Below are 144,179 nucleotides of genomic sequence, written 5' to 3'. Positions count from 1 at the left end.
TTTTTGGAGCTTCCCAGACCTGTCTGTTTAGATTGTTCAATACTGTTTTGAACAAACTGATTTTGAAATAACTGATTAGCTCCATGATTTCTTCTGGGATACGGTTGGTTGGGTGGAAGACAGTGGATTGTCTGACTGATTCTATTGCTTTCTGAATTTGTATGGTTAAGTTATTTATTGCTGTGTCAATCTCTTCCTTTTTGCTGATATTGGACACCGGATCAATATGATCGGGAAGAACCTTGGCTAACCTATCCCACGGTATGAATGTGTGTGATCAATTAGATAGTCCTTATAAGGACTGTCTTAAATGGGCGAAGCAAGAATGCTTTTCATCTTTCCCGTTATCTGTACAGGACAGTGTAGGGACAAGGTGTTATTCAGCTATTAAAGCGCTGATCATGGCAGGAGGGTAGCAGCAATAGCCGAGCCTCAGTTAGAGGCTCGGCTATTGGCTACATTGGCTGCAGCATTGCCATTCATTACCATCCCAAGGTTTAGTCCTTCTCCAGTTCAACTTCCTCAATTAGATAGTCCTTATAAGGACTGGCTTAAAGGGGCGAAGCAAGAATGCTTTTTCATCTTCTCCGTTATCTGTAGAGGGTAGTGTAGGGATAAGGTGTTATTGAGCTATTAAAGCTTTGATCATGGCAGGAGGGTAACAGCAATAGCCAAGCCTCAGTTAAAACTTCATTGGCTACAGCATTGCCATTCATTACCATCCCGGAGTTTCATACTTCTCCAGTTCTACTTCCTAAATTAGATAGTCCTTATAAGGACTTAAAAGGGGCGTAGCAAGAATGTTTTCATATTCCCCGTTGTCTGAAGAGGACAGTGAAGGAAAGGGGTTATTGAGCTATAAAGCTCTGATCTTTTCATGATCAGAGCTTTAATAACAGCAATAGCCGAGCCTCAGTTAGAACTTCATTGGCTACAGCATTACCATCCATTACCTTCCCTGGGTACCAATTTTAGTCGCCTCGTATGACAAGCATTAGCTACATTGGTGCTTTTTTTTCTTAAGTAAAGCAAACTCTAAAAATTAGGACGATCCCTAGACCACTCCATAGTGGCCGAAAGACCGTCCAACTCAGCGTTGGCTCCACTCGGTGATGAGGCTCTCCCCACCACCGAGCAGAATCGCTCATATTCCGGGGAAAAGTATCCACCGACAAGGCTCCTCTCGAGCCACGCCGGAGAACACCCTCCCCAGAGACTCAGAATGCTTTCTCAGGGCAAATCCCCCGAAATCAGCTCCCTCACCGGGAACTGAATTCCGGAAGAAACCTGAGAGAGCGAAATCTCGAAACTCAGCGTCCATTTAGTCGCCTCTTACGACATGCCTGGATTTGCATTGGTGATACTTAAGTAAAGCCAATCTCTAAAAATTAAGACGATCCCTAGACCACTCAATAGTGGCCGAGAGACCGTCCATCTCAGCGTTGGCTCCATTCAGTGATGGCCTTCCACCCACCACTGAGCAGAACCGCTCAAATTCCGAAGAAAAGCATTCACTGACAAAGCCCCTCACCGGGCCGTGCCGGAAAACACCTTCCCCGGAGACTCAAATTGCTCCCTTAAGAGAGCGAACTCAAACGAATCTCAGCGTCCAATTAGTCGCCTCTTACGACATGCTTGGATTTGCATTGGTGCTTTTTTTAAGTAAAGCCGACTCTAAAATTTTATTAGGACGATCTCATCTCTAGACCACTCCATAGTGACCGAATACCGTCCAACTCGGTGATGGCGAACCCCCCGCCACCGAGCAGAACCGCTCATATTCCAGGGAAAAGCATCTGCCGACAGAGCCTCTCAGCGGGCCGTGCCGGAGGACACCTTCCCCAGAGACTCAAAATATGTATGCACTCCTGGGCAAAACCTAAGCCCCCCCCCCCCCTCACCGGGAGCGAAATTCCGGAAGAAACCTGAGAGAGCAAAGCTCTTCATCCATTTAGTCGCCTCTTACGACACGCATGGATTTACGTCGGAGCTATTCTTATCCCGGCAACCACACGGGGCTCCCTTAATTAAATTCTTAAGTTCTTAAAAGAACTGGTCGATGGACTGAGTCCTTGACTCTTTATCTATCCCATCATCTGAATGAAGAAAATCTGTGTGGAAGGAGTGTTATCGGGGTAAAAGCTCCAGTCATGGCTGGGTAACGGGCAATAGCCGAACCTCAGTTAAAACTTCATTGGCTACAGCATTGTCATTCGTTACCGTAGAAGTCCTAAAAAGGACTTTTTTTCTCACTACGCCACCCCTTAATTAGATATTAATTATTTATCAATATATTATAATAAAAAAGGTGTATCAAGAAAATATTAAAATTTGAATTAAATTTTTAATTTAATTAATTAGATTTAAACATACTGTGAAAATAATATAGTTACATTTAGATTATTTTTGAATTATAAAAATATTAAAATAATACATACAACTGCACAAGCCAATAACAATGAAAACAAATTTTGATTATCACGTATCGTAATTATTCATTTAATATTTATTGTAAATTAGCATTGTTTCATTAAATAGAAGAGAGTCAAAATAGCTGCTTACTTGCTAATTGATTAAGGATGTAGCCGTTTTTCTTTCTTTTTTTTTCTGCGAAGAATTTCATTTATTTTATCAATATTCAAAAAAAAGTTTCAATAAACTTTAAATATGACATCCAATAATTCTACATTAAGTTATTTTCAAAACGACAATCGATTTCTCTCTGTAGTGAAATTAATTTGATCGACTTTCGATACCAAAGTTGGTTTCATAAAATATCTAAAGACTTTTTTTATATGTTCTTTTATACCTGATTTCTTTTAATTGCTTAATTTAAATGATTAATTATATTTATTACTGAAGACTAAAAATTTAAGATTTTTTTATACACCTTTTTTCTTATATTATACTTATAATTAATAAAATGAAAGAGAGAAAGCCGATTGGTAGCGGGATAGAGAGAATCGACCGTGAGATGCGGTAGTTAATACCCTTGGAGGGTAATGGATGGCAATGCTCTAGCCAATGAAGTTCTAACTGAGGCTCGGCTATTGCTGTTACCCTCCTGCCATGATCAGAGCTTTAATAGCTCAATAACACCTTATCCCTACACTGTCCTGTACAGATAACGGGGAAGATGAAAAGCATTCTTGCTTCGCCCCTTTAAGCCAGTCCTTATAAGGACTGATTGGTAGCATCGTGTTTGTATGTTTTTTCAAGTTTATTTGGTTAAAACGAATGATTATGAAAAAAAAAAAAAAAAGACAAGATGAATCAGTGACTTATGAATTATTGTCTTTATCTTTATAAGGCCTTCATTTCTATTGTATTTTCTCTTAGTGACATAAAATATCTGTCTTCTTTGTGCAGAAACGTATTGCACATTTTGTTTTTGTCGATGTTGAAGGTTGAATCGTGCACCTTTCTTGCCATCAACTTCATTTATCTTTTGATTAGATCAGCATGCAGCTAGGGAAATAATTTCACATAAGACGTAAGCGAAGTGAACTCAAACTTAAAGGTTTAACTTTCTACATCAGGTGACAAGATACTCGAGAGTTTTAATTTCAAAGATGAAGTTATAGTTTCAAAATAAATAGTAATTGTTTAATTGAATTTGTTACGTTGATAATGTTCCCCGGAATTTTCCTAGTGAGGCAGTGAATGATGTATCTTCCAAATATGACTAAATCAAGGCCTTAAGCAGATGATAGATTCACCCCAACCTTCTTAAGTACGGAATCATACTTAAAAAAGTTGGGGTGAATCATACATACCCGCACTGCGCGCAGATATTCCCAGAAAACAAAGAGAGAGAAAAAAAGGATACCCATAGAGGTAAAGATCCGTGAGGTACTATGAGAGAATTCTCAAGAAAACGCTCCTTCCTGCATCTCTAAAGTATTATTCGGAAGCAAACACTTCTTCATAAAGAGAAAGAAGAAAAGTTCGGCTCCCAGAATCATCTGCTTGTTCTTTAGACAGAATTGGTTGGCCGAGTGGATATTGTACCTACATGATGCTTATGAACAGCTTTAAGTGGTAGGTGAATTTTATTGTGCGGTGTGAAGCTACAACACTGCTGGTTTGAAAAAAAGTTCCATGTTTGGTTGCCAGAACAGAATTTTCGGATTACCTAATAGTCTAAGGTCCTAAAAGTGACGTACTACATGATGACAGCCTTTCATGAGTAAATTAAAAAAAAAAAAAAAAAAGTTACAAGTTAGAAAGTTGGCAACGAGAGCCAGCCAAAAAAGGTATCAAAAAACAAGACATTTTCTTAGCCAAATGTTAAGGCATTTTAATCATTCTGAAAGATATTTTCTTCGGAATCATTAGCCTCTTGTAAATAGTTTTAAATTTATAAAGCTTTGTATTATCTCTATTTTATTGCTATAAGAACGACAATAGGCCTAACATTCAATTTCCATTACTTTAACAGGTTTAAGATCTCCGATTACCGTTGATGGGGGTTGTCATTATAGGAACTCCGGGTAGCACACGAGGGTCACAAACTAAATTTCGGGAATAGACACACCAGAGTAAGGCAACTATATTCTCCTAATTAATAACAGAAGTTTATTGGGGGTGTGGCAAGGGATAGAAATGCTCTAGGCTGTTTTGAACCTTCAACTCAATCAGGGCATGTTTTTTTTGGGGGGAGGGAGATTGTTTTAATCCTCTAGTAATTGTATCTACAATTTTTGTTCTGCCAAGAAGGAAAATATTTAAATTTAAATATCCTTAATTTTAAGTGGCATATTTATTTTTCAAAATAGAAAAAAAAAGAGAGAGATAAACTTAGCATTTAAGAAGGTTGATATACCTAAATATCTTTTTGTTATTAAATAAAAATAAATTTGGAATGAATAATGGTTATAATTAATATTTTATCTATCTAAACTTTTTATTGTTATTTTTAAATCGCCAAATAACAGAGTAAAATTAATTATATACAAAGAAAAAAATACAGCACTTTTCATTATCTGGTAATATTAGCATGGGTGAGTAGAGGCTCTTCCCCCCCCCCCCCTTCTTTTAGAAAGTGCCAACAGCACATTTGGCAGTTAAATAACATATTAGTTTGTTGATGTATTAATGGAGAAAAAATCATATTATATCAAAATTCAATACTAGAAGAAGATAATCACGTCGGTTTTGAAGATTTACATAAACTTAAATAAAATATTAAGTATTTATTTTAGAATTTTCCATATATCCGGAAAAAAAGCACCTGTTCTATCTTTTTCGTTTAAATGCTAAGTGGAGTCTGTTATAGTGAACCCTTGGGAGTCTATCAACCTATTAATAGAGCAACTATTACTATACCGTACCTTAATCAAACCTAATACTTACCACCATCTTATCAGCTACAAGAAGTGATGACCTTGAATACATTCATAAGGAGACTGCTTTTCCAATACGAAGCGTTGAGTGTCATCCTTTATCGAACACAATTCTGCCTAACTGGACAATCGTGTTTCTTCCATCAATGTAAGGCGACGCGAACGCAACAACAGCGTCTCAGCCTTGAGAGGTTCTTTAGATCGACCGACTGGCACCTTAGCGGCTATGCACTACTTTATACTCGAAGCTTACTACCGGGAGGGAAAAATAACTCGAGTACTGTGTCCGCAGGAAGCTGAAAGAGAAAACCAGCTTAACAAGACCTCGCTCATTTCCCCCTCTTCCCTTCCCCCTGTCATCCCCTTCTCCTACTCTTCCAGTCATCTCTAAACGGGACATCTCTATGACGTCACCACACTACTACTTTCATACACACTGACAACTTCTTATCACTCAAACGATACACAGCTGGAAACTCTCGTCCAGACGAGAGACCGCGCGCGCGCGCGCTCCAAACAAAAGAAAACGACACCATTGAAGTGAGTTGTGCACGTGGTAAAAGACCGTTCCATAAAGGATGTTGCCTAAGTCCATACACACATACAGGAAGCAGCAGGGTGGGGTAACTTAATAACGGCTACACAACCGTGACCACATAAAATACTTTCTCAGAATAAATATAATTTCGATCATTGGATGTGACGTTGTCTGGGAAACGGTATTAGTTGAGTGAATAGCAGTTATCAACAAACACTTCAACCAGAACAGCCCACAATGATTTTTCCAAGAATGAAGGGTGTCGTGATGTAAGAGAGAACATCACAATGGTTCCACTCTATTAATTTTTCTTAGGTGGACGACTATAATCAATGGCAACACTCGATGTCACCAACTATCGGTCCTCGTTTAAAGTTTATATGTTTACTAACTTAATAATACAGTTTAAGGTTTCCTCAATAGCATTTTTAGTTGTTATATTGTTAATAGTTGAATGGTTTGTGAAACTATATCCAGCTATTAATCAATATGTCACGCGAATTTCTATGGCTTTAAATTCAGAAGAATGGCTGTAGTTATAAATTTTGATGAAATACAGGTTGGAACATGAAGACAGAAGCGTTAACAATGTTAAATGGCTGAAGAAATTATAACAGTAAAAGTTAGAAACAAGTGGAAGAGGAGAAAATCACTTGATGAAAACAAACAGAGGATTAGTTTAACAAACTTGACATAAGAGAGAAGCATAATTTCAACAACATCCCTAATATTTCTTGTCTCTCCATCAAGGTACTAAAATACCAATTGGTGAAATACATATGAATTCAATATTAGTTTTGCACTTTGTGCGAGTTATTGAGAAAATTATTGCAGGGTGGAGAACTATCTTATCCAGAAGTTACGCAAACCTCGAAGAAGTAAGTTTCTGGGATTTTTTTTTTTTTTTATTCTTCTCTATGTTTCAGACGGAAATATCTCCATATTCGACAAGGAACTTCGTGCTGGTTTTTGTAACTTTAATCGTTTGAAGACACTCAGTTACTTGGTCTTGGGCGGTGGATATAAGGACTTGAAGCTCTAATTATTTAACAAGTAGAACACCAAAATAGCATAAAATTTTTCTGAAATAATAATTGGGTGATTTATTTTTTAGGGTCTAAGACGTTAAAGTAATCGTCTGTTGCAATTAACCATAAAGAACATCTTTAATTAAATTTTCCTATTTACATTATCCCAAATTCACAAATCCTTATAGTCCTTATAAGGACTGGCTTAAAGGGGCGAAGCAAGAATGCTTTTCATCTTCCCCGTTATCTGTAGAGGACAGTGTATGGATAAGGTGTTATTGAGCTATTAAAGCTCTGATCATGGCAGGAGGATAACAGCAGTAGCCGAGCCTCAGTTAGAACTTCATTGGCTACAGCATTGCCATCCATTACCCTCCACGGATATTGGATTGAATGAAACAATCACCGCATCTCACGGTCGATTGATCCCACTTCCAGCCAAATTCACAAATAGAATAAAATGCAAATTCACAAATAGAATAAAATGCAAAATTTATGTTCTAATATTTTTTTCAGTAATTGGTGTGAGAATTGATTTTATCATAACTTTTTTAATAATTAATTAAATTAAATTTAAATAAAATATACCATCAGAAACTTTTAATTTCACATTTGTTTTATTAGATTTTTATTTTTTTAATAATTTATATTTTGATTCAGCGCGCGCGCAATACAGCTGTTGGAAGATTGTTGTTCTGACGAAGAAGATGCGCGCTGCTTCTTAATCAAACAATCCAGCCATTTGCTAAACCATTTCGTATGATATTCTGCATGTGTAGTAACAAAGTTTTCCGTTTTAATTGCTCTGTCGGGACTCGATTACCCATTAGTTATTCTATCCGTCGTCTCCACTGGCTGTGCATTACGTTACTCTTCACCACAATTTCGAAATTTAATTTAATCCCTATTCTACAATTCACATATTATTCGAGTGTCATTTGAAACGGGGTATTGAAATTCAAATAATTAACTTTAGCAATGACTTTCAATCATTTTAAGTAAATCCTGTCTCATATTAGGCTGTTCTAATCGCCATGGAGATCTACCTAGGTTAGAATATTTAAACTGAAATTTTATTCGTTAGATAGACTGGTCGCGCCATCTACTTGTAGATAAGTGAACTATTAGGCCATCTATGATCTGAAATTGTATACGCTTATAGCATAATTATGTACTTTGCAACATTTATTTATTGACAATAGATAAGTCGTCTGTATTATACAACGTGTTAACCTTACAGAAATTGTATCTGTAGGTAAACACGCCTTACAGTATTCGTTAACAAACGTGGAGATACTAATCCATCCACACCCACCCATCCACCTACACAAGAGTTCAAGGACTTGAATGAAATACTTCTCTTATAGTAAGTATTCATCATCGTAACCAGTAGATTATGTGAAAATTGAAAAGACTAAAACAACAATAAAGAAACTAAATTAACAACGAAGAGTCTAAATCAACAACAGATTAATAATAATGCAAATGAAATCTAAATTAATAATGAATAAAAATAGAAAATCATTAGTAACAAAAGATATTGTTAGGGCGTTGTCATAGCAACTTGTTGCTATAGCAAAACGCACATTGTTGGGAACACGCTAATCCCAAGATGAGCATTCTATGTAAATATCATGATATTAACATCGGTTTTTAGAATAAAAGTACCTCATACAAATCCTGATTTATGTCATTTACTAACGGGTCTGTAAACTCTGCGTGTACTGCACATTATCAGAATGTTTTGCCGACACTTTCTTGAAAGTCACATCTGCCAAACAAAAATTCGATAACAAAGAAAGACAAAATCGAGTTATTTCCTTCATTAATATCGCACCCCAACATCTCATTGACATTTACGAGTCTGTAATTGGTCTTTGTGATTCGCTGTTTGGGAATAAAATAAGATTATTTCTCGCTATGTGGAAACTGGATATTATTTAGATGGCCTACAATGACCTAAGGGACAATATATTACCAAAGGGACCGCACACGTGCCCATGCCATTGGCAATCAACCGTGATACGACACAGACAAACGAAGCCAGCCATAATTATCACTGACTGTCGACCTATAATAAGATGGGGCTGTTTGTCATCGAGTTTCTCTATCTCCACCAATTGACGCACTGCAGGGGGGGGGGGAGAGAAGGAAATAGATCGCAAATTAAGAACAAACAACTTTAATAAGATCGTAAAGGTCAGTGGTCGAAAGAAGTAATTTTTTTTTCTTTGTCTTTCGCTTTCGCAACGGTGATCCTTGAAGCTTCCAAGACATCTTTTGTGCGCAAAGACTTGATGGATCCCCCCCATCTTCCCTCCACACTTGAATTATTCAAAGGGAAATGGAAACTACTGACAGCACGCATTCTTTTCTATGTTTCTGTGCTGCATACAGACCATCCCATCTCTGTGTGTTCTATCTGTATGATAATTTTGCTTGTCTCAGTCCCCTATATAAACATTTTGCTAGCGAGAGAGAGATTTGGAAAGAGAGAGAGAGAGACAAAAGGAATTTTGTCCCTGTAGGTCGATATGGTAAACACTATGAAAGCTTATGATAGATTAACATTCCACTTCAATTCTTTGTATAATTGCTTCGGAGCTAGCCGGCTGACTGAAATTTTCATTTAATTTTCTCATCGATATTATAAATATTATCTACAAACGTCATCAGTGAAATTAAAAGTAAATGCTAATTAAAATTATCCACACTGTGAAGGATCGGAACAATAGCGTTCTTCCCTTACGGGTTTGGGGATTTCTGAAACGCCCTCAGTTACGACAGAGGATGCTGTTCAAGAGCTCTTTATCTTACCCGAAGATCAAAGATCTTCCGGTTGTGTTTGAATAAGACCATAGGCTCAAATATCACAGCTTTTTTTTTTTAATTTTTATATAGAAGTGTCAAAGGATGAGTCATTTATTACTCCTTTCAATATCTAAAGAAAACATATAAGTGAAAAAAAAAATTTAATTATGATTAAAGAATTTTTTTTCATATGCCCAAAATGTTATTTTCTTGTTTTAATAATAAATAATAGTTTTAATAAAAATAATAATTATTAACAGTTAAATAAATAAAAAAGTTTTTAGGAATGTTCATTCCAGGCTATAAATGTGACTGCATTGAATTATAAGTTATAATTTTTATATAATATATATTTTTTATAATATATTATAATATATATTTTACTTGCTATATTTTTACTTGCTCTGGAAATCCTACTCAAAACAGAATAAACATGGTGCTTTATTAAGACAATTCAGAACTCCAATGAGCGGCGTGGTTGTCTCACACATGAAAATAAAATCACAAATGAAAATCATCTGCCACTTAACGACAGTCACAAACATCCATACCCACTGCAGGTTTTTTTCGAATTCTCAGCCTATTGAGTGGAGAGGGGATACGCTAACCACTCGGCCAATAAGGTCATCCTTGTTTGTTTCATTGGCCATCAGACACAAATCAATTCGAATATGAGTTCGAATTTTCAAGGATGAGAGGAACTTTTCTCGTTCTCTACTTTCTCAACTTCGGTTGCTGTAGATAATCTCATATTGACAAATGGGATTATTATATGGCAATCACATTTTTTCCTTTTCTAAAGAGACTCAACCATCACGGGAATGCCTAAATTTAATAGGCATCATAGAAGGAAGGCATCGCAGAGATGCCTTCCTTCACGGACTTAGTTGCCTGTGTGTTAACTTTAAACAACTGGATTCACTTTAGGGATTTTTTTTTAAAAAAAAATTGTTTTCAAAATAAAGCAGAAATTATGCAAAAAACTTACGTTAATTGCTTTTTTTAGTGTTTTCCATTGATTTTTTTTATATATATTTCAGAACACTACAATGAAGAAAACCAATTTAGTATATTACAGTTTCATTATGTCTTATTTGTCTATAACACTGTTTCTCAAAGTGTGGTACGCGTACCCCCGGGGTACATGGTAATTTTCGGCTATGCATCATTAACTCATGAATCATTATTAAGAACAAAAAAAAAAGAATTATTTTAAACGTATATATTTCTCAATCAATTGTATATTACGTATGAATTCTCCTACTCAAATTGTGATAACTGCTTTGTTTGAATAGTTTGCAATTTCGCGGGAGATCACTCGTGAATCTTCGTTCAGCTTCGTATATGAACGTACATTGCGAGCCTGCAACAACGCGAAAAGCGTACGATAGCAACTGATAAAAAAAAAGAAGTAATTATATGAATCATGAAAGCAAACCAATAAATCAGTGATAGACAGAATAAAGCCAGATTGCTCCCTCGAAGCTGTGATCATCAAGTAAAACTTGTCATACTTCGGACATATTATGCGAACAAACAACAGTCTAGAGAAGATGATGATGCTTCCTAGAGCTGATGGAAGGCAGGAGAGGAGGAAGACCAAGAATTAGATTGGTGGATGGAGATAAAGAAGCAGCTGGAATGCGCCTAGAAATTCTGAAAGATATGGCCAGGGACAGATCTGAATGGAGAGAGAGCGTATGTTCATAGAATCACCAGGAGTCGAACACGACTCGATGGAAAATAGTAACCATCACAACAATATGAATCATTAGTAGATGCAATTAAGACAGCCGAGCAGATAATAATCAATGTGCTTCATTATTTGATCCTATTAAAAATTTGTTGTTAGTTAAAATAACAATTAATAAGTTTGTATTACTTTTACAGTGATATAATGGCTTTAATAATGTACGGAAGTTATAATACCTATAATAAATATTATATTGTAATTTTTTTATTTAAATTAAGGGGATATTAAATCCCACATTGTTTTAAAACCGAATAAGAAACTCAAAGATTGGAATCAGAGAGTTTAATGCCGAATATAGCAAACTATAAAAGTATCGGCGATTACTAGATTTAATATCTAGTAATCGTCGGGATTTAATATCCCCTTAATTTAAATAATGTTTATATGGCCGAAATGAAGCCGATTAGCTCTTTATATTTAAATAATTTTTTTTAGTTTTCAAATTCTTAAGTATGGATCATTGGTTAAAGACTGGATTTATAAAACGCACGAAAGAGAGCAATATAGAAGATACAAGTAGCTGTAAGCAACAAGAAAACGTTGATTAGTATCTGGATCAAATGAAATTGATAAGGGTGTGTCGTCTGACATTTCTAAAGAACCAACTAGGAAGAAGATGAAAATACTTCTAAGTACGATATGAATTACTTGAAATGTAGATTTTCATGGACGGGAAATGAAGAGGAACCTATTCCATTATGTGTCATTTGTGGTGAAACTTTAAAAAATGAAAGCATGAAATCATCTAATTTAAATCGCTATTTTCAATCGAAACATAATGAATACAAGGACAAACCTGTAGAATTTTTTTCAAAATAAATTTAGAACAATTTAGAACTAGCTTCTGATGGTGTCCTAAAAATAAATACAACGAGAATACGTTGCCATCATTTTGGCTACAAATACAGAATCAATTTCTCGAATTAACAGATAAAGCTCTAAGATTCATTTTTCTATTTCCAAGTTCAAATCTGTGCGAAGTTGGATTTTCGGCCCTTGTAGATCTATAATGCGATTCCTCTTCTTCGTCTTAATATCTACAAGGGCCGAAAATCCAACTTCGCACAGATTTGAACTTGGAAATAGAAAAATGAACCGCATCTGAGATTGAAATTAACAACTATAGAGTCAAATTTTGCTGAAATTTTATCTCACCATAAGCAATTTCACTCGTCTAGAGGATAGTTCATGATGATTTATCATCAACTATCCTCTAGTTGATGATAAATTATTTAAATTAAGTAAAAATTTATAGTATCTTTATAAATTTTGTTCTATTAAAAATAAATCATTTTTTTTTGTTTACATGTACATCTAAATTCAAATAAAATAAACATTTACAATGAAATATACTTTTTTTATTATTATTTATTATTATTATTATTTTGATAAGGGGATACTTGGTAATAATGAAAATTTAAGAACGGGTACACGGATATCTGAAGATTGAGAAACACTGCTCTATAATAACAATGATGAAGGCCAACTGCTAGAGTCAAGAACTGGAATATCAGTGCCATCTATAGATATGACAGTGAACTACAATATATATTTTCTACTCTTATAAGTGTGGGGGGTGGGATTATTAAAATACAGATTATTTTTACTGGCATAGGAATGTTGCGTCGGAGGTCAAGTGCAACCTTTAGTTGCGTGTGTGTTTTGAATGTTGGATTCATTTTGTCTGTCGATACGTTAGCAAGCTATGCCTTAACTTGGCTGGAAAGACTTTATTCAGATCTTGTATTTTTGCCTGACAGCCTGTTATATATTGAAGTCGGACTCAAAATTCTGTGCACTGCATAAATATTCTGAATTCTTCACTGACTTTTTAACTTCGAGTTTTTTTTTTTAAGGGAAGAGGGAATTTTGAGGAGTGGGAGATATCAGTTTTTTTGTGATAATCATATTTTATTTTTATATTTCAAACAAACTTGATCAAATGCATTATTACTTTAACAACGTGCTATTATTATTTGAGCTCTTTTATCATCTCCGAGATGTTGTTCTTCTAAAATTCGAGTTAATGTATATGGTACTAGTGTAGCGTAGTCAAATACACACTGACTTTAAAACAATATTTTTATTGATTGCTAAAATATTTACACATACAATAAACATCTTGTGTGACATTGCACCTTATAATTTTACTGCGTTCAGCACTAAGTGCTGCATTTTCTACATTGGATTTCAATTAAAATTTTTAATAATACTTTTTTTGCCTTTATATTATGTATTTACAGCACATGTTCTTCTAATATTAACAATGAAGATTATACAGAATTATTTGTATAATAATAATAATACTTTTTTTTAAAACTGTAATAACATTTTATTTATCATCATACAGAGTATTTACTTATATACAATAAAGTAAACTATTACATTTTCTGTTCAGTACAAATGCAGAATACACTGATTTTTTTAAATATAAATGCACGTAATTTTTTTAATATCAATATCATAGCTTATTATTATACAGCCTATTTACATATACACATTTTTTTAAATTTTAATATCAGTATCTTCATTGCTGTTATACACTTTACTGACTGTTTTGTTACATAATCTGCATTCTTTGATTATAAAAATTACGTGTAGATGAGTAAGGCAATTTTTAATCCCACTTACTTCGAAGCTTGGGTTAGCTTTTATGATGAGAGTGGGATTTAGCCTTCACTATTTGTATTGTTGCTACTGTTTATCTATGGGATGTAGGCATTGGATGCTAGTGATTTGTGATGTTTATATTAGTGTTAATGGTTTCTTAACTTTGTTGGCATATTTTCCAGAGTTCGTTTTTTAATGTTCTGTAGTTATCTACGTGTTTTAACTTTCTTGGTAGGTTGTTGAGTTGCGTGGGTATCTGATGTGATCTCACAAAAGTACCATATGAGTTATAATAAATTTAGTTTAATCCTTTATCCAAGTGTAAGTAAACAAAGTTTGCGCCTGAAAATATCTTCAGGACAGAGGTAAGGTGGTACATCCTATGTCAAGTCGCAGCAAAGGTGGACCAAGCTCTCATCACTCCTTATCTCACTATATCCCATAATTTAAAGCACATCTCCTTGCGGACATGTATACTGCTATGCATTAAGGGAAGGGCCACTACCCAGACTGGTTTCGAGCTTTGCATAGGTGAAGCGGGCTCTAAAAATAAGACGATCCCGAAAGATCGCCCAACTCAGCGTTGTTCCACTCAGTGACAGGCTCACCCCCATCACCGAGAAGAACTTTTCAGCATTGGCTCTATCCAGTGGCAGGCCTACCCCCACCACCAAGCAGAGCCATAATCTCTACGGTGGCCCAACTCAGAGACAGGCAAAAACCTACCCCCAAGCAGAGCCTCTCAAATTATCAGAGCCGCACCAGTTTCGACCTTTTTGAGGTCTCGTTAGCGGGAGCCAGACCCAGAGATGGTGACACTAAGGCAGAAGCAATGAAGAGGTCATATTTACCTATATGAGTTGCCAACCGGTGTGCCACCTTATTATTAAATTACTCTGGATTTAGAGAAAGATGTTGGAAGTTTATTTTGCACTTGGTTAGACTATAATAAATTTAGTTTAATCCTTTATCCAAGTGTAAGTAAACAAAGTTTGCGCCTGAAATATCTCCAGGACTGAGGTAAGGTGGTACATCCGCAAGGAGACGTGCTTTGCTTTATGGGAGATACTGATACAAAGAGTGATGAGAGCTTGGTCCACCTTTGCTGCGAGTTGCCAAGAGATGTACCATTTTACCGCAGTCCTGATATATTTTCAGGCGCAAACTTTGTTTGCTTACACTTGGATAAAGGATTAAATTAAATTTATTATAGTCTAACCAACTGCAAAATACACTTCCAAGAACCATATGAGTTGTTGAAGGGTGTGGGGATGTAGAGAGTTGTGTAGGTTGTGTTATACAATATGTGTCTCTGTTGTTTCGATAGGTGATGTTGAAGTAATTCCTTATTAATGTTATGTAGTGTTTCAAGTTTTTAATGCTCAGGATTCTGTGTGTCACCATATGCTGGTCGGATGTTGGTTTTGTTAGGTGGCTGTTTGATGTGTTTGCGTTGACTGTTATTCCGTATCTGAGTAGGGATTCGCAGATACCGTGAAATAGGAGTTTTTTTTATGTTGGATGGAATTATGTCTTTAACTTGGAAGAGTTTTGCTGCGATGATCAATAATAATAATAATAATAATAATAATAATAATAATAATAATAATGCCACTCATGAACAGAGCAGTACTATTGTTATTACTGTATATTTGTATACCTATTGAATACAAACGTGAACAAGAAAAGAAAATATTTTCGAAAACGTCAAAGATTGACATCTTGAGATGTGGCAGATTCTTAGAAGCGACCACGTGCTAATACTACAACATTTCCAGCTACAATGTCATGAGACAGTTCCGTTATATCCGGAATTTGTATAAACGTCAAAGATTGACATCTCAAGATGTCAATCTTTGACGTTTTCGAAAATATTTTCTTTTCTTGTTCACGTTTGTATTCAATAGGTTAATAGGAAAATTATCAACTTGAAGTCACTTAATTTTAGTTTAATTTTTGAAATAATAATTAAATAATAATATTAGAAAGCTCTTGAAAATTATACTTTTACTCTACTTTAATATTCTTAAAAATATAGTATATTTCCAATTTTAAATACTTTCTTTATACACCTTAAAATTTTAATTTTATATTAATACTTTAATTACAGGAGTAAAAATTTATTTGTTGAAAGAGTGGGTTAATTCAATGGAAACTATACTATGCAACCAAAGTGAGTGAATGTTTCTTATAATAAGTAATACCTCGCGATAAATAATGTAATACAAGATGCACTCATGAGCCAACAACATGTTTCCGAGCAAGAAGACTGGTCGGAAACCGCCGCTAGTAGCGCTATTCTGGTATACAGACTGTTCTCATAGACAACACCGGGTCTTCTGATCTCATTGAATACACCTTGACCGCCACTTCTCACCAGGAAAGTATTTCGGACAAGGTATGGCCCTCTATGATGACAAGGTGGCCTGATGGATCTGGACCATTCCCGAAAGACGATGATTTCTCTCTCACAAGGCTCACTTGCAAGAATATGACACAGACTATGTGTTTTAGGTAGAACCTCCGTAGCTCAGTCGGTATAGACGAAACCCTTTGGTTGGAAAGAACTGGGTTCGATTTCCGTCAGTGACGTGAGGAACCTTTATCTGGTCTCTTTCGATTAAAGGTGAGTTAGTCAGTCTCATACTTTTTTTTTAACCCGGAAACTCCAGTTTTTCGTCCCCTAGAACAGGCAAACTAGCCCTGTGAACATACGCATCTACAGACATAGAACACACTGGGAGGCGCAGGGCTAACCACTCTTGACTGCTAATTGCAGAGAAAGTATTTCGGACAAAGTGTTGCTCTTCTTAGTGGCAATGTGGCCAGATGGATCTTGACCACGTGATTCAGAGTTGCGGTTGCGAACTCCAAAAATAGTTGGAAGGTCGTGGGCGCTTAAGTGCTTGTAAGGACCACTGATGATGATGACGATGATGTATGTTTTAGGTTTAGTGGGACTTCCGATACCGTTGAATCCATGAATATTTAATATAATAATAATAATAATAAAATAAAAATAAAAATAAATAAATAAATAATAATAATAATAATAATAATAATAATAATAATAATAATAATAATTATTATTATTATTATTATTGAAATAAGAGAGCCAAAAGGCTTCACTTCGGCGATGCACAATTATTCAAATTAAGTGGATATAATCAAGTGAATAATTGTGCATCGCCGAAGTGAAGCCTTTTGGCTCTCTTATTTCAGTAATTCTTGGTGCCTTTTGCGATGTGACACCTCTTTTGGCAACTCGTATGGTAAAGTATGAATTCTGCATTGTTTCAACCTGAGTATTTACATCTGGGTCTGGCTCCCACTGACGAGACCTCAACAAAGGTCGAAACCGGTCTGGGTGGTGACCCCTCCCCCATAATGTATAACATCATACATGTCCGCTAGGAGATGTGTTTTACATTATGAGAAATACTAAGGACAGTGATCAGAGCTTACTCCACCTTCACTACGAGTTGTCCCTGTCATGAAAGGTTTGCTTATGCTTGGATCTGCAGAAACTTTTATATAGTTTCAATATTCAGCATGAAACTCTTGTAGTTTCTGTATTCGACTTTGAAATAACGTTCGATTCAATATCCACTTAATTTGAATAATAATAATAATTATTATTACTATAAAGGTGATTTATAGTCATATAAATGTATAGTTATCTGGTCATTTAAATAGAACGAAATAGGAAAAGTTAATTAGTCTTTTTCTCCCTTTTTTTTCTTTTTCTTTTTCACAATCGGTACTGGTGCTGTCTCACCGATTGTGCTCCAGACGTGCTCCTGAACTAACACTTTTTTCGTTATCATCTGTTTACTAAATTGTACTCAGCTGGCCATTTACAAACAGTCCCCCCCCACAAAAAAAGAAGATAAATATCTACCATCAAACTATCGACCTATTGCTCTTACATCAGTTTTGTCTAACGTAATCAAGAAGGTTATCAAGATTCAACTTCGAACCCCGGTGAACTGCCATCTAATTAGTGATCAAAAGCATGGCTTTCTCTAATATAGATCCGCAAGAAATCACCTAGTCTATATCACGGGCCTCTGAACTCATTCCATGGAAAGGTTTGGTGAAACCTGTGCCGTTGCTCTTGATAGAGTTTGGCATCGAGGACTTGTCAACAAGTTACCATCATTTGAACTACCTTCGTCCTTGTGTAAATGGATCGCCAGTTTTCTCTCTCAGATCGATCGTTACGTGTAATAAGGGATGTGCTCTCTCTCGAGACTTACCTGTTACTGAGGAATCTGTCATTTCACCCACCCCTCTTCCTAATTTATATAAACGACCTACTGTAATTCACTGCAAACCCTATTCATAGTTTTTCTGATGATATCACGCTCCACTCGTCCTACTCAATATCACAGGCATTGAAGAACTCAAACATCTCATGTTTCAAGGTCATCTGTAATAAGCTCCCTGAACACTGATCTCCACAGTATCCTTGATTGGGGTGAAAGCAAGCTAGTTAACTTCAGTGCTTCCAAAACGCAGTTTTGCTTGTTTTCTCGTAAAAAAAAAAAAAACTTAGACTTTCTGTACTTTCTTTGATAATGTCAACAGTCAAGACCAAGTCTCTCTTCTCAGATTGACTCTTACTCAACCATCCCTGGCACAGTCATATTATTTCGATAGTATCATCAGCTTCCAAAAAACTTAACATCGTTTTTCACTTAAGACGGTACTTTTCTTATTCTGTATAAATCCTAAATCCTGCTTTCCTTGGAATATTGATCTCATTTTTGGGGGTGGAGCATTTGAGATCTCCCTAACAATTCTGGATGCTGTTCAAAAAAGGGCATTTCGATTGATAAATGACACTTCTTTTACAGACTTTCTTCAGGAGCTTTTTCATAGAAGTCAGTGTATTTTCTCAGAGAATGTCTCATCTACAGATATTTCCACGGCCATTCTTCAGCAGAAGTAGCATCCATTATGTCCCCCATGTTTGTTAGAAGTACAGGAACTCCAGCAACAGCTGCTTAACATCCCATTGCAGCTGAACTACATACTCGCTGAACCTACTACTTTCAATCATCTTTCATTCCATCCACCTCAATTCTGTGGAACGGCCTCCTCCCTCCCGTGTGTATATATATATATATATATATATATATGGAAAAGTCTTTAAGTGATAGACGATTTCCGATTTTCTCACCGAGACCATTACCCACCTCAATACAGGATTGAAAAAAAAAAATCCAATGATTGGTCTCTAAGTAATAATCATTTTTTACATTTTCGTATTCTTTTTGGTACATATAAGACAGAAATCTAATCATGTATAATGTATTGAATTAAACTTATTTATAAATATATAAATAATAACTAAACTAAATGCAATTAAGAATTAAAAATATTTAGGAAGTATAATTATATTCTTTATTTTATAAAATAATTTAAGATATATTCAAAATTTTCTAAATTTAATGTATACCTTTTCGCACATCTTTTATTTTTAATCTTACTCTTAATACTTTAATTCGGTCATAAATTACGTTTGATTGTAGATGAGACTGAGTGGAAAAATGGCGGCTCGCGTGTTAGTGTTTTGTGTCGTGTGTTATTGATGGTGAATTGTGTATTTGACTGATAAGTTTTCAGAGATTTATGCTTATATTCATTAGTAATATCAGTTATTTGCTTGCCGCAATAAACAGGCATTTTACATTTTATTTCCCATACAAGGTAAGTCAACTGACTTCGCAAAGGCGATACGCTAGGCCTACTGCCATTAGTGTCGTTGTTGTATTTTAACATCTTGTTGCTAGTTGACGCGCCTATGCTTGATATTGCTGGTAGTCCTTTGCGGCTGCGGGATATTTTACAAAAACTTCTGCTGGCAGGTCTTTAGACCTGCGGGATATTTTATTAACGCACATACGCAACTAAATCGATATGAGCGTGCCTGACCTGGACGTATTTGCTGATCTGCTCGAAAGAGAGCCAGCTCTTGAACTCATTGATAAACTACAAAAGAAGTTCAAGTTGACATGGCCTACTAGCATGATTGACCCCGACACTATTATTGAGTCACTCGATAAAAAGCTAGCACTCAGTTTTATTAAAAAGCTCCTCAAAAAGTTTGAACGGGATTGGCCCGGCTACTTAAATTTGTATTCCTCACCTGAAGTTGAAGTTGAGGAAAATGAAGACTCCCCACAAGTGGAGGAAAAACTCAATCTAGTTGTCTCTACCTCTAATCCTTCTGATCAAGAAGAAACTCACGCACGTAAGAAGAGAAAAATTCTTGCTGCTGAATCAACAAATGTTGTTGGTATGGAAGAGGATGTTCCCATTTCAGATCCCTCTGTTTCCCACAATGAAAAGGTGCCACCGATTATCCTAAGGGAAAAGCAGAGATGGACAACACTCAGAACCATCATGGCAAATTCACAAATTCATTACACGTCTGCTAAAAATGCAGACGAGGGAATACGAATTCAGCCCACCACGGTGGCTGACTATAGAAACCTTACAAAGGAACTGGATACTAGAGGAACCCAATATCACACATTTTCACTTGCCTCTGAAAAAAATCTGAAAGTAGTCTTACGAGGAGTCTCTGAGGATATTGACACAGATGAAATAGTTACTGACCTTAACCTACAGGAACTACCCCCCATAAAGGTCACTAGAATGTTTAGATCAAATAAGACACCTATGCCTTTAGTCTTAGTAGAAATTCATAACATCTACAAAGACATTTATAATTTAAAATCAATCTGTGGACTCAAAATCACCACAGAACCATTGAGAAAGAAATCATCTTCTGGGCAGTGCCACCGGTGCCAAAAATTTGGCCATGCCCAGAAGCTATGCAAAGCTCAGTTCAGATGCGTAAAATGTGGCGAGAATCACCCCACAAACACCTGCGCCAAGCCAAAAACCACCCCGGCTAAGTGCGCTAATTGTGGGGGTCCCCACCCTGCTAATTATAGAGGGTGTATGCATCATCCCAAAAACAGATGGAATGATCCCAGTCATCAATCTACCTCGTCATCTAATGCGAGAGTTCCTGAAGCTCAGGCTACTCAGTTCTCCAAGAGTGAGAACATGACAACTGGTGCTCGCCCATCATTAACTGAGCCCCTTAAGAAAACGAATCTTCAACATCAAGTAAGAACATATGCTGATGTGGCCCGCTCCAAACAGATAGTACAAACCCAGAACCGGAATACTCCACACTCAAATCTATCAGCTGTTATCACCTCTTCTCTTGCAAACATGCTCCAGGATTTCAGCAACTCAAATCCATCCTTAAGTGTCACAAAAAGATTCCTACAGCAAACCCAATCCATATTATCTGCACTCTCTGATGCATAGGAAAAAAATCGTCCCAAACTCTCTTAGGATTATCGGTTGGAATGCCAACGGTATAAAAAACAAACTATTAGAAATCCAGGAATTTAATAATAGATACAACCCAGATATACTGCTAATTAATGAAACTCACCTGAGGCCTGCTGACACCCTGAAAATCAGAGGGTATCAGATTTACAGAAACGACAGGCTTGGGTATAGAGGTGGAGGTACAGCCACTCTTATCAAAAGCTATATCAATCATCACTCAATAACCAACCCTACTACCACCAACCTCGAAATCACAGGAATCAATGTTCTCACAAACTCAATTGGGAACCTCAAAATTTTTTCTGCTTACAACCCTCCATTAAAGACATTATTGACCTCAGATCTGGATGCCATCCTTGGAGTAAAAGGACCGATCATCATCGCTGGAGACCTCAATGCAAAGCATCCTGCTTGGAACAGTAAATCCACTAACAAAAATGGTCGTATCCTTTCTAGCTACACAGGATTAAACCATGCTGTTGTGGCTGGACCTACCGAACCAACTCATCTCAGTACATCTGGCACTGCTGACATCTTGGATATAGCCATCCTGCAAGACATTAAACTACAGTACAGCCTTACATCACTAAACGAGCTGTCGTCGGATCACAACCCAATTCTACTGCAATTGGGAGAACAAGAATGCCTGTCTCCTCCTCATTCAGGCATATCGTCGGAGAGATTGTCTAAAGCACTTCGGGATCAAATAGGACCCGTCCCACACATATGCACACCAGAAGATGTGGATTCTGCAGTGACTAGCCTCACCCAACAGATTAAGTCCGCTATAATGGTTGCAACCTTCCAGAAACCTGTTCCCAAGCCTGATCGTTTGCCTGAGGACATTATGGACCTGATCAGAGAGAAGAACAGAGCTAGGAAGAGATTTCGTAACACTCGCGCTCCTCAGGATAAGACAGTGCTTAATAGATTGAATGGAGCAGTAAGAGATGCACTTAAAACGCATAGAAACGAAGTTTGGGATAAAAAGTTAGCCTCTATCTCACCTATTGATCACTCTATCTGGGGCCTACTGAGAAACATCAAAAACAAAAACAGATCCCTCCCCCCTATAATCTCAAACCAGGGCCTAATCCACACAGATGCAGATAAGGCAGAAGCCATACTTAAAAATCTTGAGGATCAGTGCAAACCATCTTATAACAACATTGATTTCAATCATCTGTATAAAATCCACAGACAGGTTAGACATGCACTAAACCTCCCGGATACCAGTGCTGATCATATTGCACCCGCATCACCTGTTGAATTATATGATATTATTAAAAAACTTAAGAACAATAAAGCTCCTGGACCAGACAGCATCTCAAACAGGGTGATCAAGCTGCTGCCTCGAAAAGCTATAGTGCATCTGACCAGTATAATAAATGCAATCTTAAGACTTCACTATTTTCCTTCCACCTGGAAACTGGCTGATGTGATTCCTATACATAAGCCAGGCAAAGACCCACACTTACCGCAGAATTATCGTCCAATCAGTCTCATCTCCAACCTGGGTAAGATTGCAGAGAAGGTCATCCTCTCACGACTCCAAACCTCAATAAATGACCTAAACATCCTCCCTAAAGAACAGTTTGGTTTTCGGCAACACCATAGTACTACCCAGCAAATCCATAGAATTGTGGAATATATCATCACCAGCTACAACTGGCGCCAGTACACAGGAGCTGTTTTCCTAGACCTATCTAAAGCATTTGATAAAATCTGGCATTTTGGACTCCTGCACAAACTTATCTCAGCCGGCATCTCACTAAAAATGGTTCATCTAATCCGTTCATATCTTCAGAATAGAACAATGCAAGTTAAAATTAACGGTTCTATATCGTCCCAGCGCCATATCTTTGCTGGAGTGCCACAGGGATCTCTACTGGCTCCATTGCTGTTTTCTGTATACATGTCAGACATCCCTCACAATCCGATGACTTCCATTTTAGCGCTGTATGCGGACGATACGGCAATACTAACCAGATCCCTCAGACCCCACTTCGTTACTAGAAAGCTTCAAGAAAACATTCTAAAGCTGGAGGGTTGGTTCTCTAGGTGGAGATTGGAAGTCAACCCCCTGAAAAGCTCAGCGGTTCTTTTCTCAAAAAGGCCAATGTCTCCTGCAGGAGATGTGTTACTATTCAATACTAAAATTCCCTGGCAGACAGAAACAAATTACCTGGGTGTAATTCTCGACAAAAAGCTATCTTTCAACCAACATATCAAGTCTGCATGTGCAAAAGCATCTAAAGCCATAGCTCAGATTTACCCGCTAATTAATAGAAATAGCAAGCTCAGCAACAGAATCAAATTGCAACTTTACCAGATGACGATTCGTCCCATAATCACCTATGCCTCTCCAGCCTGGAGCCACACCTCTAACGCTAACATTATCAAGATTCAGCGTGTGCAGAACAAGTGCTTGAGAATGATTCTGAACGCCCCGTGGTATGTTAGAAACAGCCAGCTCCATAGAGACACAAATATTCCATATATTCTCTCTTATCTGCAATCCTTAGCTTCCAAGTTTTTTCTAAAGACGTCCACACACCCCAATGATTTGATTCAACAAGCTGCAGCATATGAGCCAACGGACATATTCAAATATAGAAGACCAAAAACTATATTAGCCTCCTATAACGATGCATAATCTCCATGCCCATTCAGGGCGAGCAAACTGCTCGTAAATTTTACCCTCACTGTAACCACGACAGATAGCGGGGAATATGAAAAGCATCTTGCTTCACCCTTAAAGACATAAATGTCAATTGTCAATTGTCAATACGTTTGATTGTAGTGATTAACTTAGAGACCAATCATTTTTTACATTCTAGTTTAAGGAAGTCAATGTGTTTTCTCATAGAATGTCTCTTCTACAGATAATTCCTCGGCCATTCTTCACAGAAGTAGCATCCATTATGTCTCCCATGTTTGTTAGAAGTACAGGAACTCCAGCAACAGCTGCTTAACATCCCATTGCAGCTGAACTGCGTGACCTAATTAAAGTATTAAGAGTAAGATTAAAAATAAAAGATGTGCGAAAAGGTATACATTAAATTTAAAAAATTTCGAGTATATCTTAAATTATTTTATAAAATAAAGAATATAATTATACTTCCTGACATCACTGTCCCTGCTTATTGGAAGCCAGAAGGGACTTGAAGAATTCGATATTTAGTCACCGAAGAGAGTTTACGGACTATAAGAATAAATAAAAAATATATATCCAATTAATAAAAAAATAGAAAACACAGTTATTACTTTTCCGCCCCTTATTAAATAATTAATAACTTATCGCATGTACGAATCTCTGTATTTGTCTTATGCAAATATCAAGATCGTTATATTTAAAAGCATGTTTGAGAGTATTTAAAAGATTGACTAAAACTCAACGTCTTCTTTGTTTTGTTTTGTGAAAAGAAGTTTAATTTTCTGTATAAAATTATATAGTATTTTAATTCATAAATAAAATAATAAATTTATTCATAAATTTATTTATGAATTTATTATAAATAAATTCATAAATAAATTCATAAATAAAATAATAAATTTAAAGTTTTGAAGACTAATAATAATAATAATAATAAATATAGCACAGACCAACATACTAAAATGCAAAAATGATTATAAGTTAGAGACCAATCATTGCATTTTTTTTTCCCCTTTTCAATCCTGTATTAAAGTGGGTAATGGTCTCGGTGAGAAATTCGGAAATCGTTTACCACTTAAAGATTTTTCTTATATGTATATACCGGGAGGGGGGGGGGGGCTGTTCCACAGAATTGAGGTGGATGGGATGAAAGATGATTGAAAGTAACACAATAATTCATTATAATTGAAAGGAATTTTGTGATTCAGATTATGATTTTTTTTAATACATATTAAATCATCATCATCATCATCATCATCATCATGCGCATCAAGGATTTAGGCCTAGCATGGCCTGTTCCTGCCTTGTTTTGGTAATCTTTCTGTTTTCATTCTTTGAACGTATTCCATCCATTCATGTTTATATATTTTTTTTATTAAATATACATATTAAATATAATTGTTTTTTATGTAACTCCCAGTAACGAAAGTTAGTAAATCGTCGTGCTTACTTTAATAACTGCGTTTTCTAATTTTTTTTTTTAATTATTAATTGTATATATATATTTTATTTATTCTTATAGTTCGTAAACCCACTTCGATGACTAAATATCGAATTCTTCAAGTCACTTCTGGCTTCCAATAAGCAGGGGCAGTGATGTCACACTAACAATTGTTTCATTCGCCATTCATGTTTATTGCATTTAATTTTAATAATTTAATTTAATCACTATTTATTTTAATTTAATTTATATTGTTTTAAATTAAATTAAATTAATTTAATTTAATTTAATTTATATGGCCAAACTGTAAACAGTTTGGCCCTAAGCCGATTGCGTCCAGAAGCAATTTCAATTCTTATAGGATTTTGCTAAGCAAAAGGCAAGAAAAATTTCTTTATAAAGATATTATTTATTTATTGTAAAAGTAAAATTCGTGAATATACTATTTAATATTGTTTAATAGCATATATTCCCATACCTATTTATCTTATGTTAGGGAAAACCACTAAAATTATATGCTTCTTGTATACTCAAGTATTTAAAAAAAAAAAAAAATTAAGAATACGTAACAAAAAATATTTTTTTTAAAAAAAAGATATATATTCTTTAAAATTAACTTGACTTTCTTTGAATTTTTAGTTTAAGCCATTTATATGGAATGCAACCATACTGTTGTATTCAAACACCTATCTAAGAAATGCATAATTAATTATGATAATTTTCTCTTATTTTCACAAGTTTGGCTTGATGGGGGAATCAATCGACCGTGAGATGCGGTGATTGATTTTATATGAGATGCCCATACATATAGGGTAACGAATGGCAATGCTGAACCAATGAAGTTTAACTGAGGTTCGGCTGTTGCTGTTATCCTGGGTAAATGAGTTCGCTCTCTTAGGTTTTGCCCTAAGGGAGCACTTTGAGTCTCCGGGGAAAGTGTTCTCCGGCACGGCCCGCTGAGGGGTACTTGCCGGTGAATTATTTTCCTCGGAATATGAGCGGTTCTGCTCAGTGGTCGGGGAGCCCGTCACTGAGTGGAACCAACGCTGAGATTAGGACGGTCTTTCGCCCACTATGGAGTGGCCTAGAGATCGTCCGTATTTTTGAGATTTCACCTTTACTTACATAGTCGATGATTGATTTTTTATGAGATGCCCATATATAGGGTAACGGATGGCAATGCTGAACCAATGAAGTTTAACTGAGGTTCGGCTGTTGCTGTTATCCTGGGTAAATGAGTTCGCTCTCTTAGGTTTTGCCCTAAGGGAGCACTTTGAGTCTCCGGGGAAAGTGTTCTCCGGCACGGCCCGCTGAGGGGTACTTGTCGGTGAATTATTTTCCTCGGAATATGAGCGGTTCTGCTCGGTACTCGAGTTTCACTGAGTAGAACCAACGCTGAGATTTGGACGGTCTTTCGCCCACGAATGAGTGGCCTAGAGATCGTCCGATATTTTTGAGATATCACCTTTACTTACACATACGATGATTGAATCATTCAATCCAATACCCTTGGAGGGTAATGGATGGCAATGCTGTAGCCAAAGAAGTTCTAACTGAGGCTCGGCTATTGCTGTTATCCTCCTGCCATGATCAGAGCTTTAATAGCTCAATAACACCTTATCCCTACACTGTCCTCTACAGATAACGGGGAAGATGAAAAGCATTCTTGCTTCGCCCATTTAAGCCAGTCCTTATAAGGACAAGTTTGGCTTGCCTTCTTCCTCACAAGAAGGAACAACCATGACCAAAACATATGCTGAGGCTGCAAGAACTAAGCCTCCTACATCTCTCGAGCTAGAAAGCTCCAACATAACATCCGTTTTAACAGCCTCACTTGCCACTATGCTGCAAGAATTCAGCAAGACATGCCCCTCAATATCTTCCAGAAAGAGATTCCTGCAAAGCACTCAAAACATTATAACAGCCATCTGTCATGAATAATAAATTCAAACCAAAAGCTCTTAAGATAATAGCATGGAATGCAAATGGATTGATGAACAAGATTTTGGAACTACAAGAACCTTCAACTCGTCTCAGTGCTGATATCATCTTGATTGGTGAAACACACCTAAGACCAGCTAATAACCCAAAAATCCGTGGATACGCTATGTACAGAAACGACAGAATTGGCATAAGAGGTGGAGGCACAGCCATATATATAAAGAGTTATTTGAATCATAACACAATAGACAAGCCCTAAACAGTAAACCTGGAGGTGACTGGTGTGGAGGTACATACCTTCAATGCTGGGAGTCTCAAGATCTATGCTGCATATAACCCTCCAAGCATTCCTCTGCTGACAACAGATCTAGACTCCGTACTTGGTCCAAATGACTCCATAATAATAGCAGGAGACTTCAACTCAAAACACACATCTTGGTACAGCTCATCTACTAACACCAAAGGCCACACACTTTTCAACTATGCAATGCTCAAATCTGTTGTAGTCGCCAGCCCTACTGAGCCCACCCATTTCAGCCCTTCGGGTGGCTCGGATGTGCTAGACATTGTCATTTTTAAAAATTTAAGATGCCAATTCAAATTGGAATCAGTCAACGAATTATCTTCTGACCACAGTCCCATAGTGCTCATTCTAGGTTCATCAGATCAATTCTCTCCTCTGCACACATTCATACCATGGGACAAGTTAGCCAAGGTTCTTCCCGATCATATTGGTCCAGTACCCAATATCAGTAAAAAGGAAGAGATTGACACAGCAATAAATAACTTAACCATACAAATTCAGAAAGCAATTGAATCAGTCAGACAATCAACTGTCTTCAACCCAACAAACCGTATCCCTGAAGAAATCATGGACCTAATCAGAGCAAAAAATAGAGCCAGGAAGAGATACCACAATACCAGAGCCCCACAAGATAAAAAAAAGTATTGAACAATCTAAACAGGCTGGTCCGAGAAGCTCTTCAAAAACACAGAAACCATCAATGGGAAACCAAATTGGCTAACATCAATACTGAAGATCATTCTGTATGGAAATTCTTAAGAGCAATCCGCACCAAAAAGCAACTCATACCCCTTATCCAAACCAAGAAAGGGACAGTTCACAAAGATGAAGAGAAAGCCGAAGCACTAGTAGATAACCTAGAATCTCAGTGCAACCCATCGTATACTAATTTAAATATCAACCTTATGTACAAGATTCATCGTCATGTTAGGTCAACCTTAAGACAGAACATTGTCAACTCAGAACATATCAATCCTACAAATCCAACAGAAATGATAAATATCATCTCCGATCTAAACAATAGAAAAGCTCCAGGACCGGATGGCATAACTAACAGAATAGTAAAACTACTTCCAAGAAAGGCCATAGTCCATCTCGTCAACATTACAAATGCTATCTTTAGATTCCAGCATTTCCCTTCTACATGGAAAACAGCCACAATCATATTGAAGAAGCCAGGAAAAAATGCTCACCTTCCTGAAAGCTACAGACCCATAAGCTTATTATCCAGCCTCGGAAAGGTAACAGAGAAAGTGATCCTCTCAAGATTCCAAGCAGAAACAGATAAGTTAGGAATTTTGCCTAACGAACAGTTCGGCTTCCGTAGGGCCCATAGTACAGCCCAACAAGTGCACCGGCTGGTAGAAATCATTACTAAAGGTTTCAACTGGAAACTCAATACAGCTGCCATCTTCATCGACGCAGAGAAGGCGTTTGATAAAGTATGGCATCAAGGTCTTCTCTACAAACTGATAAAATTAATTTCACAGTCAGACTAATAAAGGTAATACATTCTTATCTGAAAGACAGATACATGCAGGTCAGGGTAGGCGAAACGGTTTCGACAAGACGCAGGATCTCGGCAGGCGTACCTCAAGGATCTCTTCTGGCACCTCTACTGTTTTCAATCTATGTAGTAGACATCCCTCTGAACCCAAGAACAACATTCACTGCATTATATGCAGATGATACTGCACTGATGTCAAGTTCACTGAGCCCAAAACTGGCAACTAAAAGACTACAAAATAGCATACACACTTTAGAAAAGTGGATGGCAGACTGGAGGATGCAAGTTAACCCCCGAAAAGCTCAGCCATACTGTTTACTAGAAAGAAAATCCATACCATGGAGGATATTTATTTATTGGGAGTAAAGATTCCATGGCAGACTGAAGTTAAATATCTTGGAGTGATTCATGATAGTAAACTCCTATTCAGCAAACATATTAGTTACATTTCCTCAAAGACATCCAACGTCTTAGCACAGCTCTACCCTATGATCAACAGACAAAGTAAACTGGACATGCAAACAAAATTAACAATTTATAAGATGGTAATTAGACCGGTTATCACTTACGCATCCCCAGCTTGGAGCCACACCGCAAATTCTAACATTCTAAAACTTCAGAGATTACAGAATAAGTGCCTGAGGATGATTCTGGATGCCCCCTGGTTCATAAGAAACACCCAGATCCATAGAGAAGTTAATATCCCTTATATCTCTTCCTTTCTCATAAATCTAGCTGAGAAGCTCTTTACCAAGACAAGTAACCATCCAAACCCGTTAATCAAGGAAGCCTTGGAATATAATGAAGAAGAAATCTACAAATTTAAAAGACCAAAATCTATTTTAAGTTCAGCTGAACGCAACTAACTTCACTGCCCTCAATGGGCGAGCATATAGCTCACAAACACTCCATTCAAAGTTCTTCCATTACAAGACAAAGGGGAATATGAAAAGCAATTTTGCTTCACCCATCTAGCCAGAAATGTTAATGTTAATGTTAACAAGTTTGGTTTTCGACAACACCATAGTACTACTCGGCAAATCCTACATCACCACCAGCTACAACTGGCGCCAGTGCACAGGTGCTGTTTTCCTAGACCTATCCAAAGCATTTGACAAAATCTGGCATTTTGGACTCCTGCACAAACTTATCTCAGCTGGCCTCACTAAAAATAGTTCATCTAATCCATTCATATCTTCGGAATAGATCAATGCAAGTTACAATCAACGGTTCTACATCGTCCCAGCATCATATCTTTGCTGGAGTGCAGCAGGGATCTCTACTGGCTCCATTGCTGTTTTCTGTATACATGTCAGACATCCCACACCATCTGATGAATTCCATTTTGGCCCTGTATGCGGACGATACGGCAATACTAACCAGATCTCTCAGACCCCCACTTCGTTACCAGAAAGCTTCAAGAAAACATTCTAAAGCTGGAGGGTTGGTTCTCCAAGTGGAGATTGGAAGTCAACCCCCTGAAAAGCTCAGCAGTTCTTTTCTCAAAAAGGCCAATGTCTCCTGCAGAAGATGTATTACTATTCAATAATAAAATTCCCTGGCAGACAGAAACAAATTACCTGGGTGTGATTCTCGACAAAAAGCTATCTTTCAACCAACACATCAAGTCTGCGTGCGCAAAAGCATCTAAAGCCATAGCTCAGATCTATCCGCAAATTAATAGAAATAGCAAACTCAGCAACAGAATCAAATTGCAGCTATACCAGTTGACGATTCGTCACCTCTCCAGCCTGGAGCCACACCTCTAATACTAACATTATCAAAATACAGTGAGTGCGGAACAAGTGCTTGAGAGTGATTCTGAACACCCCGTGGTAAGTTAGAAATAACCAACTCCACAGAGACACAAATATTCCCTATATTTTCTCTTTCCTAGAATCCTTAACATCCAAGTTTTTCCTAAAGACGTCCACACATCCCAACGATTTCGTTCAACAAGCTGCAGCATACGAGCCAACGGACATATTCAAATATAGAAGACCAAAAGCTATATTAGCCTCCTATAACGATGCATAATCTCCATGCCTATTCAGGGCGAGCAAACTACTCGTAAATTTTACCCTCACTGTAACCGCAACAGATAGCGGGGAATATGAAAAGCATTTTGCTTCACCCTTAAAGACATAATTGTCAATTGTCACAATAGCTGATGGCAGGGAGGAGGTCGACCGTGAGATACGGTGATCAATACCTTTGGAGGGTAATGGATGGCAATGCTGTAGCCAATGAAGTTCTAACTGAGGCTCGGCTATTGCTGTTACCCTCCTGCCATGATCAGAACTTTAATAGCTCAATAACACCTTATCCCTACACTGTCCTCTACAGATAACGGGAAGATAAAAAGCATTCTCGCTTCGCCCCTTTAAGCCAGTCCTTATAAGGACAATAGCTGATGGTGATGGATATGAAAAAGTCTTTTTTAGGACTTCCAGGGTAACGAATGGCAATGCTGTAGCCAATGAAGTTTTAAATGATGCTCGGCTATTGCCGTTACCCAGCCCAGACTACGGCTTTTAGCTCAATAACACCTCATCCACACAGATTTTCTTCATTCACATGACGGGATAAAGAGTCAAGGACTCAGTTCTTTTAAGAACTTAAGAACAATAGCTGATGGGTTCTTCAAAACTGGATGAGATGCGGTGATTAATACCCTTGGAGGGTAATGGATGGCAATGCTGTAGCCAATGAAGTTCTAACTGAGGTTCGGCTATTGCTGTTACCCTCCTGCCATGATCAGAGCTTTAATAGCTCAATAACACCTTATTGCTACACTGTCCTCTACAGATAACGGGGAAGATGAAAAGCATTCTTGCTTCGACCCTTTAAGCAAGTCCTTAGAAGGATAACAATAACTGATTATACAAGATGTGTATATTCATAATGATTAAAAGTTATTTTCGACCAAATGAACTAGGAAAAAGATAGACTTCAATTGGATTTATATAGGTCAAATTTATTTCAAACTAAGTAAGAAATACCGATAAGTTTCGCCAACTTAGCTGTTTGGCTTCTTCAGGGTATAATATAATAGATACAGAACAACTTAAACACTAAAACTGTTCATGAAGGAAAGAACCGAATACAATTGCATTTATTACAAAAAAAAAAAAAAAAAACAGAACAACGCGTATACATCACACGCATGGAGCGTGTATGATGTCAACAGTTGTTATGTAGGAACGTTCTGTAAATTAGCAGCGAAATTTAACTCTGGCGTGCTTAATGATCTTATGAGGATCTTCCAAATATCAGGGAGAATTAATCCTTGGTTTCTATTTAGGTTGCGTTTAGAACGGATAACTGTTATGGCTTCTTTTATGATACGGGAGCGGAAATCTTCCTCTAAGTAGGGCATGGAGCTTTTGTCTCATTCTATGGTATGGTTTGTCCTGGAGAAACGAAGTGCTAACCCCGAATTGATTCCTCTGTTATTGTTTACGTCTCTTACGTGTTCTTTTTTTCTGATTTCCAAACTTCTAGAGGTCTGACCAATATAATTTAATCCGCACGAACAGGGGATGTTATAGACGCCGGCATATTGAAGAAAGCATGGCTGTCTTTCCGAGATCTTAAGAATTGGCGGATAGTCTTTAAAGGTTTAAAAGTCAGTCGTATTCCGTGTCGCTTGAGGAGTGTAGCAATCTTTTTTGGAAACTGTCCCAGTATAAGGAATTGCAATGGTGGAATTATAACGTATTTCTTCAGATTGTCGTTGCGGGGAGGGTCCTAGAAAAGTATCTTATGAATCAATTTTCTTGGGTAACCGTTGTCTATAAGGTTTTTTGATATCAGGGATAGTTCATCTGTAGTGATGCGAGAGGCCCTATTTTTTAGCATGTGTACGATGCTTAGTTTTTGGCAAATGTGGTGCGAAGATGTGAAGTGCGAGTATCGACCCGTGCTGGTTGGTTTGCGATAGACTGCAAGGCGGATGAGTCCATCCGTTTGTTTTTTTTCACTAAAGTGTCCAGGAATGGTAATTGATTGTCCTCCTCGAGTTCTAAGGTGAATTTTATTTTGTGACTTAAGGAGTCTTGATAAGAATAAAAATAGCATCCACATATCTCCACCACACTGTAGGTTTAGGGTCTAATTGAGCCAAAATTTCACTTTCAAGTTTCTCCATAAAGAGATCCATACAAGGGAGCAAAAGAGGGCGGCCCATTGCAAGACCTGTTCATTGTTGGTAAATCGTTTTATTCCATAGGAAGAAATTAGATTTTAAGCAATGATGGAAAAGAGAAGTAATGTCTTAGGGGAAGTGGTTTCTCAAAAAGCTGATTACTTCGTCTACAGGAACATTTGTAAATAATGATGTAAGTTCCAGGCTTGCAAGAATGTCTGTATTTGAGATCGAGATGTTCCTCAATTTTTCAACGAAATGTTGTGAATTTCTTATGTAGGAATCCGAATTACGGATGTGTGCCTTAAGGAGACCTGCGAGATGTTTCGATAATAAGTATGTGGGAGAATAAAATTCCATCTACTATAGGGCGCAGCGGTATCCCACTTTTATGAGTTTTGGGAGAGCCGTATAGTCTCGGCGTTGGTGGATGCAACGACTTTATTCTTCGTTTTAAGTCTGTTGGCCAACTGTCCATATTACGCAACAAGTTGTTTGAATTATTGTGAATTTTTCCTGTGGGGTCTGAATCTAAAACACAGTAGGTAGATGCGTCAGAGAGTAAGTCTGTGATCTTTTCCTTGTAATCTCTGGTGTTTAAGACAACTGTAGAGTTCCATTTATCTGCTTTTAAGATGATAATTTCTTTATTTTTCTTCAACCTAAACAGAGCTCTTTTTTCTAACGGTGTGAGATTGCTACACTCCTCAAGCGACACGGAATACGAGTGACTTTTAAACCTTTAAAGACTATCCGCCAATTCTTAAAATCTCCGAAAGACAGCCATGTTTTCTCAAATATGCCGGCGTCTATAACATCCCCTGTTCGTGCGGATTAAACTATATTGGTCAGACCTCTAGAAGTTTGGAAATCAGAAAAAAAGAACACGTAAGAGACGTGAACAATAACAGAGAAGACAATTCGGGTTTAGCACTTCGTTTCTCCAGGACAAATCATACCATTGAATGAGACAAAAGCTCCATGCCCTACTTAGAGGAAGATTTTCGCTCCCGTATCATAAAAGAAGCCACAAAAGTTATCCGTTCTAAACACAACCTAAATAGAAACCAAGGATTAATTCTGCCTGATATTTGGAAGATCCTCATAAGATCATTAAGCACCCCAGAGTTAAATTTCGCTGCTAATTACAGAACGTTCCTATATAACAACTGTTGACATCATACACGCTCCATGCGTGTAATGTACACGCGTTGTTCCGTTTTTTTTTTTTTTTTTGTAATAAATGCAATTGTATTCGTTTCTTTCCTTTATGAATAGTTTTAGCGTTTAAGTTGTTCTGTATCTATTATTTTTTACCCTGAAGAAGCCAAACAGCTAAGTTGGCGAAACTTGTCGGTATTTCTTACTTTAAACCCAATTGAAGTCTATCTTTTCCATATGATGTGTATATACATACACATCTTTCAAAATGCGCACTTCGACAAGCAGAAGCCAGTGACCAAATAGTTTGTACCAAAATCAGTTCAAACCGACTGAATTTATTTTCATTTACGCAATTATTAATGTCATTATCTTCTCATGAAGATAATAAGAATGCAGGGACTGTTTTATGCAACCAGAGTATTCTTTTTGATTATTCCTAAATAATAACGTGAAGAATGATGAAGATTATGTATTTCATTAAACGTGTAAATATTAAAATAAATGTATTTGGAGACATTTTTTTTTTTTTTTTTTTTTTTTTTTTTTGAAGGTCCGCGCGGTTAGCCTAGTGGCTATGCGCTTCGCAACCATATGCCTGGGGAAGGAGTGTCCTAGGTTCGATTCCCGTCGGTGACGTGAGGAGCTGAAGGATCTTCCTCAGCCATAGCCAAGTTAGCCCGTCTTGGGCGTGGACAGCAGGGTTTTTTCCCAAGTTTATTCTGGGGTTTTTCATCCCGCAAAGCAGGCAAACTGGCCTTGAGAACTCAACACTACAGGCCATAGGATACACCGGGGCATAAGGCTGACCACCTCATCCTGTAAACGGAGTGAGGTCCGATGATCAATGGACCCTCGACACGGCAAGGTAAAAGAGGGTATAAGGAAGATAAGAATAAGATAAGACATTTTTTAATAAAAAAAAATTAATGTAACTATAGTGTTCAAAAAACTTCCAGAGTTGAGTTTGTAGTAACAACGTTATTTAGTTAGGAAGGCCTAGGTTCGACTCCCGTTTAAATGAAAAATTACCACATTTAAAATAAATGAAAAAAAAAAATGTTAAAAATGTATACTTCTTTAAAAAGTACTTTGTTTCATCCTGAAGAAACGAAGAATATACTTCCATCGTACTAACATTATGCTGCTTGGGATAAATTTTTTATTATATATATTTTTATAAAGTACTTAAAGAATTAATACGAACTGCTAAATAGATTATAAATTTATATAATCTTTGATAATATAATAATTAATTTACCTCTAATGCACTTTCATCCATTAAGCGAGGTATCTCAAGCTGATCGAATCGTGACACTATTTTCCTCATCTTCTGCACATTTTACCCTTTTTTTCCTAAAAGAAAAAAAAAAAAGAAAAAAAGACGTCGCCAAAGCTTTGTTTGTTCACAAGCATAGATCCAATGTTCAATACATTGTTTTCTTTTGTACGAGAGTCACTAGAAGAAAAAAAAAAAAAAGAGCACGTATTTTCAGGTGTTAAACGAAACATTTATTTTCCAAAATACGGTTCTTCAGTGTAATCTCCATTCTATCCCTTTTTACTGCCTGTTATTTGCGTAAGTCTTATATTCTTATCAGCAAATCGTTTTTGTTGATGTGTCTGATAAGTAGGATCACTTTAGTAGAAACCCCATCAAATGGTAGCGAAGCATTTCCCACGGAAGGGTTCTTTCAACTTAGGAAACAGATCGAAATCTGAGCAGATCAAAGCATTACCGACTGGAGGAGTCAGGAAGCCCACTTGCCGCGCATAGTTTACCATAACTTCAGATACTTCGCGTGAGACGTAGCCCTCAATTGCCATAATGTACAGTGTCCAACCCGAGTCAAATTTTTCCTCTATTTCGAAGTCTTATTTCGTTTGAACGAAACACCAGAATCGGAATTTTTACTCAGAGTATCGCTGACATGGAGTTGAAAATTATTACATCGTCTCACTAATCACGCATGCGCATTGTATACAGAACTTTTGAAATGGACCTCACAGAAGTTTATTCTGAGAACTGAATTTATATCCTTTTTTTTTTAATGTATTTAGGAGAAGCGCCAGCACAAATTGCCCGACATGCTACTTTCGGCAAATGCTCATTAGAGTAATGTATCTCCGGTCTAGATCTCTAGCACAATACCGGATACGACACCAAACGGATGTGACATCACAAAAGAGGATGTCACGAATGGAAAAACTGTCTGCTCTGGAAGAAAACTTTTATTTATAGAGAGAAAGAAAGAGATGATCTACAGTCAAAAACACCAAAAATAGCGAGCATCTTGGAATTATCCCTCAGATATCTTTTTAAAAGATTTTTTTTTCGGAATGACTAAAGGTCTCACAAACACAAACAACTCGTCAGTTGGTGTTCTCCAAAATGTGAGCTGCAGTGGCGAATATATTGGAAATGCAGCTGCCATCGTGTTTGTTAATCAAAAATTATTCGCGATAATTTCATATATTTTTTTAATTCCATTTAAAGTTGTATACTTCCTTTATTTTAATATAAAATACATTTTTGAATTAAATTTCAATTAAAAAAAAAAGATTTCAGATATCGTTCGTTACCGAACAAAAATGCATAAATAAGGATAAAAATAAAATAAATATAAGAAATAAAATTTGCTTTGATAGTAAAGAGAAAGTAGTTCGGTTTTTATGCAAATGATTGGCCAAATGGTTCGCGTCTTCTCTCCAACCAACAATAACAATACCATTTCTATTATTATGTTAATTAATTGCATATATGAGGGTTTATGTATTTTGCTAATAAATAAAAATTATTTTTTTCTATTTTTATTATTAGAATAATAAAGAAAAAGAAAAGATAATAAAGAAAATTCAGATAAAATAAAATATTTTATTTTATTCGAAACATAATGTTTTATTCCATTTTTCGTTCTTTCTTATGTCCTTTCTTAAAAAACAACATTCACTAAAGAAAGAATTAATTTTTGAATGAAATGAGACGCGCATCTCACCTTAATTTTAGTTTTAATCCGACGTTTTACGTTCATGGATGATTCCAAATCTGGTTCGTTTGTGTTTAGCATATTATTAAGACAACAAATTAATCCGATCACGTGATCAGCTATAACTGCAGATAATACACAAAGAGAGACTCGTTCAACTTCTTTTTTTTTTTAAATTCTAACAGCTCTTCGTAACAGCTTTTCTCACTAGCAGTATTAACATAAACCCAGTGGCGTAGCTAGGGGGGGGGGAGGTCCTCTCCCGGGCGGCACTTTCCACGTGAGACACAATTTTATTATTATGTGACACCTCCAGGGAGTCCAAAGACTCATCGAGGGAAGGTACTACCTACTTTCCACTATTCAATTCACCAACTACAATTATCCCCATCATGTACACTAACGCCATCTACCGCCGACCACAACCACTAGTATTTTCACCATCACAAACATCCATGCTCACGGCGGGATTCGAACCCGCAGGAGAGCGGATACGCTAACCACTCGGCCAACCAGGCCGGTGACGGTCGTGGTTATTTTTCGACGATTCTTTTATTTATATTAGCTTAGTAATTTTTATTACTTAATTAATAATTAGTTTTTAACAACTATACTTGCAACTAAAATAAACATTAACACAGTGTTTCAATTTATTTCCCTGTACGTCGTTTTGACTTTTTTGTAGTAGTTTTGGTGTGTATTGAGAGGGGTGGCAAACTGAGAAACCGCCCCGGGTGACAAGAGCTGCGCCACTGCATAAAACTACAAGTCCGTAACTTATCATGAAATTTTAGATCATAATTGCTGAATATAACAGTGCGTTTGGTATGTTTTTCCAGTTGTCGATGTCTAGCTAAATAATGCAGCTTAATATAGGACAACATTTTCATTTTGTAAAACTGCCGCGAAAGTGCTTCTGAAAAAGTTTCACCCTCATTTATATTCATTCTTTCTAGAACGTGATGTGTTAACCAATCTCTGTCTACTTTTAAACGTCATCATCATCATCATGCGTATCAAGGATTTAGGCCTAGCATGGTCTGTTCCGGCCTTAGAAGTCACCGTTGACGTTTAAGGCACTTTACAATAGCATTTGCAGTGCTGCCATCTATTCGCTAAAACGAAAACGAAATTTTCACTTCCCATTCCGGTTAATTTTATTATTATTATTATATTATATTATTATAATTATTTGACACCTCCAGGGAGTCCAAAGTCTCGTCGAGGGAGAGTGTGCCAACAGCATCGAACGATTGGCCCCCTTCCAACTACTAACCGCGCTCAAACTTATTTTATGGACAGTATATTATTATATAAATTTATATATTATAGCAAAGGCAAGTCTTTACTTCAATATATAAGTAAACTATAAGGACGAAACAATTCGCCTATATTTTAAATTATATAAGGCATATTTCGATCCCAATATGTTTGTGTGTGTGTACTAAAAATACTTCGGAGTTAAAATTTTTCATAGAAGGTAAATTTAAGTTTAAAAAAAGGAAAATGGGCTTTGTTTTACTTGCCTCGCTCAAAAAATTCGGTGGATTTTTTTTTATAATATAATCAGAAATTTAGTATTTTTGATATATCCTAAAAACAATTTAGTTTTGACTAAATATAATATATAATATAATCAGAAATTTAGTATTTTTGATATATCCTAAAACAATTTAGTTTTGACTAAATTTAAGTCCTTATAAGGACTGGCTTAAAGGGGCGAAGCAAGAATGCTTTTCATCTTCCCCGTTATCTGTAGTGGACATTGTATTGTAGGGATAAGGTGCTATTGAGCTATGATCATGGCAGGAGGGTAACAGCAATAGCCGAGCCTCAGTTAAAACTTCATTGGCTAAAGCCTTCCATTACCCTCCCACTAAATTTAAGGTTATAATACGGACCATTATCAACTTTACCTATAGAAGTTGCAACAAGGTGTTTTTATTTTTAATAAAAATCTCTGGAGAAGATTTAGATATAATAAATAAATTATCTTGGAGATATTATATATTAGGATAACCAAGTTATTTTATAAACTTAGTTATTTTACCTCCTAATCCCAAGTATGCAAACAATTAAGTTAGCGCCTTTACAATGAGTTGCCCTGGTGTTGTACCATCTTTAGACTTGAACTTTGTTTCAGGCGCAAACTTAATTATTTGCATACTTGGGATTAGGAGTTAAAATAACCAAGTTTATAAAATAACTTGGTTATCCTAATATACAATATCCCCAAGTTAAAAAAAAAATTATTACATAATGTATATTATTTTCTATAATTCAATAATATAAAGTAATCAACAATTAACTTCCAACAGTTTAAATCTCAATCAATAATTTTATTTTCGTCAATGATATTGAATCAGACTTTTACACAAGTATAATGAAGTCAAAACTTTCTTTAATAATTAGCTTATTTAATAAATATCTTTAAGCCTAAAATAGGTGCAAAGTTATAGCCTTCGCGATATTGAAATTTTTCCCGTAAAGTCTCCACATCCGAACATAGATGGCGCCACTTCTCGATTATCACGATGACCTCAAACAAGGTAATAATGAAATCAATGCCTACAGCGTGTATGTACGTTTGTAATTCTTGGCGCACTTCTATTGATTGACGGACGCATGTCTGTCGCACGCTGCTTCGGACATTGGGAAAAATAGACGTGGAGCCGATGTCATATCCAGTTTGAATTCAGTGTTGGTTATCAGTTCGTCCATTTGCTGAAGATATGAGATGTGTGGTGGAAGTTTCCCTCTTAGTCCCTTCGAGTGATAGAATGAGACAGTGCTGTCTTCTGTCTATTGTCAGGTACGTACCGGTCAACGCTGTCATGTCTGACTGATAGCTCGGTGATATTAGAGTATATGAAAATGTAGAACATTCTAGATAATAATTGGTTATATTTTTGAAGAGCTTGGATTAGGGGGGGGGGGAATCTCCCTTTTTCTTACCCACTCATCCTTCCCTTCTTTATACACGTGCATGGCAATTTAAATTATTGATGGCTGTCGATAGTTTGACTCTAGCTGTCTTATTGTCATACTTCGTATTAAAGAGCAGTACATCTTTTATTTTTTAATTTTTTTTCGCAGTCCTAGATAGATCAAAGCACGCATTCCACCTCCTCCTCCCCCACGTACGCTCCCTTAACTCACGACATCAGTAAGCTAACAATTTTCCAACTGATTAATTTTCTAATATCATAAAAACGTCCAATATCCATATTAATGCCACCAAAAATATAGTAGTTTGGGAATTGCAAATAAGATTTTAATTACTCAAAGAATACTGCATCTAGAATCTATTTTGCTTTTAGTGAAAAATGGATGTTATTGTTATCATTATCTAATTAATTTAGAATAATTGTAGAACAATGTTTGTAAGTCATTTTTATTAAATTCGTATACTGTATTGTTTTATTATGATTCTGCTGTGGTTTTAACAAATAAACTTTATATCTCGTTTGTTTTCAACAGTTACTATAGTTCCAACAATTGAACTGAAATGTGTATTCCAATCATCGAAATGAACTAATTGTTCTCTTTAACAATTAAAAAAAATTAGCATTCTCTTTAACAATCCAATGCAAAGATATAAAGTCGAACAATTAAATGCAATCTACTCCTTTCAAAATGAAACGCCATCTATAGTTTTTTTTCAACAATAAAACCTGAAGTCAAGCTGAAAATACTGTAGACTAAAGCTAGAGTATTTTATTTTGTCATTAATATAAGTGCATTCAAAACGACTGTTAAAGATGGAGTGAAAAGATAAGATGTTTAATAATTAAAAAAAAAACACCGACACCCCATGAGAGGATTTTTTGATGATAATAATAATACTGAAATAACTTACTAAAAATGATAAAAACTGATATCAGTATTTATTTGGGTTTCTTATAATCGATCAGATGATATGAATTATGGACAACATTCATGTTGTTTATGTCTTCGTGAATCTGATAAGCAGGTGGATGCCCCATTCTAATACGACGATATATGTATATCACACGATAAACATAACAAATATAAACATTCTGTGAGGCTCTTTCATTATGAATCTGTCATCAATGCTTCATCTAGTTTGTTTTGTCCTAACGATAACTAGGTGACCCCACCAACAAGACGGGAGAGCCTACTTGATAGGCTGTAGGTCAGAGTTAACCAACCTTATCAAGTCTGGGTTAAAGTACTTGAAAGTACGCATTTGACGACGTTTCTCTAAATACCAACGTTTGTTTATAAGCAAATGCCAGCATTTTGCCAAACTTTGAGAAGTTTATGGAAACAAAATAAGAATAGTTTGCATGCTTAGGTCCAGAACACTTCCTGTTATTAATCTGACAACTGGTTTTTATAATTTTTATGCAACTAACATAATCTGTATTGTGATCACCATGCAGATTATAACCAAATATTGCATTGTATGAGTACATCCTAGATTTCTGTATAGTGAAATATACAGAAATTGGTGACATGCACAGAAGCCGATACGTGATGTGACAAGAAATGAACATAAAACACAAGTTAATATACATTGAGTCTGAGGATTATTCCAGTCGCAGTAGCAATATTATCCTATTATGGGAGAATAAGTTTGACCGAAGATGCTCCCAAGAGAACAGATTAATGAAGACAGGAATGAACGAATAACGAATAAGGACAATCTGGTTCCTTAAAGTCCAAACTGATTGGTGGTGAGTGGATAAAAACGTTCTTAGAACACTTCCAAGTTCTACAATTAAGAAAATAATTACAGAATAACCCAATACTATGTAGAGGAGCGTCTATAAAAATCACGTGTCCCGAATGGGACACGTGATTTTTTATAGATGGGGATTCTAATCTTCCTCAGATCTCTCTAACAGGATTCGAGTCAAACGAACTACAGCGTTATCTTCAAAAGATCGAGCAGATGACCTTCGATCATCAGGAGCCTGCTGGAGCATACGTTTTTATCCTTCATTGGACTGTCGCCATGGTAACGGCATTCTAGAAATGTATGCTTAGATGTAGTTCATTCTCTGGTTGTTTGATTGAATATCAAATGGGTATCCCTAACATTTTTTTTCCCCCGAAAGACTCTTAGTGACATCCGTGGATTGAGGAACGATACTTGCATGGATGTGGTTTTGAATTTCATCTAGTAAGCAAGAAACAGTTATAAGATTTTTTCAGAGAACAAGAAGAGTTAGATGGTCTCATATACGCTTTTTCTTTAGTAACCATAGACAAATGACTCAAAGTATTCCTATCTTACTAAATAATCTTACCGTTTCCATTCTTTCCACACCTAATTGGTATGCCGCACTTTTGTTTGCGGAATAAATAATTCGACCCCTTCTACAGGGTGTTCCAAAATTCACGCAAGAAGTAATTTTGATAAAAAACACAAGATTTTAATTAAAAGTGTAATTTCTTATTGATTCATAAAGTATACAGTATAGGGTTATGCATGGAATAGCATATCGGGTAAATGGCCTCCACGGCTTTACTAGCACTCTCTTTTGTAGAAATTTTCCATGACCGTTTTGCATAAATGTGGCTGAATTTCGTTGATACAGCGCTCAATTTCCTCCTTCAAGGCGTAGGTGGTCGTGGGCTTGTTGGCATAAAAGCTTAGACTTCAAAAAACCCCAAAGAAAAAAGTCCAACGCGTTAAGTCACATGATCTGGGCGGCCAATTCTGATCACCAAAACGGGAAATTACACGACCAGGAAATGACTCATGCAGTCATTGAATTGTTTCTCGGGCTGTATGGCATGTGGCACCGTCTTGTTGAAACCACATGTCGTCCACATCCATATCTTGCAATTTAGGCACAAAAAACTGGATTATCATGTCGCTATAGCGAGCACCATTAACTGTTATTGCCTTACCAGCCGCATTTTCGAAGAAGAATGGACCGATGATGCCTCCAGCCCAAAATGTGCACCAAACAGTGACACGTTGTGGATGCATTTGTTTCTCGACAATCACTCGTGAATTTTCTGAACCCCAAATGCGACAATTTTGTTGATTAACGAAGCCATCAAGATGAAAATGAGCCTCATCGCTGAAGATGATTTTGTTCGAAAAATAAGCATCCACTTGTTGTTGTTCCATAATCCATTCAACGAACTCTCTTCGTGTGTGGTCATTTTTAATAACCCTGAACTGTCAGCTGTCACGCTGTCTTTTTTTTTTTTCTCGTTGGCAACACTTTACCGCACAAATGGCGCTAAATTTAAATCTTGCGTGAATTTTGGGACACCCTGTATATACCTGTATATGGATTTATAAATTCATCAGAACAGTCACAAATACACCATTCATTAGCAAAGGTTTTGATCGTAGCAGTGCCCAGTTGGTTGCATTTTCATTATTTATATTATGAATTTCCAACTGTTCAAACTCTAAAACAATGGACTCCAAATGCTTATAGAGAATTGGGTTGGATGTTCAGATATTACAGAAAAGAAGTAACTAAAGCCATTATAATCGTTTTTGTTCATTGCATATGATTTGTCTGTTTGTGTGAGGGATACCAAACTCGAGTTTCCTAAAAGAAAACCTTTTCATTGTATATGGAATATCATCTTCGATATTCCCTCCCATCTCTGGAACTCCTCCGTAATACTTTTATGATTTTTTTTATTTGTCCCCTGAATGTCTTTGATCACCTAACTACGTTTTTAAACATTGCAAAGTTTAGTGGTGTAATCGTCAACATATTCGCATTTTCGGTTGGAATGGCAGCAATCCCGCATTTGATTTACGTTTACCATTGAGATAACTAAAGAAAATAAAGATTGAAAATTGTAAATATTCATTTGTTGTATACAAAAATTCAGTGCGGCAACACGCAATCACAATTATTACAAAGAAAAGAGTTTTCTTTGTGATAATTGAAAAGAAAAAAAAACAAAAAAACAAAGAAATTGTTGCTGGAATGTCGTATATCGACTATTTTGTTGTTGACAATAGGATTTACTTGCGTACTTAATTATTTACTCCTTTAAAAGTAAATGTTTAGCAATCACCGAATGCTAAAACATTCATTTCCAACCTTTGCTTAACAATCGTTTATACCCCTACTACACGGGATAAGGACTAATAGAGCAATAACCTCTCATCCGACTCTAAATAAATAAAATAAAGAATAGAATGACGTCAAAATCATATTATGCCTTTAATAACGTTAAATGTATATAATTTTAGTCAATTAAAAGTAAAAACAAACAAGCAAGCAATAATATGCATTCATTGTGTATTTTAAATTATTATTATATTTTTTTTTTACATGCGAACACTCTATGCGTGTTTATAACATTCCTTCTTCATCTGGAGAGTCCTGTATCCAGTATAAATTAGCAAATTTTCCATACTAATGAGCCCAAACAATAGCACCACCTACCTAGTAGAGTGTTGGGCTTCCCGTGCCTGAAAACAGTAACTTGCACTCTTCTTGGCATCGGCTTCACTAGACCACAAAAAGGTGTCCTGAGATATTTTGGCCCAAGTAGAAAGGATAACGTCCTGAAGATCAGCAGCCGAGCTAGGCACAAGCACTAACGCAAACCGGTGGATGCTTCGTTTCACATGATTCCATAAATGTTCGATGGGAATCCTTGTAACACCAGGCGTTGTCTTGTTGGAAGAGTCCAGGTCCATCTGGCCACCTTGTCATCACGAAGGGTCCGAAATACCTGGTCCTAAATAATGCCTAGGTAAGAACTAGAGGTCAAGGTATGCTCACTAGGGATGACACGACCCAGTAAGAACACTCTCCATACCAGGATGCCGGTACCACTGGCCTGTTAAATTAAACAAATGGTGTGACGTATTTATTTTATTTAATGAATGTGTCACAACATTTCGCTTGGTATAAATGCAAGAAATAATCAAAGAAGGTCACAAAAATGGCTTCTGTGTAACTTTCAGCTGATCTGTATTGCCGTGGAGGTGTGTCTGTCCAAGACGATCGATGAAGTTATTTCCCGTATACCAGAAACTCCAATATAGACCCACATCCGCCCCAGTATTATAGAGGTGCTCATATTTGACCGCTTATAAATTTGGCTTAATAATACCAGGTTTTGTCTCTGTAGAAGTTGTAGTGAGTTAAATTTCTTTAAGAAAAAACATTAAGATAAAATAGTTCGTTACTAACCCGCTTTATTTTTTAAATTTTTTTTTGGGGGGGGGGGGTACTTCATTCATAAATAGTCAGTATAAAAGAATAAATATTTCGCCATTCTTTTGTATTGAATGTATCTAAACACTTTGTTAATTGTAATTGAAAGAAATGATGAATTCATTCGGAAATAATGAAGCAATAGAATGTAAAAAGTTGAGCTATGATTGGTCGAATAACAGTCACAATCTGTTTCTTTAATATTCCCAGCTGTCTATCTGCAATTATAAAGTGCATTTCTGATTCAGAAGGCCATCAAGCCATCATCAATTGGTGTTAATGGGTCTGTTGGCATGGCTCCAAATTATTTAAAACGAATCTGTTTTCCATTTGCAGTGAGAACTTGAGTTATTTTAGGAGGAAATGCCTAGAAAAATAGGATATTTTGCAGATGATGGAATGGATATCCACAAGGATATCACGTGACGAAAAGTTAAATCAGTTTTTTTAGAAAATAATAAATAATACTTTTTCAAATTAAAAACACTATAATGTTCAATCTTTCTTTTATTTTAAAATCTAATATTACAGATACCATTTGTCATTATTGAACCACACCTAAAATAAAAATAATTCAATTTAAGTTAAATTAATTCAAAAAGCCATTTGTATCAAAGGGTTCTTTTTCATCTTTGTATATACAGCAATTAGTGGTGGAGAAATGGGAGAGTGAGGGAAAGTCCACAAAAACGAAAAAAGATTACCGGTAACACTATTTCATTCCATTCCACGATTAAATAATCATATTGAATTTACAGCTTGCTTATTAAATATAACTACTTGATACTAATCAATTGTAGCAATTTTTTGATCTTATATGTCTGTGTGTTTGAACATTCGTTTTAAACAATTTATTTATCACCTAGACCCGGATGTAGAGAACTGAAGTGTACTCAAATAAACGATTTACTGTACTCAAATAACAATATAATACAGTCAATGATAAACTACTAAAAAAAAGAGGAAAAATAAATAAAAAATTCCAATAATATTTAAATACATTTTTAACACGATTCATTAAAGGTTATATTATATTATATAAAATACAGTATCAGTCATATAAATAATAAATGTATATTGAGGAATATTCTCAAATTTACAATTATCAGTGTGTTAAATTTTAGAATGTCAATTTTTAGTCGACTTATTAATAATTGCAAAAAAATAATTTGTATCGTTAAATGTAACTTAGTATTCAATCTTACATGATGCGAAATTGTTTTCGAATTTTTTTTGGGGGGTGGGGGATCTCGATCTCTTTTCAGTTAGTAAAACGTAATCTTCTGTAGCACAGTCGGTACCTTTGATGCCTTCTAGGAGGAAAGACCTAGGTTGGAACCTCATCTAATTAAGGTAAGTTAATTAATTTCATATGGAGATGTTAAAATAAAATAGACAAACTAGCCAAAGGACGCACTCATTTATACACATAAAGAATATGAAGATTGGCTTAATTATATTATCGTTAACAAACATTAGGTGAATAAAAAGCCGAAGTAGTTGACTGTGATAGATCATTGGGCCTAATGCGTAGAAAAAAAGGCGCCCCTCCACATCACAGGGATTGTGTCTGCATGTTACATTTTTATAAAAAAAATAGTTTTTTTTTTTTTTTTTTTTTTGTAAATGGAAGAAATTTTCATTTTAAATTTTCCAGATAAATGTATGTCTCTTTTTGTAACTTCAATAATTACAGAGATAACGATAATAATAAAACGATAATATTAAATTAATAATACTGAATTGTCTCATGAGTTTGGAATGACAAGATAAACGTATAATTTAATTTATTAGTTATTCGATTTTTTAAATAAATTATAAAATACATCATTTTTATTTTTTAAATTAATCATATAGTTAAGTATTAAATTATATAATTTTAGGAATGCATTAAAAATGCTATTTTCAAAGTACACCATTTGTAAAAAATAAACATTTTAATATTTAATATGACCTCCAAAGTGTGCTTTGTTTTTAAATAAATTGTGTTTTACTTTTAAATTAAACTTATTTCTTCATCATGGCTCACTCACATTACAAAAACAACCGAATAAATAAATAAATACATGGAATGGACTATAAGTAAGGTGAATGCAATCAATATTAAAGTCAGTTTTCAGGGACGAATGAAAACTGGGTCATATCAATATGTATTGGAGGGTTTTTTATTTTTATTTTTCAACTTGTTGTGCTATTTATGTCCATCTAACGCTAGAAATGCATGTAATAAAGGCAGTTTAATGTTTCTAATAACTTGTTTCTAAAAACAGCAATCACAATTCCTATTATGTTGTTGTTTAGGACAACAAAATGATAAGCACGGCCTCTTCAGTACTCTCCCTCATGAGAAAAAAGTAGGTCAAAAACATTGAAAATATGTTAATCAAACCATTTAGCTGTGAAGATGAGATTATAAATATCGCACACACCGAGCCACAACAGCTGTTCAGTAGTATCTATCCTTTGCTAGAAGGAAGATATTTAGTGTATAAAGTTAGCATACGCTATATTTAGTGTATAAAGTGCATCTATCCATTCCTTGTTCGTTCTTTCTTCTTTCGCTGGTGCCTTCTGAAGTTGAATTGAGCGAAGCAATGCTAAGTACTGAACTTTTATTATTATTATTATTATTATTATTATTAGTAGTAGTAGTAGTAGTAGTAGTAGTAGTATTTTATATTCTGAAAAGGAACACGAAATCTGACCTCTGTAACCTATTCTTTAAGATCTCAGAATTACCACCTTAGTGATAATCTTAGTTCTTAATAGTAATGAGAATGACATTCACTGTTATTATTAATATTCCAAAGTATGGATTGATGGTGATAAAAATTATAATCATAGTGATGATATTTTAATAATAATGATGATGACCATCATTTTAATAATAATAATAGTTATAATTATAATTTTTTTAACATTTTATTATATCTCAGATAAGTACATACAATTTTTTTAAAATAATAATAAATAATAATAATAAAACATTAACTCCCCAACAAGAGAAGAAATGCTCAATAACTCCCTAACACAATCATGCATTGATCATATCAACATACGGGCTCCCATCCATACATATACATCATCAGTAATTAACGTAAAAATTGCCGATCACTACTTTGTTTCAACTTCGTTTTATTACGTTTCCTACCCCCCCCCCCCCTTCCCACCACCACCACAAAAGTCGACAAAACTCGATCATAATAAAGAGCATTGTCGATAACCAAGTAAAAAATACAGACTGGAATTCCCTACTTAAAATAAACGACCCTGTAACATTATACGAGAATTTTCAACTAAAGTTCACAGAAATATACAAAAAAGTAACAAAACCTACACAAACGAGACGACAAACAGACAACAATCTATGGATAAATGACGACATACTAAATACTATTACTGTAAAAGAAAATCTATGGAAAAAACTTAAAAAGTCATCCAGTAACACATATTTACAAACCTTATACAACAACACAAGAAATAAACTAACAACAAAAATTCCAAAAATTCATGGAATATAACGACAACATTAAGAAAACATGGGTTACACTCAACGAATTAGTAACCCGAAAAAAGAAAACTTCAGCACAAGATTTTATTGCAAAAAGCTTCGGTCAGGACACAAACCAAGAGGAACTAACAGACTAATTCAACCATGATTTCACAAACAACATCACACAACTAAAAAAAGACAAACTACCAACGATCAACAAAAAACTACCGACACAAAGTCAACAAAAAACGATGTATTTTCCGCCCATAACAAAACAGGAACTGAAAGAGGCTATCCTACAACTAAAACCAAAGACCACTCCAGGAATAGACAGAACAAGACTCACAGACCTTATAACACACTTTGAACAAATAAATCCAATACTTTTGAAACTCGTGAACATAATATTCGACACAGGCATTATTCCACAACAACTAAAAACTGCAGTAATTATGCCAATATACAAACACGGCAAAAGAACTACAGACCAATAGCTACACTACCAGTCATCTCAAAAATTCTACACAAAATAACACACACCAGACTACAGAACTATTTACAGAAGTACAACATAATCTCACAAAACCAATACGGGTTTCAGAAAACAAAAAGCACCATTACTTTATTAGAAGACATCGCCGACACAATAAACAAAGCTCTCGACAAAAACAAGTACTCCGCCCTTATACTGCTGGACCTAACCAAAGCATTTGACACGCTTGAAGACGACATACTACTCACCAAACTATACTCAATAGGTATAAGAGGAACACTGCATACATGGTTCAAGAACTACCTCTCAAACAGAACACAAGTAACCAAAATAGGTACATGTCACAGTCGTAGTATACAAGTAAAACACGGTGTACCTCAAGGTGCCATATTATCACCCACTCTATTCAACATATACATTAACGATGTTCATAACATATACGTAAGAAGTCAAATATTTCAGTACGCAGTTGACACTGCACTGCTAGCAATCCACACAGACATTAACACAGCTCTCTGCAAAACACAAGAAGACCTAAACGAAATCACAACATACTTCCACCAAAACGCAATAATAATCAACGGCACCAAAACACAGATGCTGATAATACACAACCCAAGAATCATACGCCCCGCATCATTACCTATACATTGTCACACATACCGCTGCATTAACAACAAAAATACCTGCCAATGTTCGGAAATCAAACCTGTAACACACGCAAAATACCTTGGTCTCTATATAGATTCCCACCTTAAATGGACAAAACATATAGATTACCTACACACCAAACTCCGGATCATCGCAGCACAACACTTTCAAGTTAAAGACATTATTCCACCCAACATAAAAAAAAAAAACTCCTATATCACGGTATCTGCGAATCCCTACTCAGATACGAAATAACAGTCTATGCAAATACATCAAACAGCCACCTAACAAAATTAGAAACATTACACAGGAAAATGGTGTCAACAGTCAACTAAATCCCACTCTCTTCATAAAAGCTAACCCAAGCTTCGAAGTAGGTGGGATTAACTTGTCTCACTCATCTAGAAGTAATCCTTATAAGCAAATGCAGAAATTTGTATGTATAATCACTCTTTCTCAAACTTAAAAAAAAAAAAATAAAATAAAATAAATAAAAAATTACACAAAAAATTCTGTATAGTCTTCATTGTTAATAGTAGAACATGCATTTTAAATACATAATATAAAGGCAAAAAAGTAGGATTAAAATTTTTAATTGAAATCCAATGTAGGAATTGCAACACTTAGAGCTGAACTCTGTAAAATTATAAGGTGCAATGTCACACAAGATGTTTACTGTATGTATAAATATTTTAGCAATCAATAACATATATATATATATATTTTTTTTTTATCAAAAAAAGGTAATATATAATAATAATGATAATAATAATAATAATAATAATATATATATATATATATATACTGTATATATATAATACATTACATGAATATAATTGTGCATAAGAGATACTTGCACGTACGTAATATTTTTAAATAATATTTATTATTATTATTATGATTTCTGAGATAAATTACAAACATTATATGAAGACAATTATGCATAACAAATACTTTCTCGTACTTAAAATTTTTTTTAAATAATAATAATAATAACAATAACTGTTTACAACATATATTATTATAATATTCATAATGATGATTATTACAGATGTTTCTTTGCAATTTTACACTCTATATATACAATATTAATGGATATAATCACTCTATATTGCATACTTTTGTTACAGTAATTACATACATTACTTACATTTGTTTACATATGATATTTACTTTACATACATTTGTTTTCATAATACATGCATTACGTACATTGGTTTTCATGTGATACGTACATTACATGCACTTGGTTACATATGATACATCTTGGATGAGAACTGATTTCTCTGCTTTCATCCTCGAAGCTTATATGTTAGCTTATCTGAGGATGACATATTTATTGTTTTTTTTTTGTTTTGCTTTGTTGGGAAGCTAAGAAAATCTATGATTGAGAAATTCGCGCGTACACACACACACACACACACACACACACACACACACACACACACACACACACACACACACACACACACACACACACACACACACACACACACACACACACACACACACACACACACACACACACACACACACACACACACACACACACACACACACACACACACACACACACACACACACACACACACACACACACACACACACACACACACACACACACACACACACACAATGACTTGGAATGTATTGATGCGTTGCTGAACTGGAAGCCTGAACGAATATATTGTGTTTCATTAAGTTTTCAGGCTATTGTAGTTTGTAAGGTTTCTGTATTCAAAAGGTAATTTGTTTATCATGTCTGGGATGTAGAAGTTTCGCGTGGCCTTTCCGTAGTGATTATTGTATTTATATATAATATAATTAGTAGTCTGAGGTCTTGTTATACGGTATATATTTCTGCCTGTCCTGTAGTTGGCATCGAAATAATGTTTTAGCGAGGCTGCATAGTGACATAAATGTTTTGCTGTCAGTATTTTGTGTAATAATAATAATTTTTATTTTATTTATTTTTTATTTTTTATTATATGATAATATTTTTATTGATCTGTTAAATATTTACACATACAATAAACACCTTGAGTGACATTGCAACTTATAATTTTACAGAATTCAGCACAAAGTGCTACATTTTCTGCATTGGATTTCAATTAAAATTTTTTAAAATACTTTTTTGCCTCTATATTATGTATTTACAACATATGTTCTTTTAATATTAACAATAAAGAGTATACAGAATTTTTGAATACAGAATATACATAATAATAATAATAACAATAATAATAATAATTTATTTATTTATTTATTTTATTTATTTATTTTTTATTTATTTTTATGTCAGATAAATTGCATATGAAATTGCATATAAAAATGCATATAAAAAATGCAATTTTTATGTCAGATAAATTGCATATGTCAGATATATATATATATATATATATAATGTATAATATAGTATTATATAATAATAATAATAATAATTGTGTATATATATATTTTTTTTTATTATTATTTCTGAGATAAATTACATACATTATATGAACACAATTATGCATAACAAATACTTTCTCGTACATAACGTTTTCTTAAATATTAATAATAACAATAACTGTTTACAACGTATATTATTATAATATTCATAATGATGATTATTACAGATGTTTTTTAATTATTAATTAACATTTTTTAACATTTTATTATTTTATTTTATTTATTTATTTATTTATTTTTATTTTTTTAAGTTTGAGAAAGAATGATTGTACATACAAATTTCTGCGTTTGCTTATAAGGATTACTTGTAGATGAGTGAGACAAGTTAATCCCACCTACTTCAAAGCTTGGGTTAGCTTTTATGAAGAGAGTGGGATTTAGCCTTCACTGTTTGTGTTGTTGCTACTGTTTATGTATGGGATGTAGGCATTGGATGCTAGTGATTTGTGATGTGTGTATTAGTGTTAATGGTTTCTTAACTTTGTTGGTATATTTTCCAGAGTTCGTTTTTTAATATTCTGTAGTTATCTACGTGTTTTAACTTTCTTGGTAGGTTGTTGAGTTGCATGGGTATCAGATGTGATCTCACAAAAGAACCGTATGAGTTGTTGAAGGGTGTGGGGATGTAAAGAGTTGTTGTAGGTCGTGTTATACGATATGTGTCTCTGTTGTTTCGATAGATGATGTTGAAGTAATTCCTTATTAATGTCATGTAGTGTTTCAGGTTTTTAATGCTCAGCATTCTGTGTATCGCCATGTGCTTGTCGGATATTGGTTGTTGCGTGTAAGGTGTCCAGATCACTGTTGACACGATTTTCCTGTGTAATGTTTCTAATTTTGTTAGGTGGCTGTTTGATGTATTTGTATAGACTGTTATTCCGTATCTGATTAGGGATTCGCAGATACCGTGATATAGGAGTTTTTTTTTATGTTGGGTGGAATAATGTCTTTAACTTGGAAGAGTTTTGCTGCGATGATCCGGAGTTTGGTGTGTAGGTATTCTATATGTTTTGTCCATTTAAGGTGGGAATCTATATAGAGACCGAGGTATTTTGCGTGTGTTACAGGTTTGATTTCGGAACATTGGCAGGTATTTTTGTTGTTAATGCAGCGGTATGTGTGACAATGTATTGATAGGGATGCGGAGCGTATGATTCTTAGGTTGTGTATTATCAGCATCTGTGTTTTGGTGCCGTTGATTATTATTGCGTTTTGGTGGAAGGATGATGTGATTTTGTTTAGGTCTTGTTGTGCTTTGCAGAGAACTGTGTTAATGTCTGTGTGGATTGCTAGCAGTGCAGTGTCAACTACGTATTGAAATATTTCACTTCTTATGGATATCTTATGAACATCGTTAATGTATATGTTGAATAGAATGGGTGATAATATGGCACCTTGAGGTACACCGTGTTTTACTTGTATACTACGACTGACATGTACCTATTTTGGTTACTTGTGTTCTGTTTGAGAGGTAGTTCTTGAACCATGTACGCAGTGTTCCTCTTATACCTTTTGAGTATAGTTTGGTGAGTAGTATGTCATGTTCAAGTGTGTCAAATGCTTTGGTTAGATCCAGCAGTATAAGGACGGCGTACTTGTTTTTGTCGAGAGCTTTGTTTATGGCGTGGGCGATGTCTTCTAATAAAGTAATGGTGCTTTTTGTTTTCTGAAAGCCGTATTGGTTTTGTGAGATGATGTTGTGCTTCTGTAGATAGTTCTGTAGTCTGGTGTGTGTTATTTTTTCTAGGATTTTTGAGATGACTGGAATTTTAGCTATTGGTCTGTAGTTCTAAGTATCGTTTCTTTGCCGTGTTTGTATATTGGCGTAATTACTGCAGTTTTTAGCTGTTGTGGAATAATGCCTGTGTCGAATATTATGTTCACGAGTTTCAAAAGTATTGGATTTATTTATTCAAAGGTGTTATAAGGTCTATGAGTCTTATTTTGTCTATTCTTGGAGTGGTCTTTGGTTTTTGTTTTAGGAATGCTTCTTTCAGTTCCTGTTTTGTTATGGGTGGAAAATATATCGTTTGTTGTTGACTTTGCGTTGGTAGTTTTTCGTTGATCGTTGGTAGTTTGTCTTTTTTGAGTTGTGTGATGTTGTTTGTGAAAGCATGGGTGAATGAGTCTGCTAGTTCCTCTTGGTTTGTGTCCTGACCGAAGCTTTTTGCAATAAAATCTTGTTCTGAAGTTTTCTTTTTTCGGGTTACTAATTCGTTGAGTGTAGTCCATGTTTTCTTGATGTTGTCGTTATATTTCATGAATTTTTGGAAGTAGTAGCGTCTTTTTGCCCTACGAATTTTTGTTGTTAGTTTATTTCTCGTGTTTTTGTATAAGGTTTGTAAATGTGGTTACTGGGTGACTTTTTAAGTTTTTTCCATAGATTTTCTTTTTCAGTAATAGTATTTAGTATGTCGTCATTTATCTATGGATTGTTGTCTATTTGTCGCCTCGTTTGTGTAGGTTTTGTTGCTTTTTTGTATATTTCTGTGAACTTTAGTTGAAAATTCTCGTATAATGTTACAGGGTCGTTTATTTTAAGTAGGGAATTCCAGTCTGTATTTTTTACTTGGTTATCGACAATGCTCTTTAGTATGATCGAGTTTTGTCGACTTTTGTGGTGGTGGTGGGAAGGGGGGGGTAGGAAACGTAATAAAACGAAGTTGAGACAAAGTAGTGATCGGCAATTTTTACGTTAATTACTGATGATGTATATGTATGGATGGGAGCCCGTATGTTGATATGATCAATGCATGATTGTGTTAGTGAATTATTGAGTATTTCTTCTCTTGTTGGGGAGTTAATGGTAGGGTTTATGTTGTACTGACTTAGTATATCAAGATATGTGTTAGTGGTTGAAGAAGCGTGGTCAAGAGTATTTATGTTAATGTCTCCTATTAGGATGAGCCTGTGTGTTGTACGCGGTTCGATGCCGCTTAGCCATGTTTTTAACTCGTGAAGAAGACTGAGTGGATTATTATCTGGGGGTCTGTATATTGTGTTTATTGAGTATTTGATATTATTGTGGCTATTTGTGAGTTCCAAAATTAGTGTTTCCGCATGTTCGAAGTGCGTTTGTTTTTCTGTTATATTGTATTTTTCTTTGATAAATGCCACAATACCACCTCCTCTTTTGTTTGGTCTGCATAAGTTGTAGGTTTGATAATTATTTATGTTGTATGCGTAAATTTCTGTGTCGTTTAACATGTTCATTGCCAATCGCGCGATGTGAGCGCTCACCAAACGGCCGATCACGCGTTATCGCGTGGACGTCGCTAACTAAATGAAAAAATAAAAAAAATTGGTCACCACACGAAATTCCAATTTTCAGCTTGGCAATGAACGATACGCGTGATGCGAGTTCTCACCAAACGGTCGGTCACGCCTTATCGCGTGGACGTCGCTACCTAAATAAAAAAATTAAAAAAATTTGGCTACCACACGAAATTCCAATTTTCAGCTTGGCAATGAAATTGTTAATGCAACTTCGGTCAGTATTAGCGCATCTATGTTTATCATGGTATAATTGAGTTGTGATATAATAATAATAATAATAATAATAATAATAATAATAATAATAATAATAATAATAATAATAATAATAATTGTTTACAACGTATAATATTATAATATTAACAATGATGATTATTACAGATTTTTTTTGCATTTTTACACTCTATATACAATAACAATAGATATACTCTCTCTATATAATAATTTTTAATAATAACAATTTTTTTCTATTATCATCATACAGATTATTTACATATGTACAATTAAGACATTACATTTTCAGCTCTGTACAATATTCTGTACGCAGTTTAAGTACGTTATTTTTTTAATATTTTTTTCTTTGAATATAAATACACATAATTTTTTTCATCACTATCATAAATTATTATTATACACCGTAGTGACATATACATTATAATAATTTGCATTCTATGATTATGAGGATTAGTTGAATGAGGCGGGCTAATCCCACCTAAGTCAAAGCTAGGGTTAGCTTTTATGAAGAGAGTGGAATTAGCCTTTACTATTTATGTTGTTTGGTACTGTTTATGGATGGAATGTAGGCGTTGGATGCTGGTGATTTGTGATGTGTATATAAGTGTTAATGCATTAACTGTGTTGGTATAGTTTCCAGAGTTCGTGTGTTAATGTTCCGTAGCTGTTTATGTGTTTTAAATTTCTTGGTAGGTTGTTGAGTAGCATGGGTATCAGATGTGATCTCATAAAAGAACCGCATGAGTTGTTGAAGATTCTAGGGATGCAAAGAGTTGTTGTTGTGGGTCGTGTTATGCGATATGTGTCTCTGTTGTTACGATAGGTGATGTTGAAGTAATTCCTTAGTAACATTATGTAATGTTTCAGAGTTTTAATGTTCAGGATTCTGTGTATCGCCATAAGCGGTTCAGATATTGGCTGTTGTGTATAAGATCTCCAAATCAGTAATGATAGTAATAATAATTTTTATTGTCAATTCCACCGATGAAAGGTTGTATACCCTATAAAACATTAATACCGTGGATAGGAGTGGATAATGCAAAAGAACTTTGCTCTGCAGAACCTTTTTTCAAGCCGCCTTAGGTTTTCCAATAAGCAGGGTCAGGGTCTAAAACCGAGCGATTAAATTCATCTACATCTAAACACATTCACAAACATTTTATTTGATGTTTATGAATGCCTTCAAGTCCCCATAGTGGAATTTTTCCCAATTCAAGATTATGTTATAGAAACATCCTAACAATTATTATTTGAGAACAACTATTTAGATTATAGCAAGTAGTTACTCAGTTCACAGCCCAAAAATAATGAAAGATCTTATCTAAATGTGCCCTCTCCACACTGAATTTGAGTTATTTCAGTTACTAAACCTTCGGGGAATTAAAGCTGCATAATTTTTAATTTTGACGAAGGCAAGTTATTTTGTCACTCTATCCTTTAGATAGATTTTTTTTTTTTTTTTAGATTTTTCCATAATTATACTGCAACATTTTAATTCGAGGATCAGTAGAATTTTCATAATTTCAAGGGTTTTTAACTTCATCATAGCTTATTTGCAAATTGTCCAATTTCTGTTGGTTTTTTAACTGATATTTTAATGCTAAAGGTGTGTACGTTTTGATTTCTTATTGGCATTTTTAGGTCTTTTTTTTTTCAAAGATAGCATTCGCCTACTTTAGATGTTCCGATTATCCCCCCCCCCCCCAGTTTGTATTATACCAAGCAGGCCATAACTTGAATCCACAAGTGTGAGCTTTTTATGTTTTATTGATACCTGTAGTGGAATATATATATGTCCAAATTACCTTGACACTGAAATCGTTCTTCTACGAAAAAAACTGCTTTAAAGTTTACAAAAAGAATTAAAAACGATTGAATTTGAATTTTCAAACGATATTATGAAGATGTATAAAAATTAAAGATTTTTTATGAGAAATTCTTTAGGCTATAAAAATACACCATTTCTATAATTTCATCCTTTTCACTTATCTATTTGAGAATTGAAAAAGATCTATATCTATACTTTTACTATAGAGTGACTTCCCTGTGTGATACTTTTTTGTCGTATTTCTGAGCAACTAAAGCATGTGGCTTAATAAAATTTTGAAAAACAAATTTGTATAAAAATTTAAATAAGATTTTTTTTAAAAAATGCACACCTTGAACATTAAAAGTTTATTAAAAAAATCAGAAATTGAATAATTTGTAAATAAACTGCGATTATTTTTAAAACTCTCCGACATTGTAAAGATTCTGCGGATCTGACAAATAAAATCGGACACCATAATTAACAGGATGCCAGGAAAAATATAAAAAAAATCATATTTTCTTCCATCCGAAGGTTAGAATAACCAAATTCAAAAATGATTCAACGTCAGTTTAATTTTTAATCTGATGACTTCACATGGAATGATTTATCTATGGAAAAATCCAATACAGGTAATAAAGTCAGCGCTACGTAGCTAAACAACTTTGGTATATTCAAGTTCATTGCGAATTGTAGAATTTAGAACATCATAAAATCAACAGGATGTTTTCATCCTTAGCGCCAGTCCTAAATAATCGCATTTCTCATTCATCTCGAATGTATTATTTTGCCAATTGCCAAACCTTTTTTTAGACTTTTAGTAAATAAAATAACCATTACGAGAATCTTATTTTTAAATGATATTTTTTTAATTCTGTAATATCGACTTTCGAACCGTACACGATCACTAAAAAAAATACTGCCGGTTGCATCTGCTCGTGCAATAGACCAATCCTACATCAAGAGTACACACGATTATGTTACAACAATAACATTAGTATGCTACTTACGACTATTTTCGACAATTCCCATCTTCTAGCACTTCTCTCAGAGTTCATCATAAGTTTATATATTTCTTTGAACGTTTTTTTTTGAAGAGTTGGCCATTAATCTTTTATCTATTCTGTTCATTAGTTTTTCTTAATTTTACAGAATATTTCTTCCATAGTATCACATGATTTCTCATCATGTTATTATCAATAGGCCACGGCGCATGCGTTTCTCATTTGCGTCATCTAAGATAAAAAAAAAAAGAAGACAATATTTGCGATCAATGTCTGGCGTTTATATTTCATTTATTGAACTGCCAAAGAGAACGAATCCGTCGAAGGCAAACGCTTCAATCATTTACATGATAAAAACAGACAGTGAATGCAGTTAAATGAACAAAGTAAGTATTAAATGAAAGGAATAATTTAAGAAACAGAAGAATAAATTATATTTTATTATGAGAAAATACTATTCTACATATCGAGGAGGAAAACGTAAAGATATATTAGTTTTTACGTCACATTATTGAAAAAAAAAATGTTTTGTACGATTCCTACTCCCTATACTTCTTGCAACGCAGTGTATTTCTGAACTTAAGGAGCCATGTCGATACTCAAACACAGTAGACAAATCTAAGGGCCATATGGGATGTTGATCTCCCAACGTACCATGTGAATGGAAGAATATGACACAAATGGCCTATCAAGATAACCCTAAAGACAGCTTTACGTCTATCATGTTGTTCGGCAAAATTGTATATACTTTATAATCCTTATTCCACTAGACATTATATATATATATAAAGTTGATTTTCTTGTTTGAATTTTTATTTATTTATCTTTTTTCTACACAGGTCCGCTTGATGGGCGCAAAATGGGAATTGGATCCAGTGTCACTCAAGACGCACCTACTCCAGATATTCCTAATTCCGAGGACATCGATAAAGGAAAGAAGAAGAAATCGCTATTTAGGAGAGTGGATAATGCACCAGTGGAGAAGAAGTCACCACACAACTCCCCCATAGAAAGAGAAAGAAATAGCAGCCATCAAAATGTTCAAGATAGTTTGGACTCTCAAATCGAGGAAATCGTCGAAAACACCAAAGACGTTCCAAAATTGCAACCATTGTCCTCTAAAGGAAATTTCAAGGTGCCATCGAAAGAGGTTAAAGACATGGATCAGTTGCTTTTTCTCGAAGATTTGGACTACGATGAAGTGAACAATCTGAATGCAAAGAAGTCCAGGTTAGAAGTTACGCCTCCAGTGTTCAATAAACCGAAAATAATCGAGCCGATACCTCAGACTGTAAAAAATGGCTTACATAATATGGAGGAAGAAGAAGAAAATGTAAGTTGCTATGAAATGATTTGCGGCGTTTATAGGTTAGGATACTCCCGTTTGGATGACGCTAATTTATGAAAGTTAACCTAATTTTCATTGTTAGTATTTGCATAAGCACCTTTCTGATTTATGTGATTCCTGCCTATGAAGGGTTGTAAATCGATAGCACATTAGTACCGTGAGTGAGCTAAGGGATTGGTATTACTTTTTATTTATTTTTACATAACATTGCTCTAGACCAGATATTAAACATTTTCAAACTCCAGGCCTCCAATAAGCAGGGAGATGGTCACACATTCAAATTTATCTCCCATCTAACAAACATGTATGCTGGTGGCAGGATTTGAATCCGCATCAGTGAGCGAATACGCTAACCAGTGGGTCAACCAAGCCAGTTTTATGCATTCATCAAGTTCGAACTAAATAGATTTTACTGAAACTGCATTTTTAGGATATTTAATAAAATTTGTCAAATTATTTTAATTTTTAGTGAAATAATTTGAATTTTTTTCAAATTATAAATTTTTTTTTTCAAATTAGGTCACTAAAAATAATGACCAAACAAAAACAAAATTGTTAATAAATCAACTCAGCACTACAAAAGTCTAAAACCCCGTTTTAAGTGTACTTTGTGAAGTGAATAACGTCACGATAATGGAATACAATACTGTTGCAAAATTCGCCTAGTTTAGGATTGTCTCTGGTCACTTCCATACTTGTTTAACCCTTTTTTTAAAACATGTTTTTAAGATTTGTAAAATATAAGCATGATGTCCAAAAATTAAAAAGTTTCTAAGAAAACGCTTCGATTTTGTGATCTCATACCACACAAGACACTTCCTCGTTATCGAAGAATGTCACACTTTCCTGATCCCCCATTTCCTTGGGTGTGTGGGAGCCCACTCTTAAGAAAAAGACGGACTTCCTAGACCCAATCGAGACAAATGTATGTTCATATCCACCGGTTAACTCAGCTTCGGTTGACGAAGCTCATAGCATGCTCTTAGTATCTTTGACAGGATTCCAACTGTGTTCTTTCCAACTAAAGAGGGCGTATTTCTTTCTAGAGTGCATGGAAGCGACATCTTCCCTAGAACATAACTGTTAGAAGTAACATAAGACATCTCATGGCCATAATTCTTTCCACTATTGAAGCCCATCCATCCAGTCGTGTAATGTATGCTATCATTGAAGCAAAACGTTTGCCATTCAGCTTACAAAGCATCTTTGGCAGATGACCAGTTTATCAAAGCAGAGATTTTTAAAAAGCTTTCACTGTAAAAAACGAAAAGAAACCTTCGATTAGATTAGCATTCGCCAAATTGAATATAGAGCGGCAATCTGTCTGCTACGACGCACGCAGAATGGTTTCAAGGTCACACACATTCGATGACACGTGACCAATGATTTATATATCTCTTGCGGAACGCTGTGTACCACGCGACACCGCTCACAATCGGTCATTTGTACAGAAAGGGGGGGGGGAGGTGTTCTGATCGTTGTGCGTCATCATCCATGGTTACATATTTGCACCTGTACAACCATCAGATTTGTTTCGAAGGAGTTATCATCACTACGCTGCTAATGCCTAAAAACATGCATCTTACTTCCCCTTTAAATTCACAACGGTTTTTGATGGTATCCTCCTAACTTTGGTTGTTACAACAACGTGTTTCGTAATGGCAAGTTATGCAAGCTTTGTATTATTGACATCTCTATCGCTGTACATTAAGTCAGATCTTTGAAACCTCAGAAGATTTTAGCATAATGGACAATTTGTCTGTCACTGGTAGAGCAAACGTTGTCTGCACACACACACACACACACACACATACACACACGAGAGAGGAGTGATGACGTCATTAAACAGTAAATGCGAAATGACCTAAGATGGAACTGCTTTTCTCTGTTGATCGGTATTAGAAGTTATTTCGAAAGAAGTCAAGAAAGGAGAAAGAGAAGAATGAAGAAATGAATGCAAAGAAATGTTTTACTTCCATTTTATCCTACTGGTATGGAAAGAGAGAAAAGGAAATTAATGAAACATGTTTGGTGCAAAGGTCATACTGCGCCACCATAATGGCCCAGTATGACCTTTGAGGTCATATTGCGCGATGAGGTGGTTTCAGCAGCAGACAAAGTAGAGAAAGGTGTACAGATCATCAAACATGAGAGAGAGAGAGAGAGAGAGAGAGAGAGAGAGTAAATTGTCGGGAACAATAAACATAACACATCAGAGGAGAGCGCCGACATGAAAGGAAAATAGATTGAAAAGAGCTTATCTCCATCTTCCTTTCTTTGATGCTCAAGAAAGAGATAGATAAACACATTAAAATCATTAAAGATCATTAAAATCATTTATCGCATCAACTCATTGTCTATTGCATTCATCAGAAGCATTTTATGAGCGGGGCATCCACTTGAGCCAGACGCCGTCAACAAGACATGATTAATATTCATGTCACTGATCAATTTGCGCATGGGTGTGTTTAACAAATGGATCAGGAACGCAACCTTCATCGCAAGCGGAGCGTTCTTTCATTAGCGTTTTCAGCCACCTGTGTGAGGAAGGTGGGGAAGGGAGGGGAAGAATACGATGCCGCCCAAGCCAGCCGAGTTCATGATTAACGTACTTAGACGGCACTTGAGTTTTAGGATTCAGGCGCTGTTGGTGAACAACAAAAATAGTTAATTGCAGTCTTTTTCGGCTAATTGTCCTCATTTCGCAGGAAGGAGATGCGTTTTGCATATTTCTTTATATTATACGATGATAAATATTGACTTGAGAGACTGCACTTGTGAAACATGATTCTTCCGACCATTTTGAAGTGTTGATATTTATTAAACGATTTTAGTGTGGCATGCAACCATTTATTTCAATAATTTTTCGTTTTTTTTTTATAGCATTTATTTCCCACGTTACAACATAGTACTGTACTCATATGGCAAGTTGTTAAATTGTCTTAAGGATCGCTTCATTCATCTGTATATTCGTGGCTATCCTCAGTTATGAAAAACAAATGAAATCCTTTCATTAAAAGCGTTAAATTGATTTACATTCTTTTAGAATAACAGTTTTCATCGAAAATAATGTTCTGTTTCTTTAGGCTTCATTTAATTGTTAAAAATGATAAATAAACTGAGGTTGGTTGGGGATAAACTGAGTCATGCACGTAACATGGCCTTTTTAAATTTACATTTTTAAAAATAATATAAACATAAATGGATAGAACACGTTCAAAGAATAAAAATAGAAAGATTACCAAAACAAGCCTTAAAGTACAAGTCACTAGGAAAAAGAAAACCAGGACGTCTTCTTAAACGATTCAGCGATGACTTCTATGGCCGGAACAGGCCACACCAGGCCTAAATCCTTGATATGTATGATGATGATGATGATGAAAAATAAAAATTAACATTTTTAGTAGATTGTTAATCGGCAATCATGTTTATTATAAGTACCATCGATAGAAAAGCCTGTGTAGCTCAGTGGATGTGGCGTTTGCACACCACAGCGCTTGACCGCACAAAGGAAGACTTCTTGGTTTAGTCGGCGATTAGAAGAAATTTTTGTAAGCCTTTTTTTGACCGGTTCCCGAGTTAGTCGATCTTTGGCACGGGCAAGCGGGTTTTTTCTTCCGGAAACTCGGGTTCTTCGTCCCGTAAACTCAAGAAAATCGACCGTAGAACCCACATTATTTCAGATATTAAATACGAGTGTTAGGGACCACGAGATGGCGGCACTTGTTGAGGTCTCTTTTCACTGCGTGCCGCTTAATTAGTGATAGCCTTGAGCCAGCTATCTCTGATTAGCTACCAGTGAAGATTAAACTGCCTACTCACTCTCCAAAAGTTAGATAAGGTTAAAACGGCCTCGCCTACTCCCTATACCGGAATAAAAAGGCGTTAGCTGATTTTGACTTATTTATTTTTTTTATCATCCATAGATGCGTTGGATTCACTGGTTAAAGGTTTATAGGTAATTTTGACTCCACTCCATCGGTTAGCCAAGTGGTTAGAGACCCCACTCTCCAACAGACAGGCTGTCGCTTCGAATCCCGCCATGGGTATGGATGGTTGAGATTGTGTTTAAGTAGAAGATAATTTCATCGTCTGGTGTGACACTCCAGCCTCGCTTATTGAAAGCCTGAAATGGCTTATAACGTTCTATGTTTACAGATATATAAATTTATAAAAAATATTTAAAAAATCCTTAACACGCCCATGGTACCAAATGTGGTACAGAATTGCAAATAAACTTTCGTGAGTGGGAACAACATAAAAAATAAAAGATTAATGCACCCAGTTCCCTCTGCTACATTCCCTAACGGTAACTGCATTCACCAAATTGGCTTGTCGGAGTAAAAAACCCTTCCATCTTCACATGAGACCAGCTAACTTACCATCTGAAGTACTATTACTTATACAGTTTAAACTGGGTTTCTTTGCCTTTTTTTTATTTAAGTGCCCTTGTAATTGTTCCGCAAATTTCCTGAAGTTTTTTTTTTTTTCTATCTACATCTTTGTCATTTAGATAAGTTATCATGCTACCTAAATAATTAAATTATTGTATTATTTTATCTCCTCTGACTATTTTTGATCAAATATGATCGTTGACTTTTAAACGCCAAAGATGATTTTAGAAATTTAGATATTGTACTGCTCGCTTACAATATTCAATTTACAAATATGTTAATTTTATTCTAAATATTTTATATATTTTTAATAATTTATAAAAGATGGTAATTTTTTTTATAAATTATTAAAAATCCTTCCAATAAACAAGGGGGGGGGGATGGCGGTCTCATACCATGCAAAGAGAATATCGGACACGAATATTTAAAACTATTCGTGTCCGATAGCAGTCGAAGCCACAGTCTGTTAATTGAAGAGCGAGTAGGCTATCTATTCGGTTAATAATTTTACTTTCCATCGTACTCCTCGATATTTAGGACTGTTTTTACTGTGTTCTAGGTCTGGTTTGACTGTATTCACAGGATGAGAAATAGGAGTTTCTGAAAGGAAGAACCATGCTGCCTTGGGATGAGACTGGTGTCCGCGCGGTTAGCCCAGTGGCTGTGCGCTTCGCAGCCATATGCCTGGAGAAGGAGTGTCCCAGGTTCGATTCCCGTCGCCGACGTGAGGAGCTAAAGAATCTGCTATAGCCAAGGTAGCCGGTCTTGGGCGTGGACAGCAGGGTTTTTTCCCCAGTTTATCTGGGGTTTTTCATCCCGCAAGCAGGCAAACCGGCCTCGTGAACACACATGGATTACAGTCAGAAATACTTAAGACAATCCCTCCAGCCATAGCTCTGAATTATCAGCTATGCCGGTCCGGAGTCCGGATAAAAATAGATGGGGATTGAGGTGGTGCCGTACCTCCCCGTAAAAGGGGCTCACGGCCGTTGAACCACAATACGAAATAAATGAATGAATGAGACTGTTTCCGACTTTCATTTGAAAAATTAATTATTATTATTATTATTGTTATAACTTTGTTCACATAATCGAAACTGGCAAAATAATAGATATTATTCACAACAATTCGATTGGCTAAACAGTTCAGATTTTACCCGATAATTTGAAAATCGTATCGACTGTTCCAGATAATACATTTTTTTTTTCTCATATCACGTGCATTTAAGTCGTCGATGCTTAATTCTTGTAAATAGTTTCATTTGAATTACATTAAGAGTGCATCAATCATAATCGGGATGGCGTTGATCTATTTAAATCACAAAGAACTTATTTCTATTGCCAGATCTCGATATTTAGTGATTTTTTCCCAGTTTTTTTTTTTTTTTGTTGCGAATATTGTTATTGGGTACTACGATGCCAATAATCCAAACTTGTCCATCTTCATTAATTGTGATGTCAGGTCTATTGTGTTCCAAATGCCGATCAGTTTGTATTCTAAAGTCCCAGAGAATTTTTGCTGTTTCGTTTTCCAGTACTGTCTCTATTTTATGCTGCCACCAGTTATCAGAAGTAGGAAAGCCGTATTTTTTGCATACAAGCCAATGAACTATTTTGGCCACTTGATCATGACGGTATTTATAGTCAGTTTGGGCAATTTTGTTGCAATCACTAATTCGATGTTCTACAGTTCCATCTTTATGACTACATAATTCTGTGCTTACTCTTGTTGCTAAGATTCTCATGTTTGGCTTTTATTGCATTAGTTTGTAACACTTGAGCTGATACAATAAAACCTCACTTTCTTTCTTAATGTATACATATTATAGTCATTACTACGTCTTGATCTTGTAATTTTTTTTTCCTTAGCATGTTACAGAAATTGGCCACGCAAGGGTTTATTTTTCCAGCTCACAAATCGTTTTTATTTTCTGTTTCTCTTATAATTGAATTTATTGATTTATTTATATTTTATTTTAAAAGACTCTCTTGTGAAACATCTTGGAGGATTTGCTCAGTGCTGTTTTCGATGTATTTTTTTTTAAAACCAAGACCTTCTTCCTCAACAGTTTGCATCACTTGCAGCAGACCCCACTCACCTATTCCTGTTGTTCCCGTAGGTCAACTTCGCTTCGTGGGTGTAACGCATATTAGTTAATTTTGAACTTTGTGGTCCAGGCCTTCTTTTGTACAATCTGCTATATCAGAGCAAGATTTATTGTGTTCAATTCATTAAGTTTTGTTCTCAGCTTCTCTTCAGCTACTATTTGTTTAAATCTTGATTGGAAAATTTAAGGTATTCATAGCATTAATTTGTTGAAATTGCTATTATATATTTCCTCTGGCCAAAACAGAAATTATTATAATATAATATATTCTATATATATTATTCATACGAAAAATTGTAAACTCCGTATCTCAGTCAGTATAGACGAAACCCTTTGGTCGGAAAGACCTCGGTTCGATTCCCATCAGTGACGTGAGGAACCTTTATCTGGTCTCTTTCGACTAAACGTGAGTTAGCAAGTTTCATACGGAGATAAGGGTTTTTTCGTTCCCCAGAACAGGCAAATCGGTCCCGTGAACACACACACACACACACACGCACGGATTACAGTCATGAATACTTAAGACCCAGTCATAGGTCTCATTCGTCAGCTATGCCGGTCCAGAGCTCTGATAAAATTAGGGGGGAATGAGATGGTGCCGTACTTCTCCGTAAAAGGGGCCTCACGGCCGTTGTATCATCATACGAATAAATAAATAATAAGAGTAATTATCATAAACTCAGCAGTGTAGGAAGCTACTCACACTTCGATTCCTGCAACCCCTACATAGTTAAAAATAAAATCAGTAGAATTCTCTCAATTTATAAATGCATATAAATATATAACACCCCACAAAGATTTAAACCAGAAAATTATCCATCTAAGCATTTCTTTCTACATGTCATTTGTTTTTACGGACATTGTCGATGTCTTGATTGGAGACAATCAATACATTTCGTTTGCAATGTTGTTTACCACTTCTTTTATCAACCAAACTGCAATGCCAGCTATGTTGGCTTTACAATTAGATCACTTCATCCCGCTTGTATGAGCATTATCGTGATTGTCTTATACCCGATTTCTTCCAAAAGAAAACCAAAAAACCAACCAACCAAAAATGCTTCAACCATAGAAATAGCAGCACATGCAATCGAATACAATCATATTCCAAAAATAGAAAAAGGAACCATTCGCTTCCTAAAGAAATGTACCTCATCAGTCGCAATTGAATAGATTTTTACTCTGAAGGCATTTTTAGTTCTAGATATTTCGACTTTTAATTTTTACAAGTGTTATAGTGTATTCATATCACATAATTCATTATAGAATTTATTCTTTGTTTACGTTCCATCTTTTAATAAATATCCTATAATTTTTACGCTTCAGATTCTTTTATTTATACCCCAGATTAAAAATTCTTATCATTCAAATTGATTTCCATCTCCGCTAACACTTTTTCCTAAAGAGATTATACGAGGCTCTTTAGTCCTAACTTTTTGAAGACTGTTAAGCAGCCAATCCTTAGCCATCATTGATAATCCGTCCAAGGCTATCAGTGATTTTCATTACTATCCGGGAAGAGGAGTATGTCAGACAACTGCTGCCATCTAGTGGTTACTAAGTCTAATACTTATTACTATCTGAAATAGCTTGAGGTCTATTCTACATATATTATATATATTTATTATCCATGACTACTAATAGCTTATCACATCACTGAACTTTGCAAAACTATTTGTCTTGTAATCTCAATAAAATTCTGTCTTAATTTATAACTGTGGTTTTAATTCTAAATTGTCAATATTCGCATTGCAAATAGTATGCAGTGATAAATGCGAAGCGTTACATCCAGTGCCAATCGTTTAGACATCCTGAAAACTCACAACAGTTGTATGATGCGGGAAAAAAAATCCGTTACAATGAAAACGAATTATAAGCGAGGACGAAAAATCGAACATTATCTCCTAATGTGAATTTGTCCTTCAAAGTGGAGAACTTTTTGTTACTTGTTCTTTCTTTCATATGAATAATAAATGAATAATTAAGGTCACTATGGTTTGGGTCATTCTGTGCATTGTTGCGTCACAGTTTTCTTTGCTGTTATTGTTAACGCTTTGAATATTGCATTCATCAGCCTACCAATCCATAATGTAAATTAGCCGGAAGCACAAGATCACAACATTTATAGAACTTATACATAGGCATTTCTCTCCATCGTGTAAAAGAGGCAACAGGCCAAAATAACACATGCAAAGATAAAACATAATACACTAACAACAACAATGACCTTAATTGCTTTGTAATTGGTTGTAATTCAAACGAATCTTATTCCATTTATAGCTGCTACTATTACATGTTGGACTGGGTTGTTTAGAATTGGCTTCAATGAGACATTGAAGCCAATCGTGTATTATGTTTGTTAATTATGTATGTGATATGGCCAGTTTGCGTGTTTTGCCGGATAAAAAGCTGCTTCCATAAGAGGCCAACTAACTTAAATAACTCAATATTCTGCGTATATAATTTCTCTTCCTGGTGGATTTCCTGTGTCACTTTCCTATTGAATGGGAAAGCAATTGAGTCGTTGCTACTTTCTTGATTGTTCTGAAAATGATCTCGGAGCTGTGGTGATGAAAACAATTGGCAAAGATCCCTTTTTTATGTAACTAGTCTTGAATATTTTAGTTTACTGTTCATTTGATTGCATCTATATGTGTTTCACTTGTCTTCCATTAAGATTTTCCTGGTTCCTTTGTCCTCATCGTTGATCACAATTTCAGCTCTGATCTATTCATTTTGAATCTTTGATGATCTACTCAAGAGTTTCACTTACTAAGTTTAAGATCTTATTTCCTAGATCGTCTATATTCTCTATGGGTAGGGAGTTTCTATTTACCTCTGTCTCAATCTTGAATGATTCTCTTATTAACTCCGTTTTTAGTTATACAGGTCAAATTTTTAACAACTGATTTCATTAGTGACTTTTGGGAAATTTTATTTTTATTTTTCAGAGATTGATTCGTGACCTGCATCAAGATATAGACTTCTGAGAGGTTTTTTTTACGTTGTTTATTGATATTTTTCATCGCATTCTTTCCAGAAACTAGTCAGCGGAGTTTTCATCGTCCTGAAGTATTTATATTGTGGACAATACTACCCTCTCCCCCTTTTTTTATCTTCTTTTCTTTCTCTGATGAAGAACATTATCATCACGTCTCTCAACAGCATACGGAAATTCTTCCTATGAGTGGAATCTATTGTACTGTACTTTGTAAAAGTCTTCAATTCCTTTTAAATCGTGATTATAGCTAAAACCGGAGCTTCTGTATAATTCTGTACTCATATTTGACGTCAATCCGATTGAAATCCTTGGATGATCTTGTTTAGTACCGATTATTCTATCTATCAGCCATCCCTTTATATGCAAAACAATCCCTTTTCTGAAGATATCATAGATACCAGGGTATATTTTCGAAATACTTACGAAGTCCCATTTCTGTGTATTTTGAGTAAAACTTCCGTAAATTTCTTCCCGTTTCAAATTTTCTCTTTGAGTATAGAAAACTTTTCAGCAATTTGTAAAGCGATCTAATATTAACAGAACATATTTAATTCATTACGGTGCTTGCAATGTGAATTTGGATCTGTAGGCTTTTCTGGGTGCAGTAACATAAACCATTTGTTGTCTCCGGATTGATTTGAAGTTCCATTACTTATTCACTATTCCTATTATATAGATTAACCATTTAAATTCCTAGTGTGGTCTACCGTAGTTCGTGCTTCTTATTTATTGTATACTTCATTATTCGTCGTATAGATCGTTGATATATACAGGGTGGTTCAAAATTCCACGTAGAAACTTTGAGGGGAGGTAGAGAACATCAGAATCAACCATATTCACATGGGAAAGTATGACAGGAAACGCCACCCGAAAATGATAGGTGGCGCTGTTCGCCAGCGCTCCAGTTAAGCAATTGGAGCTTCCTCATTCAAGTTTTGGACGTACGAAGAACATGCGTCGTTTTACGAACGCTGAGATGACAGACATGCACCTCGTTTACCATATTATGTATCCAACTACTATTGAACTGTTCAGTTACGCCTAATAAAGGTTTTTCCACTACTTACTGCCTTGTGTTATTTCTGTATCTTTGTGTCCCTGATAGTACCTTCCGGTGGCGTTCCGGTCATGCTTTCCTATGTGAATATGGTTGATTTTGATCAACCATATTCACAAAGTTTGTACGTGGAATTTTGAACCACCCTGTATTTTGTTGCTCCCATTATACAAGTTTTTATTTATTTATATATTTATTTATTTATTACTTATGCGTCATAGAGTTCATTGCTCGTAAAGCCATGCCATTTTTATTCTTCTTTTTCAGCATACAGCCCCTTCATTGTACGTTTTTAGTTAATTATATTTTAGGAGTTTGCTCCGAAATTTTTATTGTTCTCATTTGCTGTCTTCCTCCCCACAATGTTTGTTTCTTCCCTTGGTATTTAAATCTTGTGAAAAATGCCCTACCTCTGTATGAGAGACCAGATAAAGGTTCCTCACATCTTGGACGGGAATCGAACCCAGGTCTTTCCGACCAAAGGGGCTTGGTCTATATCGACTGAGCTACAGAGGCCTTACACATTAATATAATCACTCCCCTCAAACTCGTTAATTAATTTTCGAAGACAGAAGTCTTTATGTAAACATTACTTACTAATGATTATTTGAAAAAAAAAAAAGTCACGCATTTTATTTAGTTCACAATTCGTGTGTTATTTATAGCCTTTTTTATCGTTTGCGAAGAGTAGAGCACGAGCAGGTATTATTAGTAGCAATATATCGAGTGTGATGGAGTGAACTGGAAGCGAAATGTGTTTGTTATTACTGTGATCAATTCAAAGTTATTCAAATGCTAAAGAAGTGCCGGTTACACCAAAACACGAAGTATTGATCACAGACTTCAACAGGTGCGGCACAGACGACGACGGGAGCTTCTATCTCTCCAGGCATATCACATAGTGTACGTCTACATAACCTACAACATCTCTGCCAAGAACACGCACATACGTGTTTTCGGCCGTGAAGAATATTTCAATAAGCAATCTCTGCGTGTTTGAGTTACAAGTAGTAATAATTTAACTGAAACTCGTAAATTTATCAAGCGCTATGGTTAACGATTCGTCTAGTGGACGATGCTAATGCAACAACCGCATACCAATTCAGCTTCCAAAAAGGTAAACTATGCTTTTAAAGATTCATCTCTGTAATCACATAGTAATCTTTAAAAGTCTCTGTAAAAGTCTTAAATATAAGTAGTCTGTTTAAGATACTTGCTCTCGCCACCATTACTATAGTTTCAGAAACACCAACTAAGAAACGGTCCAAATAAAACAATGATACCATATCATACATCGTTGAAGATTGAATTCTACGCAAGAAGCAAGACGTTTCTGACTATAAGGGTGAAGCAAAATGCCTTTATAATCCCTGCTATCTGATAAGATTGCTGTGTAGGGAAAAGTTTATGAGCTAAGTGCTCTGCCTGAGTGGGTGCGATTTAAAGATCTTCATTTGGAAGTAGGATGGCCTTGGGTCTCCTATATTTGGAGAAGTCTGTTTCATCATAATTTGCTGCTTGTTTCACTAATTCATTTGGATGTGAAGAGGATGATGAGAAGAACTTTACTGCTGAAGATCGCAGAAAAGAGCAGATGTAGGGGATATTTGTATCCCGGTGGAGTTGGACATTTCTGATATACCATGGTGCGTTTAAGATCATGCGGAGACATTTGTTTTGCACTCTCTCTGTAGTTTGAGGATATTTGTACTTGAGGTGTGGCTCTAGGCTGGGGATGCATAAGTAATAATGGGTCGAATCATCAACTGATAAAGGAGCAGTTTTATTTTGGTATCCAGCTTGCTATTCCTATTGATAAGAGGGTAAAGCTGTGCAATGATTTTTGATGCTTTCGAACATGAGGCTTTTATATGTGGATTGAAGGTTAGTTTTCTGTCCAGCAGTACACCCAGATATTTGGCTTCTATTTTCCAGGGAATCTTGATATTAAATAGGAAGATGTCATTTTTGGGAGATATTGAGTTTTTAGTGAAGAGCATGGCGATATTCTTCTGAGGGTTTACTTGCAATCTCCATTCCGAGAACCAGTGCTCTAATCTCTGCAGGTTTTCTTGCAGTTTCTTGATGACAAGGTACGGTTTAATAGATCTGGTTAGTATCTGTGTCGTCTGCGTATAGGGCAATGATGGATTATGCGGAATGTCCGCCATGTAAATCGTGCAAAGTATCGGTGCCAGTAGGGACCCTTGAGGCACTCCTGCCAAGATTCGTCTCTGGGTAGATAATATATCATTTAGTTTGACTTGCATTCATCTGCCACTAAGAAATAACTTTATAATTTGGACTAGATCTAATGGAATGCCAGCTAAAACCAACTTGTATAGTAGTCCAAAGTGGCATAATTTGTCGAACGCCTTTTCTAAGTCAAGAAAAACTGCTCCACTGTATTGGTGCCAATTGTAACTTGTGGTAATGAATTCGATTAGTCTATGAATTTGTTGGGTGGTACTGTGAAACTGGCGAAAACCAAACTGTTCTGAAGAAAGGATGTTTAATTTTTTTACTGAAAGTTGAATTCTGGAAAGGATAGCTTTTTCTGCTATTTTCCCAAATTAGAAATCAGACTTGTGGGACTTTGAGGATCCTTGCCAGGCTTGTATATAGGAACTACGTCTGCCAACTTCCATGCAGAAGGAAAATACTTAAACCTGAACATAGCATTTATTATTGTTGTAAGATGTACGATGGCCTTTCGGGGTAGCAGTTTAATAACCTTGTTGGATATGCTGTCAGGCCCTGGAGCTTTTTTTATTCTTTAAGTTCTTTATAATGTCATAAATTTCAGCTGGAGAAGTAGGTGTGAGTTGGCTGGTACAGTTATCACACCGTTTTAACACGTGTCTGACGTGGCGGTGAATTTTATAAATATGATTGAAGTTTAGGTTATCGTATGAAGGGCTACACTGTTTTTCTAAATTTTTAGCTATAGTTTCGGCTTTTTCTGCATCTGTGTAAACAATGTTCAGGTCAGATTTGAGAGGAGGAAAAGATTTGTTTTTGATGTTTCTCAGGAACTTCCAGACGGTTTGATCACCAAGTGATATGGAGGCTTGTCTTCCCAAAGTTTGTTTCTGTGAGCTTTAAGTACATCTCTCATCACTGTTCATTTTATTGAGATATTTTTTGTCTTGGAGTGCTCTGGTGTTGTAGTATCTTTTTCTTGCTTTATTTTTTTCCCTGATTAAGTTCATTATGTCATCTGGTAGACTGAATTCTAAGTTCTTAAAAGAACTGGACAATGGACTGAGTCCTTGACTCTTTATCTCGTCATCTGAATGAAGTAAATCTGTGTGGATAGGGTGTTATTGAGCTAAAAGCTCTATATTGGCTGGGTAACGGCAATAGCCGAGCTTCAGTTAAAACTTCATTGGCTACATCATTGCCATTTGTTACCCTGGAAGTCCTAAAAAGGACTTTAGGTTGTGAAGAGTCTTCAATTGGAAGCCCTTCATTCAAACTATTGAATTCAAGTCCTTATAAGGACTGGCTTAAAGGGGCAAAGCAAGAATGCTTTTCATCTTCCCCGTTATCTGTAGAGGACAGTGTAGGGATAAGGTGTTATTGAGCTATTAAAGCTCTGATCATGGCAGAAGGGTAAGAGCAATAGCCGAGCCTCAGTTAAAACTTCATTGGCTACAGCATTGCCATATTTAAAGGTAAAGCCGTCTCTAAAAATTCGGACGATCCCTAGGCCACTCAATCGTGGGCGAAAGACCGTCTATCTCACCGTTGGCTCCACCCACACGCCACCACCGAGCAGAACCGCTCATATTCCGAAGAAAAGCATTCACCGACAAAGCACCTCAGCGGGCCGTGCAGGAGAACCCTTTCCCCCAGTGACTCAAATTGCTCCCTTAAGGCAAAAACCTTAAGAGAGCGAACTCAAACTCTCGAATCTCTGCGCCCCAGGGGGTAATAGCAACAGCCGAACCACAGTTAAACTTCATTGGCTACAGCATTGCCATCCATTACCCTCCAAGGGCATCTTATGGTCGATTCAAAATTCTATTGAATTCTAGTCCTTATAAGGACTGGCTTAAAGGGGTGAGGCAAGAATGTTTTTCATCTTCCCCGTTATCTGTAGAGGACAGTGTAGGGATAAGGTGTTATTGAGCAATTAAATTAAAGCTCTGATCATGGGCAGGAGGGTAACAGCAATAGCCGAGCCTCAGTTAGAACTTCATTGGCTACAGCATTGCCATCCATTACCCTCCAAGAGAATTGGATTGAATGAATCAATCACCGCATCTCACGGTCGATTGATTCATTGAATTCTAATCAACTGATGCCAGAATAAATATCTTAAACATCGTGTTTTTTATTTAGTGTGATAAATTAAACTAACAATGCTAATGATAAAAATCTTTTATGACTATTTCCTTAAAATATTGCATAAAATATTAAGAATCCATTCATTTTATATTCATATTCATTTTAGTCAAAAATATTTCACATTAATCGCCGCATCTTACGGTCGATTCAATATTCTATTGAATTCTAATCAACTGATGCCAGAACAAATATCTTAAACATCGTGTCTTTTATTTAGTGTGATAAATTAAACTAACAATGCTAATGATAAAAATCTTTTATGATTATTTCCTTAAAATATTGCATAAGAATCCATTCATGTTATATTCATATTCATATTAGTCAAAAATACTTCACATTATGTCACTAACACACTGTATTGTATTAATTATAGTGAAATAGTTCATGCTTCCTGTTGATGTAAATACCTATTTCTTTATTGTGAATGTGTTTTTCTCTCTCAATGGGGTTTTTTTTTTTTGCTATTATAAATAACTAGTTAACATTTTAATATTACTTTAGCGCAGTTAATGTTCCAGGTTATTCTTAACAAGTTATCATTAACAGAGTTAATGTTAATCTTAATATTGTAAATGCTAACGGTAGACAATGATGTTGATAACAATGCCAGTGTTTTAACTCCCTTTTTGACACTTGAATTCACTAACAGATCTTTCTGTTCTCTTTATCATATTCAGGATACCGTCGATGGTTTTGACATAGCAAAATTCAAGAAAGCAAACAGCAAGGTAAGTTTATTTGGTGTATGTAAAGCACAGAAAAACTTAAGAAAATGATTGTGCTAATCATGAGTATTTCGCATTTATTGACTAAAAAAAAACAACTGAAGTTAACATTTGACAAGAGGGACCCTGACAACATGCTTAAAAGCGAAGACGGACTTATCTGTTTATACTACGACATAATCATGCAGGCCTATCGGGGGGGGGAGGGAGGATACAGTTGGTAGTAGACCCAATGTAGGACAAAATACATCACGTGTTCTCGATAGCACGGTTACCTTCTGTGGGTTTCCTAATTGCTGAAGACGAACATTTGAGAGCATTCTCATTGGCTACGAAACCACCAAATCATTTACATTTACTCTCCACGGTTCTTTGCGTGAGTTCGTGGCCTACGAGTGGCAAATGACACGAGATCTAGTTCATGTCAGTCTAGCCTTGAATAAAAAAGAGCATTGCTATACTAGTCACGTGCGATTTATTTATTCATCTAATTGGTTTCTTTTTTTAGGTTCTGTTGGATGTTTGACATGCATAATTGTTCTCTTGCTTGTCCTAAAAGTGCTAAAACGGACTGGTTAGATGGGCGAAGCAAGAATGCTTTTTCATATTCCCCGTTATCTGTAGAGGACAATGTAAAGATAGGGTGTTATTGAGCTATATATAAAGTTCTGATCATGGCAGGAGAGTAACAGCAATTGCCGAGCCTCAATTAGAACTTCATTGGCTACAGCATTGCCATCCATCACCCTCCCTTGGTATACCCATTTTAGTCTCCTCATACGACATGCATGAGCTACACTGGGGGCTTATATTTAAGTAAAGCCGTCTTTAAAAATTAGGACGATCCCTAGACCACTCCCTACGATTGGCCGAAAGACCGTCTAACTCAGCGTTGGCTCCACTCAGTGACGCCCCCCCCCGCCACCGAGCAGAACCGCTCATATTCCAGGCGAAAGCGGCCACCGACGAGGCCCCTCACGGACCATGTCGGAGAGAATACCCTCCCCAGAGACTCATAATGCTCTCCCAGAGCAACCCCCCCCCAGAGATCAAGCCCATCTCACCGGGAGGAAAATTCCGGAAAAAACCTGAGAGAGGTAACTCTCGAAACTCAGCGTCCATTTTAGTCGCCTTTTACGACATGCTTGGATTTGCATTGGGGCGATATTTAAGTAAAGCCAACTCTTAAAAATTAGGACGATCCCTAGACCACTCCCTACGAGTGGCCGAAAGACCGTCCAACTCAGTTGGCTCCACTCAGTGACGGGCTCCCCCACCACCGAGCAGAACCGCTCATATTCCAGGGAAGGGCATCCACCGACAAAGCCTCACCGGGCCGTGCCGGAGAACACCCTCCCCAGAGACTCAAAATGCTCTCCCAGCCCCCCCCCCCCCTTCACTGGGAGCAAAATTCCGGAAGAAACCTGAGAGAGAGCGAACTTTCGAAACTCGGCGTCCATTTTAGTCGCCTTTTACGACATGCTTGCATTGGGGCTATTCTTTCCCGGCCATCACACGGGGTCAACCTCTCTTGCTTGTCCTTATAAGGACTGGCTTAAAGGGACGAAGCAAGAATGCTTTTCATATTCCCCGTTATCTGTAGAGGACAGTGTAGGGATAAGGTGTTATTGAGCTATTAAAGCTCTGATCATGCCAGGAGGGCAACAGCAATAGCCGAGCCTCAGTTAGAACTTCATTGACTACAGCATTGCCATCCATTACCCTCCAAGGGTATTAATCACCGCATCTCACGATCGATTAACCCCCCTCTTGCTTGTCTGCATGTCGAAACCTGGGTATCCGGAGAGTTCATCGAAAAACAGTTTACCGAAAGACAATTCATCGAAGCCAATTCATCGAACAACAATTCATCGAAAAAGCAATTCACCGAATAAACAATTCATCGAAAATCAGTTTATCGAACAACAATTAATCGAAAAAGCAATTCATCGAAAGACAATTCCCCAAAAAAGCAATTCACCGATGAGCAGTTAATCGAAAAGACAATTCATCGAAACGCAATTGATCGAAAAACAACAATTCATCGAAAAATCACAATTCATCGAATATACAGTTCACCGAAAAATGAATTATAAGGCGTGTGGGGGCAAAGATGTGTGTGCAATTTTTTTTTTTTTTTTTTTTTTGTTTTGGATTATTTTGAGAGGTATTTTATATTATTTGAGAGGTATATATATCTTTTTATTATCCTACTATTTATAACTATTATTTATCCTACTTCGTTCGGAAAGCGAATTTTTGGCGGGGCATACTGGTTGCAGTGAATGATATCCAGTGAGGCGGGTATAGTTGAGATGTTAAAAGAACATTTCATAAAGGGATTTCATCTTCGTGAAATTTTTTAGCTCATATTCTAACCGTTGATGAAACATGGCTTCGTCACTATGACCCAGAGAACAAACAACAGTCAATGGAGTGGAGACACAAAGGTTCTCCATGGCCAAAGAAGTTTCGAACCAAACAGTCAGCAGGGAAAGTTCTTGCCATTGTCTTTTAGGATATGGATGGTGTAATCCTTACCTTACCTCAAGAAAGGTGAAACTGTTACAGCAGCTCTGAAGGAATTGAAGGAGGTACTGAAGGAAAATCGGTTCGAGAAACTAAGCAGAGGCGTGTTGCTTTTGCAGGATAATGCACCTGCTTATGAAATCCAACAGACAATATACGACTTGGGATTTCAATATCTACCTCAAACACCATATTCACCAGGACTGGCCCCAGGGCCAACCCTAGAAATTTTGTCGCCACGTGCAGTAGCATATTTTTCCGCCCCTTCCCCTTAAAAAAAACTATTTTAATGACGTCTTAAAAGCCATGATATTAATCTAGGCTTCAACATCTCTGATCATAAATTCTAAATAGCAGCATTAGCTAATAAAAATTCATACGTTAATGAAAAAGGATCATAAACTATATTTTTTACAGAGAGAGAGAGAGAGATTTGCTCTTAATGTGCAGTATAATAAAATGATTCGAAACGTGTTATTGTACTTCGGGATCTTTTAATTTTTAAAGGGGGGGGGACACAAAAATTTTGCACTCAGGCGGCGCAAACCCACGGAACGGCCCTGAAGATCAGTCACTAAGAGTTGTGTAGATTCTAGTTAATTGTTAAGAAAAGTTAATTGCTCTCCACATGTTTACTTGTGGCACCAAATAATGAATGAATGATTCCAGGAAAAACAAAAGTTTCTTTTCCAGGCATTAAAAAATACACAGCCTATATATTTACAAATAAATGAATTGTAAGAATAAATTGCTGGTAGACAGTTTCATATCCTGATCATGTTATCAGGAAATGAACGTTTATGCTAAGAAAGAAGATATATATATATATATATATATTCAAGATACCAAGTAATTTTATATTAACTTTGTTTTAATCCTATTTCCCAAGTAAGCAAACAGACAAGAAAGTCAAGTTTGCGCCTGTAAGTAGTGCAAGTCCAAGGCAACTCTTGGTAGTGCCAGTCGAGGCATAATATATATATATATTAGTTAATTAGTTATTAGTATTATACACACTAAGAAAAGTGATCAGAACTTTATCCACCTTTACCAAGAGTTGCCTCGACTGGCACTACCAAGAGTTGTCTTGGACTTGCACTACTTGCAGGCGCAAACTTGACTTTCTTGTCCGTTTGCTTACTTGGGAAATAGGATTAAAACTAAGTTTATATAAAATTATTTGGTATCTTGAATACATAATATACCCAAGTTAAAAAACGTTATATATATATAGTTCTGTAGTACGCAAGTTTACATTACTGAAATACATGAACTTAATTAAGAAAGGAATATTAGCCACATTTTTTTACATAGAGAAAGCAAAGCATTCACTATGAAATTTCTTCACGTACCATGATGCACGGATGTCAAAAATAGACTGGACGTATAAATGCTTGTAATCTTTTTTTTTTTTTACTAAATTTAAAAAATTAAAATAAACATCGATATTTCTTAGGCAACCAAAACGAAACGAGAGAGAGTGTTCGCTATGAAATAGTAAATTGACGGAAAGAAGAATAAACATCGATATCGCCCTATCTAAGTAAACTCAAAGAGACCACACATAAAAATCAGAATTACATTAGTTGGGATGTCTTTCTAAATATAAAAAATGAATTCATTTACGGCGCCATACCATTTTTGCAGAAAATGTTGTGATATTTTCAGCTATTTTGCCTAGTTAAAGTTATGTTTGCAGCTTAGCATCATTCTACATGTCTAGAAGGAGTGATATCTAGTGTTAAGGGAAAAAACAATAAATTGATAATTTCGAATGACTGCACAGGAGCCCTCAACTATCGCGAGAAAGTGCAGTTTCTGTGGACATCTGACCTATGGTTCAAATCTTTGAACGATAGTTGTTTCAGATGTCGAATAAACTGTAGATTATTAAGTATGTGTGGTGTAAGTGTAAAGTTATAAAAGTACATTTACAAAAATGGGTACAGATATGTAAAAAGTAAAATAAAAAAAAAGTGTAAATGATAAATAATTACAATAAAACAGGCAGTTACACGTTTGACGGACAACGCACTTATAAGTTAAGATCATGTTCTCTGATCCAGTCTATAGAAGGCGGTGTCGCCTCTAGGAAGTCGCTCCTTTGACCTGTATATGCGCGAAGACTGCACTCAATGCAAATATGATGGATTGATTGGTTCGGGTGTCCACAGTCACACTCCGGTGAGGGAATTTTCCTCCACTTGTACAGAAAGCTTGCACATCTTCTATTGCGTACGAATCATGTTCAGTGTTATCCATGTCTTTCCAATTCCACACCCGAGATACAGGGGCACGCCGGCCATATGTGCAATGTGTGCCACGCACACAGGCGCCAGGATAGTAAAGGCGCCAAAGAGGAGGAAATACTTTTAAAAAAAACGTTTTTTTTAAGTGATTTTTTTATTGGAGGGGAGGATAGGAGCGCCAATTAAAGTTTTGCACACAGGCGCCAGACACTACTGGCGCGCCCCTGCCGGGATGTTGAGGCAGCAACTATCAAACTAAATTTTGAGTTGAGCATTAGTATTTATGCTCCACACTCGTTTCCATTAATTTTTAGTATTTTAATTAATCATTCTCAGATGTTTATCTTCACGAAGAGTGAGCTTTCTTGATTTTAATCTGTTAAGCTATAGTTCTGATATGTCATTATGTATAGGCAATACAGTATTTCTGAGTACTTTGTCATGTTCTCGTGAACAAGCATCACTTCTTAGATTTGGTGGTATTATGTTGCTTAGCATTGTAAGCCAATAAATAGGAGTTGTTTTAATGGTTCCAGATATAAGTCGCATGGTGCTGTTAAGCTGACCGTCAATTATCAATGGTAGTATAGCTCCTGTATATATTGTTTTCAGGGCTCATTGGCCTAATCCCTCAATCTCAATTTTCAATCTCTTGTTATCCTAGGTATTTTAGCTGACTGGCTACCTCGAGAACTTCGACCTTTGGAAAGACCGTTATGGGTTGTTTTGATTATTTGAGACAGATGTGGAGTATTTTAGTCCAGCGCTTCCCAAACTGTGGGCGCGGCCCCCGGAGCCGTTAGTTTTGTTGAGAAGTCTCAGATATAAGTTGCATTGTGCTGTTAAGCTGACCGTCAATTATAATTGACGGTCAGCTTAATTGTTTATTTATGAATAATTGTTTATATATGAATAATTATTCACTTAAAAGTGAATAATTATTCATGTTGCGGAAAAGGTAGATAATAGATAATATATTATTCATAAACTGTTATTTGTGTTTCTTTCTGGTTTATCTTTTAAAAGTTCTTATATTATCACATTTTTGAAATCAATGGCTGAAATCAACAGTTTCACCATTGAATATAAAGTTGCATCGTAAACGAAGAATTTAAAGAATTTTTGTAGAACGCACTTAGAACTTTTACTAGATAGCTCCAAGCATCACAGTTTTCCATAGTGTCAATAGCAATGGGAAACCTAGGGCATGCCGCCTTTTCGCAATTAAGAAAGAAATGTAATCAAAAATTATGAAATTAGCTCAGATTGAGATTTTAATGAGATACAACTACATATCCTATTCTGTGCAGTTAAAAGAAATCGTAAGGAGAACGCTGAAGTTATCACAGATATTTAATATATTTAACATTTAATTTCATTTCCATCTCCTAATGGGGTATTAAGGTTGAAGTTATTTCCATTGTCGAAGTTCCTTCAGAATTCAGAATTTTTGTAGAATACACTTAGAGCTTTCACTAGAAAGCTACAAGCATCACAGATTCCATAGTGTGGCCCATATATTTATTTATTTATTTATTTATTATATTAAAAGCAAGCAGGCCAGAAGAACATATTTAATATTCACTTAGACATTACACAGTCATCGAAGGCTTAGTCCATTCGGCCGAAGCATATTTATGCCACAGATGTTTGCATATGGAAAGACATTAGTGTGAAACCCATAAAATTCAAATGAAGAAACTACACATATGGCATCCTCGAAAACATTTAGTTGTTTAGGAATATACCCTAAGATAGCAGTTTGAGAGCGATCAACCACAAACAAAACAAGAAACCAAAAAAAGTCGCATCACGAAGCTGCAGACAAAAACTCAAAATAATTAACACAAACAGAAATCTTGAATGTTTAATTTAATGCGACGGATTTCACGCCCGTTTGTATCTTATAGCTTGATTTGATTTTTAATAATTTGTAAAATTATTAAAACTACACTTTCAACTTGTGAACTACACTTTCCAGTTGTCATGGCGGATAATCAACAGCTTATAATATAATATATATAATATAGTATAATTATATGTAATATAATATAATAATATATATGTGAAAAGTTTTTTAACTTGGGTATATACTATGTTAAAGATACCAAGCAATTTTCTAAACTGGGTTTTAATCCTTTTTCGCAAGTAAGCATACAGACAGATTAGTGAAGTTTGCGCCTTAGGTAATTTCAGGTTTGAGGCAGCTCGTCGTAAAGGTGAAGTAAGCTCTGATCACTTTCCCTTAGTATCTCCCCTAATGATAATAATCCTCTAATGACCACATGTAATAATCCAAAACAGGAAAGAGAATTGGTATACAAATGCATTGTTTAAAATGAGTAAATTAAAATGAATAAATAAATAAGGATGCACTAACAAAGATTATCGGGAACTAGAAGACTAGATTTCAGAAAAATAGATAATAAAAAGAAGTATAGAAAACAACAAAAACGACTGTCTTCAGTTTACAATGTAGAGTAATACTGCTTAAGAAACTTGCGGTGTTATGTTTTGAATAGTATTCCAAAATAAATGCACATTATTGCAAAAATTGAAATGTAACATAATGTATAATATAATACGTATAATAATATATATAATATATGTCACTGAATAATTGTATTTCCTTACTAATTCTCATATGATTAATTTATTATCAGTATACGAAAGTTGCTGGTAATTGCAATTACATATGGAAAATAACGGGAATATAAAAGTAGGGCAAGTTTATTACATTATACATATTATAAAAGCAAGAGAAAATGCATCACTACCAGCCTAAGTGTAAATAAGTCACTTAAACTGAATGAAAATGGAAAAGTTATTTGGAAAAAAAAAGTTCAGCAAAATCAGATAACATACATATAAACTATATGATTCATTTACAGTGTAATATCATATCACTGAAAATCAATCCGCGCGGTTAGCCTAGTGGCTATGCGCTTCGCAACCGTACTCCTGGGGAAGGAGTGTCCTAGGTTCGATTCTCGTCAATGACGTGAGGAGCTTAAGGAAATATCCAATTGTCTAGTAAATTTTCTGGAAAGCTCCATTGAGGGATCTTGGGCGTGGACAGCAGGGTTTTTTCCACCAGTTTATCTGGTAGTTTTCATCCCGCAAGCAGGCAAACCGGTCCAGTGAACATACACGGATTACAGTCAGGAATACTGACCCAGCCATAGGTCTGATTCCTCATCTGTTCCGGAGCCCGGATAAAATTTTGGGGGGAATGAGATGGTACCGTACCTCCTCATAAAGGGGACTCACGGCCGTGTATCATCATACGATTATTATTATTACTGAAAATCGATTAGTTTCAATACTTGGTAAATAAATTTGTTGACAAAAATGATAAATTTGTTGGTAATAGGAATTTTTATCTACAATATTGATCTTAGCATAAAGATGATAACTAAAATATTTAAATAATATAAAAAATATTTAAGATGCGCATGCAAATATCTTGTCTAATTTTAGTTCTTGGCTAATTCTCTACAAATGATATGTGTATGTATACTTGTAAATTAATAGTAAACAGTTATGTAAATTGCATAAAAATGAAAAAAAAAAAAATAGAACAATTTCGGCTTACAGTAGAGGTCAATTTTTTTTTTTTTTTTTTTTGCATATTCTTAAATAGTTTAAAGTTCCACATTGGGCAGGAATGAAGTCTGCTGACTTGGAAGGTAAGATACAAATTGAAGTACAGGTAACTCTCGTATAACGCGGATGTTAGGTTCCACAAAAATACCGCGTTGTATAAATCGCGTTATGCGAGACTCAAATCACATAGAAAAAGTAGGTTTAGGTTCCCAAATCGTTTTTTTCTTTTTTTTTAAGATTATAAACAATGACATATTCAGGTAATTCATGTAAGTTAAGAAAACATAAACTATGCAACAAATACATAGTAAAAAATTATAAAAATTATAAATTGTATGTATACTTCATAGATGTTCTTTATTTATATATGCAATAGTTCTTATTGTATACTTCGGCTGGTTTAGTTATGAATTCAAGAAGTCAGTAATAAGACCTTGCTTACCACTATGCTACAATTTTTTATTAAGTTCATAATACGGAACTAAACAAATATCCAATTGTCTCGTAAATTTTCTGGAAAGCTCCATTGAGAGATCATTATCCATAAAATAACTTTCTTGCCAAGTCTAATCCTATTGCTAATTTCTTTAAACTGAATTCTTTAACGGACTCATCACAATCATAATCTTTGGCAGAACTTTCCCCGCCATTTGATTCGACGTCATCTTTTAATTGTACCAGTTCCTCCTCGTTTAACCCCCCCCCCCCCTCAACGGTCAGGACGTCTATAGGCGTCCAGATAAATCTGGATACGATGAATGCTATCTGTTGAAGTTATAAGAAGTGCAATTCGGCCAGCATATCCATTAGAAGGTGTGATAAACCCTCCCGCTGAAGAGAACAGTTAATGGGATTATCTCACGCTCATAGCTGCATCTCAGTTGTCTATAACAAGGAATGCAGTTCCTCGTTCTATGCTGGGTAACTGAATCCTAGTTATATTGGATAAACTAAAAATATAGAAATTATTTTTATTTTCTCTTTTTCTTGTACAAAGCAATTTTAATGCCTGGACAAAATAAAGGTTCTTGCATAGTTTCTTCATTTAAATATTGCCTTACCTTGGAACACTAATTTCATTTTTATTTATTTTTATTTTTTTGCTAATTTTTTTCTAATCGCTTACTCCACAAAACATTTTCTTTGTTCTCGAAAAAAAATAATTCACGATAGTTATTTGATATATTTGAATTATTTTTGAAAAAAACAGGCTGCGGAGGTTCAAGATTATGTTATATTTTTGTTCAAAATCATGTTTCGAAGATTTCCTGAAGGACGTGCTTGAGCGACTCTGCTTTATAGAGAATAAAATGAAATTCTTTAATCATATCACTAATTTTTTTCTTTATATTGTGATCTTTTTGGTTTCCCTGTATAATTGGTCATTACAAAATGAAATTAAAGGTTATGATTTAAATTGATATGTATGTATTTTCTGCTAGTTCAGATATACTAATTGTATCAGATGTTATAATGGCAAAAATAGTAAGAAAATAATCATTTACACTTTCCTTCCAAAACACAAAGAAAGGACATTGTAAATTCACCCAATGAAAAAGAAAATATTACATATTTTTCTTGTTGACTGATTTTTTTTTTTTTTTTTTGTAGTACAAAGAAGAAATTACTGCCCATAAGATGGTAGAATACAAGAGGGCAAAAATCTGTAGATTGATTACATTATAACTAATAGAGATATGTCAGAAAAAAATTATTTATGAAAGAGTTCTAGCATCAGCAGATTTATTAGACGTTATTACTCTTGTATAAATATTTTTTTCTTCCAGTTTAGATACATGGCATTGTTGTATTTACATTAAAATGATTGGACATGTTTCCCCAAGTGATTTACGTTTGTAACAGTTGTTTTGCGAACGATTTATAAAATAAATTCTCTGAAATATCTGCAGATTGAATAAGTCTATAACCCCCCGCCCCACCAAAAAATAAGATTATGCATATGTTCCTTTTCTTTCAAAAACAATTCAAATCTTCTTTTTCAAGATAATTGAAAGAAATAATTTATAATTTTTCGATAATAAAAATGAAACTGATCATTATAAATTAAGAACTTATTTTAGATAAATACTGTATCAGCCTGTGAAAGAAATGTCTATATTTATTTCTATGTTAGGATGTCTACTAATCAACAATTGAAAACAAAACACGACATTCTTGATGTAATTCGCACTACAGCTTGAGGCACTTTAGTGTCCCTTCTGGCTAAGTGTCCTCTCTTTTCTTTCTCAGTAGCACCCAGAGTAATCTAAGCCTTTACCCTTTTCCTCCAGCTAAGAGGATTACTATCAAATATTTCTAAGACGTATTTTACTTCAGAAATAGCAACCAGCATCTGAAGTAGAAGTAAAAATATTTAGATTATTTTAAGAAAAAGAAACAAAAATCTGAACTTTCTACTGAACTTTCTTTTGTGGTATGCATATAAGCAGTTTTACACGTTGAAAAAATAGCATAGTGTTTCTAAAATTTCAAATAATTTCAGCAGACAGTAGAACAGTTGATTTTAGATGGCAAAGAAAGAGTACAGAATTAGAATCTGCACGGTACAACAATATTATTCTCTTATTTCTTTTGTCAAAATGGTAAAATGAAGTAAGAGATTTTGAATACTATCTGGAAACTTTTCAAACCTGTAGAAATTTAGAGTGGTTATGTAATCGAATTGCAGGAGAGAATAAGGAGGGGAGAGGGGCGTAAGCATTAGAAATTCTTCAAAATAAGCATACATTTTGAATCATTCTGTATATGATATCCTTCATATTATATTTTCAACATATCTACAATGGTTACGCACTGGATATTATCGTAATATGCATCCTACAAGAAAAAAAAAAAAATATATATATATATATATACTCTCATATAAATCCAGTATAAGTCTGCTTGCCTAAATAAACTGAATAAATGCTGTATTAAATTTGGTATAACAATCAACAATAAAAAGACGAAATGTGAACTGCATCCTGAATGGAGAACTTACAGAAGAAGCATAATATTTCAGCTATTCAGGCACAATTTTTAGTAAAGTTGGCAAATTTAAAATTTTAAATATGGAAATAGACAACAGAATTAGCAAAACTGGTATGGTAGGAAGGAAAAAGAACAAAGTTTCATGGAATTAGAGAAATTATTCAAAACACTAAAACTAGCTGTATACAAGACAGTGTTCGAACCAGTTTTAAAAAATTATGGATCTGAAAGCTGGTTTAGAAAAAAAAAACACTATCAGTCTAGAGACCGCAGATATTAGAGAGAAAGATTAGAAGCGTGAATAGAGGGCATCAATGGCAATATCATATTAAAAACAATGATATGAGGAAAGAACTCAACATTGCTAGCATTGAACAATTTGTTAATCTCAATACATTAGGTTTTTTTTATTTTATTTATTTATTTTTTTACTGTCAGCAGCGCTTATGTCTTATCAATAATAGAAGATCTCAAAAATAAAAAAATGCTAATATTTTGTTGTAAATCAACTTCTTATAACACAGAGAAGTATTCATTTTTACTCAGGAATTGATAAATTTTTACTACTTCTGTTTTGTCCGATGAAAATGTCCATGTACCATTAAAGAAACTTTCACTTCAACAGATGCTATAATGCAGAAGCCAGAAAACAGGTGGCTTTGTTTAACACTGAATACGGTAAAAAGACATTTATGTATTGCGATGGCAAATAAGTTTGTTCAGTTTATGCGTTAGTAAAAGTTTACGCCTTTACGAAATTTATCTTCACTGCATTTACTTTTCATATCGGTATCAATGCAATATCATTTCAATTTTCTAGCGAATAACATTTTCAGCGAATTTTTTCTGCAATCAATAGTTCGCGAGATGAATTTTTCTGATTTTTCCTCGCGATGAATTGTTCGGACACGAACATAGCCATATGTAAAAATCGGAAAAAGTAATCATTTGGGAAAATAACTCTTTTACTTAATTATTTATACACAAATATAAATATACGCAAAAGAAGAAATCCATCGGAATCAAATCGGGACTGCGCGGTGGCCACAAGCAGTGGGATACGCGCAGTCACCATAATGTGGAGTTGCTCCATCATGTTGGAAAATGAGGCCCTACACATTCTCAATCTGGGGAAACACAAATTTCTCTAGCATATTTAGGTATGCCACTCTCGTAATCGTCTCCTCATGGAAAAAATGGCTCAACAATGCGATCATGCATGATCGCATTGTTGAGCCATTTTTTCGAACCAACTCGAAAATTCCAAATCAGAAAACTCAACTTTAAGAAACATCTCATCTCTGGAAAATGGAAGACGACAAAAAACTTGGCGTGAATGTATAAAAAAAAGTTCTCCATCCTAAACTTATTTTCATCAAAACTGCAGAAACCGAGAAGAGAAAAATTCTACAGCTCATTTAATGAAATTGCTGAAAAGGACTTCAGCATCCTACGTTTATCAAGGATGTCAAGTGCAAAATTTGGTAGAACGAATTTCTTAGCCTATTCCTCCCCTTATTAACTGCAATTACATGTTTTCGAGGTTATTCGGGAGATAAGTGCATGCGGTACTCCTGTCTTCCCTACAGATAAATCGCTAACTGTACAATGAAGCAGGATGTACACTTACATTAAATGCTCTAAAATGCAAGAAAATAATTATTACGTTTCAATGACCGCTTCCATATGATGTCTGTATCATGAGTAACGTTCCACATTGTTACTGAACATTTTCTAAACAATAGTTTGCAAGAAAAATGACTTTTCGATGAATTCTTTCATAATTCATCGAAAATTTTTCGGTGAATTGTTTTTTCGATGAATTGCATTTTCGACGAATTGTCGTTCGATGAATTGTCATTCGAGGAATTGGTCATTCGATGAATTGCCTTTTCGACGAATTGCCATTCGTTAAATTGCCGTTCGGCGAATTGTTTATTCGGCGAATTGCTTTTTCGATGAATTGCTGTTCGATGAATTGCATTCGGTGAATTGTCTTTCGATTAACTGTTTTTCGATGAATTTGCCGGTAACCGAAACCTGTAATGTATTAATCATAGTATTAAATATATGGTTTATTGTGAATAAGAAGCATATGACTTTTTTAAATTAAAAAAGAAGAAGGAAAGAATGATAATTTTAATTTAACAAAAATATTCAATGATTTTATTTAAATTTATTAGAATTTGGAGATAATTCATTGTAATCCCTCATAAATCTAAATTTGAATATTACGCTGTCTTCTATATGCAATTGAATAAGTGTTCAGCTATTTACAACATTATTAAAAGTTGTTCATTACAATTCATATGCCAATCCTATGTCTACCTGTTGTTAACAATAATAATACGTAATTTTCTTACAGATTGGTTACGTAACAAGTACATTAACATTGACTTTTTAAGTCACGTTCTGTAACAAGCCACGGATTGCCCTGATTACAAGAATCATTTGGGCCAAAATTTGAACAAAATTTGAGAGAGAGAGAGAGAGAGAGAGAGAGAGAGTTAAATATTGTTCCAAATCTGAAACGTTAAATCACTTAATAAAATACAATAAAATTCCCAAAGCAACCTCGTTTTCTAATGTGTAAAAAAGTGAGCCGTATACCAGCTACCTAGAAGCGGCTACTTGGCTGACATTTTTGTTTTATTGTTAAGAATATGCATTCCCTTTTGAAATTCGAGCACTACAATAACAGCAGCAATAACTGTACTCTTAATCATTAAACAAATAATGTGAGTCAATTAGTTACTTATAAATTGCCACCAGCCTCCTGCTTTCTAGTATTTGGATGATCTTTTTTGTCATTAATTTGATTTCAGTCATTTTGATTTACTACCCGGAGATTTCGCCATTGCATGAGCTATCAACAGACGTCCATGTAAGTTCTGGTTGAGCTTATATGGAAAAGATAATGGAGCACTTTCTGCTTAGTGGTTCTGATGTAATGTCAATAATGCATTAGCATAGATCACATTACGCGTATGCTTATCTTGCGGACGTTCAGGGACACACACACACACACACACACACACACACACACACGTGTGTGTGTGTAATAGCGAGATAATACCACATCATAAATATTATGCTGTGGTATTATCTCAGACACTATTTTATTTATTCTTGATTTAGAGCGTTTCATTTGATCAATTGACTACATCATTCCTTCTTTGCAGGACAATTTCAAAGCCGTTTTCTTTTGTCGTGTTTATCTCATTAGGAATATAAAAGGTCGACAGCGTTTTGTTGTATTCTATGTCAGGATTTGTTAGGTCTTTTGTTCGTTGGGAGTGTGTGAGGTTTATGGCTATTCTGTGGTTGCAATTGAAGTGAGACTTTTACATAACTGTAATTTTGTGCTGTTTCATAGCGATAATCATAAAAGTGGTTTCTGTTTTGTATGTGTTACAATGTTTGTATTGTCACAACTATTTTCCTGAAATCGGAGGGGGGAAGAGGATTCCATGACTTTTGGTCGGATGTATGATTTATAACGGTTTTGCGTAGTGTATTGTAGATCAGTGCTTCCCAAACTTCTGGATGCCAGGGCCCCCTTTAGAAAAATTAAAATATATCACGGCTCCCCTCAAAAAAAAAATCGTAATATAGACATATTATTATATTTATATTCAATACAAAACCTACACAGCGAATATTGAAGAAATCAAATGCAAATATTACATTTTTAGCATGTTACGTACACATTTGACATGGCACATTATCTCGTATTTTTATGTAGATAGATATATTGTTATTGTGCATTTGCAGTACAAGCACACGAAACGTAAGACGATTAGTAATAAAGAAAGAATTAAAAACATAAAAGTTTAATAACAATTTAATGGGATGGATGTGTTTCAATACTGCTACACAAAAAGTCAGTATCAGGTGAAATATTTGAAACTGCAATTCTTAGATTTCTGCTTTGAAATGAAACTTATATGAATAAGCATATATTTACTAATATTTATTAAGCGCCGAAATACGCAGGAAGCAAAATTTGTGATAAATCCGCACCAATGTGTGATTTTTTTCCATTAAAATATAAAAATTAACAAAAAAAAAAAGAAATAATAAAATAATAAAAATTAAATACGTTTCTTTTAAGATAAAAAGAATCTACTTAGTCTTAAAAGATTTTAAATTTGTTTTCATTATTTCACGGGCCTCACCCTCAACAAAACCTACGGTCCCCAAGAGGGCCGCGGCCCACAGTTTGGGAAGCGCTATTGTAGATGACTGCTTGAATATGGTGAGCTGAAACCGCCTCTTATTGGTTCTATAAAACCAGTTGTTGATGTTTTATTCAAATTCTTAAGACCAGTCATCAGGATTCTTTAACTTAAAATTGGGCTTGAAAATCAGCAATAAAAAGACAAAAGTATGAAAGTAGGCAGGAAAATGCCAACTGCCTTCCCAATGGAAAACCCCATAAAACAAAACATTCCAGCTATTTAGGCGCCATTTTAGTAAAGATAGCAAAGTAAATTGAAATTAATAGAAGAATATGAACCCCTGAATAATGTATATAGAATAACAAAGAAATTAGCCAAAACACAAAACTAGGAAGATGGCAGGAAAAAACAGACCCCTGAAGAAGAAGATTAAATCCATTTGGATTGATATAGTTCAACGTGCGTTAGGAAAATTTTAAATTGAATTACTTTGTAACGTAGTTATTTATATATACATCTACAAACCTAAAAAGTTTAGATTATTCTGACACAATCATTTCATTTTGCTATTAATACCACCAACTGTTTGTGCTCCGACTGTATAAACCTAATAGTTTGGATAGTGAATATGATCAGTCTTCCAAAGCAGGTTACACGTGCACTTTATTTTAAGTGGCGCACTCTAAGTAAATATAATGCTGACGACCTACCCCTCAAAACAAGTAAACGACATTTAAAATCAATAATCTTAAAATTCTGGGAAGTCAAACACGTAGACCTGCGTTATATTTGGTTTTTATTCAAACGGCTGATTTTATTATGATGCGAGTAGAAGTGCTGAATTAATACCAATGGTTGGAATTGGTGTCAACACTTTTTAATCATCTTGTTTTGGTGTTTGATGCATTCTTTGAATGTTCCAAACTGTGGTTGTAATTTAGAAATCTTGAGACATCTGATACGAAATGGTGGTTCTTTATCTGTTAAAAAAAAATAGATGGGGGAAAGAAAACATCTACCTGTAACAATAACTTTATAATTGGAAATTGAGGCATTAAGATAGTATTATTATTATTATTACTTGACAGTTTCAAGGAGTCCAAGGACACCGCTAGAGGGCACCCCATAGCATACAACCCAACGCGTCCATGTCAACGGTTTTTTTAACGTTTTGAGACTGCGAAAATCTACAGAAAAAAATATTTCTTTTTCTCAGAACCTCGGAAAATTTTATAAAAAAATATCGGAAAGGAATTATGACATTTACCTGCAAAATATTTTAATTAAGAAAACATATGATACGTAATATTACAAATAATAAAGTAACACACCTTTTCTAGAAATAATAATATTCGTATAGGGATCCCACGTCCCTTTGAGGTGCGGGTTGAGCCCACCTAATGAGAGATTAATGAGGGGACCAGTTTGCCTGTTCTGAGGGACGAAAAACCCGAGTTTTGGGGAGAAACAATCCTCTACCTCCGTATGAGACCATCTAACTCATCTTTAATAGAAAGAGACCAGATAAAAGTTTCTCGCGTCATAGACAGGAATCGAGCTCAGGTCTTTTCAACCAATGGTCTTCGTCTATACCGACTATTCAACCCATTCACTACAGTTTTTTTTTTTCTTTTCTCAGAAACTACATCTAATACAAGTCATAAATGTTTGTATGCTCTGGAAAACTCGTAAAAGTTTTCGGTACCCTAGGGTTCCGAGGGACAAACTTTAAGAAACATTTGTCTACACTCATCCCTACGTCACTATTTACAAAATACGCCATTTACTGTCAGCTAATAAAATTTTCGTTTGTCACTTGCGTGTGATCGCTAGTCGATTTGTCTGTATGTGCAATGAAAAACCTGAATTTCCTAGAGGAAAAAAACCTGCTAACTCTGTATCAGTTGGGAATTCGATTTCAATGAAATAAAATAAAAAGTGGTCGCAATAATTCGTCATGGCGAGAATTGAACTGAATTCTTTTTTTCCAGAAGAAGGGTGCATTGCCCGGTTGTTCTTCCAACTGCATTATATAGAAAGAACATCTGCATCACCTAAACACTTGTTATATTTGCATTTTTCCATTTAGCTTCTTTTATTCGCAATAAATAAATAAATAAAGTGAGAGGATTGTTCTTTCATGCATCTTGTATATTTTGAAGGTAATATTGATCGCTTCAGATATGTAACAAAAGAAAATGTAGTCCGATTTTGATAGTACTTAATGAATAATTATATTACATGCAAACACTGTGTGTGTGTGTGTGTGTGTGTGTGTGTGTGTGTGTGTGTGTGTGTGTGCGCGCGCGCGCGCCCACGCGTTGATTTTCCCTCTTTTATATAGACACGCAACGACTCTTTTTTTTCTCCCTTTTTTTGTTCTCTTATCAACCACCGAGAAAATAGACTGAACGAATTTATGAAATTACTTTGCACAGCAATCTACTCTCATCCCAATCCCTTTTCTGTTTCGAGAAAGCTCCTCCCATAGAGGCAACCCTGAAAAAAAAACAACAGGGTTACCAGAGTAACATCGATTTTCGTGCTATCTAGATCAAGCTTCTCTGCTGCGCGACCGTTTGTCAGGAAGCCTTTATCACATGTCTTTGCATCTCCTAGGCCATTATTATGACGAATATATATTACATGGTCACTGTCATAAAAAATTGTCTCTGCACGAAGGTGACTCTCCCGCACTACCCATAGACTATTACACAAAGGTGATTTGTTCATCTAATGCCAACTGTAATGATCACTGTCTAAATCTAACTTAACATTTATATTGTTGTCTGTCTAGAATTCGATGCAGATATAAAATCAATGTCATAGAAACAATGAGGATCTTTTTAGTCATTTTTATTTTATGGTCAATTATAGGATTGTAATGTCAAATGTATTCTTGTCTGATCATAATGAATTTCTCTTTAGAGAATCAAGCAGTTCAATGGCTTTGACATTTATATAATTATAATTCTAAAGCCGTTAAAATCAGATTCGGTTCTGTTTACGGTTATATTGAGAGCTAGAATTATACCCTACGACTTAGTCTAGTTTATTGTATAATCATCCATTACAAAGACATATTTTATGGCTCCAAAAATTCAAATATATAATTAAGACTGCAGGAAAGTTTTCATCCTCTACAAATATTGAACTGAAAGTAAAATTTTATCTTTTCAAACAGTCGGACCAAGAATAGAAAGTAACGGAATACCACAGAATCATGGTTAGGATATGAAGATTCGCACAACAGATTGGAAACCATCTGCTGTTACTTTTTTGAGGGTTTTTCAAGAATGCTTCTATATCTAGAAGCACAATTAGCTCAGTAAAACACCCCTCTGTTGTGGCATTAGCAGGTCGCAGAAACCATTTATTTACATTCCGTTTTCAAACCAGCCTAATAACTGTTTCTGTTCAATTCATGTCTCCACTCTGAAACAAACTTCATTTGCACATCCCGCAATATCTATGGAACAACCTTGCTAGAAGGACAGTTAGCCCAGTAAACATCTGGAGAACAATCTTACTGCAATAGCTGTGATTTGAAGAACAACACTTCGTGTGAAGCGCGTCTGTGTGCGTAGCTCGGTGGAAGTGGCGTGTGTCGTCCACTGCGCTAAACTGCCCGAAGAAAGAGCGTCGTAAATTCTGTTCTAGTCACTGACTAGAGGAACTTTTTCTAAGCCGTGTAACGATTGGTTCCCGAGTTAGTCGATCTCTAGCACGAGCAAGTGGGTTTTCTCTCCTGAAAACATCGGTTTTTTTGTCCCTTAAACTCAAGAAAATCGATTGTAGGACCCATACCGGTGGTAATTGTGACGGCTCTTTTTTGTTGGAAATTTTTAACATAATGTTATGGAATAAACCAAAAGAGAAAGCGTAAGGGAGAGAGGCTGATTGAGAATCTCACATTTTGCTTTGTTAATTTCATTCCTTTTTTTAAATGATTTTTTTTCTTAGTAATGAGCATTTTTTTATGTCCATCTGAGTATCCTATTCGAGCAATATTTCTTCATTACCACCGTGATGGTAATGGTAAGGATGGGGAATTCAATAGAAAGTCCTTCCTAGGACTGCGAACAGTTGTACCCACTTGCCATAAAAGCGGTCATTAGCACCGAGCCACGCATTCCATTGATTCCCTAAGTGCAGTGAATATCTGTTAAATCCTTAACGAAACTGATCACCGTATACTTCTTTTCTGTATACTTGTAAACTGCAAATCCTTTAAACGCCTGCTTCAATAGACTGAAAATTCGATGTTAGTATACGGAGCTCTCCAAGTTCTTGTATGTTTTCCTCCTTTTTTTTAAACACAAGACTATACTAATAGGGTAATCCTATATAGCTCTTATGGGATGATCCCAGCGTATAATGCAAACTGCTACAATTGATAATGATTTTTCTGAACCAAACATTGACCAATAAAGAATCACCACTCCTACGAACAGTGTTAAAAAGTCCGGAGATGATGACAACAATCGAATCTTTCCTATGTCCTGGACACAAATAAAAGATCCAAATATCTGTTTGCAACATGCTTACTTATATTATTATTTTTTCGTCTATAGAAATTCATACTATTTGCTTTAAGACATCAAGAACGAGCGCACAAGGACTCTAGCTAAAGAAACCATGACAATGGACAACGTTCAATTGGATTGGTTGACACAATAACCAATCACAGCTGGGTGAGCTCAAAATGTTAGTTCACCCAGCCTCGCATTCTCGGCGGTTTTAAAAATACTAGAAAGCTAAGAATTTGATCCACTGCGCCTTCTTTACATCTTTTCGAAGGGCTCAAAGGTGTATGCATTTTGAGAGCACACCCGGGCTATTAACGCGAATGACGCAATGATTTTTGTGGCATTTTGTAGAAACGCCACAAAGTAGCTTTCTATGAAACGCTACTTGGGCATTGCATTGTCTAGAATGTTCAGATATCTCTCGGGGTTCAATATTCGTGACACATACACAGAGGTCCGAAGCCACACCAGGGAAAAGGATCATACCATCACGCTCCCCACATCTGAATTTAATAGCTGTGGTTACGCACTCTGGTAAGAGACGTTCACCAGGCATCTGTCACACCCACACCCATCCATCTGCTTGGTGGAGGCTGCAGCGTAATTCATCGCTCCATAGCTTTCTAAGCTTCCAACTTCCTCTTTGGACCACTGAAAACCACATTACATGTTAGTTCGGATAATGCGGAGCTTGCATATTGGGGGTCCTACTATGGAAACCCATGTTGTGAGCTTCTTTTCTGAATGTTTTTGTGCAGATTCATGTTCGAGGCGATGTTAGGGGACTCTGCATTCAACGTATCGGCCGACGAATGGCGTTTTTTACTTATTATCCTTCGTAGCATCGCACCCTAAGGTAGCGTTCAGTGAGGTTCCACTGCGGGTAGCACTTACAATTTACTCCCTTCCATCTCAGTATTGTATCACTGATTGTTGACTTGGGATGGTGCAATTTGTCGAACAGATAGGCATGCAACATGGCATCCTATCACGACGCCTCTTTCAAATTTCGTCATTTCTCAGTTCATTTCACCCCGACACAGTTCCACTGACTTGGGAGCATCATATTCCTTCAATTTATACTGGCTATGAACACATGACTCCTTACATGGCAAGATGAAACTAACCATGGGGTCCTTTGACTTCTTCTCAAGCAGTGTATATTCGTATACTTTCAGTTATATTCGCATGTTTCTGTTACATCTCTGTATTGCTGCTACATTGGTTACATTCATATAGTTTTAGTCGTTCATGTGGATCAGTTAGGTTTCAATTGTGCAATTTTCAAATAGAAAAAAATTAAAGGATTTGCATGTTGCGCATCCTTTGTTCTCGTAATCCGACAAAAATACCTAAGGAGGGATAGTCCTTCAGTAATACTCGTATGTATCATACCTTTAGTTATGATACATACTTAATTCTCCGTGTACCATAGTCATTTGCATATTCATTGGCCATATATTTTTATATTACTGAATAAAGTAGGATAGTTCTTTATCATAAGAATATCCATCAGGCTAATATTTCAATCATAAATAAAACAGTGTTTCGCTCTTTTCGTTTTGAGGCTTATCCGATATTTGTCTTCTTCCTTCGTGATAGTGAGGAGTGTCCTTGAAGTGTCAGCATATATCTTTGTTGACATTTATGAAACTTGAAGATAACAGTCGGATTATCTACACCTGAGCGTACTCTCTCTCTCTCTCTCTCTCTCTCTCTCTTCCTCAATTTACCCATCGACCTTGACTTAATCTCAGTAAACATAATTACTTGAATAGACAATATAACTAAAGCATGCCTTTCTTTTCTTAAACAGCTAGTTAGTGCACTTATCCTTTATCTTTCCTTAGCATTAAGAAATAATAGTTCAGTAGCTAAATATACTAAAAATGAATTTCAGGAACTAATATAATTCATTATTTAAATAGTTTCTTATACTTCCGATAGAGGGAGCAACGAAGTCACGATTTCGTTTCACTTTTGCTAATCGTATATTTTGGGTTTTCGCTTTGCGGAAAGCTAATTTTAGACTACATCGAAAGGCTAGAAGCTAACGAATCACTTCACGATAAACATTTGTATATAAACTGTGAAGATAATTTCCAATAAAGTACTCAGAATTCCCAGAAGTCTAAATTACTTGGGCTTTAATTTTTACTGTTGCACTCTAATATATTGGCAAAAATTAAAAATGAATTGAATCACAAATAAAGCAAAATACAGTAAAATAGACATAAAATATAATAAAATGATAAAATGATATAATAAAATGATAAAAATCATAAACAGCAAAATAACAAAGTAATAAAAATAAAAAAAATTATAAAACATCAATATGAAAGGATAAAATAAAATAATAAAAAAATTATAAAATAAAATCATAAAAAACAATATGAAAATTTAAAAAATCATAAAAATGAAAAGCATCAAAAATTCAAAAAAATCATTCAAATTAAAATGCTAATAAAATAAAATTATGAAAAATAATATCATAAAAATTTTTAAAATTATAAAAATAAAAATTGTCAAAAATTAAAAAGTTATAAAAATAAAAAATTTTTAATTTTAAAAATTTAAAAATTAAAATTAAAAATGACAAATATTAAAATTATAAAGAAATAAAATTAAATTAAAAATAAAAAAAACATAAAAATAAAACGATTATTTTTTTTTAAATGTTAAAATTAAAATTATAAAAAATTTAAAAATCATGAAAAAACATAAGAAATAACATTTTAAAAATGAAATACGATAAAAAATTAAATGAAAAAAATTAAAAAATTATGAAAATAAAAAACTAGAAGAAATAAAAATTACAAAATAAAATAAACATTTCAAAAGTGATCTTTGGAATTTTCAAGCAGTTATTTCTGAAAAAAAATTCTTTAAAATATTTCGTAAAGTATTTCGTACATTTTGGAATGCAGTCTCACTAAAAATATTGAATTTTAGCCAATTGAACAATATTTCTAGGAAGCGGAGTGTTCAAAACACAAATAGGTGCGAATAGTTAGTACTCATTGCTATAGCAACCAATTTTCCCGACATCCTTTGCTGCAAGCGTGAACGTTATAAACAATGCAATATTAACATATTTAAGTAGATTTTTGTTTCCCATTCAAAACGTGGAAAAATTGGAATATGTAAATCTTATACAAAATAATCCCGTCTTACAGAAAATTTCATTCTTAATGATTAACTTAGTGTTGTATCCCAAAGTGAAGAATCGTATATAAAAAAATCTTCCACCATTCCTTTTTTGGATAAAATGTTGTTGTTGTATTGTGTCAACTGCGTCAAGTGTCCCATATCTGCTGACCCATTAAGAAACTAACGACTCAGATTAGTTTTCAAACTATCAAAGGAGTTGACGCTGTCATGTTCATTTTGAACATGACAAAGTCATCTGTCTTTCTTGCAGCAGCGTCCTTTGACAGCGAAATATCTTGTTGATGTTTGGAGGTAATTCTATTCTCACCGATTGTATTGAAGTGAGATGCAATCGGTGGCGTTCTCTTCGACGCGTCCATTGTGCGCATCACGCAACGCAACGATTTTGAAAGAGCTTTGAAATGCCTGTAAATAAACCATCATTGCGTGACCAAAGAGTAAACCCACCTCCTCAATCCTTTTCAAAAAGAAATCATCTTCTCAAGGTTCATAAGAAATGTAACTCTAATATTTAGTTTTAGGTGAATCGTCCCCCCCCCCTGGTGTATAGCTTGTTTATTTAAAAAAAATATATTTCTTTTCTTGCAGGGTAGTGGACTACAAAGAATTGGAGGATTAGGTAGGTGCCTTTTTAAATATTTGAAAAATTCGATTGAATTAATTTAGGTGCTCTGTGTGTGTGTGTGTGTGTGTGTGTGTGTGTGTGTGTGTGTGTGTGAGAGAGAGAGAGAGAGAGAGAGAGAGAATATAAAATATATGATAATGACATACATAATTTTTAGTCACCGAATCATTTAAAGCAAAAAAGCAGTTTCCAGCTCCCTCTATCGGTAGCTTACTTCATTAAAATTAAGATAATTTTTTTTTTGTTTTGTTATTTTAATCAGCAACACATAACACTTCAATTAACTACCTTCCTGTGCAGGAATCTGTTTCAGTTACTGAAAGGAGATAAAAACTTTCCCGCTAAATATCGTGATGTCATTGTTTTCGTACATGAGAGGGGCTTAGGACTTCAAGAGTTATCGAACTGTTGTTCCTATTATGGCGACCATAGTGTAATAGCAAAATAGAAAACCTTACAGATACTTATTTAAAACAGCTTTTAAATCTTGCTTTAAAAAAAAAACAGATCCATCATTCTACTTATTGAAATGGATCTCTGGTTTTATTTATTCTCGAGATCTGAGAATGAGTAATGAGTATGAAATATACTGCATGTATTCGCTAAAATCTCTTGAAAGCAGACCTTGAAAACTTCGATTCAGTTAATGTATGGTGCGTGGACAATTGGAAAAGTCATCACCTTATAGCAATTGCAGATTTCGCCAGCCTAGTGTATCATCATCTGGATAATTTGCATAATACTCGTATATGTTAATCTGGGTATAAACATACTGATAACAGATGCAGCCGTCAAGATACCACAAGTATAAGAGAAACCAGCAATGTCACTGATTTTCAGATGTGGTCCATCCTCTGTGGTTCATTTATTGGGGTATCTATAGGAACGGCAGCGATTTTAAGGTTTCAGTGACAACCACCAGTTGCCAAAGAGGCCACAAAGTCAACAACTCCTGCCATCGATCATTGTCAGTGTCGAAAAGGAAAGCAGGAACTGTCTGTCATCATCATCATCATCATCATCATCATCATCACGCCCTCCATGGAGTCATTCAATTGACAACACATTTACCATATTGAGCTTTAAAATCCTTAATGCTTCCTGCATTCCCAAGATATTCTGGTAATATGTTCCATTCATTCACAGTTCTCCATATAAAAAATCTCTTCACACCCTTCTTCGTCACGCTCTTCCAGGGATGGCCTTTTGTTCTTCTTCTCTTACCTTCTAATCTTTTTATAATCGCTTCGGTATTAATCCCACAAAATCCCCTCACTAACATAAACAGCTCCATTAGTTCCCATGAAAATTCATCGAAAAACCAATTAATCGAAAGACAATTCATGGAAAAGGCAATTCATCGAATGAACAATTCAGCGAACGACGATTCGTCGAAATGCAATTCATTCGAAAAAACAATTCACCGAAAATTTTAACTAAAATTTCATTGAATTGATTCAGCCAAAGCGGAATTGCTAACATCATTTCGAAACTTTTTTCGAAAATGTTATGATAAAAGTGATCCACTTAGAACAAAAACTGAAGCGTGCAGACAACTTCTTGTACCGACAACTTCTACTAATTCCGCTAAGTCAGACAGCTATTGTAATACGTAATTTGGACACGTGATTTCTTTGTTGCCCCGAATATAGCTGAACTGAAAACTGGAACGGTTCGACATTTTCTGGTAAAAGTTTCAAATAGCGAACTGAATCAGATTCGCTATTTGAAACTTTTATTCATCCCATAATAATTTGATTTGAATTATTACGGGATTATTATCCCATAATAATTACTGTATTGAAGTCTCATATTTTTTTAATAATAATAATTATAATTTATTGATTGCTAAAATATTTACACATACAATAAACATCTTGTGTGACATTGCACCTTATAATTTTACAGAGCTCAGCTCTAAGTGCTGCAATTCCTACATTGGATTTCAATTAAAATTTTTAATAATTTTTTTGCCTTTATATTATGTATTTACAACACATGTTCTTCTAATATTAACAATGAAGATTATACAGAATTTTTTTTTAATTTTTAATTTTATTTTTAAGTTTGAGAAAGAGTGATTATACATACAAATTTCTGGATTTGCTTATAAGGATTAGTTACTTGTAGATGAGTGAGGCAAGTTCATCCCATTACTTCGAAGCTTGGGTTAGCTTTTATGAAGAGACTGGGATTTAGCCTTCACTATTTGTGTTGTTGCTATTGTTTACGTATGGGATGTAGGCATTGGATGCTGGTGATTTGTGATGTGTATATTAGTGTTAATGGTTTCTTAACTTTGTTGGTATCTTTTCCAGAATTCGTTTTTTAATGTTGTGTAGTTATCTACGTGTTTTAACTTTCTTGGTACGTTGTTGAGTTGCGTGGGTATCAGATGTGATCTCACAAAAGAACAGTATGAGTTGTTGAAGGGTGTGGGGATGTAGAGAGTGTTGTAGGTCGTGTCATACGATATGTGTCGCTGTTGTTTCGATAGGTGATGTTGAAGTAATTCCTGGTTAATGTCATGTAGTGTTTCAGGTTTTTAATGCTCAGAATTCTGTGTATCGCCATGTGCTTGTCGGATATTGGTTGTTGCGTGTAAGGTGTCCAGATCACTGTTGACACGATTTTCCTGTGTGGTGTTTCTAATTTTGTTACGTGGCTGTTTGATGTATTCGCATAGACTGTTATTCCGTATCTGAGAAGGGATTCGCAGATACCGTGATATAGGAGTTTTTTTATGTTGGGTGGAATAATGTCTTTAACTTGAGTTTTGCTGCGATAATCCGGAGTTTGGTGTGTAGGTATTCTATATGTTTTGTCCATTTAAGGTGGTAATCTATATAGAGACCAAGATATTTTGCATGTGTTACAGGTTTGATTTTGGAACATTGGCAGATATTTTTGTTGTTAATGCAGCGGTATGTGTGACAATGTATCGATAGTGATGCAGGGCGTGTGATTCTTGGGTTGTGTATTATCAACATCTGTGTATTAACAACATCTGGGTTGTGTATTATCAACATCTGTGCCGTTGATTACAATTGCATTTTGGTGGAAATATGTTGTGATTTCATTTAGGTCTTGTTGTGCTTTGCAGAGAGCTGTGTTAATGTCTGTGTGGATTGCTAGTAGTGCAGTGTCATCTGCGTATTGAAATATTTGACTTCTTATGGATATGTTGTGAACATCGTTAATGTATATGTTGAATAGAGTGGGTGATAATATGGCACCTTGAGGTACATTTGTACCTGTTTTTGTTACTTGTGTTCTGTTTGAGAGGTAGTTCTTGAACCATGTATGCAGTGTTCCTCTTATACCTATTGAGTATAGTTTGGTGAGTAGTATGTCATGTTCAAGTGTATCAAATGCTTTGATTAGGTCCAGCAGTATAAGGTCGACGTACTTGTTTTTGTCGAGAGCTTTGTTTATTGTGTGGGCGATGTCTTCTAATAAAGTAATTGTGCTTTTTGTTTTCTGAAACCCGTATTGGTTTTGTGAGATGATGTTGTACTTCTGTAAATAGTTCTGTAGTCTGGTGTGTGTTATTTTTTCTAGAATGTTTGAGATGACCGGTAGGATAGATATTGGTCTGTAGTTCTGAGTATCGTTTCTTTTGCCATGTTTGTATATTGGCGTAATTACTGCAGTTTTTAGTTGTTGTGGAATAATGCCTGTATGGAATATTATGTTCATGAGTTTCAAAAGTATTGGATTTATTTGTTCAAAGTGTGTTATATGGACTGCGAGTCTTATTTTGCCTATTCCTGGAGTGGTCTTTGGTTTTAGTTGTAGGATTGCTTCTTTCAGTTCCTGTTTTGTTATGGGTGGAAAATACATCGTTTGTTGTTGTCTTTGTGTCGGTAGTTTTTTGTTGATCGTTGGTAGTTTGTCTTTTTTGAGTTGTGTGATGTTGTTTGTGAAATCATGGTTGAATGAGTCTGCTAATTCCTCTTGGTTTCTGTCCTGACCGAAGCTTTTTGCAACAAAATCTTGTGCTGAAGTTTTCTTTTTTCGAGTTACTAATTCGTTGAGTGTAGCCCATGTTTGCTTAATGTTGTCGTTATATTCCATGAATTTTTGGAAGTAGTAACGTCTTTTTGCCCTACGAATTTTTGTTGTTAGTTTATTTCTTGTGTTTTTGTATAAGGTTTGTAAATATGTGTTACTGGATGACTTTTTAAGTTTTTTCCATAGATTTTCTTTTTCAGTAATAGTATTTAGTATGTCGTCATTTATCCATGGATTGTTGTCTATTTGTCGCCTCGTTTGTGTAGGTTTTGTTGCTTTTTTGTATATTTCTGTGAACTTTAGTTGAAATTTCTATATAATGTTACAGGATCGTTTATTTTAAGTAGGGAATTCCAGTCTGTATTTTTTACTTGGTTATCGACAATGCTCTTTAGTACGATCGAGTTTTGTCGACTTTTGTGATGGTGGGATATTACTACTAGTAACAATAATAATAATGGAGCCTGCGTAGGCTCTGGCTTTTCCTCCCGAAAACAGGCAAATCAGTCCCATGAACACGAGAAACAGTTATCGGACAAGAAAGACAGTAAAAAACCATGTTGTTCTATTATTATTCCCTGTTAAAGTAGCATTGCTTTCTCACTCTGCACGGTTCAGTTTTTGTTCTAAATGGATCACTTTTATCCTAACATTTTAGGAAAATTAAAATTGTCGATGAATTGCCTTTTCGGTGAACTCTCTGGATACCCTCTATTATACTACCTTTTCTCCCCATATTCACTAAATTTTGTAATTTACATTCCTTTACTTCCCCCCCCCCTCTCCATAAGCAAACCAAGATAAATATCATTCAGTGAAATTCATGTTGACGAGTTTTGTTTTACTGTGAAACTTAAACAGATCTACACTAAAGATTATTGCCAAGGACTTTAAACAGATGCTTTGCCCTGTCCCTTCTTTGGGCGAGATATTAGCTTTATAAAGACTGCTTTAAAAATCTACGTACTATCATTGACTTACAATGCTAGTTATTATTAATTTAATAATGAATTAAATATTATGTGATTATTATTTAATGTCCGTCAGTCTCAGTTTGAATCATTTTAATAGAGTTATCGTCTAAGTGATAAACCTTAATAAATTCGAAGTACAGCATTTCATACGTGTTAAAATAAATAAATAACGAAATTGTGATTTTGCAGGTATTAATCATCGCCAGGACAGTGCCCTCTTGTGGCGATTTGGATTAGCCAGTCCAGAAACTTTCACTTTTACCACCACTACCACAAGGCAAGTTAATAACTTTCATCGCAAAGAATTCAATTCACTTATTTAGTTTGAGTGTTTATGTTCATCTTAAAAGTAAATCACGGATTGGATTGAATATTTATGAAACGACTTCCACTAACTTTTCGAGTTACGGTGACCTTTAACATTTCCCGCATTAGATAAAACAAAAAGTCTCAAGGGAAATGATGAAAAACTTCGACTGCAGTTAACACTCGACCTTAGGCGTTAGCATGGGACAGCTTAGAATAGCTAAGATGATAAGTACAAATCGGTTAATACAACACATAACTTCGTGACAAGAAATAGGCGTATTTTACATACGCTTTTAAAACATACACGCGAGTCTATTGCAATTGAAAAAAGTATTGTACAACCTTGAATATTTTAAACTTCATCACCAACCAGTTGTCAAGACTTGTTTCCTATCCTCATGAACAATTCACTACTTAAGACTCGAATATTGGCTGCCAACGGTGAGATGTGACACCAGGAAACGCCAGGGTGTGGCGCGCGTGCAGAATTCTCATGAGGTTTCCTTCGGACCTTGACTATTCACGAGATAGGAAATATAGATCGCTGACCTACAAGCGATTTATGTATTTGCACGGAAGATCTTTCCGTGTACACACAGAGGGCGCTAGTATAGCTTAATTGTTTTCTAGGAAATTCGAGAGAGAATGATGAAAAGCAAATGATAAAGTTTACGTTTATTAATTGGAATAATCCCGAGAAACCTTCGGTCTTTTCTTCGAATAACTAACTCCATGTTTTATTTTATCTCTTTCCTTTTCTGTGGTAGATTCAAACGACTTCCCTCACCCCCCCCACCTCGATTTGTCGCTTGGTTTGTTCTTTATAACTTCCAGGCAGACCGTATTTTTAATTTTCTCTTTGCCCACTATCTGTTGTTATCTAAATAAAAATAATGTTTTCTGCGAATATCTGTGATGAGTTCCTCATGCCTCAGTAGGTCAAGTATGAATATAACATCAGTCTATATGCCATATCTTAAACATAAAATGTTATACAAAATGTTCTATTGTAGGATGATTTCCATATTGTAAATCCTAATCTAGAATGATTTATTGTTTCTGGGAATTATAGATGAGCTATAGATGTACATTGTTAAAAGAAAGGATTGTTGCAGAAGACAGAATTCTAGTATTTATCTATTGTCGTTTTTCAATTGTTATCAATGTTCATGTAATATTGTTGGGCAGTAACAATGCGTAAAAAAACAACTGCAATATTTAAACAATGCACGCGCGCAATCAAATAGAAATTTTTGATAGCTTTTGCAAATCTAGAATATAAGTTAGTCAACAATTGCAAAAAAGGTGTTGAATTGGACCGTAAATGTTTTGGGAGATAAAATTTTAGAATAAATAAATAAATACCCATTATTTAGTCTTCCTTCCGTATGATAATCTTTTAAGTCTCTGAATCTAGTACTATCTCAGGTACAAATACGGTTATTTAATTAAAAAAAAAAACTCTCCAAGGTCTAATGACGTTGCCATAACGAAATTTCTGTTTGTCCACGTACTTTTCATTATAATGAATTGAAAACAAGTTATAAAAACGAAAGAATTGCCGTTTTAAGGAGAAATATTTTTTTGTTCCTAATCACAGATCAAATGATTAGTAAACGGAACACATCCCTAAAATATACGTCTTGAATCATATCATCTTCAAATAAACTGGATCAACTTGGTTAATTTTCAATGTATATGCATGTCTTTACTAGAAAACTATTTTTATGGGATTTATTTTGTTGAGGAGCTTCTACTTTCTTTCTCGTTTATCTTTTATCTTTACGTATTTCTGTCAGTTAATTGTCACACTTAGAATTAGTCTGGTTAATGAATAGAATTAATTTACACTCATTTTGATGCCATACACAGAAAAAAAAAAATTGTGTGTGTATGCAGTTCACTCTGACTATAATAAACTGTCGAAAATTTCTACTGAAACCTTTATGAGACCTCGTGGATGGTTTAGTTAGTTCCGTGGATGGATTTAGGGTACATAATCTTGAAATTTTGGTCTAAAAATTAAAAATGAAATTTTTTCAAGCTCCTTCATTACACCACTAAACAGGGTATTTTAGGCGCACACCAACCTGCTTAATCTCATACAATTCATCCAATACTTCGCAAAATATGTTCCCGATGGAATCCAAACAATGGTGTGTTTGGTTGGAAAGAGGAGATGCTTTCTACTCGGTCAGTCAGGATGGGTTGTCGTAACGGGTAAACTAATGCATTCTTTGTCTCGTTTGATTCACGTGGTAAGCCATGTTCGTTTCTGAGAGATTTATTCCAGGAAAGAAATCTATTATTGCACAGTCTTCTTTGAATTTTCTGTTCAAGAAACAAAGGGATCAGCACGTTCTGGCTAATCTGTATTTAAAACTGGCAATACTGACGCTTAGAGTTAGTTTGTTCCACTAATGATCCTCGCGAGATTTTATTCATTATCCGTTTCCCTTTAACATCATCCCATTACTCAGAAATCACTGCCGAAGAGACGCGAAACTGTTAAATAATTCTGATATAATCCAGGGGAAGTCTGAATTATTTATAGAGGATTAACGAGTTTTTGAAACATTCAGAACTAATAGACGACTTCAGCCTTGAAAAATTCCTTCGAAAAAGAAAAGAAAAAGAAAAAAAACACTTTACAAACCAAATTATCTCTTACTGACTCTACTACCGATGCATTAAGATGACTTAAGGTATTTGGTCTGAAACAGAAATGAACTTTTTCCTTCCGTTTTGTGTCCGTAATTATCTTGAATATTCAGTCAATTACGAGCCAACAGTTTATTTTTCTTCACGGAAAGTCAAGATTTTCATTTTCATTCAGCAAACGAGCAAAGCCGCCGAAGAACACACAAAATCCCTTCATGAGATTTAATCTGATTGTTTCGTTTCCAAACAGTAGTGTATAATAATAATAAAAAGATTCTGCATATGTAAAACAACCAGTTTGCTTGCTGTGTGAACAAAAATGAAAAAAAAAAAAAAAAAACTCGCTATTTCATTTATATTATTGTTTTGCTCAATCTGTTGGTCAGATGTCATCATCCATTGTATCATTATGATCTTTGTGATACGTTTTACTGTTGCTCAATGCTATATTTCTTATAGTCCTTATAAGGACTGGCTTAAAGGGGCGAAGCAAGAATGCTTTTCATCTTCCCCGTTATCTGTAGAGGACAGTGTAGGGATAAGGTGTTATTGAGCTATTAAAGCTCTGATCATGGCAGGAGGGTAACAGCAATAGCCGAGCCTCAGTTAGAACTTCATTAGCTACAGCATTGCCATCCATTACCCTCCAAGGGTATATTGTTGCCATCATTCCATTCTCCTATACTTCTTTCTACTGATTGTATTCTTTATCTCATTTCATTCATTGTATATTTTGGTGTCGTGAAATAAAAATGTTATTTCCATAGAATATCTTAGCAATAGTACACGATTAAGACAAATCAATTATATAAAATTAATGGAAGCCAAACAGTAATCCCATCTGTGTGTCATTGATATGACAAGTCAATACCATATTTCACCTCGGAGTGATCTCGATAAAAATAGCTACGGAAGCATTCGTGAAATTTAGGTGGTAAGCAGACACATTATTTGCAAGAATGCGGAAGCCTGCATAACTCGTCGGGATTTAGTGACGCCCCCCCCTCCCAGTTTCTCCAAGATTCCGAAATATAAATTGTCGTTATAATGACACTATTTTATATAATATAAAATAGTGTCACTGTTACTAGAAAAGCAATCATAATCTTCAGTGCAGGATGACCACTCAGCAAAAATATTTCGTACTATAACTTATGCAGAAAAAGGTACTAGATCTCAAAAAAAAGTACTAAATTTTTAGTTGCTTTCGTTTCATTCACTCTATTTAGGACATTTTACGGTATTATTATTACCTTATTATCATAGATGAACTCAACGTAAAACCGCTAAATTAACACATGTGTAACAAATATGAAAAGAAAAAAAGTCAAAACTCACTTCACTGTAGTCATCTATGAGACTAAGAGTTGTCAATCATCATAACAGAAGTCCCAATCTTAACTCTAGCGCTTCACATGTGTATTAATTTACCATATAATTTTTAGTCTCATTTTAGTGTTTAAAATATTGTAACATTACATCTTCAGTTATTTATTATGCTATTTACATATATACAGGGGTTCCCGCCCACAAGAAAAACATTGGAATTATTTATTCATTATTTTTATCAGATTTTGCTAAATTAATTAACTCTTCAGAAACAGTAAAATCTGTAGCTGATGAATGTTTCAATTTTTCTTTTGTCAAAAGGAGTCCATTCATCAAAGGAGGTTTTCTTTTTTTTTTTTTTTTGAGATTTCATTGCATGAATCTACAGCCAACGCATTTTTTTTATAAGATAGTTACATTTAGTGCGTCCACACTGTATTTTCTTAGCAATTTCACTATCAGGAGCAATTGTTTTCAATAGAGTTGGAAGAGTATCCATAAGCCACAAAAGCAAATTGTGTTCAGCATCCAGGGCCGTTCCGTTGGTTTGCGACTCCTGAGTGCAAAATTTTTGTGTCCTCCTTTCCATTAAAAATTAAAGGATCAAATAATTAAATTTTAAAAAAAATTAAATACAATAACACGTTACGAATCATTTTATTATACTGCACATTAAGAGGAATGTATATTAAAATAAAGAAAATCACAAATAGTAAAAAAAAATCTTATTTTTATATAATAAACAAACATACTCCTATAATGTAACATGGAACACGAAAAGAAAAGAAGAAGAGACTCTCAGAATAACTCAGCGTTCAATAGAACGTAGGATTTGTAACATCAGAAAAATGGAACATGTTAGAATCACGGAACTAAGAAAGAGATCAGGCATAAAAGATATGATGACTGCAGTATATGAAAGCAGGATGAGATGGGCAAGTCACATAGCCAGACTGAGGAATAATAGATGGACTTACAGAATATTCAACTGGCAACCAAGAATAAAGAGAAAAGCAGGGAGACCACCTAAAAGATGAGAAGATCCACTAGTGAAATCTATGGGGATAACATGGAAGAGAGAGAGGCTCAAGATCGAGATCGTTGGAGGCATCTTTGTAACCTGCACTCATGGAGAAATCCTGAGTGAAACACAGGACCATCAAGAAGAAAACTGAAGAAATTCCTAGAATGTTTGTTCAGTGTGCTGAGAGCAATGATTAAAGTAAGTTGTGTTGAAGCTCGTACCATTGATTTAACTACCGAGCGACTCAGCCCCTCGTTGAAATCTCTCACATTCGAAGGTGACAAATATGCACCAACTGTTCAGTGTATTATTTATTCCCTATTTTTTATGAACGTGTTCGATTATACCACCCCTAAATTGTGCCTCCCGGGTTCTTTGCACCCCTGTACGGAAGGGGACCTGTCTGCATCATATGCACATAATCTTAAATCTGCCTCTTTAATTTATTTTTCCGACTGATATTTGGAACTGGATTTAAACAATGCCATTATGCCTGGTGAGCTTCTTTTAGATTCTACATTCTGATAGTCTTTTGGAGTGTTTGCATAACGAATCAATAGACATTGCTACCATTAATGCTTATATCACAAAATTTACAATAAGCAGTGTGTTCTTTACTTTTACCTGAATAAATCCAGGATTTAAGAAAGGAATCCTCCAACTATTCTTCTTTGAATTTTTGCTTATATGATTTTTTCATCTTTTTAGATGAAAAAAACCTTGTAAACCTGAATTTGAATCATAACTTGCATCACTTTCTCTTTTATCTGTGTGAGGAGTGGTTTCTTGTGAAGTGGGAAGGGCTGGCATTGAGATCATCACTTTCAATAGCTCGTTTATGTACTTTGCTGACTCATGCACTACACATTTTCTCCTGGGATTTAGAATCAAATTTAAATTTAAAACGTTTTGCTTGTCACTTGTCCATGTTTAAAAGTAAAATCTAAATAATAATATTTTCGATGAAGAATTAAACAAATTTTTGTTAATAAAATTAATAAAAACACTGGACTTTTTATAACGCGCGAGAAGTGTTTGAACTTTGAACAGCGAAGAATATATTTTCATTGGCTAATGGCAGTCGTATTGCCAGAGTACGGGATCGTATGGATGGGTGGGGGGAGAAGACTAGCAACAGTGAGAGGGGTAGGAAAAAAAGAGAAATCATATTCTTGTGTCACTGAATGTGACATATGGGGAGGTGGGAGAAAAGAAAAATATTAAACTCATATGTCTAACTCTCATGTTGTTATTATTATTCGGAAGGGAAAAAGTACTAGATCTGTTGGTGAACGTACTAGAACACTAAAAATTTATAAAACATACCAGATCTAGTATCTAGTGCGAAAGTACTAGATGTGGTCACCCTGCTTCAGTGACTAAGCAAACTTGGACTTGAGTTTTCTTAAAGTTTTCTTATTAAAAACAAAAGTTTCATTATAGTCCGAATACTATTAATTACATCGAAAAAACCTTATAAATCATTAAATGTAATAAAAAAAATATTAAATTTTAGTTTATTAATTTTTTATAACATTAATTTAAAAATTTACATTCTAAAATTACTTTTTTAATTTAAAACCAAAAATATAATTTTAATTTTAAAATTAAAAATTTTACAAAAACTTTATTTTAAAATTATAAATAATATATTTTTTAAAACAATTATTATAATCTCTGAGTATGCTGACAACTAAAATCATTTAAATCTAAATATGATTTGTAACTAATAAGTTACGTGCATTTTTTTTCCAGACCATCCGATTCACAGAATAATCAGTTCCTAAAGCCACCCAGTTATGATCTTTCTGAAGAACAGTTAATGGCTAATATAGAAAAAGAATTTGCAGAATGCGGAAGTGCAATGTGACGCAATGATGTGGGTTAAAACGAAGAAATTAGATGCCAAAATATGACGGATAATAAAAGCTGTTTTGTGAAGGATGGCGTAAGTCATCGGAAGAAGTGGTCACCGGATGCAAATTTCCTATTTTTAAGATGATAAACAGGCCTTAGTGCTCTATGATTGACTATTACCACACAGAGAATATATGTATTGGTAATCCATACTGGATATTCATTCAAATATATACTGATAATAAATTATTAATCCTTTGGTTATTTAAATGAGAAGATCGGAATGAAATATTTATTATTATTATTTTTTCTCTAAACAATTCAAATCTGTACTCAAATGAATTATTCATTTTAATTAAAACAATTTCAGTAATGTGGATAAAATAAAATACGAATTATAGTGTCTCATTTTATCCATATTACTTGAATGTGAAACAATGCTTCTCAGTATCTAAACAATCGTTTTTGAATAATGAATGAAATAATACCTTAAACATTGTTGGTAGGCAAACAATCGAAGTTGATGCAATTAACAACTAAAAAAAGCACGCAACAATTGAAGTTGATGGAATCAACAGATATTTTGCGTAATACCCATATAGAGCTTAAAATACGCATCCCAATGGATTGAAAAACAAAACCTTATAGTGTATTTTATTTAGGTTCTCTGTAAGTATTACAAATGTCCATTAGGTGTCAAACCATATGTCTTCCCTACAGATTATTGAATCTTTCGTTAATGGATTTATTCAGTTATTATTAACAAGCATATTTTTGCCTAGAACTAATGGAAAAATACTTTTTTTTCCCTAAATCACATTAACAGAAATTAAGTTAAATTATAACGTAGCATCCAGTGATGTGTTTACTGAAATTATTCGTTTATTATTTGATGATGTTTAAACGATTAAAAAAAACCACGACAACAATACTTTTGGTAAGACACCTGTTTATCGGATATTATGTCCAAGAGCACAAATATTGTGAACTTCTCTGTGAATAACAATACTTTGATTGTTAGAATGCTTTCATATTGTGTGAGAAAATAATAATCGTAACAATAAAAAAAAAAGTTTTATAAATGTGGCTGATGTATTCTTCAGTGAATGTTGATTTGTACGCATGTAATAACATTGTCATGTTCATCTAATAAAGGTGATGATCTCTTATACGACCAAGTATAATTATTCCTTACGAAATACCAGTAATAAAATAACTACAAACCATTTACATGGAATAAACATTTCAAGGAAACAGCACACGAAGAAAACGGTTGCCATAGTTACTCATTGTGCAATGAAATCACAGATAAACTGTTGCTATAGTTACCATATTCACTTCATGAATGTTTGATTTCCAGAAATATGTGGTTGCTATAGTTACCGTGCTATATTTATTTTTTGCGGTTCAAAAGAAATACATATATATTAAAAGTTTAATGATCTAGTGTTGTTGTAGTACGACCAAACTGTGTATAAATTTTACGACTGTCTTTTAGTATTATTATTACATTTGTATAGCATTGCTCTTTGTCGTAATCATAACTGAGTATCATGCCTCATCAGTTATTATTATTATTATTATTTGTAGTAGTAGTAGTATTCACATAATTGATACACAGTCACAACAAGATATCATTTAAACAAAAATCTGACTGGTGATTCAGAACAATTCAGATTCTACACAAGAACTAAGAATAGTCCGTCAGGTAGCGTCGTAAAATATGGACTGTTCCAAGTAATGCTGTTTTTTGTAGATCATATCGAGTCACTTCGTTGATGTTTAATTGCTGTAAATAGTCGGATAGCTTTTTTTGAAATTGCTCCAAGTGCACCGATAACTATTGAAATTACTTTGGTGTGTTTAAGACACAGCCAGCCAACTTCGATTGCCAGATCTCGCTATTTAGTAATTTTTTCCAGTTCTTTGTTGTTAATGTTGTTATCACTGGGTACTGCGATATCGATAATCCAAACCTGTCGATATTCGATAATTGTGATTATCGAACATCGACTATCACAAGTCTATTGTGTTCCAAATGCCGATCGCTTTGTATTCTAAAGCCCCAGAGAATTTTTGCTGTTTTTTTTTTTCATTTATTATTATTAATTGGTCTCATTCCATCAGATCGATTTGCTTATCTTGCTGAGGAAAATATTGGAAATTGCCCAACCCACCCCTCCTTTTTTTTTTTTTTTTCTTTTCAACATGGATTTGAACCGGCGCTTTTTCCGACGCGTAGTAAACTGAGATAACGAGTTGTCTACGTAACTAACTACATCTGGCGGCAGCTTGAGTCACTTGAAAATTATATTAAGCCTGTGAAATCTTCCATTTCGATGAATAATTAGTTTTTCTTGTTTAAAAGATGATTCACTTCTGAAGTTTACCAGAATGAAGGCGATGACATTATCCATGAGTGAGCGATGATTTTTTTGCATTCTTCTTCTTTCATGACAAAATCCAGTGATTGTCAAGCAACCCGTAGGAATCATATGGCGTCTACAGACTAGAATCTCTCTCTCTCTCTCTCTCTCTCTCTTTAGGTTTTTAATTCGTTCTATTTATGAATCATCATGGCACCAAATATTTCTCGCGAAGAGTCAGTCAGTCAGAGAGAGAGAGAGATAATCCCAGAGCAGAAAGGGATAAGGGGATGTTACGAAGTTATGGAAATAGAACCTTCGCTGGTGGTCGAGTGCACGTCGTACAGCCACGCGCTCTTACTAGAAGGGAAGTGTGTCCGGCAGGAGAGCAAAGCGGAAGGGGCGGTGGCTGATGTTCCTGTCGTCTGGCTACTGTGTGTGTGTGTGTGTGTGGAGACTAATCAACACGGCTCTGTATAGACAGATACACAATGCCAACTTCACAATGCGCTGCGCTGGAAAGATGGAGAGGAGCCACTTAGACAACGATGTCAGCATCCCCGTCTAAACCTCCGACACAGTGGATTCGTCCAGAGGGTTGTATTTATATCTTCGCATTCATGTCCTCTGCTTATGTGAAATTTGGACTCAAGTTATTCCTTGCAGCAGGTAAGTATGTATTACTTTTAGAAAATTACTCACAACACAACGTCGCGTGCGAAATCAACAGTGTCCGTTTACATGGCAACAGCCTGCTCTGTCGACAGATGGGAGGTTTCAACACTGTCGAATAGAAAAGCGACAGAAATAAGAAATAATTCAGAGAAATTCTGAGAGAGAGAGAGAGAGAGAGAGAGAGAGAGAGAAATATGAAAAATGGTAGACAGTCTTGAAAAAGTCAGACAAAGAAAATAGAAAGAAAGTGAGACCTAAAGGGAAATGTTCTTATATTTAAAAGCAAGATTGGCCAAAGATAGAAATAAATAATAAAAAAAGAAAAAATTAATAAAGAAAAGTTAAAAAGAAACGGGAGAGAAGCGTAAAAAAGATAATTAAAGACAGAGAAGAGGACAACACTGATTTTAAGCAAGGTATTCAATAGACAGACGAAAGAAAGGCAGAATCAAAGGATACGCAGTTAACACAATATTCATTCACTCAAGAATCAGGCAGAAATGACAGAAAAACGAGATTCTAATATGACAAAAGAAATGGCAAAAGAAGAATGAGAAACCAGAGAGAGAGAGAGAGAGAGAGAGAGCTTGGTTCTTGTTTCCTAACTCAAACAAATTTCCTAGATAATTTAATAAAAGTTTTTTTTTTCTGTATCGACTAATTTCGTGGCATTTCTTGCCAGGAAATTTGTCAATGAAGGAAGGGAAACAGGAAAGAAAATTATTGCAATTATTCAAATGAATACAATTTACAGCAATGTCGCCATTATTTTTGTTTTAAATATAAATTAAATAGAAAAAAGAATTAGTTATTTATTACCATATTATGATATACAATTTAGACATTTGAAATAAATAAGGATTATAAATAAGTTAAATTGAAGTAATGTATATTTATAAACCAGAAATGCTAATTCTCAGTTTCCTGCCTTGAAACTCAAACAGTTCACGTCGACTTTCAATATCTGGAATGCAATATTTTAATCTCAAGACTTGGATACAAAGTAGCTAAATGACCATGATTATGAGATTCTCTGTCTAAAATGTACTAAGGATCGTTCTGAATTGGCGAGATTTTGAGTGCCTGGAACTTTTAATTCGATTCCAGTTAAGTGGGTAGTTGTAGGAATAAGATGAAATTGGATATTTTGAAACCGGACACGGAACTTAATCAATCAACTGCCCTACGTGACGTCATCACGTGAGCGAATAAAGCTTAGAGCGAAAAATGAGTTACTTAGGTTACTTCTTTTTCCAGTTCAGATGTGTGGAGGCTGAAATTATTATAAAAAATGTCATTGGACTAAATTTCAATTATACTACTGTAAAAAATTTTAAAAATTGTTTAACCTATGAAAACAAAGATTCATATAAATATTTCATGAACACATTGGTTCAAGAATCTAAATAATTCTATTTAGATTCGATATATAGTATGAACTGGGTTCGAGCCTATTTCTTTAGCCACTAGAATGTTCTATAGCTCATTTGCTGTTGTTGTTTAACAACGAAAAAATGTTTTTTGTGTGAAAATGCTAATATCTTCCAGTGATATACACGATAAAAAAATACAGAGAATCCATATTACCATATTGTGCTATCCAATCCTGACTTTCCTAATAATCTAATTGTACAAAAACTACTACTGCGCAGACGTATTCATGTAGATTCCAATGAGAGTGCTTATTGACTAAAGGCAACTTTAATAACTAAATGCTTATGAAGCTAAATTCATTTTTAATTAATTCCTTTAAAGGTATTATACTGATATCGCAGAGCATTTTCCTTCCATCATGTACTGCCTATTATGATTGTTGTTTTAAAAAATGCAAAGCACTTAAAAACATTATTTTCCATAGTTAAGAAAAAAATCACATCTAACAAAAATTAGATACGCTTTGCATGTATTGTGTAATCTCGAGGTATTCCTTAGTACACACATACTTCCGATCTTTTTTGTAAGCAGAAACTTTATCTGTCAAGTGTCGATTATCTCGTATTTCTTGCGAAACTTAATGTAAAATTCTCTCCCCTACCCCCTTTTGATATCAGTGTACAACCGTTGGAATGAGCCCGTTTTATAATTCTTAGAAGTGGGCATGGCTCATAATCTTCCGCATCATGTGATGTTGTCTGATTTGCTTATATATATAACACATACAGTATGGGAATTGCTGTTGTTGTGAAGTTATCTCCTTAAAACAGATGTTACACAGGTAAACCCTTTCAACAACTAGGATGTGACGTCCGCGAATCCAAGAAAAAAACTTTATCAGTATATCAGTATTTCCGTTTGCTTTCCCTCAAACCATTGACCATTGACGTTACTGACAGGATGGGTGAAGCACAAGTGCTTTTCATATTCCCCTTTATCTGTAATGAGAGTTATTTGGGAATGGGAGATTTATGAGCAATTAAGCTCGCCCTCTGAGGGCAGTAGTGTTAGCTATGATCAGTTGAGAGAAGAATAGCCTTCGGTCTTTTGTGTTTGTAGTAATCAGTCTCATTGTAATTGACAGCTTGCACGATTAGTGGGTTTGAATGTGAACTTGACTTCACGAAGAATTTTTCTGCAAGATCACGAAGAAGAGAGGAGATGTATGGAGTGCCGGTTTCTCGGTGAATTTGTGAATTTCTGATGAACCACTGTGCATCCAGGATCATCCTAAGGCATTTGTTTTGGATTCTCTGTAATTTTGAAATGTTTGATCTTGAAGTGTGACTCCATGCTGGTGAGGCGTAGGTAATGACTGGACGTATTACCATCTGGTAAAGAAGCAATTTATTATGTAGGTTCAATTTGCTCTTGCGGTTGATCAATGGGTAGAGCTGAGCTATGACTTTGGAAGATTTGGAACAAACGAGATTGATGTGCTTGTTGAAAAGGAGTTTCTTATCCATCAATACCCCAAGATATTTGGTCTCTGACTGCCATGGGATCTTTTGGCCAGAGAGCAGGATGTCTTCTTTATTGCAGATCTTTCTTCTTGAAAACATCATGGCTGAGCTTTCCCTCAAAAATAACACAAAACTCAATAAAAATATAAACATATTAGCCATTGAATGGTGTGTTCTTATTATAAAGACGATAGACTTTTCTTGGTAGACCTCAGAGATGATGATGATGGATGTAAATAACAAAAGTGATCATGATGATCATGAATACAAATGGAAAAGATGATGACAACAGCGAATGCAATTTATAAAAGAAAATCATGAATGTAAAGAGCAAAAATGATGACGAGTAAAATATACATAGCCAACCAATACATACATAGATAGTGAATTTCGTATTACATGTGTATTACACTGTGTTTTGGACACAGTGGTGATTACTCAATATATGGTTAATCATATATGATTGATTTTCGGGTTTTTTTTAAACTTTTTTAGCATTCAAAAGCTGGCCTAAAGGCGACTATATTACTACTAATAATAAATATGCTTGCTAAAAGGTGATAATGATGAGGAATCAAAGAAAAATAATAATAAAAATTATGATGAATGCGGTAAAATATGGAAAAAATCATGGAGTAAATTTTTATGCCATTCCATCTCGTAAAAGGTTAAACTTATAGTTCATTAATAATGTGAGTGTACTAAGAGTTGAATGATCACGAATCTTGCTCCAGAGGCCAAACATGAAAATGTTTGAAGCCATCTCATGCCTCCAATAAGCAAGTTCGTGATCTTACACTGGCTAATAAAATTCATCACGCATCTAAATGGTAAGAGATATAATAAAAGGTTAAAAAAATGCAAACATAAATAGCATAAAGTGTGGAACGGATGAGAGCATCGGTTTAGGCAGTTGTTTAGGCGGGATTTTCTTTAAAAAAAATCGGTGTTTAAAAATCAGTGCTAAAATAATAATTAAAGTTTTGCTATATAAACAAAAGATATGTTCGGGAAAAGACTGGGAGATTTGATTGCTAAAAAATGATGATATTATCGTATAATTGCTTTGCATTACTTGAAATAATATTATTGAACAAAAATTAAATATTCAGCAATAGATGCATTCAAATGTTGTTGGGGTTGTTGCTGTTTTGCAAAGAGGTGTGCATCCTTTTTAAGGAGGAAGTGGATTCATAGCTCATGGACTACTCCATTTTTTGCCACTAGTTTCAGGCAATAGTTAAAGACTACTCGTAGAGAGTATTTAAAATACTCTCTACGAGTAGCCTTACATATACTCTTAGATTCTCTCTCTCGCAATGTGCGTTTGACTCCGTTTTTTTTTTTTTTTCATTTCTTTTTTTCTCTAGAGATAATAGTAGTAGAGAAAAACCTTCTATATTAGTCACTATCGCCATGGTTTAGCATTTAAGCACATTACTATGTTACATCAGATAAGAAACTACAAGCAGAGAGCCATCATGGCTGCTTCTATACCAACAACTGCCCTTCATGGAAATGCCGATGTTCCCGCCAAAAAAAGAAGAAAAAAAAGGGTCAGTGTATCTCTGGTAATCTGATCAACCTGCGACTTTGTAGTAGGCGTCTATGCGTAAGTTTTTATGAGCAACATATCAACATATGTTGCGATAAACGAAGTGTATATCCGCTTGCCTCATAGGAGATGGATGGATACTGCAATCTGATAATCCAAATTCACCTCTTAGCTAATTACTTTAGTGTAGGTTAACCAACAAAATATTTCTTTAGTTTCATTAAGCAAGTGTGAATGTGTTGAAGAACTTGCTTTGATCCTATCTTCAAGCAATATAATATCAGCATAATAATAATAATGATGTAAACGATGCTTAATAGGTGGCAGCACTGACGTTTCCGTTATTCACATTATGTGTTGAGCATTATTGGATATTAATAATTGAAACTAGGGAAGAACGTATTGTTCTTGTAAACAATGAAATATCTTTATGTAGAAACAAATAAGAATGATGGCACGTGCTTGGTAATTCCTATACAAATAATAGTCTTTATCTTTTCAGTATTTTAGTATTGTTTTAGTAATAATACAAACGTTTGTGCATCTTAAACAATTGTTGACGATTCAAATATTGAGCACTCTGCCTTCCCAACGTTACTAAAATAGGCCTTTTTTGTTTCTTTTGCCAGTAACATTACAGTCAGCTGCCGCATGTTCTTCGGACTCAAAACAACTGCACATCTGTCTTAATATTTATCTAGAAAGGGATTTTCCCTTTGTGGAAGCCATCCTGAAAGGTCGTACTAGAGGAAGAGGACGACTTCTTCTCGAGGGTCCAGATCTCGAAAACATTTGCAAGTAATCAGAAAATCTTTATTAATCTAGTGCAGGCTCAACTATCAATAAATTAATATAAAAAGATTACAATTTCCTATGATTTATATTTACATAAGCAAACAAAAAGATTATATTAATAATATAAAGACTGTCTTCGTGAACAGACATAAAATATCATTTAATGTAAGCATCAAATTAAATTTTGGCCCACGACAGGATTTTAATTGCAAATATTATTTATGAACGTTTCTGTTTCCTGTATTTAATTCATATCCCTCCAAGGCATTCCGACTCTTCATGACATTAATGGTGAGTTAAAACTCTGAATCTAAACTTGCTACAAACGAAACAAGAACCAATCCGAAGGAAGTCAAGGATGTTTTGATATTTCATTTCAATTTTATGATTGTGTTGTATAGCGTAGCGTATTACAATTCCAGGCTTGCTATGAAATTTTCTTTCTTTTTTTTTTTTTTTTTTTTGCAGATGAAAGAAATAAAATTAGCATTAGGTCTCTGATGCAAGATTCCCCGCTGATTAAATTCCAAAAATAAATGGATGGAAAGATAACTGTCATTCCAAATTCACACATTCTTCATTTTTGTTCTCTTTTTACGTTATTACGCAGACCATATTTTCAGCCCTGGCAAAGTATAAAATCAGTTAATTATTGCTTAAGAGGCAGCATAAGAGGTGTGCATCATAGTCTATCGTTGTTGTCAGCGATTTTAGTTTATGAAAGGAAATCACGAAACCATTTCTCTCTCTCTACGTGTGTGTGTGTGTGTGTGTGTGTGTGTGTGTGTGTGTGTGTGTGTGTGTGTGTATTTCAGCTGGTCTAAGACTGTAATTTTTTTCTCTCTCTCTCCACAACCACACAAACTAGCTAGTGAACAAATGCAAATGAGAAATCGACTCGCAATCTTACTTTTTTTTTAAGTTCTGAGCAACTCAGGTCTCTTTCTTTGTAGGTAGTAAACACGATCACATCTTATTTGTATAGCTTACATACAGTATTTTTTTTCGCAATGAAAAAAAAATGGAATGTTTGATTCATAAACACTTTCGTCATAGTTTCGACCTTTTTATGACTTCAATCACAAGTCGCCTGAACTTTCTAATTTACTACATATCGCAAGATAAAGGACTAATACGGCAACAAATGAGATTTTCTCATTTGCTACTATATTAATCTTTTATACCTCATGGATTTAGCACTCATTCATTATAGTTGGCTTTGCCATGCTGGTTGTCACTAGTAAGCTATACTGAAATGTCCATATAATTTTTACAATAGAATATATAGTCATATAAGCAGTTTATGTGGCAGTAAAATGCATAAAAATAGTCCTGTTCATTAGACTGTCAAAGAAAATACGACAGATCTCTTGATGTTATTATCTCCTTGCTATTTTCTCACAATTTGCTATTTTGTCTACCCAGAAAGTTTTAGAAAGTTTTGGAAATAATCATAAATAAGTTAAAATCGCTACACGGCGAACCAGTTAATATAAATTGGAAGTATGAACGAGAATATAGTTGCAGTCATGAATTTTTGAACAGTACTTGGGAGATTTTTGGCAGAGTTTATCATAAGCAAGGGATAAAAGTATTTATCTAGATACGAACTAAAAATCCTAAATAAGCTGCACTAATATGGGGTATGTCACTTCATTTTTCTCTAGTGTGTTAGATATGTAATGTTTATTGTAAAGATGGAATTCTGTGTTCCAAAAATATCCATGAAACAACATAAACACTGTCATTTCTAAGCTCTTGTTATAACCCACTAGACTTCCTTATTTGATTTCGTACAAATAACTCAAAACACGTTTGCATTGTGGTGGAAAAATCTTGTGTTAAAGTGATTGTTTTCATTCCAGCTCATTACCCACACGTAATGTCTATTACGTCATCAGACAGCATTATGACGCCATCTGGACCAATATTGATATTTGCTTTAGCTATTGATTTGTCAGTAGCGGAGAGAAAAATTCCAATTAATGAAACTCTATGTTATCATAAATATTGCGTAAGACAAACGACAAGAGTTCTATTCATATCTAATAATTTTTAACGTAAAATAATGCTTCGAAATGCAGTAACTGTTAAAATTTAACAACTACACGGTCTATTTGAATTGTAGAAGATTTCGAAAAGTATTGTGGCAGGATATTTTAATTCACCACGCTATGACCATCGAGTTACCTCATTTTTTCAAGTATTAGCATTTTCGCAGCGAAAAATGATAATAATAAGAAGTATGCATGAAGCAATATTAGGACAAAAATGTCCGCGCGGTTAGCCTAGTGACTTTGCGCAACTATATGCCTGGGGAAGGAGTGTCCTGGGTTCGATTCCCGTCGCCGACGCGAGGAGTTTAAGGATCTTCCTCAGCCATAGCCAAGTTAGCCGGTTTTAGGCGTGGACAGCATGAATCCCCCAGTTTATCTGGGGTTTTTCATCCCGCAAGCAGGCAAACCGGCCCCATGAACACACACGGATCTACAGCCATAAATATTTAACCCCCCATGAGGGGCTCAACTTGACCCAATAAGGACGGGGGACAAAAGGGAGGAAACTCTATATGAATAAATAAATAAATAAGGACAAAAATAATAAAAATAAAAGCTCATCAATTCTTCATAGGTTTGACCAATCTCCTACTGTATGCTGATTGGCAACGGGCAGTGGCGCACTCAAGATTTAATCTTACGGGGGGAGGGCCGAGTTGAGTACACGATTTGAGAATAAACACTACACATTACATACGACCTATGACTGAGCATCTGCAGTGATATCCGTGATCTCCTCTGGCTCGGCTCAGGCAAACGAAGTAGAGCTCAGTCGACCCGAGCACTACTTCGTTCGCCTTGCGTTCACAGCGGCCGCGATTCCCGAGAGTTATGGGGTATTCCCACCTTATGTGACCGCTAATTCATAAGTAGTATAGAAATAGAAGACACGACACAACATAAATAAAAAAAAGAATTTTAATTAGGAAAAGATTTTTGGAAATTTTTCTAGTGTTATTTCCTTTTTCTTTGGGGTACAGGGCCCCCTTGCCTCCCCCGCGTGCTCCACTGGCAATGGGTATTGACTTTTACTGATTTAGAAAGCTCGTTTCCAGTAAATAGACTGAAAATCCCATTTCCATATGATTTGGGGATTGTTCGATTCTTTTCGCACTTGAATCCATTGATATTGCACGCATGCCTTTAGGGAAATCATCGAGATGTGAAGCAGACAAAAAACGATCTCCACAAGAAAGCGCCACCACTGGTATTACTATTGGTGTGCAGTCAAAATCCATAAAAATAAAAAGCAAAAAAAAAAAAAAAAAAGTTCGATTCTTCCAACCTTAAATTATTCTATACAACTTACTGAAATCCTCTGAAAGAAAGAACTTCTTTTTCCGAAGTGTTATTGTTGTTTCTATGGCAACACTTACGTGCTTTCTTGAACAGTTACTCCTAGAAGGTATTTGGTTTTCAAGGTAGTAGAAGTCGCATAATATCTTTTCTTCTACTAAGAATCACATAACACCTTTCGACATTCCATAATTACCTGCGGTATGTTCTGTTCCTTGAAAATGTGCACATTTCACCCAGCCCCGTAAATTCATTGTAATGAGTGAAACGATGTTTCCTTATATGGACTGAAATATAATGTTCAGTTAACTGACTAAATTTCATTAATTAATTCATTATACTCAATCCATTCTTTTAAGGATATTACAAGAATTATGTGTTCATAATTGTTGTAGTATCAATTTTATTTCAATTTTAACTAAATTTAGTGAAAAATATAATTAATTCCTAATTCCACTTGGTCATTTTTAAAAATAAACATACCACTGAATGAAATCAAATTTAATGAGTGATATTACTGATTTCACTATTTCAAACTATTTTTTTAAATTTCAATAAAGTTTAACTATTGTATAAGCTTTCCTATTTTAAGCTAATTAAAATTATTAAAAACAATATGCAGTTTTCTTTGAAAACTTTTAAGAAATCTATAATTTATTCAAACACCTTTTTCAAATAAGGATATATAAATGTAAATAATTTTTTTCAATTAATTTAGCTTTTAGGAATCGGGAATCAATCGACCGTGAGATGCGGTGATTGATTCATTCAACCCAATACTCTTGGAGGGTAATGGATGGCAATACTGTAGCCAGTGAAGTTCTAACTGAGGTTCGGCTATTGCTGTTACCCTCCTGCCATGATCAGAGCTTTAATAGCTCAATAACACCTTATTCCTACACTGTCCTCTACAGATAACGGGGAATATGAAAAGCATTCTTGCTTCGCCCCTTTAAGCCAGTCCTTATAAGGATATATTTAGCTTTTAGTATCACCTAGTGATGATGACATTTTATTTTAAATTAACATTCTTGAAGAAGTTGCTAAATAAATAAATTACTAAATATATATATAATATAAGTTGCTAAATAAATAAATTACTAAATATATATATAATATAAGTTGCTAAATAAATAAATTACTAAATAAATATATAAGTTGCTAAATAAATATTAAGCACATTGTTAAATATTAAGCACAATAATATTTATTTAGTAATTTTAATTATTTATTTATTTATTAATTGCTAAATAAATAAATATTAAATAAATTACTAAATAAATATATTTGACGACGTGTATTTATTTTGAACATGCTAAACACATGCGTAGCTACAAATTGTACAATGAATTCTAAAAATCAGAAATTTTGAAAAATGATTAGTTAAATTTTTATAATACTTTGCCTTCAATGGTATTCACCAGATCCGGTAATATGGATCTGGAAAAGAAAGCAGAGGCAAAATAATCTCGATGGTTCAAAATATAACCACTAAAAGAAGCAGTACAGCATAAACGTTATTAATTAGCATCTTGAACACTTTAGATCGGTAAATAATTTTATAAAGTTTACATATTTTCAACGTTATTTTATTTTAAACTTTTCATATAAATTACATACTATTTTATTTTAAAATTTTTAATAATTTTATGTTTTTTAGTATGTTTAATTTTTAAAAAGAATATTTTTATAAAACACCTTTTATTTTCTGGAATAAATTTTCTAAAAAGAATATTTTAGAATGTTTAGTTTATTTCATTATTATAAGATGATTACTTTCAAGTCAGTTTTCCCTGAAAAGAATATTTGACAATGTTTACTTCGTTATAATATATATTATATTATTATACTTCATTTTATTATTGTATTATGTATTATATTATTATAAAATGATAATATGAAATCATATCTTACCAATAATCATAATTTTCCTACATTGGTTCTGTTATTATTTACAATGTTTTGGTTCATGATTCATTTTATATGATATGATTCACTTAATGTTTTGTATTATAGTATGATATATAATATAATAGATGCTACCAGAAATATGTATCGCTATTGTTGGCCATTTTAGATTTTATACTATTATAGACATATGCATGCCTCAATTTCTACAGCGATACGAAAGGCTTAAAAGAAAAGTCGGCATTTGTGAACGTTTTAAAAGGCATCACTGTTTTATTCATTCTAAATATTTTTAATAATATCAGATACGATTTTTGATGTAATTCCTACTCTCGAAAGGTTGCAAAATAATATAGCCAAACCTATGTGGCCCTCGGATCATTATTGTTAGTGATAATATTACAATATTATTTAATGCTGTAATACTATCACTTTGATATATGGTATTACTTTTTTCTTCTTCTTTCATTCCTTCTGTTGCTGTTTTGTGGAATTTCCACCTCTTATGTATTTTCTGAAGATTACAATCTACATGTTTTCCGATACAATGTTCATGAGTTTCGTTTTTCTCAACTTTTCTCTCATTCTTGGTAATATAAGTTGTATGTAATGCATGATATAAGTTGAGCCTTCTCTCATGTTTACCAATAAATAAATATAGAATAAAAAGGGGGAAAATAATAAAAACATGGACATCAAATTATCTCACTTTATTTGTTATTTTCAAAATACAATAAAATAAAAATTAAAGGAAGAGAAATGAGAAGTATTAATATGAAAGCTGGTAAAGTAAATTCGATACTCATTCTTCCAACATGTGTTTGGAATTGAAGGCGCATAACAGTCATCGTGTTTGAATAAGATTTGATCACAGATCTTATTTTCCAAGAAATGAACGAAGAATAAAAGGTGGTTTGTGTATTTATGCGTGAATTAGAATGAATATTATTGTATTATACCAGACGGATTAGATAAGAGGCAGATGATAGGATTATAGATTTTAATTCGAATGAATAATATACAAGAATATTTCAGAAAATAAATTAACAGTACAGCAAGCATGCTTAAAAAAGTATCGTCGTGGCGGATTTATCTCATACGACCACAAAATGGCGTCACACAAGCATCATACTGCAATAACATCAGCTGCAAGATGACAGGAGGACCGGAAACTTAATATAAAGTGGGCATACAACAGAAGTGCGTAGAATGATCCGATTTCCTTATGCTAAGAGGACCACATTGGAAGAAATTCATCACCAGTTGGTAGAAGAGTACTAGATGTTCTGTCACGGAAATGGGCGTGAGTCTGATATGATGCATTTGGTAATGACAAGGGATAGATGTCCATGAACACACTACAGCTGGAAGATTCTGGACTATGTGCCTCACAATCTTGATCCTGTAATCAGTGGTTTTCTTTTGTTCGAATTACCTAAAGAGAAATTGACTAGCAAACAGCTACAGATATTTGACAGCTATTTTTCTATAGCTGGATTTTTTGTATATTTCGATGCGACGATGGTACAGGTGGCTAAATTTGAATGGACTTTACAACTAGCTCATCATTCATCCTCTGTCACTGACTTTTCTCGTCAATTAAGAAAAAGAGCGGCTGATATTTAAAAATAAAATAAAATAAGCGATTTTTATGTTTCTATAAAGAGAATGGATCTCGTGTGTTCATTACAAAAATGTTTCTAAAATAAAGAGAATTCGAGATATTCTCTCAGTTTTACTCTCTGTCAATGGAGACTTCGGCTGTGATGAGTGTGCACCGATATGATGAGACGGCTCATATCAGTTAAGATTTCAGGACGTATATTGCAATCATTAAACTCAGTTGATTTTATGAATAAAACTTTTCATTGGTATTAAATAGTACGAGATTCTTTGTGACTGGATAATAGACGGCGGAAAGCTATAGTATGGAGTACCAGATCTCGATACACACACTTCAAATGAGGTGAACTTGTTTAGATGTGACGGCTGCCAGGAGAATATGACTTACTGCAGGGTATTGTCTTACCTATTCAGGGGTGGTTTTACCATAGTCCAAAGCAAGAACAGTAATCCCACTCTATGGAGTATGGATTACGGTAAGTTGTCATTATGAGAAACTCCGTAGGTCAGTCGGTATCAATGATGTATCATTTGGAAAGCACTGGATTAGAAATAGGTGTGAAAACGTCGAGGAAGCGAAAAATTTTTATAAGGGGTTTACGACGGAAGATAAGTCAGTCGGTTTCATATGAAATGTCAGGAGTTTTTCTCAGGAAACCTGAAATTTTCTGGGGAAAAAAAGACGGGCCAATAGACACATACCACTTCCAAATATAGTTTCAAATAGGCATGAGAATAACGATATGGTACCTAGGAAAATGGACACTGAACTTTATTTTGATATTCAGTACACGTCTGTGTGCTTATGCTGTAATGGTTCTATTCTGCGAGAACAATCTACTTACCTGAGTATCAATATTCACTGATTTCATTGTTATATCGCATGGACTGTGAACAGCTGAAGAAATACTGTAGGAATGCACGGATTCGAATGTTTAGCTGAGAGTCCCGATCTGAATCCTATGAAGGATTCAGCTGACTCTTTAGGAAGAGTTAACAGAATGTTAATCGAAGACGTGAAAGAATATACCTCTAATCGTTTATCAACATTTATCTCAGAGCTACCAGGAAAGTGATAGCTTTAATCACTGCCAAAGGAAGGGGGGGATAGAGACATATTAATTTTGCGAAACTAAAGGGTTTTGAATCACTTAGCTGTGTCATCACTCTATCAAAACAGGGAAAAGATTATAGGAATAAATATACTTGATTCAACATACTTATGACAGAGTTTCCATAAGTCCAACTAAACCAAATCTACTGGAACATTTCCCATGATTTTATAGCTTAACATACCTCTTCAAATGAAAGATTTTCGTTAATACATAATAATTTGTGTGTTCAGTTATTTTTTTGTTTATGTTTAAATTCAAGATATTCTGATACGATAGCATACCAAGAATTTATTATACTCCATTTGTCAATACATTACTAATAATAAAAGTGAGTTTGAACAATTAGTTCCTTGGTTTAGGTCTGGGAGACCCACTAATTACAGAAAAAAAAATTCAGGCAAAGTGAGAAACCAACATGTCAATCTATACAAAGAAATAAGTCTGGAAAACTCTGAAAGAACCAGCTAACCAAAGCTGAAATAAAATTTGCTCGCTCATACATAACAATATTCCAGATGGCGCTTCTTACGCTTCCCAAATGTCAGCTAAATTACAGAGCATTGAATATTTGCAGTCATGCAAAAATCTATATTTAAACTTGTTCGAAACTCTCCTTAGAGCAACGAATTTTCTATTCAGAGAGAAGAAAAGACATCTACTAGTACATATGATATAATCTTCAGTAAAATATTTGGGTACGATACATGTTTTTTTTTTCCACTTGACTCAGCCAGTAGTTCATAAAAATGTCGTTTATATTGTGTTTCATTTATAAAAGGCACATTTCAAATATACACGTATACAATTTACTTATCTTGGATGGTTGCACTTATAAAAGTGCAACCATCCAATCCAATTAGCAGAATTTATAATTCCATTTAAGGGGCCTTATTTTTTGAAGAGACACATTACTTAAAAATAATATAATTTTTATTAAATATAAAGTATTTATTATTTTAAATTAATTTTTTAAAATTTTACTTAACTAATTTAAAATTTATTTTGATTGGTATTTTTCATTAGACAAATTCTTACACTGAAAGACTGCTACGTGGAATTGGTTTCCGAGTGTTCCGGTTACTGGGCCGTAGCCCATTTAGATCGTCTTATACAAACTATTATCGCTGTACACGGATTTCTCTGCAGTTCTCCAAAGAAAGAAGTTTTACAATCACAAAAAATGAGAGGTAAGTATAACCAGATACAACCATTATAGCGATGTAAATATTCTAATAACCTATATAATGTTAATACAGTAAAACTTGTTCAAAACGGAATCGCAAGGGATCGAATATATTTTCTACATTGGCCAAGTCTCCGCATTATACAAAACTGCAAAAAAATTTTAAATCCATTAAAATCATATTACATGGAAAATACCTGTTTATGAGTGAAAATCGGCGGCGCTGGCTCTCGTAAGTAGGTGATACTTGTAGACTTATGTTATTAAAATAATCGTAATAATAATAATAACAACACATTATTAAAGTATTAATGCTCTATGACACTGCACATTACACGTTTCCAATATACGACTCATTGAGATTTCTTCCACAGATTTAACAAAGAAACTTGTTTCCACTTTTTGGTGATGATGTCTTTTTGAATGCAGGCCTTAACTGTATACAATAGTTCAAGAAGGCTGGAAGAGTTTGAATCGATTGCAAACTGCATTACTTCACTGATGCAATGAAGGGCCTGTTCACGTGTACGAATTTTGGTTGAAATAGCCTGTTCTCCGACTGCCTATTCCTCATCCTCCACATCTTCGTTTTGTGTATTTCTTATCGCTAGTAGAGCTGTAGCAGATTCAAAGCTGTAACGTGTGTGACTAGATGGTCATCACTCCGAACAAAGTTCTCTGTATCACAGGAAAGTTCTTTTGCTCAGCAGAGATTGGATATTGCAGCAATGTTTTCACTCGCCTCCTCCAAATTATCTGCCACATCACTTTCCCCAAACTCAGCTTTAGAAAAACACTTTTTTACTGTTTCTGCTTTAATTTTCTTCACTGCCAACGATCCAATTCACAGCATCCAGAATCGATACAGATCTTGCTAATGCGTAAGAGCTATCGGCTTCTTCTACATTCGAAATCAAAGACTGCATCAGAATCGTCTGTAGTGCAATTTGAATGTGCAAATGCAACAAGGGTATTACAGCTCATGGATATGAGCTGTAATACCCTTGTTGCATTTTCTGGAAAGCAGGCGATTTTCACGTTTGAAAGTGTTACCTTTGGATGGCAAGTAACATCGTCAAGAAAAAGGATGACATTTCTATTTTCCTTCTTCATTTTTGCATTAAATATGCTTAACCACCCTTCCATTGTGGCGGCAGTCATCCAAGATTTTTTATTGTTTCTCCAAATCACTGGTAAATTATTAATTTTCAGATTCTTGAAACGTCTTGGTTTTGCTACTTTTCCAATCACAAAAGACTTTTCCATTTTCCCCACCATATTCCCACGCAATAACACTGTAAGTCTTTCTTTGGACATTTTCCCCCCAGTACTTTTCTCCCTTAACACTTTCATTGCCAAGCTGAAAATTGGAATTTCGTGTGGTGGCCAAATTTTTTATATTTTTTTATTTAGTTAGCGACGTAAACGCGATAACGCGTGATCGGCCGTTTGGTGAGAACTCGCATCGCGTGATTGGCAATGAGCATGTTAACCGCGAGTGGTTTTGTTGGTAATGCCAGAAAAAACAATCCTGTTTCGTCCGCATTGTAAATGTTTTTAGGTTCGTATGGTGAAATCAATTCTAGCAGTTTTGGTTTCCACTCACTCACTACACTTTCATCCACATCTTTAGATTCTCCACAATATCGTTCCTCTTCTTAAAACTATCCAACAATGTAGAAGCCTTAAACTGATCAATTTTTTGATCGTCAACCACTCCCACACTACCTCTTTGATTTCCTCGTTGCCAGTTACCTCTTCATTCGACAGTTTCCTTGCAGCCACTCGTTCATTATTTTATCCTTATACTTGCGTTTTGTCACACTTAAACCGCATCATTATTTCCCGTACCGAGAGTTTATCCTTTTCTTTAGCTTCAATGACTTTGACTTTTTCGTTTGGCGACAACACCACATACGATTTAGCCACGATGCAAAAAATGAACTGATCGGTGTGTTGAAATTCGGGTTACTGAAATGTTTGAACTTGCCGGAAACTGACCAACATTAATTCTCAAATGAAACAGTAAAAGCAATACAAGTGCCAAAATCTAATAAATACAGATGTACTTTTAAAACACTTTCCGCTTTATACAAGTAATTTTTAATAAATTTTTCAAATATTGCTTTCCGCGTTGGGTAGATCCGCATTATACAAAATAAATAACACTGCAATGCCTATTCTTTTGACCGGGACTATATAATTTGTTCACATTGAGCAAGTTTCCGCCTTGGACAAGTTTTACTGTATAATATAATACAATACACATAACAAGATAATAAGAAAACAATACATATACTACGAAAACAGAAAGGAAAAAGGTTACTATTCATTGCAAACTAGCCTCACACTTTAGAAACAGTACTTGAAATGCCATATTTTAATTAGCGAAGGGTGTATGCTTCCAAAATTCGTTAAAAACTTCAGTCATAATAATATTTTTCGAACATAGAGAATATTACCAGCCTAACACTAAGACAAAGTTCTTAAAAGAACTGGGCGATGAACTGAGTCCTTGACTCTTTAATCCCGTCATCTGAATGAAGAAAATCTGTGTGGATGGAGTTTTATTGTTGAGCTAAAAAGCTCTAGTCATGGCTGGGTAACGGCAATAGCCGAACCTCAGTTAAAACAGCATTGCCATTTGTTACCCTGGAAGTCCTAAAAATGACTTTTCTCCCCCTCTGCACTAAGACAAAGTTCTTAAAAGAACTGGGCGATGGACTGAGTCCTTGACTCTTTATCCCGTCATCTGAATGAAGGGAATCTGTGTGGATGGAGTGTTATCGAGCTAAAAGCTCCAGTCATGGCTGGATAACGGGCAATAGCCGAGCTTCAGTTAAACTGCAGCATATTTTGCCACTCGCTATCCTGGAAGTCCTAAAAGGGACTTTATTCTTTTCCTCTCCACTAAGACAAAGTTATTATCATTAGTTAATATTAATACTACTACTTTAAAATATTAAGGTGTGGGTGTATAAAATATCATTTATTATCCATAATCTTAACTAGAAGCATTAACTATTAGTGAATTAAAATTCAGAAATTATTATACAATTTAAAAGCTTAATGGTAATATAAAAATAATCGATTTACGAAACAAAATATAAACTCTCTAAATTAATTATTGTTTATTAGCCGAATTTTTCAACTAGTAACAGAACAAAGACAAATTTAATGAATTAATATTTAAAATTTTGCTAGCAGCCGAAATATAGTAAATATATTATAAATGAAATAAATAATTTGTCAAAATTAATAAACAAAATAATAAAATTCAAATAAAAACTCGATTTATAATTTGTTTTTGTTAAGATAATATTAAAATAAACACACCTTTTCATTTAATTATTATGAGATATACAAATAAACGAGAGACATTATGAAATCATTGGGACCCGTGTGGTTGCCGGGATAAGAATAGCACCAATGTAGCTAATGCATGTCGTACGAGGCGACTAAAATTGGTACCCTTGGAGGGTAATGGATAGCAATGTTGTAGATAGCAATGAAGTTCTAACTGAGGCTCTGCTATTGATGTTACCCTCTTGCCATGATCAGAGCTTTATAGCTCAATAACACCTTCTCCTTACACTGTCCTCTACAGACAACGGGGAATATGAAAAGCAATATTGCTTCGCCCCTTTAAGCCAGTCCTTATAAGAATAAGGAAATCATTGGAGATGGGAGGATGAAGTGTGGTCAATCGACCGTGAGATGCGGTGATTGGTTCATTCAATCCAATACCCTTGGAGGGTAATGGATGGCAATGCTGTAGCCAATGAAGTTTTAACTGAGGTTCGGCTATTGCTGTTACCCTCCTGCCATGATCAGAGCTTTAATATTTAATATATCAATAACACCTTATCCCTACACTGTCCTCTACAGATAACGGGGAAGATGAAAAGCATTCTTACTTCGCCCCTTTAAGCTTGTCCTTATAAGGACCAGATCGAATAACAATTATTTTATTTTATTGGTAAATCGTCACATGACGAGATCGTGACCAAAGAGATATAACCAGTTTGTCTTAATTAATTAACCTACATTTTCTTTCTTTCTATATCTATATGTCTACGTATATTATTTTTGTGTGGTTTACCTTGCAGAACTTCTCTTGAATGGAGCTTGTATAGAACAGGTGCGTAAAAACCTTGCCGACTGCGATTCTCGAGATTTCAACTGGATGGATATATTAAAACTAATACTGAGGATGCAAGTCGATCAAGAAATCTGCGAACCCCTTGAAAACCAGAGAAGTTGCTTAGTAGAAAGATTGCTCAGAAGTCAATGTGCCACACAAGCTGTGCAGATATACAACAATACTATGAATTCATGGCTGGGGACTTGGTGCGGGGCTACATCCACATGCAGTTCCACGTTATTGGTAATCATTCCTTTATTAACTTGGCTTGTGACATTATAACAATAACGATAGTTAGAATTTAGATTTAAAAAAAAAGACTGTGTTTTGTACCTGCAAATAAAATGATAATTATTAATCAGTCTGATGGTTGGTTTTGTTTCTGTTCCCACTTCCTGTTGTATTTATTTTTGCTTTTTCACCCCTCAAAAATGCTTAAGATTCTTGAAGATTTTTCCGTCCTACTCCTTTGTGGAAATAAAAGGTGTTAGAGGGTTTATTTATTTATTTTTACATTTCGGTCCTGCTTAATGATACCAACTAATCCGCATCCTTGTTTACAAGCACTTTCATAGCTCACTCGCAAGGATCACGTGTCATTGACGCTTCTGTTAGAAAGACTTGGATTCGGATACCGTCTAGTAAGTGACGGACCTTACTAGGATTTTTCCACGGACTGTTTTTAAGCAATCTCATACTGGATACTATGTTTGCTCCTTGCGAACGCTCAATTATTATTCAACCCCTGAAAACAGGCAGATTAGATGCAGAACGTACGCAATTAACAGACAGATAAATTGGTTTGATAGGACTCCATGAAAAGTTTACATCCTTACTAACTTCCTATCAACAATTTTCCTCCAGATTATTCTGTTATCTCTCAGGACTGTCATCCCCTTAGATTTCCATCTGCACTTCTTGCTGCATCAATCCACCTAAACTTTTATCTTTATGTATTTTTTCCTGACATCCTGCCCATAAACACCTGTTTTGGCTAACTTCTCTTCTCCCATCCTATTTTTAAGTGACCATATCACTGAGATTTGCACCGTTCACACATTTCCGAATGCTAACAATGTCAAGTTCATTTCTAACATCCTCAATTTTTTATATGATTCTGACATATTAAAATCTACTTATCTTCATTTACCTCAATAGAATTATATACCTTCATTTACCTCAATAGAACTCACTTTCAATAGAAATTGCCTACGTCTTTCAATACAAAGATTATGTGAAGTTTTTTGTCAGATTACGCAACCCAGGTGTCTCATTATTATCCCAATTCAATGTTAAATATCGTTCAAATGTGGTATAATATTTTAGTATATAATTACGTTTCATTCTATTTAATTTTAGGTACTAAAACTGATTGATTTAAATTAAATTTGCAATAGCTTAACAAATTTGATATTTCATTCAAAATATCATGTAACAATTTAATTCAAATTCAATTAGCAATAATCTCCTCTTCTTCGTCCGTATGCATATAACCGTGATCAAACTTGTTTTTATATCTTTTATGTTATAACTTGTCTTTCTAGTCTAGACTTAAATTTTTACAACTAGTCTTTCTGAGACAAGTTCACACATGCGCAATACATCGGTATTTTTTAAATGAGTTAAATAATATAGAAATATTATTAGCGAGAACGTATCATTAAGATAGAGCAGAAGCATATGACAACCCTACAGTAGACATAGGAACTTATTAATTGTTAATAAATGTATAAAATGGTACACATCCGCGTTCTTTAGCAACACCTGGCTTGGATAACGTTATCTACTTATCTTCTATAGTGGAGGATGAGATGTCGAGCTTGGTATGTTGAAATTGACAAAGGGCAATAAATCAATCAAGAATAGATATGTGTGAAAAGACACATAATTAGCGGACTAAACTTGGCGTGAATTGCTAATCACGTAATAAATGCATCAATTATCATAATGGCAATCATAAGTGACGGTGAAATTATAGAAGAAAGGACAAATACAAGGCAAATGATGTAGAAACACACACACACACACACACACACACACGGTGAGAAATACCTTTCAGTCTAAGATGCATATAACTGAAAACATGCCAATCACGATGTGAAACACAAACTATATTACAAAACCATTTATTGTACTTAATATTTATACATCACAGTACAGTGCTCAGGTTTAAAAACCTGAGTTATGGGAGGAAACTGTTCCATCTCTGCAAAAAGGTGGTTGCTGTTATTCGAAATTACATCTTGAAGCAACGAAGGTCAGAAGGAAAGTGTATACGTTTGTTAACTGTCTTCTAGGAAGTTTACCTGTTTTGTTGGATGAAAAACCTGAGTTATGGGAGGAAACTGTTCCACCTCTGAGACCGGTTAACTTCCCTTTAGTTAAAAAGCCTTCATAAAAGTTCTCGTCCTGGAGATGAGATTCAAACCTAGATTTATCTCTCCAAATCATGGTCCCGATTATCTAGGCTTACGACCTTTAATTATATTGCAATTCGTACAACAAAGTGTAGCATTTTTTTGTTATACAAAGGACTGTAATATTCTTGAGAAGTACTATAGGTCGGCTGATTTAACAGACACGGATACCTCAGATGGAGAATCCAATCATTGAAGGTTGGATTCTCTCTTTCTCGAGTCTAAAACTAAAGGTTCCTGAAGAAGTGATTTATCACCTCCGCTTGAGACATATTTAATTTAGCCTCGGTTCAAGGAGGCCTAGAGCACTTCCTCACATCTTTTTCAGCCCATAATTGTGCTGATTATACAATTTTCGAGTTAGCACATGGGCTATAATTAGGAAGATTGGGTACTAATGGTAACCTCAAATATTTGCGTTCCCCCATCATCCCCAAAGATGAATTTCTTGTAGTGTATTACAGCGTTCCCTCCGATACGATTTACGTTTTCATTAGAGCAGATATTTAAATTCCGAAAGAATTCATTTTGTAGTTTTGTGTAAAATCCATTTACAAAATTAAACTGAGCGAGCTGTATCACTAGCGACACAATGTCAATGGTACGGACTCCCAGTTGGCGGCATCTAGAATCTGTTATGCGGTGCCTTTACTTGCATTTCTCCTTATAATCTTACAAAAGCCTTTTTTCCACAGGGTTTTCTTACTGTGGGGGGGGGGGGGGGACGCATCCTCTTAGATAAAAAGTCAACGATCGCTTGGTTGTTGAAAGTTCCAACAACCAAGCGATGGTTTACTTTGAAAAACGAGCTCAAATATTAATCTCTCTCTCTCTCTCTCTCTCTCTCAATTTTAAATGATGTATTTGAGATTACTATTTACACATGTTATATTATTCGAGAGATATTTTCATGTGAATCCAGTCCACCAAGACTGTTAGGCCTAAAGTGCATTAACAATAATGTATTAATGTCGTGGATGGATACACTCCGCTGTAATCCCAAAACTATGATCTAAGGACCAAATGAAACTTTTCTTTTTTTTTTTCTAGACACTTTAGGCCTTCAATAAGAAGGGTAATAATCGCACACCGAAAATGGAATTATTTCTAACCTAAATTTATTCACAAAACATTCATCGAACTCACAGTCTGTTGGGTGAATAGCAAATACGTTAACATTTAGTCCACAAAGCCTACGACGTATTAATAATTATCGATCATAAACATGATATAATTCGATCTTCTTTGTGTATCTTCGAACTTAGTACTAAAATGGATTAATTTATTAATATATATGTTAAATAAATAAAATTCTTATTTGAAATGTTTTATTCAAAAGCTTGAGATTAAAATTAAAACCACAAGAAGTTATTCTTGAGTGACGCGAGACTTTTACAAGAATTCAGATGAACATACACACACACACACACACTAAAATCAAAGAAAAATCGACAAAAGCTAAATAGAGTTCAACGCCTTATAGCCATACGTATAATTAAAGGATACATGAGACAGTATCTTTCGAGGCAACTTGCGCTATTGCAGCTCTGATACAGATCTGCCTGAAAATACAAGAATTATCTCTAAAATACGAAGTCACTTCCTGAAAATATAACGAAAATTCTAACATTGATCCAAATTGCTACGAATGTCCCAGCAAAGAAAACAAATATTAAGGAGAAGGAAAGCTCTGAAAGGGTCGAATTTCCATATATACATTGACGGAAGCAAAACTGAAGGGAATATCGACTGTTCTTTCGTTGCATATAACAGGCAGTCCATTATACAAGAACGCTGCTCTAGACTGTATCCTCCTTGTTCCAACAACCAAGCAGAACAACTTGCTATAGTTCAATCACTCACATATCTCCAGGAGTTAGAACTCAACACCTCTCAGCAAAAGACAGCAACAATTTACAGTGACAGTAGAAGCAGTATAGACGACATAAAAACCAGAAAAACCATATAGCGTTAATAAAACAGACAAGAAAGCTGGTTTGGAATCTTACTCTATCGGGATGGGAAATCAAGTTCTGCTGGGTGAACGCACATACTGGGGTTGCAGGAAACGAGAGAGCGGATCAGTTGGCTAAAGAAGCGGCTAGAAACGAACGGCTAGAAACAAGTTACGAGAAATTCTCGAAATCTGCTATAAAAACATTTGCAGAAGAAAGATGTCTAGACTTGTGGGAAAAAGAATAGAAAAAGTCAAAAAACGGATCATCAACAAAAGAATTCTTGCCTTGCATCAGAAGCAGACTCCGGCGAAAAACACGCCATTTCTTCAGGTTTAACCACGCTACTAACGGGACATGGAAAACTAAGACACTACCTAACACAGATTCCATATCCTGGAATCACCATAGTGCATTTGCAGTCCACACCTTCAACAGACTGTTGACCACATACTTTACGACTGCCATCTACAGGACTCCATCCGGATGCTCCTAATGCAACAGTTAATTACTTCTGGAGACAAGTGGCCAGTGTCAATACAGAGACTTATCGAAAAGTATTACTCAGAACTAATTAAAGTTGCCAATAAGATCAACTACCAGTCATTGCAAAGTAACATAAATTACTGATCTGTATGAATTATATGGTGTAAATATATGTAGATATAAAAATATAAATATAAATATGGATGTAAAAGTCGGAATATTTACTTATAGATGTAAAAATATAAATGTAAATATGAATATTAATATAAAATTGGAAATGTAAATGTTAATCAGTACTTGGAAGCTACACGTAATATATGCATTGTATGCAATGGAGTAGAAATCTGTGAGAGGCTTCTCTTATTATCCTATGATCTCTTTTCTATGCGTTATCCTCTGTCTCCTTCTGGATCTCTTTCTCTCTTTGGTATGTTTCCAAAGATATCCCCTTAGAATTATCTAAATTTTTTTTTTTTTTTTTTTGTATAAGTCAAGTTTTTGTAGTCTTGCTATGAAGTTTGAACCTTTTCCTGGTGAAGTGCGTTCTACAGGATGTGTGAAACGTCATCTCCTGTTTTGTAGTTCTTAAACTATGAAGGATATTGCAATCATCTTTCGAGGAATATATACCAATGTAAATTCTTAGGAACAATAACAATTTAAAAGCAAAACGTGACCTTTCACATATCCTGGATACTGTACGAAGACAATGATCGGTCACCTAATGTTTTTTTTGTTTTTTTTTAATTAAATTAATTAATTTTTTTTTAAAATTAATAATTAATCACCAAAGAAGATGGCTTGGAATGATGTTGGAGAGTTAATCGACTGTGAGATGCGGTGATTAATACCCTTGGAGGGTAATGGATGGCAATGCTGTAGCCAATGAAGTTCTAACTGAGGCTTGGCTATTGCTGTTACCCTCCTGCCATGATCAGAGCTTTAATAGCTCAATAACACCTTATCCCTACACTGTCCTCTACAGATAACGGAGAAGATGAAAAGCATTCTTGCTTCGCCCCTTTAAGCCAGTGCTTATAAGGGATATAAGGACCAAAGAAGATAAGGATTTCATTAGTAAACGTTTAGCGATTTGTAATCTTGACAAAATCCTCTTAACTCAGAATAATCAGGGGAACAAAACCTAACATTCCTGTGGTATTTTACTATCACACTATCCAGTGACGTAACTAGAATGAAATAAGAGGGATGCCTTCTCCGGGCCTGGAAAAGTCAGGTACGTAACATATTCAAAAATACAATAAAAATGTTTTCTTATTTTAGTATTAATTTTTATTCATATTTTAGAGAAAGTTTCTGACTAAAACTTCAAGAGTGAGCATTCCTCACTTGGAGGTAGTGCATAATTAATATTTTATTTTTAATATTACTACCCTTTAATGCACCACCACTATCAAAAGAAAGAAGTTAAATATATCAGTTAAGTTTAATGGCTGGATTGTCATTTTTTTTTTAATTTAAAATTGCAACACCAGGAAATAATCAGATCAAGGAAGTGTCGCAAATGTATTCATTTCTTACAACATTCCGTTTTCTTCTTTTATTTATTTTTGTTATTTTTAGTTTTTATTTCATCTTTTTATTGGATTTATTATTTTTATATCAAACTTTGTTTTGTGTGGTTATTTTCATTGTTCTACTTTCTCAAAGGTTCTCTCGAGGTCATCTTGTTTCCTTTATAATACACTAATTATGAAGACTATTGTTCTGCTACTCGTGAAAACAATAAAAACAACTCTAAGTAAACGTCTCTTGTAAGCAAACATAGTTTACCCCCCCCCCTTTTATTTTAGTTTTTATTTATGTTTACAATTGTAGCCTATTAAAACAATTTCTCTATTTATTTTTTAAATTTCTACCGATTTATAAACATTTTAATAATTTAAATATATACCGAATTTGATATTATTAAACTAAATAAAAGTTGAAGTTCAAAATTTTCAATAATTGGTTACACTATACTAGATCCAGGTCAATGCAAACTGTTGCGCCATCTAATGGAAATATTAGTTTGGGGCTTCTTCATACACGCTGATAACACTAAAAATCCATTTTTCCATAACAAAATTTCTCTTCCCATAAGGATCCTTGCTGCTGATTATGCATAGATTTGCTATAGATTCTGCGACCTCTAGTGTGGTGCAGTGATAAAATAAAAATAAATAAATAATTCTGCATGTACTTTCAGTTATGCGCTGATGTCATTGAGCCGTTGAGTGACGCGCAGCGGATATACTTAAAACCATTATGTACTACAATATGATATGTTTTGTCCGCCGACAAAACGTAAAACGAGTTAACCGAGTGGCTTTGCGCTTCGCAATCATATGCCTGGGATATTGCTGTTGCTACGGCTATTGCTGTTACCCTCCTACCGCGCCTAGGCCCGTCATTTACGATGACGAAGATGTATGTTTAAATGTTAGAACACAACATTTTATATAAAAATATAAATAAAAAATATAAAGTAAAATATGAAATAAATAAAAACTTAGAGATTATTTAAATTATAATTAATTTATTTCTGTTATTATTGTCGATTATGATAATTTTTATTACACAGTATTATATATAAAATATAAGATTTTAATAGTTGGGAATAATTCGGAAAATTCACTTTAATAATTGCATGAACAGGAGAAAAGCAGGAATGGATTAATACCCTTGGAGGGTAATGGATGGCAATGCTGTAGCCAATGAAGTTCTAACCGAGGCTCAGCTATTGCTGTTACCCTCCTGCCATGATCAGAGCTTTAATAGCTCAATAACACCTTATCCCTACACTGTCCTCTACAGATAACGGGGAAGATGAAAAGCATTCTTGCTTCGCCCCTTTAAGCCAGTCTTTATAGGACTATAAGGATTGCATGAACAGATAACGGGGAAAATGAAAAGTATTCTTGCTTCGCCCTTTAAGCCAGTCCTTATAAGGACTAATAAAATTGCATGAACAGAGGACTTGGGCTTAGATATTGAAGAGTCCTTTTTAGGACTACCAGGATAGCTGATGGCAATACTTTGGCCAATGAAGTTTTAACTGAGGCTCGGCTTTTGCCCTTACCCAGCCATGACTAGAGCTTTTAGCTCAATAACACCCCATCCACACAGATTTTCTTTATTCAGATGACGGGATAAAGAGTCAAGGACTCAGTCCATCGCCCAGTTCTTTTAAGAACTTTAAGATTGCATGAACAGATCGACCGTGAGATGCGGTGATTAATACCCTTGGAGGGTAATGGATGGCAATGTTGTAGCCAATGAAGTTCTAACTGAGGCTCAGCTATTGCTGTTACCCTCCTGCCATGATCAGAGCTTTAATAGCTCAATAACACCTTATCCCTACACTGTCCTCTACAGATAACGGGGAAGATGAAAAGCATTCTTGCTTCGCCTCTTTAAGCTCCTTATAAGGACTATAAGGATTGCATGAACATGAATTTGATCTCTCGTCTGTAGATGTAAAAAAAAGACAGGTTAGAAGATGGCGTTAGTTAGCGTTTACGTGTATTTATTATTAGTGTCGCGTTTTGATCAGTGTGATATTTTCGGGATTTCCGAATGATATTTAGAGGTAAGCTTTCATCTTTTTGGTGTCTATTTTTGCGATTATATATTGTTTAGCTGGTAGACTCTTACGTAAGTCTACAGGATTTGTCAGTAAACTCTCCAAGGTAGACAGGCATATTTAAAGACATAGGAATATTCCTTGCTTACAAACGGTGTGCAAGGATGGAGAAGGTAAACGACATTAAGGATGCCATTCAAAGTTTAAACAAAGACGTGTCACTTGATATTCTTAAATTCATCCTAAAGAAATTTGAAACGGAATATCCTGGTTGTCGACACGGAAGAAGATGATATGGACACGGAATGGGACTTTACACCTGTTCGACCTACAAAGACTCCCAGACAGTTCGATTGTTCGCAGGAGGAACAATCTAATAAAAGACGTAGAACATCTGTAGATGAAATGGAAGAGGATGTAACAACACACAACACTCAACCCACTCAACATAGAAAAGAAAAGGTCCCTCCAGTTATCTTTCGTGATAAAGAGAAATGGACCACAGTCTCGAGATCCCTAGGGGAACAAAATATCAATTTCTCCTGGGAAAGAAATACTGACGAGGGTGTAAAGATTCTTCAGTCTACCACTGTTACAGATTATCGCATGATGACGGAAATGCTGGACAACTCCAAATTGCCCTTCCACATCTTCGCGCTAGCAAGCGTGAAAAATCTAAAAGTGGTTCCAAGAGGGATTGGTGAGGGCATCACAACTGTTGAGATCACAGCTGATCTCATCAGTCAAGGATTGACCCCAATCAAAGTCAGCAGGATGCTGAGTTCAGATAAAAATCCAATGCCGCTGGTGTTGATCGAAATCAACAATACACAAAAAAGAATTTATAAAATAACTGACATTTGTAAGCTCAAAAATAAAATAACTGACATTTTTAAGTCAAAAAACCGAACCTCTAAGGAAGAAGACATCGGCAGGGCAGTGTCACAGATGCCAAAGGTTCGGGCACGCCCAAAAACCATGCAGAGCTGCCTACAGATGCCTGAAATGTGGTGAGGATCGCCAAACCAACTCCTGCATCAAGTTCAGATCCATACCTGCCTGCTGTGCCAACTGTAGAGGACCACATCTCGCTAATTACACGGGATGCCTTTTCCATCCAAAAAAACCGTAGATTAACAAGAACGAACCAGGCTCCTCCAAGCATTAACACAATAAATAACCAAGCAGGTCGCCCTCCAGATCATAATACCTCACATTCAGCAGCACAGGAAGGCACTCGACCTTCATGCATGTCCAAATCGTATGCGGAGGCGGTACGAACTCAGACTCCTTCATCTCAAGAGCAAACAAGCTCCAAACTCACATCAGCTCTAACCTTTTCACTTGCCACAATGCTACACGAATTCAGCAAAGCAAGCACCTCACCATCTTCCAGAAAGAGATTTTATCTAGAAACCCAATCCATATTAACAGCTCTCTATAATGTTTAAAAAATTCAAAGCAAATTCCCTCATGATAACAGCATGGAATGCCAATGGCTTAACAATTTGGCTTAACAAATAAAATTCTTGAGCTGCAAGAATTCGCAAAGCGATACAATCAGGACATAATCCTAAACAGTAAAATCCCACCTCAGACCATCAAACAATCCAAGAATAAGAGGTTATATTTTATATAGGACGGACAGACTTAACTCGAGTGGCGGCGGCACAGCTATTTTTATTAAAAAATTATTTGAGCCGCAATGCATTGACCAGCTCCCAAACTTTAAACCTTGAAGTGACAGGTGTAGGTGGGCACAACGCAGGCAAACTTAAAATCTACGCAGCGTACAATCGTCCCAGCATTCCACTATTGACTGCAGACTTAGACTCCATCCTCGGCTCCACGGATTCCATAATTATAGCAGTGACCTCAACTCCAAACGTAC

At 35.0% G+C, this 144,179-nt stretch overlaps 3 protein-coding genes across 3 annotated transcripts in view; 2 read left to right on the top strand and 1 right to left on the bottom strand.

The window, feature by feature from the left end:
* LOC150108309 (alpha-1A adrenergic receptor-like) overlaps window positions 1-5,615 on the bottom strand; it is a 15,023-nt gene extending 9,408 nt beyond the window's left edge. The window contains exon 1 of the mRNA XM_090415738.1: window positions 5,356-5,615. Coding sequence (XP_090271864.1) covers window positions 5,356-5,397 — 42 coding nt within the window. The 5' untranslated portion in view covers window positions 5,398-5,615. The remainder of the gene's footprint in view (window positions 1-5,355) is intronic.
* A 34,598-nt stretch (window positions 5,616-40,213) lies between these two features.
* LOC150108308 (uncharacterized) lies at window positions 40,214-113,401 on the top strand. Its single transcript, XM_090415737.1, has 6 exons — window positions 40,214-40,421; window positions 60,035-60,528; window positions 76,134-76,184; window positions 100,026-100,056; window positions 105,240-105,327; window positions 112,129-113,401. The coding sequence occupies exons 2-6, from the start codon at window positions 60,055-60,057 to the stop codon at window positions 112,241-112,243; spliced, it is 759 nt and encodes a 252-aa protein (XP_090271863.1). The 5' UTR covers window positions 40,214-40,421; window positions 60,035-60,054; the 3' UTR covers window positions 112,244-113,401.
* A 1,466-nt stretch (window positions 113,402-114,867) lies between these two features.
* On the top strand, window positions 114,868-134,205 carry LOC150108307 (uncharacterized). Its single transcript, XM_090415736.1, has 4 exons — window positions 114,868-115,265; window positions 120,353-120,521; window positions 129,541-129,704; window positions 133,810-134,205. The coding sequence occupies exons 1-4, from the start codon at window positions 115,145-115,147 to the stop codon at window positions 134,124-134,126; spliced, it is 771 nt and encodes a 256-aa protein (XP_090271862.1). The 5' UTR covers window positions 114,868-115,144; the 3' UTR covers window positions 134,127-134,205.
* The last annotated feature ends 9,974 nt before the right edge of the window (window positions 134,206-144,179 follow it).

Source organism: Typopeltis vanoorti, chromosome 3, assembly GCF_054136105.1.
Source record: "Typopeltis vanoorti isolate ZY-2024b chromosome 3, IOZ_Tvanoo_1.0, whole genome shotgun sequence".
In the NCBI taxonomy this organism is placed as follows: Eukaryota; Metazoa; Arthropoda; class Arachnida; order Uropygi; family Thelyphonidae; genus Typopeltis; species Typopeltis vanoorti.
This window is presented reverse-complemented; position numbering and strand designations above follow the sequence as displayed.

Bases quoted from the DNA above. Each gene is read 5' to 3' on its own strand.
- LOC150108308 (XM_090415737.1), top strand. From the start codon at position 60,055: ATGGGAATTGGATCCAGTGTCACTCAAGACGCACCTACTCCAGATATT. The intron at 76,185-100,025 runs GTAAGTTTATTT...CTTTTCTTGCAG, and splicing joins TCAAGAAAGCAAACAGCAAG to GGTAGTGGACTACAAAGAAT. The intron at 100,057-105,239 runs GTAGGTGCCTTT...GTGATTTTGCAG, and splicing joins ACAAAGAATTGGAGGATTAG to GTATTAATCATCGCCAGGAC.
- LOC150108307 (XM_090415736.1), top strand. From the start codon at position 115,145: ATGTCAGCATCCCCGTCTAAACCTCCGACACAGTGGATTCGTCCAGAG. The intron at 115,266-120,352 runs GTAAGTATGTAT...TTCTTTTGCCAG, and splicing joins CAAGTTATTCCTTGCAGCAG to TAACATTACAGTCAGCTGCC. The intron at 120,522-129,540 runs GTAATCAGAAAA...ATTTTTCATTAG, and splicing joins GATCTCGAAAACATTTGCAA to ACAAATTCTTACACTGAAAG.